The 139,218-nt window shown below is 43.3% G+C and overlaps 2 protein-coding genes and 1 long non-coding RNA gene across 6 annotated transcripts; 1 reads left to right on the top strand and 2 right to left on the bottom strand.

Moving 5' to 3' along the window:
* Nucleotides 1-5,058: 5,058 nt before the first annotated feature.
* Nucleotides 5,059-11,798, top strand: LOC115247297 (uncharacterized). The gene is made up of 3 exons (XR_003886350.1): nt 5,059-5,147; nt 10,489-10,640; nt 11,538-11,798. It is a non-coding gene; the product is annotated as an uncharacterized lncRNA (long non-coding RNA).
* Nucleotides 11,799-13,248: 1,450 nt separating this feature from the next.
* On the bottom strand, nt 13,249-26,267 carry tprg1 (tumor protein p63 regulated 1). Of its 3 annotated transcripts, none has more exons than XM_003973824.3 (6): nt 26,136-26,267; nt 25,249-25,560; nt 24,269-24,360; nt 22,409-22,585; nt 15,353-15,506; nt 13,249-14,315 (listed from the first exon to the last, which is right to left on the bottom strand). In XM_003973824.3, the coding sequence occupies exons 2-6, from the start codon at nt 25,540-25,542 to the stop codon at nt 14,121-14,123; spliced, it is 912 nt and encodes a 303-aa protein (XP_003973873.2). In that variant the 5' UTR covers nt 25,543-25,560; nt 26,136-26,267; the 3' UTR covers nt 13,249-14,120. The 3 variants fall into 3 exon arrangements, with proteins under 3 accessions (XP_003973873.2, XP_011612784.2, XP_011612785.2); XM_011614482.2 differs by lacking the exon at nt 26,136-26,267 and adding an exon at nt 25,794-25,933; XM_011614483.2 differs by lacking the exon at nt 26,136-26,267 and adding an exon at nt 25,787-25,874.
* Nucleotides 26,268-44,389: 18,122 nt separating this feature from the next.
* Nucleotides 44,390-132,883, bottom strand: lpp (LIM domain containing preferred translocation partner in lipoma). Of its 2 annotated transcripts, XM_011614479.2 has the most exons (11): nt 132,643-132,883; nt 129,465-129,534; nt 110,514-110,704; nt 100,710-100,807; nt 97,249-97,371; nt 85,444-86,037; nt 73,429-73,525; nt 61,483-61,652; nt 48,769-48,947; nt 47,814-47,934; nt 44,390-47,427 (listed from the first exon to the last, which is right to left on the bottom strand). In XM_011614479.2, exons 3-11 carry the CDS (start codon nt 110,698-110,700, stop codon nt 47,299-47,301), a joined length of 1,698 nt encoding a protein of 565 aa, XP_011612781.1. In that variant the 5' UTR covers nt 110,701-110,704; nt 129,465-129,534; nt 132,643-132,883; the 3' UTR covers nt 44,390-47,298. The 2 variants fall into 2 exon arrangements, with proteins under 2 accessions (XP_011612781.1, XP_011612783.1); XM_011614481.2 differs by lacking the exons at nt 129,465-129,534; nt 132,643-132,883 and adding an exon at nt 128,183-128,429.
* Between the last annotated feature and the right edge of the window lie 6,335 nt (nt 132,884-139,218).

The following is a 139,218-nucleotide window of genomic DNA, read 5'->3' as shown; positions in this document are numbered from 1 at the left end:
CTCTGAAGCCAGAGATCAGAGGACAAATGCAGGTTTGACCATATAGAAACAGAGACCCAGAATAACTATAATGCCTGATGAAAAAGGCAGAGACGAGAGATGTAGAACGACCACAGAGGCCTCACCTTTCACCTCAAAACAGGAAACCAGGTTACACACAAGCTACTGGTTGGATTTCTGAAGCCCTGGTCTGAAACAGGCTGCAGGTCACTCTGCTGTCCATGTCCATGTCCATGTCTCTCTGACACTGTCATTACGTTTGCAACCATAGAACACTTAATGTCCTCTGACAATGAACCAATAAAATACTCATTTCTTTGAAATAGAAACTTGAATAAACCGTTACTTAAATATCTATAATGTCAATAATGTAACAATTTATTCAGATTTTACTAATTTATTTTCAACTTAAAGGCCAGCTTTTTATTTAGAAAGATGTAAAAAAGTTGGAGGTTGTGACACCTGAAAGGAATTATATTCAATTCTGATTCAACACCCATCAGTAACATGAACGGATCCATATTATTTAGAGTCAATTTATAGTGAAAATATACAGTTTAGTGCCAAAAGTCAGTAAGTTGCCATAAAATATGATATAGTCATGTACGTAGTATTATTTACAGTTGTCTACAACATACAACAAAAAATACAAAAAATACATATTTTATATTAATTTGAACACTGTTGGAAACAACTTGGATAAAGTGAAACAATTAAATAACAGTTGGATATTTAAGGTTATTTATTATATGGATGAAAAGTAAAGAGGTAAAGATAAAGAATGCACTATTATTTATATTTGGACATTTATATATGACTGCTGAAATCATTTACAACGATGTTTAACTATTTTTCTTCCTTCACAAATAAAATGAAATCGCTCACGGAGACAAACTACGGGTCAACCATCTTTCATCCTTTTCTTCCTCTCTAAAAAAGTCCAATCAAGTTGGGTTTGTAGTCTTGTGATCACAGATGCATCTTGTATCTACAAAAGGATGCTATTCATTAAAGAAAAAAAATTCCACTAATAAACCTTTTGCACACCTCGCTGCTGTGACCGTCCTCCACTGTCACCATGACAAGGACAAAGTGACCTCGAGTCATTAAATCTGATATTTACATTGACATGTGAAACCATTACATCATTAATTACTCTCAGGCCCAAACAGTCACCAAACTGCTCTTACTTCATTTGAGATGCATGTGTGTGTTTATGAGTTAGCAGCTACGTCAGTGACATCTCCAGGACTGTCATCAGTAGGAGGACACATGCACCTAATGTGCTTATTATCCCAGCCAGGCTCCGATTTGAGAGCGCTAATCTGGTTTAATCTCCAATTGTGCCGTTTCTGCAGTGACGCCAAAGGTGGCAACCGGCCTGTGTGACGATACAACCCAATATCTCAATTAATTTTGGTGTGTTCATTCTCCTGAAGGAATTATGAGGCCTCCATTCACACTCAAAGCCTTATTAATGTCAAGAGTTTACATATGGGATGCCAGGGAGCAGTTGGCGGAGCAGCTGAAGCAGCTCTGGCACTTCCAGCACTATGGAGAGATGTGTTATCGGTGTCAGTCATATACTGTACACCACGCTGTGTCCAATCACTCTCGCTGTGAGGGGGCTATGTGGGCATACTTGTGTGCGTCTGTGTGTATATTCCACTTGGTGACTAATGCAGGGGAAATCCAGATGAGTCAAAACTACCAGTGTCCGTTGCAACGTCTGCGAAGTGATAATTTACAGCCTATGGACTAAACTGCCCAGCAACTTGACATTGTTCACAACAGCGAGACCTCTATTTTCACTGGCCAAAAGGAGTCATGCTGAAAAACAGGAGAGGAAAAAGAATGGAAATGTACAAGGGAAAAAAAACCTTCCTGCAGAAGGAAACCGGAGCATAAAGATGTTTTCCAATGTGACCAGTTAAACCTGTATTTCTGTTCATTTACAGTAATGTTTGGATTCTGACACAAAGGCTGGTGTGTTCCCACGGGAGTTTATGTGTACGTATTGGTTTTATTTTGGTCAATGATTGGATAATAGTCGTAATAATAATCAATTTTGCCTGCGGCGACAGGAAGGCAGAAGGCCAGGTTTGAGTAATCCCGCATAACCAGTGTCAGTTGAGAGTTATGTTTCAAAGGGATCACAGGTGATAAACTGCCAATAGCGCAGCACAGCATAGCTAACAGACGGAACTAGCCAACAGCAGACGCTCAAAAAGACAAAATGATTTAATTTGAAGCAAAAACCCAAAGAGGCCGCAATTATGTGAGGTTTATATGGCTTTGTATCTCTCAGCTCTGGACTACAGGAATACAAACAACCAAAAACATTTAACGTTACATTTAATGAGCTTAAATTTTTTTTTCTAGTGCTTGAAATTCATCTGTCTGGGTATGACTTATAATGAAGGAAGGAAGGAATGACAAAAAGACCAGAAAACTGCATTACAGGAAGTAGGGAGGTCCACTCTGCAGGCCATGAGGCACTTAGACTAAACAAAAACACAAAATGTCTCAAACCACCCATGGATCCCCCTCTTCCTCATTCCAAGCGCACCCAAACCATTCAGAGGCTAACAGCAGGATCCCATTTGGGGAACAAAATCAAAGCTTCCCAACCAACCAGTAAACCACAAACCATCAATCAGGGCTAAACCAGCGCTGTACTGGTCTTTGTGGTCTTTTGATGTCGGTCAGCGTCCCTGAAGGTGCCCCATTAGTGGAACGCTGAGTCATTTCATGTTGTTAATAGGAAAACAGACATTGTTGACATTAATGTGAAGATCAGTTTGCTGCTTATTATCAAATATAAGTGCTGAGCTATTACCAGCAAAGCAAATATGGGAGATTTTCATCCAAATGTGCTTCTGACCTGCCGACCCGTCCGAGCCGGACGTTTTCTTAGGATACGTCGTGATCACCTCGTCAGTTCGGAGCTGGCCTAAAACAGGGTGGGGCCTTTTACACCGAGAGAGCAGGTGTTCCCGGGACCTGCTTCAGCACTTCTGTAAGGTAACACGATCTTTCATATCCTAACTTTCAGAAATATAGTCCATGATGTAAAAGTCGTGGAGCGGTGTTTAGCATCCACACCACCGAGTATCCCGGCAACAGGCTGACAAGTGTGATTTGTCTGCCCCTCAAGCCATTAAAAAGCATGTAGGACATAATGATGCCTGGGGGCAGCTCAAAGACACGTTAACCTCCCCCCCCATGCATGAGCTTACACTCGTCCACATGTAATCTAAGTGAAGGACTGAAGTGTCCTTTGTCACTGGATATGCTTTAAAAATAAAACACGCTGTCGATGTCCTGGGCTGCATGAATGAAAGTGGATCTTTCGGAGGCATTTCTTCCTCGAGTGGTTGGATGTTGGTTCCTCTCCGACACACCGCAGCCATCACACATCCCACAACAATGCGCCTCCTCACAACGCCATGGCGACTGCAGGTGAAACGCCGATTCGGCCGCCCGAGCCTCGGTCCAAGCCGTGGTGACAGTGCTTGGGAGTTGTGGCTGGCGCTCCTTCACACCGGCCACTTCTTCATGTGGCAACGTTGGCGCGACTGTAGTCATTTCCCTAATTGATAGGCTTAGAGAATTTACATTGCGATGACCGCATATGAAAAGCGATCCGGGGGAAGAGGGCGGCAGCATGGGACGGGAATGTTTGCAGTGTCAGGTAGACCAGGTTCCTGTGGGATAACATCATACTTCCATCTCTGATACCGAGAAGCTGGTTTGTGATAGTGCTTCTGTTTAGGTAGCATGAGGAGAGCAGACACAGCAACACGTTAGACAGCAGGTCCGCGCGTCTCAGTTTACTTCCTCTCCCCAAGCCTGTGCATGAGCTCTCCCTCAGAGAGTTGCTGATAAAGGATTTCACGGTAGGCGCTGCAGATCCATAGAGGAGCCATTCGCATCTGATGCTTATATAACGGGGAAAAAGAAGTCTGAGTCACCGTTCTTGGTTTAGAGCGGAGACTTCATGCCAAACTCCTTCTTATGGAGAAGACGTGCCAAACTCCTTCTCTCCTTCACCACCACCAAACCTGCCTCTTCAGACATCTGCTCCTTTTTGGCATTCAAAGCACCCACCAGACATTTGCAAGAGATGGTACGGAGTTTCCCCTCACACACATGGAGCCGATAACACATGTGAGTCCAACTTTATCATATAGGTTTGATGGTTTCAAAAGTATTAATTGACGTCCCGCTTGAGTAATGTTAAAACCACCTTAATGGCCCCCTACTGGTGGGCCGATGATAGACTGGATGTAATCCTTGAAGCGTGGCAATGTTCAATTATCAAAACCAAATAAAGAGTTTGTTTCTGTGTCACTTGGACTTCTGTTATGTTTTCACCTCTGCTCATGGCTTCACTTCTGTACCACAGAAGACGTTTTAAGCAGTCATCTATCATAACAACATCCACGATAAAATGAAAGTCATTCAACACGAACGACGCCCAAATGGTTCTAGGACAATATCTCAGTTTTTTTACACAGCTTTCGAAAAAAACACAAGAAATATTTGCTTTTTTGTTGCGCAACTCAGCAGGCGACAGCTGTGAGTTACAGCCGGAGGTACCAATAACTCCAGAAACACGCTGCAGAGTCAAGATGCCTGATTTGGTCCCAGGAGAAACTGTGTGAATACAATCATACATTTAAATAAAAACACCAAATAAACCAACAACACATGTAGAGGCGCACAGGAACAGTTTAATTTGGCCGAAAAGTTAATGTTCAATGCCTTTCAAGTATAGAATTCATTGGCGCTAGCGCCAGTGTTTGTTTTTACTCGATAATACAAAAGCCAGATTTAACCAAGCAGGAAAATAACAGGTCTGAAAAACAAATCTGCTCTTAAAACCACAGCAGGCTGGCTGAGAAGGTTGCAGGACAGGTTTGCTGAGCCTCAGGGGCCTGTTGATCCCATCCTGCACTCTGCCTCTCCTCACTTTTCCACAACGCTCGACCTAAGGCTCCTACACGGGCTGCTCGAACCATCTGAAATATGCCAAAGCCCTGACAGACGCTCATAGGCAGCGACAAGTCATTCGTGGCACTTTCACTTGGAAACCTTGGAGACTTTCACCGCCAAAGAAAACACGCGGAGCTGCCGAGAAGCTGGTAAGATGGGAGAAATGCGTCCAGGGGTGTCGTGGATGCTACTTGATATTGCAATGTTGGATTTGTTCGGCATAAAGAAATCGATAAAACAAGGTGGAAGAGTGGAAAATGTGGCAGATAGGTCTCCATGTAATCTGCCGTCGCCAAATTGCTTCTTTTCAGCCCCACCCTAGCCAAAAGCTCACTTTCAGCACACACACACATACACACACACACACACACACACACACGCTGCAACACCCTCAGGTGGCTTGCACTCCTGATGGAGAGGAACTCAAAGGAGAATTCCAGATAAAAACTTGAAGTGATAGAATTCACTGTTAAGTGATTCAGTGTAGGTGTGAAAACACACACACACACACACACACACACACACACACACACACACACACACACTGAGGCATCACCACACCTCTTCTCTCCCTGTCAGTATTAGTCAGAGAGAATCATGGCACAAAGGAACGACGCCTTTCTTTCACCACCTTTCAAAACAGCGCACGATCCCAACTATCAAAACAGATTTTTGAACAGATTTCAGCAATCTCTGGAAGGGCAGAGATGTACCTTCAGGGATTTCACCAGCGGGGGCAGGGTCCCTGCCCACACCGCGTTCTGAGTCGGAACCCGACCGCTCAGCAGGAAACGCTGCCGCAGCGTCGGTGGGTCAACGGCGTCCGAGGGGCCGACGGAACACTGCTGGAATGTAAAGCACGTCCACACACACCGGTGCCGTCTGACCAATGACAAGGCATCACAGCTCCACCAGCAGGACTGTGGGACAAAGGACAACAAGAATCTGCATCTTTTCTTTTTGACAAATCTGCTCAAGCATCTCCCGACTCACTTTTCTCCACCTTTGCCCGAATCTCCCTGACACCACTCACACATTTACCACGCCTCTATGTCAGTGCTGTACTGGGTTTCATTTAATTTACTGAAGAATCAAAAACAAATGACACCGTTCTTGACATTATTGATGCAAATTCTGCCATTGATTTACGATTCAAAACAGACAAAAAAACGTTTTAATTAAAAGTGCTACTCAGAAGGTGGGTCCTGGATTGTAGGATAAACCGGGGCAACATTGGGCTCATTAAAATGGTTGGCTGTGGATCAGTTTTGAAACATAGTTAAAAACTAATAAATTATTCTGAAATTCGTGTGTGTGTGTGTGTGTGTGTGTGTGTGTGTGTGTGTGTGAATGCACAGAGATCAAGAATGAGGTGGGTGGCAGAGCTATGCTCTTGACTGAGGGTTTTTTTTCCCAGTTATTTCTGAGCTCAGCTCCGTTTACAGGCTGTAGATCCTCCGTGCGCCTCCAGATGTTGTAAATCAAACTCCTGAAGGCCGCGGCCGCGTGAGGTGCGACAAACAAATTCTCGTCTCGAATTAGCGTGTTGAAAAAATATTTACCGCGCGTGTAAAGTGCGTCCAGAAGGTGGCCAGCTCACGTCTGCTGAGGTTTAGCAACACCTGGTGAAAGTGTAACCAACAGCTGTCGGCAGTCTGACATCTCCTTGCGCTCAAATTTATCTCCCGCCGCGGCGACATCTGCGTACGAAATGCCAGCCACATCGGGGGCATATTTGGGAAGAGGTCGGCTGGGACTCGGCGAACTGCCCGGGGGGGCTGCTGGTTTTGGGTGGAGGAGGTCAGAAGGAAATGGAGAGCCGGGCCATCGCATTCTTCCCTTGTGGGCCGCAGGTCAAGCTGGGGGACAGTTAAAGGAGCGCCGCCTGTAACCAGTGCAGGCCGACATCTTAAACTCACTCATAAACTGCTCCACTCGCTGAGGAAACAGGCCCCTGGGGCAGAAATGGCCACAGCGCTGACTGGTGTGATTAACATTCTTGGGGGATAATAACACTATTTTGACATATAGCTCGTGTGTGTTTTCACACTGGCAGAGTGTGCTTTGGCGTGCTGTTATAGTACCGCCATTTTCACTTTGCTATCTAGTCTGACAGATGCAAGGAAAAGAAAACACCCTGAAAATGGTGCTGAAAATAACATTTCGTTGCCAGGACGATGGCGCTCCACCTGCACTCTCTCCATCCTGAAGCCCAGAGAGATTCTGGCATATAAACACAATAATAATGTAAAGATTACATAGAGACGAGTCAAAGCTTCTGCAGCAGAAGGTTTAAAAACAGGTGTTCATCACAGCAGTCTCTTCATCAAATTAACTGATTCTTGCTTTCATAATGATTTTCATAAAAACAAGCTCCTGATCTCAGGTATTGGAAGAAAAATCTGCTTTAAAGACTTCTAACATTACCATGAAGCTACTTTCTAATCAGCAAACATGAATAATGCATTTTCCCTCTGAGTCATCTTTTGCCAACGCTCTACTCATTTAAAACATTCAAATTCTTTTATTAAAAGCTGATCGTTCTCTGTATGACTCCCATTTTCACAAGCAGTGGATGTGGTTTCCTCACTCTGCTGAGAACTTCCCCCGAAATGAAAACGCTCTGAGGGTCTGGCGGCATTAAATGAGCTTCGGCGGTGATGCAGAGCCTAAGCGGAGGCGCTGGCGCAGGCTAATGCACTCAAGTCCCCGACAGCCAAAGAGAAAAACGTCCCATTAACGAGTTCAGGAAACACATTATGGAAGAAAATCAACGTCAATATGTCGTCTTTCCACTCGAATAGGACCAAGATGTCCAACAGTCTGACCTTATGGCATGAAAAATAGCCTGCAAATAATGGGACAAACAGAAAAATAGAGCAACAAACAAATTATAGATAAATAGCAGACAAGTATAATCATGGCTCCACATAAATATACACAAATCGACCTTTTTTTGTACTTAGGCAATAATAATATTGTGAGCATCAGATTGCAAATAGCTACGATAAACATGTGTGGGATTTTAAAATGTGTGTGTGTGTGTGTGCGTGTGTGTGTGTGTGTGTGCGTGTGTGTGTGAGTGTGTGTGCACGCTCTTCCTCCAGCCTCTCCAGCAGCTTTCATCAGCACTCACATCTCACCACTGCTGAGCGTCTTCGCGCCGGCTAATGCGGGCGTCCTAAAACAAGTATCTGGACGACTGACACGGCTACACAGATTCACTGCCTGACATGTGAAACATGGCCGAGGGTTGAAGCCGTGCCAGGCGGGAGATTTTCATTAGTTCCAGACTGGAGCCACGGAGGAGTCTGGAGTTTTGACCCGTTCTCATGAGGATCATGTGTGTCGGCCACTCAGGCTGTAGTTTCTGGAAGAAGGTGTTTACTTCCTGTATTTTTGGACAGATTCTTTTGTTTGACACTAAGTTTATCATAACTGTTGAGTCTTCATGGTTACTGCGAGCAAAAGTTCCGTTCATCACCTACATGCTTGTCTTACCATGTTTTCACAGCTACAGTCACAAATGACTAATTCAAGGGCAGAAAAACTACCAAATTTTCCAGTAGGGATAGTCCAAACATTTTTGTTTAACAAAAAACTGCTGATTATGCGGATCAGACATTTTACAGAACAGACAAGGAACATAAAAAGTCCATTTCCAAGTTTAATGTGAAGTAACTGGAGGCCTTCAGTGTCCACTTAGATGCTTTTAGTGCTTTTAGTGCTTGAATGTGACCGATTATATTGTTGCGTCCAGAGGTCACAGGTGATGGTGGCCTGTGTCCTGTCACAGGCCCAGAGGTCACAGGTGATGGTGGCATGTGTCCTGTCACAGGCCCAGAGGTCACAGGTGATGGTGGCATGTGTCCTGTCACAGGCCCAGAGGTCACAGGTGATGGTGGCATGTGTCCTGTCACAGGCCCAGAGGTCACAGGTGATGGTGGCCTGTGTCCTGTCACAGGCCCAGAGGTCACAGGTGATGGTGGCCTGTGTCCTGTCACAGGTCCAGAGGTCACAGGTGATGGTGGCCTGTGTCCTGTCACAGGTCCAGAGGTCACAGGTGATGGTGGCCTGTGTCCTATCACAGGTCCAGAGGTCACAGGTGATGGTGGCATGAGTCCTGTCACAGGTCCAGAGGTCACAGGTGATGGTGGCCTGTGTCCTGTCACAGGTCCAGAGGTCACAGGTGATGGTGGCCTGTGTCCTGTCACAGGTCCAGAGGTCACAGGTGATGGTGGCCTGTGTCCTGTCACAGGTCCAGAGGTCACAGGTGATGGTGGCACGTTGCTTTTTTCTCTGGCTTGATGCTTTGTTTTAGTTTGTGCTTCTCCTCTTTATGTGATATAATGCATTTTGGGCCAATTCTGACATTTTCAGAAGCCTTTTTGGCAAGAGTGGTAACAATTTTATCATTAATAGTCTATATATCTGCTGCTCTATACCTATTAATGATATTATTGATGGAAATATAGTACACAAAGCAGTGAAATCCTAAGTGATACTAACATGGTTTGCTTAAGGGGGATTTCATTCTTTTGTCATTGCTACAAATGGGAATAAAGGTGCTTTCTCAATGTTTTGGTGATTTTTCGAGAGTGCATGTGCATAATAGTAATATATTAGGGATAATCATTTAAAAATGAGCATTTTTTCCTGTCTACCAGCCAATCTCAGAGCGTTTGAGGTCTTCAGGAAATCACACAGGGTAACTCCTCTTTCCCCCAAAAACATCTCTGACGGTTGGACTGGTTGGAAGTTAAAGGTTACGCATTGCTGAAATCCTCCACTCAGCTTTTGTTTTCCATAAAAAGAGCGCAGGGTGTGTGCTGCCCTCTAACATTCTGCATAGTTGGGAGGGTTTGTGGATTTGACAGTTTTCCAAGTGCACCCAGAGCCCCGAGTTCAGCGAACTCGCTCCAGACACAACAGTGACAGCTGGGGGGGAGGTTGGATAAATAAAAACAGCATCTCTATCTCCATTACAGCAGTCTTGACAACAACCCGGTAGCCTCCGTGCACGCCGGCGCGGCGCACGCCTTCCCTCGCACATTCACTGCTTCGCACTTAGCGTACTTACTGACGCGGGGGCAACAGATGGAAAAAGCGGGAGGCAGGAGGAAGTGCGAGATAAATGCAGTTGGACTTGGCCCGTTAGCAACCGGCGTTCCTGTGACAGGTGCAGCGTGTTTACCAAACAAACAAACAACACGCGGCGGCGGGCGAAAACGGCGAATTGAGGTTGCCCGACCTGTGAAAAGAAGCCTGGTAGCCAAGCTGGCATATCTTTGAGGGCTTTGAAGGTATTTCGGAGAGATGAGAAGACTGCGTGCCACACCAGGATCGCAAGAGTGTCTCGCAGAATTTGTCTTATGTTACTCGCCCCAAGCATCCCGAGCAGCTCTGGTTGTTAGCCGGGGCCACGCGGGGTCACAGGCACCGATGGGCAGTTTCTAAGCCTCTCACTTTCCTGCTCACATTCCACTTCAGGGCAGCAGGAGAACAGGCTCGCGTCACAATCGGCCCAAAGAACCACTTGGAACTGTCGGGATGCACATGGAGACTTCCGACGTGACCCGCGAGTTGACCTCCAACAAAAGCACTTGTCCCACCAACAGGCTTCACCTGAGCTGGCTAATTTGGTAATTGTTCATTCAATTGTTTTTCCACACACGGGATTTTTGTGTTTCTCGTGCACCCCCCACCCAAAAAAAGATCAGCCGTCGCTGAGATTTCTCTCACTTTTCAAACGTCCGCTCAGGAACGAGGCGTTGATTCGTTTGATAACCAACTGATGATAAGTAGAAAAGTCATTTTCGTTTGCCTCGGGCCTGACCTACCTTCACAGAAAGGAATGTTTGAAAGTCATTTATCTTGTGAGCCCGTGTGTGTGTGTGTGTGTGTTTTAAAAAAGCAATCACACACTCTTAGTCTGCTGTATTATGAGAAGAAAGAAACCCGGCAGAGAATATTTTAAACCTACGCAAGAACCTCAGTTAAAATGGCTGCTAAAAAAATACAATTTTCCATCAGTTAAATGGTGGCAACAGTAGTTTATTACTGCGTTCGTCTCAAGTGCTGCTTTTAATCTCATAACTTTAGATGAACTCCTAATGTTTTCCATCAGTTTTATTGCTGAGGGGCTAAAATAGTCGTTTGGCTCAAATGACCACAAAGGTAAAGAAAATGAAATAAAACTATGAAGTCAACAGTAACAATATTAAATGATTGTGAGTTTTTGTTATCATTTGCAAACGTATTGATGAGTTTTTAAATGCATGATTGGCCAGTTCTCATTTATTTCCAAACCAGCAACACTTTAGGAGAAACCAAATAAAAACCACTGGGAAACTGAATCATATCAAAAGCAAATCCTTATCAGCAGTCCATGACTGGAAGTTCATCCTCATTTCCAAAGCAAAGCGTCCCAGCCTGAAAGCCTGACCCGACCTTCTCCAGCAAGGTCAGGTCAGGCTTTATGTAAAAACGTCTGCAAAGTCTCTGAAGTTTTGGAATCGGGTTTTGGTTTTTTTGGACAGGTGAAAGCCAACTGGTATCAGCACCATGAAGGAAAAGAGCCAGTTGGGAGTCTGGAGATCTGACGCAGACGTCACCGGCTGATGGAAATCTGGCGTTTAGCCACAATGCGACGGCTGACGGCAGAAGAGAACGTGTGATCTCCATGGATCTGTTCCCTCTGCTGACCTCCAGCTGAAAACTGACAGGACTGGTTATGAAAAAGAGCCTGAACCCACAAGTAAATAGGATGACAACAACAATAAAAGCGACCCAGAAGCTTCCGAAGGTGTCTGTATCGGTCACACTGTGGAGTGTACAGCTCCTTTCTGCCTGTAACCCCACTGGGTCAGCGGTGGCCTAAAGGTTGGAGAATTGGGCTTTTGACCTGAAGGTCGCGGGTCCAATCAATCAGAATCGAAGAGGAGATGCTCCTCTCTTATTACCTCCACAGAAAGTCCAGAACGTGGCCTGAAGCGAGAGCCTGGAGGTCTGCATCAGAGCAGCTGGGGTTAAACTCACTCTTTAAAAATCTGGAAAACTGTCACGTCCAGGACATTTTGGACTCCTTCTTGGAAGCTCATCAGTTTGCTTTGTCTATCCAAGGACTTTTCAGCTGCATAGTTCACTCTGACTGTGATAGAGGGAAACAATAACGGCAAACAGACCAATAAAAACTTAAAATCCTTAACTTCAGGAAACCCTGATTCCAGGTCGTTCAAACAAATCCAGTGAAATTCCTCAAGGGCTCAACATAATCGTCTCCAATGCAAATAATAAAGAGCGTCTGAGGACAGATCCAGGATCACACCCACATCTGCACGCACATCAGTCCAAATCCTCTCTGGCATTAACAGCAAGCCCTTAAATCAAATGTCATCTGGGTTGAAGGATGCTTTTCACCTGGGAAATAATAAAGATGGGCTGACAGAGACGAGGCGATGACGACCAGGGTTTTCCTCATTTTCGACAGGACGGGACAGGTCGGGCGTATTACGGCTGTCAGGACGCTGTTCCTGGGGACAGCTGTGACATTAACTCATAACAATTAAAGGATAGATTCAGTTGGAAGCCACCTACATTCGCACGGTGGGATGGTGTTCCTAGTAATCAAGTCATCAAGAGAGCTAAACGTGCTAAGCTAGCCGAGAGTGCTCGTTTCTGTGCCAGTTAATCCCGTTTCCTAAAGATCACCTTTTACAGCTCGTAGAGCAAAAATATGGAGAGAAAAAAAGACACTTTGCTCCAGGCCAAAGAAGCGCTTGATCCAGGATTAGAGACACGTCCTGGTCCTGGGAGGACACATGTTAACCCTATAAACCCTGAGGTCGTGATACGTGATACTAAAGGTGCTGAACTTAAACATATACTTTACCTTGTGCAACTGCAGCTGCACATAGTCCTGCAACACTCGCTACTTAACCCTGTTTCCTGAAGAGAAAACAGAAACTAAATATTGCTGCCTTAATCCCTCTATGTCCTCTTGTCACTGTCACTCAGAAAACGCCGTTTCTAATGGTCTCATTTGCCGCAGTTGAACAGAACGAACGTGAAACGTTTGATGGAGACTTCAGGCTCCAAATTGTAGATAAATGACATCACAGCTTTGCTCATTTTCATCACGATCCATTTGAAGCATTATACCCGATTTATATCTGATCACAATTCTACACATTACACAATCGGTATTTTTCAGTGCTGAGCTGTTGGCACATTAAAAAAAGAAGACAATAATAGAAGACATTTGTCTTTTATTGTGTTGTCAGCACGTTTTGGGATTTTATAAACAGCACAACCAAAAAGCTTCATTCAAAATATCGAAATAATTCATCAAATAATAAATTCAAACACTCAGACATATAAAACAACAGCAGAAACCAAAATGACAGATACTATTTTAAAGGTAATTTTAGAGAAGAGACCTTTTATGCTTCAGCCTTTCGTTTCTCATCTTTAGTAGATGTAAAATATGATCATTGAGTCGATGGTTATACAGTTGACCGGCACCATGGGATGGGGATTAGTATTAAAATCAGCATATTTAACACCCTGAAAGACAAAATCTACTCAAGAGGAATGTGTGTTTCCAAAGGAAAACAGAGTTCCGCATATGCAAACACACAAAAAATCTAATCCTGAACAGTAAATGCTGGAAATGTAGAAATGCAGCAGAAAGCACAGAGCTAAACTGACAATGTGCTCCCCGCTTCTGTGAATCTCTACAGAGCAGAGAGGTTTGGGACCGGGCTTTTAAAAGAACGGCTGGGGGGGGGGAAGAAAGGAGTCCCGTTTGGGGGGAGATGAATTTCCATATCACTGAGGCGCAAACATAAAGCTCCTTGTGAGCAGCAGGGATCCATCGGCTGGTGAAGAACGGTGGAATGTGTGAGTCCTCAGACACCAGACTGGTGATAACAGGAGGAGGAACACACACGTCTGTAAAACAGAACATCCGGAGGATCCAGGATTCACGATACCGCCAACCTTCATCTGCTAATGTCTTTGCTTCCCTTGAAGTTCTACGAGGATGAACAGTATAAACGGCACACGTTGGACCCTTTTCTCTAAATCAAGCAATGACAAATCACCCTAGCATGCAGGCGGGTTTAGAAGCCGATGTTTCCTCGAGCCATGCAGTACCCCAGTTTGTTCTGGTTCCCGATGAAAGACATGAGGCCCACATACGCCTCGATTTGGATGTTCTGATTCAGGAGCAGAATGCCGTTGGCCTTCCCAGGAACAGGCTTCACAGCGTGGACTTTCTGGGCTGCATTCATGAGCTGCTCGCGGAATTTATCGATCTGTGGGGAAGACACACAACAAATACGTCAGGTAAATGCACCTGTCGCCTCTCTAATGTTCTCAGTCATCCGGGTCATGGAGAATTCTTGGCTTGAGAAAAACCTGTTGGATAAGACGGGAAATGTCTTTGACAAACTGCAGGAAGTCCAGTTGAAATTTGATTGGACAAGAATTGGTCACCTGAGTAAATACACCCACAAAAACAACAATAATTAAAAAAAACAATGGTGAAAACAATCTTAATAGCAGTGTTAAGATGGAGAACAATAAAGACAGAAGGAGGGTGTGTCCTGGAGCTGTGTGGAAACAACCCTTCAGAACCTGTCCAGAAATCCTGTGGTTGTGTTCACCATTAGCTTTAGAATGTTGCCATTACCTGAAGCAGCCAAAGCTAATGTGCACGACCGGGCGCTGTTCACTGACCAGATTATGCAGCTCCCGTTTATCCTGCACACTGTTGCTCTGGAAGTGCTCATCTGATGTGTCCAAAATTAAAATATTCCAGATATTCCCTGCAGCTAAACCTGTCCTAAAACACTGTAACGAACATGTGTCACATGTTAAAGATTGCTAAATATCTTTTATTTCCCTTTCGTACTGTATATTTTGGCGGTGATCCGTTTCCCAACCGGTCAGTTCCGTGTGTCACTGGGCTCACATTTGATGGCTCACACGTGGATGGGATGTTTTTCCCGTAACGTCTTTTATGCGATGAATCACTGGAGCACAGGATGAATGTCACCGCGGCTGTTTGCTAAGGCGTTTGTCTTCCTGGAGCTCAGAGCACACACCTCCACTTAGATTCGTCATAACAGTCTAACCAAGGCAGACTTCTGAACTAAAGAGGAACGGCCTTCCTTCAGCTAGCAGTGTGTAATTAACAGAACCGCGGCTCAGCTGCAACCCAAACTAAAGTCTCTCTTTCCTACAGAGGTTGGAGAGTCCATGACTCCGAGCCTCAGGAGGAGTGTGTCGCGTTCTTCTGTCCTGAAAAGTCCAACCTGTGGTAGTTTCCCCGACTGATTAATGCACGTACGTTGCAGATAGTGGTGAAGGTGTCGCTGATGTCCTTCACAGGGTGGTAGGTGAAGGTGGTGTAGGGGAAGTCAGTGGTGAAGGGGTTCCACCTGGAGGTGAAGGTGGGTTCTCTCAGCCGGTCCCAGAAGATCCGCAGCCCTTCCCCCTCCCTCCTGAACACACAGACGGGAACAGCACATCACATTCGACTCTAAAAAGACATTTGTTACCCATTGATGAGCACACTGCAAAGACGGAATATAAATGTTCTGCCTTGGGTCCCATTTTAATATAGCAGCAACCTATACGCTGTCATCCTTCGTCACCTTTATGGTGCAGGTCTGTAGCAAAGGGATCTAAAGAGGCAAAGCATGCGATGACAATAGATACACCAACTACTGAATGTCAGCGGAAGACAGCGCTTTTTATTGTAGCTAAAGAGATTATCTGGGATGAATGCCGATATTAATCCAGCTATAGACCATTCTGGTCATACAGTATTAGGTAAACAAAAGTAATGACATTTAAAGCTAGACATTCTTCAAGAACAGACATATTTTATCAAACACATGGCAGGATATAAAAGCAGGCATGCGAGCAGTGCCTGCTTGTATTTCAGCCCCCTAAAAGTCAGTGTGTGTGTGTGTGTGTTGTCTCTTCTCTTCACTCTTTATCCATCCACTGTGCTCTGATGCTGTTCGGATCAAACAGCAGAATGCCTGGAAGGAGGCTGCACTCGGTGAATTGGCTAGGCTAAACCCACCTTAAGTGTCCAGGGTTTACACGGGGGATAGGATTGGTCTTTGTTTTGGAGAACATTTACAGCTAAGGTGAAATGCCTAAAATAAAACTATTTGTATTTGCACTATTACACATTTGTTGTTTGAAAAACTGATGTTGCAACAGCGTCTCAGGTTTGATATTTCAATAGCTAAGAGGATTCAATCATCATACTTAATATTCTTTCAAAACAGAGGTTATATAACAGAATACTACAGTGTTGGCCCTCAGTGCTAACTAGCTGCAAACAGTCTTTTTCAGGTCCTGCCTGACTGTCAGAGCACCTCTCTGCATCTCGTTATCGGTCTCTGACCAACACTAGAGCTGCACAGAGAGCGGCCATTGCTCTGGATTAGCTGCTCCACCTTGGTTGAGGCGGTGGGACTATTTTCTGACTGCATCACTACCTCAGGCCCTAGGCCCCATTACTACAGGCACTGATTCACACTACAGACATAAAAACAAAGCAGGTCATCTGCTGGTAACAGCATTTATGCCAGTTGATCTTTAGCTGTTTAAAGTGCGTAAACAACTCCTTCAAAGCAAGAAAAACCCGTAAGTACAGGTCTGACTCCTCATTCAGTACAAACACAATGAAGGACACAAAAGGAAACTGTTACAATTGTTGTCCAACAAGAGGCAGAAATGAGCCCAAACGTACGGACGCCTACTGTGTATTTCTGCTCAACTTATTTTAACATTTGGAAACCATGAGTGATCGCTTGTCCGTATCTGATGCAGCTCCTTCCCTTGGACAACACCATGTTTTCTTGTGGGAACTAACACATTAGCTGGAAGTTAAGATAAATACCCCAGCGTGCCCTAGTGCAAACACTCAATATCACTAACGCCCTGTGGGATTTCACAATATCTGTTGGCATTATGGAGTGTTAAAACAGTTCTCCTGAGATGTTTTTATAGGTCATTTGCTTTTCTACATACTTTTAACCCAGAGAATGGAGTATTGACACAAACCAACACATCAGTCAGTCCTTGCTGCCTGTGCAGCCTCTGCATTTGACATTGATGTGCAAACACCTGGGTTTATTCAGTGCACAATCATGTTGGAAGGTTCTGGAGGAAACCTTCAAGAGGCAATTTGAGGCCATTTAAAGCAAACTGTGAAAAAGGTGCACGTAAAGTGACATTTTTGTTGTCTTGTTATCACCTCCTGTATTCTAGTTTTTACATACGCTATAATGCATCTGCAGGCGCCTATTAAAAAGTACCAACTGTGATTTGAGTGTGTTTCATCACACAGATGTGCTCATTTTACTGCACATATTGTGCAAGAACATTTCCTGCTTTTCAAAATGAAATACCTGAGGTGAAACAACAGTGCTGTAGCTGCGGATGTGTCACAGTCCCGGGGAGGGAGGCAGCATAATGCAATCATCAGCCCTGTTTACACAAGTACCCCCACAATCACAATATCACAATGATGCTCCGCATTGTGTGTCAACTACAGAGCAGGTAAAGAAGAGAGAGAGAGAGAGAAGTTGGTACAAAAGAAAAGCCCGGGCTAAAAGACCAATTATATTGCAGCAAAAGTGGGTGAGGATAGTGGGTTTACACTTGTACACACTGCCCTTTGTACAAGCACACAGCTACTGGCCCAGTATAAATAGGGATATTAAAAAGCTTTGGTAAATTCCTTAGGTAAGCTATCACCGGGAGAAGGGACCGGCCCAAACAGGCAGAGCGGGGCTGGGTTTTCCAGCCAGAGGCCTTGGAAGTTCTTCACCATGTTTGTGTTGCAGATACGTGGGTTTGGACTTTCACTGTGCCCAACAGTGAGCAATAAGGTTTCTACAGACCTAAATGGTGAAAGCAGCCTATGCCTTCTTTTCCACGCCTTTCTTCAATCAGCCGACTTTAGCCAATATATTTGTAAAAAAAAAAAATCCTCTAGCTTAGCATCAACTGAGGAACTGCTAACCATGTGTCCAGCGGACGTCGACAACCTCCACAGAGTTCAGTCCGAATGTACACGTGCATGGGAGAAACACTACACAAACATCAAGGGCAAGTGAAGAAAAATTCCCCTAGGGCTTTCAAGCAGTTCAAAATCAGAGGTAAACACACAAAGATAAATATCACGCCAAAGTCAGTCATGGCAGTTGTCCCACATCATCTCCCAAGCCAACAAATCTGGTCGGATTGCTTAATAAAGCCTGCAGCTTTGTCAGCCATCCATACCTGTTTCCTCCCAGCAAAGTACAGTATCATTCATGTGAAAGCACTTGAAAAACAGGGAAACAAAGGATAATCAGACCTCAACGTATGAAGCAAAAATTCCTTGGCGTATTTAAGTCTCAAAGACGTCACTCGTGACCCCCCCCCGTCATTGTGCAGATGCAAAAGCTGTGACAGAGTAGCTGCAGGGTGCCGACTAAAATAGGTTCATCAAGCAGATGGCTGAAAGTTTCTCCAAGTTCAAGCAGCCATGGAGATGTCTGAATTCATACTTCTAAAACATGTTCTAAGACTCCTGGCAAAGGAGTCTTAAGATGATGTCATCATCATATGTGGTGTGGACACCTTTGGGATAATGAAACAGAACTAATCAGAAAGAACCAATACACGTGTTCTCTGTGCTTCGTGGGTTTATAAGAAAATTGATATTACACCCTGAGGAATATGGGTGAATTATGGGAAATGTAGGAAAAAATTGAAGGTGGCATTGAAGCCTTTGTTCTATGGATGCTAACAGCTACTACTTATGGACTTATGAATTTATAGCGCGGCAAAGGGAGAGAATATTACGAGTTACTTTGGAAACAGTGTTTGCCCTCAGTAAAGGCGACATGAAATGTAAATGTTGGCTTCGATTAAAATCCAAGCGGGAAAAAAATTCAACATTATAATAAAGTTTTAACGCTGCACTTCAGCTCCTCTGGATAACCTGTGCTGATATTTAGCTGCGGTGTCAAGTCAATAAGAATATACTGACCTCGACCAACAATCAGAAATGGGTAAACAGCACACACGTGTCGGCGTGCACGCACATCATTACAGCCTGGCCTCTGCCCACTTTCATATAACCCCACAGCACATCACACTGACGGTAATAGCTTAATTACTATGTGCTGACTGCCCTCTACTGTCCGAATGTGGGAACTGCATCTGTTCTTGGTGTGAGGAGAATCACTGCGTGTCTTCAGAAGGATATTAAGATTTTGTGTGGGTGTGTGTGTCAGATAAAAATGAAAAATATATAAGATGGCGGGGGGTGGGGGAGTCTAGTACAGTGAAACTGTTTGAAAAAGTTAGTGATAAATATGGTATAAACCCTGGAGTTTTTATTCACGTACACGCACACAAAAATAAATGAATAAAATAAAACATCTGATCAAGTGAGAGAGAGCTGAGCAGTGCTGGGAGTATTTCTTCCTGCTTTCATAAATAGACATTCCCAACCACAGTTACCTCAGTGGGGTTTCTTTAAATCTCCTCACCCAAGTTTTCAGACTGCAAAAAAATATATAATTCGGTAATTAGTTTGTCTAGACTGAAGGCACCTAAAGCACATCTCTCCCCACAGATACAGAATATACCGTGCACGCTCTTCAGAGGTGCACCTGGAGGATGTGTGATGAAAACAAAACCATCAGGACTAAAAATACTGACGCTCCCTGAGCACTTTCACTTGGCAACACAGAGCTGCTGGTGAGGCTGCTGAAACCCGGGCAAAGGCAGAGCTGCCAGGCACGATGGCGCTCAGAGGGAGTGGGATCCTCCGTATTACAGCTGGGACGGTCTGAGGACTCGGGGTCAAAGGTTTGTGCCAGCGATTCTATGTCACGAGTTCAAATCTGATATATTCCATATGCGCGCTGTCCAAAACGGCTAAAAATATCGGAGCTTGCTTTATGAGACAGGATACAATCAAATGATGCAGGAAAGAAAGGGAATTTTCCTTTTCTTCATCCCTCCATGAGGCCACCCCTGAACAAACTGATGTGCTTTACAACAATGCAAATGATGTTTAGTCTCTCCTTCCCTCTTAATGTGAAAAGATCATATTTGTTTGTTCTATTATTTGCCATTTTAGCGCCAGGGGCTACTTCCTGCTTAGCAAACTTCTACTGCCTGCAGAGGAGTGAAACATCACCTATTCCTTCTTAGAAAGGCAGCTTTACAGATCATACCTTATGCTGGAGAGCTGATCACTTTATTGCAGTATAATTCCACGGCCTGGGCGCTTCATCAAGCATGAACCGCCTCTGCTGTCAGCTTCAGATCAGATTTGTCAATGCTGCATGTAAACAAGTTGATGTGGACAGTATAATCCCGGACTGATTACCACCCGAGGAGTCTCCCATGACAACATGAAACTAATGAGGAAATGTGATGTGGCTCCATCTGGCCGCGAACCATCTCCACTGAGTGCACGCTGACATCAAGTGGCCAAGTGACAAGCGTCACCTAAAGGGATCCCGTAATCTCACTGGCCTCCAACCGAGCCACAATCCCTCCGAGTGGCAGCGATGCGTCCCGACATGGCGGCTGAAAAAGCAAGCTGATTTAGCTAATGTGGAGGACTGACGCATCTTTACTTAATGGGGCCTACAAGCTGTTTTCAAGAACAATTACTGGAAGCAATCGCAGCTGTTGCAGGGTTGTTTTGTTATCTTCCAGCAGCTGCAACACGAGGGAGCACAATCATGTCCTCAATCATCTGCTCTCAAGGTATGTGTTAGAGTTGAGGAATGCTTGATGGGTTTTATTAGTTGCCAACCAAAGTTTAGTGCAACCTTTATGTAGAACATTGGGGAACTGCATCTACTGGGCCTGTATCTAATTTTTATCCTAAAAACAGCTGTGCTCCAAGGATGTAATAGATCTTTAGTTCAGTCAGACGGAGGGAACAATCAAGGTGCATAAAGTGCAGACTCTTGCCAAAACAATCTCCAGGATATCCGGAGAAAAGGGGTGGGTAGTTTGGATTTGGATTCTTCCACTTGGGCACCAGACATCAGTGGTTTTGTTTTTGTCTTCTGCACTCTTACGCAGCAGCCTGATAATTGTGAGAACACGATTTGTCTGTGTGAGATGAGGAAAAGTTTCCTGCGCTGCACTGGTACAGAAGCTGGGAGGATTCATTCTCATTTACACTATTAATCACTTTGTGTCAAAAGTAAGATGGAATGACCTGGAAAAAAAAAGAAAACAAATCCAGAGAGAGAGGGGAGACAAGGAAAAAAGAGGAATATGCGGCAAAGATGAAGACAGGGAAGTGTTTGAGGCTCAAGTCTTTCTCATCTGAAGCCGTCTCTTTACTGTCGGACTCCCGAGTGGCTTTCACCAGGGTTTTATGTATAATTTAACGTAATGTGCAGAGATAAAGCCTCCAATAAAGGCAGCGCTCTCTAAGCTCTTCACAGCACATTACGTTTTATTCATCAAATTAGTTTTAGTTGGTTTGGTATCCCCTGAGCCGTCTTTAAAAGGTTTAGATGAAAGGACTACATTAATTTTGCCACTAATCAGTTAAGCGACAGCTCGAAGTGACAGCTAAGCACTCGCTCCCCTCAGAAAAACCCTGGTCTCAGTCGCCTCTCTGTGCCACGGCTGCTTCCACGCAGCTGTTCCGTGTGTCCCTGTTTGCTCCCTGTGCTGATCCTCTGCATGTTCGCCTGTCACCATACAGCCGTCTGATGCTGCCCTCAGCACCGCGTCACTCTCTGTTCTACTGACGACTCAAATCAGCTTTCATTCTTTTTACTCAATCATGCATACTCTGACAATTTCTGAAAGTTATTCAAAAGGCTGCCTGTTACATTTTTAATTGTCTTCCCGATTTTCACAGACACTCTTTTAAGAGTTTTGAAGCGATGTCAACGGGTTAATGTAGGTTTCAAATTAAGCTCTATAAAATTAAAATAAACAAGTGTTGCTAAATGCTAGCATGTCTGCAGAGAGCGTTAGAGAAACATATTAGGCTTTAATTTAGTTTTTTCTGTGACATGACGTGAAAGCAATTACTTTCTGATTTATTCAGCCAATAATTTCATAACTGTAAAGAAATATAAAATATAAATAGTCAGCATGTTGGATGTGAATGTTGTGAACGTTAGGGAACACAAGAGAAAAAAAGACAAGACGATACCTGAAGATAGCTGCTGATTTGTTTAGTTTGCCATGAAAATAATTCAATTATGTAACTATATGGGAACTTTCTGGTTCTTTGCTTATCAGTTCTCTAATATGCAGGTCTAAACTGAACACAGAGTTTGTGTTTTTAAGGACTACAGGGTTCTGGACATGGTTTTTAAGGTTCAGAGCTACATACCGAAGCAGTGAGCCCTTTGGGAAGACAAAGGCTCCGTAGGTGATGCGGTCCACAAAGTTGAGAGGGATCCTCTGTATCTGGTCGCATCTCAACATGACAAAGTCGTATTTGAAGAGCAGGAGTGAGTTGTCCGTTATCAGAACAAGACGCTCTTTTTCATTATTCCAGTGATCCACCCTGAAAACATCAGAAGAAGAGATCCATTGGCTGTGATTTCACTTTTATTTAGAATCCCTTCATCACCATTGCTGATTTACCGCTGCGTTTATTGTTTATTTCAGCAGGATTAAACATACCGCACCAAGGATCTGCTAGCAAACTTGGAGGCAAGGTGGAGAATGAATGGGTTGGTTACGTTCTGTTTTTAGTGATAATGATTTAACTGTGGAATCATTTAAGTTTTAATCTCTGGAGAACAGACAGACACATATACTTGGCACACCCACGCATTAACTGGGTGTTCAACTGTTTTGTGTCGAGTGCAGTTTCAGTGCATTTTCAGCAAGTTATTTAAAGGTCGTACAAAAAACATGTATAGCAAAGCTGCTCAATTATGTACCATAAAAGCTTCAGCATTCCCAAAAATGCCGCAGGCGAGGACCATGCAATATACATGCAAGTGTTTCTAAGTGGCAAAATTTTCCACCAGTTTAATAAAAAAGGAGAAAAAAAAAATCTAATCAAAGAAACACCTTTCTAACAGCAAAGCACCGGCGGCACTTTTGTCCTGAACGCCTGTGTGGAAATGCCTGAATTGCCAAGTCCTCCAAAACGCATTGTTTCATCAGGACTCGAACTCGTGTCCTTCACTGCAATGTTCTCGACTAATTCATGGTGGCAGAGACTCTCCTAGTGGCTTTCTTCCTCACGCCCCACTTAATTTTGCCCACTCTAAGAGAATTTCTACTGGCAGCTGGAGGCCAAAAAGACACTTCACTGAACACGTCATGGGAGAGGTGCGACTGAGGAGCTTTTGTGTTGACGAGACAACCTCAAGAAGAAAAGAGCTGTGGCTGATGGGACAGGTGGACTTACATCACACATGATTTCTAACATGAAGGTAAAGTGACTCCAGCACTGTTGTGTTGGCCGTACCGGGCAGCGATCCTGTTAAATAACAGGGGTTGACCTGTTGAAATAATCACACTCACGGTGATAAAAGCCTCTACAAACCTATTTCTCCACTATCATTTGATCCAGAATAACATTTTGGCTTCCCATTTTTAATGTATGATTCCATGCTGTTGAGTGAGACCATTACTGCACAGATTCATGCCACAATCGTGGCTTCAACGGTCTAAATGTGTGTAATTTAGCTGTCGCCCGCTGGAGTTGGATATAGGGTACATATGCTACTGCTGGATTATGAATGAGCAGCACAATGACACTGTAAACATTGTCCATTTAGGATCGTTTCACTACTCTCAAACTGTCTATTATTTTAGTCTTAAAGTTTACTTTGCTAGTTTCTCTAAAGGAACCAGGAGATTTTGATATTATGCAATACTAAAAAACTATGGGGGTTTTCTTATATTCTATTTTGTTTTGTGATGGTTATACACATGTGTGATGGCCTACACCCCATCGCTCTAACGGTGAAATTAATTTAATTTTGAAGAACTTATATTACAATATACTTCCTACATTCCAACAAACCAGTTAGTGGGGTTGTGTTGAGTTTCTTTTCCTGTATTTAAAATGTAAAATAGGTGGGGCTCAGAGAGGGAGTTTTATGTAACCTGAAAAGTGTTTGCTTGAAACAGCAATAAACGTGTAATATACAAGTGCAGGTAAAACTATAAACCATAATTCAACACTGAGATAATAACCTTCAACAGAAAAAACGGATCAGAAACTCACTCTGCCATTAGCCAGATGCTGTGAATGCTGCCATCTATTTCTTTATCCACCAGTGCTTCAATGTCTTTTATGGCTTGATTCAGAGTGCCAGGCTGAGGAGAGGAAAAAAGCACGGGTGTCACTTTATAATTACCCACTGTGACAATCACGATGTGCGCATGAAAAGCTTAAAGGGAGAATCTTTGAGACAGGAATGCAGCGGGGACCGGGACTCCATGTCAGAAAGGCTGTGTCACAACGTCTGTGTCAAGCAAAATAAAAATACAAATGTGACATCACATTGAAATGACTCGAAATTAAAAAAAACAACAACTATGCAGCGGAATTCCTGTTGTCTAAAGAGACTTCCTATACTGCGCAAGTGTATCTGCGCCATTTGTGGTTTGCTATCTCGGAGCCAAGTTAGAAAAAGAGAAAAAAACAAAATCAAAAGTTCACTCTGAGGGCTCCTGAGAGTTTTAATGTGATTCCAAACCCTTTATTCTTGTGACCTCCGGCCTGTGTAGCGCTGCCATAATGTCTCTGCGAGGTTTCCCAGTCACCCAGGTCATGACAGTCATAAGTGCTGGAGGTGAAGACAACTGGACTTTTTTGGGATTCTTGAAGACATTTCACCTCTTAATCAAAAAGGCTTCAAGACAAACATAGCAGCTGCAAGTCCGAACTTTATATTGTCCTGTAAAGTACAGAATACTATAGTAGACTATTGTGGCAAATAAAATGGTGTAAAATATAGGCTGATAATTTGTTGGGGCAAATATTTAGACTCACTGTAACAATATATAGTGTTAATAGAACTTTGTGTTGTCCTCCAAACAATAGTGCAGAATACTATAGTATAGTACAGTATAGTATAGGTGTGTAGTATGGCAAATACATTGGCTAATATTTACACTTAATGTAACAATATGAGTGTAGCGAGTGTGTGTTAAAAATGATATCACACACATTTTGGGAGAAAACCCAGCTAAAGTGTTTACCCTCAACACGAAGAACTTCCTGAGTTTGAAGTGGGGCAGGAAGTTTGCGGGGCCGGCGGAGGGCAGCTCCAGGGGGTCCTCATCGCCCATCACTGTCCGCTCCCCCTCGTCCTGTGGGCGGTCAACAGGGGCTGCTTTCCCGGGGTCATCTGCCGCTGGGCTGGCCAGCTCAAGCGGCGCTAGGTTCCCCGGGTCAGCCGGCGCTGGGTTCCCTGGGTTCTCCGGGTCAGCCGGAGAAGAGCTGGAACGATGCGGCTGCTCTTCGTTTGCTGCTTCCTTCTGTGGCTCTTCCATCCTGGAGGTTCACGACACCTTTTCAACAACAACAACAAAAACATTTTTTAAATCCAGCACGCGCCGTCTGTTTGTCCGTCCGTCCGTCGGACGCTCAACTCAAGTGCGTCAAAGCAGCGAAGACGCTTTTACCACCGATAATTGGCGAGTTTAACCCCGGCAATGTCCCCACTAACGCTCCGTGAACCGCATACATATTTAAGCGATGGTTTTTGATATAATATTAATAAAGTATTAACCAGACCTCTGACCTAAAGAGCAGAGAGGCGGCAGCAGGTGCACCACTTCCTTGTTCCGTGTGTTCTCAGAGCAGCGCCTGATTCACCCGCAGCAACCCGCATGAAGATAACACACGTATATGCGTGGGACAACGTTTGAAACTATGCGGTTCGGAGGAGCAAGAGTTCATGGCCCCAGTATTGTATTAAGTACCCAACAAAGGTAGACTCAAATAGCCTTTCACCTCCATTAAATTATGCAGCCTAACCCAAGCAAACCCTGATCCTTGGTTTAAAAGTCAAAGGAAGCATCGCCACTGCTTATCTTTTAACGTAGAAAATCTGGTCTTTCACCAGTGGACTGTTTATACTGACCCGATTAAGATGCACAATGGGATGTTCTACCAGTGCCTATGAGCCAGGCCTGTGTGAAGTAGCAGACAATACTGAAGAGGAAATGGAAACCGTGCGAATGGATGCAGAATGAAGGTTTCGCTTTCTCTACTTCCTCCCATTTACCTGTCTCTGCCAAGTTTGTGGGTTGTGCAGCTTTGATATAAATTTAAAGTGATTAATGAAAATTTGGAAGTATGGTGACTGAAATAAAATTAAATTACACCCTCTAGGATAATTAGTAAACATTTCCAATGATTACATACATACATACATACATACATACATACATACATACATACATACATACATGCTTAGACAGATTTAGACTGAAATTGTGTTGACTGTAGGCTACCTTGGCTATTTATAATCAATATCCCTCAGACATTTCTGGAGATTTGTTCATAACGTATCACATCTTATTTTCTGATGGGTGAGGTATTATCTGTGTATACGTGGGAGAGCCTATTTTAACTATGCCATACTCACGTAATCTAATTAGAGTTTGAAATACTCACCACAGACACCAACCAGATCTCTTTGTTTCTTGCATCAGTAGTTTTTGGGTGACAGTTGTGGCGTCACAGGCTCAAGACTGAAGAATAATAAGCAAGGCTGAAATATGAAGCAGACTTGGCTGTCGCCTACATTAACCCCACAGGTTTTTGCTTTACACTATTCATACTGTTGATGAAAGATTTAATTCTCTTTGATTTCCTCTCTCGGGCTTACGTTCTCTCCACATCTTTTCCTAAAATACCAGTGAATGACAGTTGCGATTGAACTGGACTACAACACAATTGTGGGATGAATCAGATCAGTGAAAGCGAGGAAGACTTTTCCCTCCCACAAATCCTTGAATAGCAGCGGCATTTAGACATCAGTCTGCGTCTGAGCTAATGTTCTCTGACATCCTGTAAGGCCACTCATTCCCAATCACAACTCAGTCAGGAAGCTTTTCCAGTGCCTTGTTGGAAGTTCAAAAACCAATTCAGTTCTAATCTCCTGCCGTCAAAGAAATATAGACAGATTTCTAAAAGCCGCCTTTCAGAGTGGTTGCTTAGCTACTCCCACGGACAGCAAGCTGCTTTTTACTGATGCGTGAATGGCCACTAGCTTTCAGCGCAGACCTCATTTACTTTTATTTTAGTCATGCAGGCAAGTAATTACTTATAAGAAAACCAGAGGGTTTCTGCTTCAGTGATGTATTAAGAATGCATTTTAAGAGTACTCCCCCATCTGATCCAACTCACCACCAGGTAGTGATCAGCGATCAGCTCTGCTCCTCTCTTCGCACGAGTGTCCAAAACATATGGCCGCAGATCAGCTGACACGACTATGAAGTCAATCATTGACCTACAGCAGGGAAGCAACCCTTTCGCTCGACCGCGAGAACCCCAACGTTGAACTAGAGAGTCTGGGGGCAAGCAAAAAGCCCACCCCCGCTCTCCGTCTCTCACCCTGAGCAACTCCAGCGTAGCAGAGTGTCCAACCCCCCTCAAGGACTTGGGTTCCTGTGCCGACGCTATGTGTGGTGGTGAGGCCGACCATATCTAGTCGGTAGCGCTCAACCTCCCCCACAAGCTCCAGCTCTTTCCCCGCCAGTGAGGTGACGTTCCATGTTCCAAAAGCCAATTTCCATAACCGAGGATCGGACCGCCAAGGCCCCCGCCTTGATCCGCCGCCCAATCCACACTGCACCGGACCCTTCATGCTCCTCCTGCGGGTGGTGTGTCCACTGGAGACAGGAGTGTCCACATAGCTGGTTCGGGCTGGGCCCGGCCGGGTCCCATGGGCGTAGGCCCGGCCACCAGGCGCTCGCCATTGAGCCCCAAGCCTGGCTCCAGGGTGGGGCCCCGGTACCCCTCCGGGCTGGGTACGCGGCTTCCCTTTTAGATGTTCCATGATGGGTCATGAACCATTCTTTGTCTGACCCTTCACCTAGGACCAATCTGCCTTGGGAGACCCTACCAGGGGGCAATGCCAAACTGCCCCGGACAGCAGAGCTCCCAGGCTCATTAGGGTACGGAAACTCCTCCACCACGACAAGGTGATGGTTCACGGAGGAGAAAAAAAATTGAAGTGAAATCTATAAACACTTCCTCTCTTTTGTATGTTTGACAGCGAAATAGGGGCAAAAAAACACAAACCTGATGGTCTTAAAGAAAGTTGAGTGTGTCAGTGCAATAACATGCTGTTGTGTTGATGATGCTTTGTGTAAACCAGTGAACTTAGCAACCCTCGTGTGTCTCCTCAGTGGGAGATGCCTGGATCATAATAATCCATATGGGTGTAACTAGGCCAAGTAATCAACACTGCAGATCTGTAATGTTCACTGCTGCCAAGCTCCACATGTTTTTGTTGATATACGGTATTCTGCTACAGTCTCTCCATCCATTTTAGATGCTTTCCAAAGGCATAAATGTTTATCAGCTAAGAAATTTACCATGAATTAATAATAGTTTAAATAATACATTTTGTGTTTGTGGTGGAGGTTTTAGATGAAATGGTTGTGTATGTGGTGCCCTACGTTTTAAGTACCACAGCACATGTTCTCATCTATAGCTAAGTGCAGTCAACGTTCACAATTACTTGAATGGTTCGTAGGCATTTGATGAGTCTCAAAAAATGTAAGTATAATGTATAATGCGTGCGCTGCCAATATGTAAAAGGGAGCTAAAATAAAAATTCTTGTACAGGCTTTGTGATCTGCTATAATAAGCTTTATATTATTTAGATAGCGTAATGTGAAAAGAGGTCATACATAATACACTATAGATTTATGAGTAATCCCTCTCTTCTGCTGTATGGAGCATTTTAGTATCACAGAAATGAGGTCTTTGTTTTTCCCCTCCGGTCTGACTGCCAGTTCACGGAACCCGCTCAACAAATGTGACTTAGACAAAACAATTACTGGGGAAGAAAATGTGAAGCAGCTCAAGAACATCCCTCAGGAGATGGTAAAATTCATCAGGCAACTGACATCGGGGAGAAAAGTGCTCACCACACATAACCTCCAAATATCTCTTACATTACAGGCGGTGCCAGAAATGTCCGTTTCCAGTTCCCATGCTGGTCCGAATGGTTATGGCAGGAAGTGCTGTGCTGCAGTTGCTGTGGAATAACTGCGTATTTCACAAACATTGTTGGTGTCACAGGGGCAAAACCATCCTGCAGACTAACTGAAGAGGAAACTTTAGGGAACAGTTTCAACTGCAAACGTTTCTTCATGGTGTGGAGTAAATCTTAGCCAGAGAATTCTCTGTGAGATGACATGAGTTGACTCAACAGCTCAAACAAATGTCCACAGGCATCCACACTTTATCTTCAATGTTCTTGTCGTGTGGAAGTAATTCAATTATGTCCCAGTATGTTTTTGTTTGTTTATCCATAATGCAGCAAAGCCTGATTTAACTCTTCTGAGATCTCGCAGCGCTTCAGCAGATGTTGCGCAGCCCTCGTGACCCTGTAACTTCCACAGTCGTGATCTTTGTGTGTGCAGTGGCTTCCTAATACATAACAACACTGGCGGCTTCTTCTCCCCCGCTTAGCCCAGAAATAATGCTCCGACCAGAGGGGAGGGGGCTCGACACGAGGGTTCATTAACTCAGCTGAGGGCTGATGAGCTGGAAAACTTCTAACCTTCACTGTTGTAGCTGAGGAGAAGCCCCATGGAGGCCATACGAGGCAATGCCAAAACATACGCGTCCAAGCTCAGTTTTTGATGCAGAAAGTGAAAGTGAGGTAAATTGTCACACGCGACGCACCAATACATGCGATTGCAATATTTCAAATAATATTTTAGTTTTAATCTGGAGTGAACTTTGGCATTTCACATGAACCACACTTAATCGTATCTGACAGTATCGTGCGTCTCGCGACCACTGTGCGTCGTCTGGAGCAGACAATGTTGTGGCGTGGGCACATGGTGACCGTGAGGTGACCACAGTGTTTACTACCCAGGGGCTCCACTTCCAGATGAATGCAAACAACTGTTTCACTTGACCTTGGCGATTATGACCAGCAGGCCGAGACCGGGCCTGTCAGGTGCGGTTCACTGGGATGTCTCGGTTCAATGATGGAGAGTTGAAGAGGAGGCAGTTCGGCAGGCTTGAAAGTGATAGTACAGACAGAAATCAGTGTGACATGCGGCTGTCATTTCTCCAAGACGAAAGGTTTAAGGTCACGACCCCGAGTGTTCAGATCACAGATGGAGTTTTGCATGAACAGTTTGTAGTTCACAGGGGTCACATTAAGGGCAAAGCTAAAGTCAGCAGGATATCTTTTTTTTTTCCGAAACTATTTTTAAAGAAGAAAAACAACATGTAACTTTTCTGACTGCAGCTTTTGGGTGTCAGTGGGAGGAACAAGTGCAGAATTTTCAAGTAAAAACATAAATCAAGGTGCTCTAAGCAGGTGTTGTGAGCCCGATCGACACCAAGCAAATGAGAAAGAACGATGGAAATGAAAAACTCAAATACAAAACTAAACACACTGGCACAAAAGCACTCAACAAAAAATGCTCTGTGCGTTTGGAAGCGTTCAACACAGACAAAATAGCAGTTTTAAAGCACCTATCTGAAGTTGTGACAGAAATAAAATAATAAAATGAAATAACAGAGCAGGTCAACCTTGCAGCACCTACAAGTTCCAAAGGAAACAAACAATTAATGTCTAAATCAGAGCCAGAAAAGAGTCGATGAGAAGCAATAACGCCTTTTAATGTGCTGGTATTGTTTCTGAGGCTGAGCCCTAGATGCATTTTACAGTGCAGCGTCAGAAAATAACACTCTGGACTGTGTAAATACTACAAAGTTGCTCAAAGAAAGTCATGTAAATGTACAGTATAAATGCAGCCAAAACCAGACTTTTGTCGTGTCTTTCCTGCTCGTGCCCCACATTTAATCATACAAAGTGCTTCTCCCAATGAGGCAAAACCTAAAACTGTCCTCGCTTCAACTGTGGTGCAAATACCAGGGAGGGCCATGAACTCAGCAGAGCTGCATCCAACTTTGTTCTCGGCAGTTGGGAGCGGGAGGTATTGCAGCCACTGAGGGGCAGTGTTGTTCCAGTGCTGGGGCCACACGGTGGAACATGGAGAACAGGAGCAGCGGGAGCAGCATGTATGTCCCACATGTGATTACAATATGTTCAGCACGTATCCACTCATCAGTCAACAAGCTGACAAACAACATATCGATCGTTTCAGCTGACTGTCAACACGCTTCCGCGCACGTCCATTCCTCTCCCGCCATCCTGATTGTGTCTCGTATCTCTCCCGTCACCTCTGACTGTAAAGCAGCCGAGGCCTCCTGGCAGCTGTCGTTACAGATCCAAACAGTTCTTCTCTGACATTCTGTCTCGCCGTGGACACGGAGTCTTTCTGAGGCAGAGATAAGACGTCACCTGATTCGGGATAAATCCCGATATATCTTTTGCCTTGAGCCGGCGTGGCGCTGAAAAAGGGCAACAGAAACGTCCACAAAACCAACGCAGTCATAACTGGTGCCACACAAGTTTGTGGGAACCTTCATTTCTGCATATTCAGGATCTGCCCTTTCCCTCCGACTTCTCAGCTTTACTGGATCGTACATCATGAGGATTTCACTTAAGGTGAAACTGTTCAGATTCTCAGGGTTTCCAGGAAACACGCCGCCTCTGTCACCAAGGCTGGAAGGACGGCTAAATAAACCCGCTGCTGCTATAGCGATACTGATGTTACTCTCATTAATGGCATTACATGGTTCCCTCGTGGTGCCGAGGTGTCACTGGCATGTTAGTGACAGTCAGTGTAAGAGGTAATCATGTGTGAACTGGACAAGTACAAAGTACAAACACTTAGTAAATCATTTATATTAAGATTTAATTACTATTCACCTTTATCAGACATCAAGAGAAACTGAAATGAACTTTAGTCTCGGAGGACGATGCTCCCATCATCTCTGGTTGGCCTGGGGTAAAAGAGACATTTAGGAATTCTAACAAACAATGCTCCACCTCTACTTAGCGGCAAGTTCACAGATTTGTCATGCAATGCCTGTAGGAATACAGTGCATTTTCTGCTCTGCCGAAAAATCCCTTTCTGCTCCACTGACATTCTCTTCCCCGTTTGTTGGGGCAGTGCACAGCCTTATGTGATTTATTGGGCTTGATTGCATTGCCAGTGCTTCTTCCCTGGTATAATTAACAATTATAATGCTGAAACAAGCCTAATCTTTATTGTTCACTCCCTTCATTTCGCTCTGAAATGGATTTCAGCCTGGATTCTTGTCTCATTGTGCTCTGCTGCGTTGACAAACTTTTTTTGGTGCAATTGTGGAACATTAAACCAGGAAGGTGCATGTGAGGATGTTGTCTCTGGTACGCCTCTGTCACATCATCGCCCACAGTGTCACTTCTGTCAGAGGAGACGGCGGAAAACGCTTCCTTTTCAAGCCATCTCTTTGGGAATAAAAGGCAGCGTGCGAAAGAAACCAAGAAAATGAGATGGAATTACAACAAGGTAGCCACGCGAGGCTCCGGGACTTGGAGATGATGAAACAGAAGCCCACTTTAGAACAGAGATTCCTACAAATCTCACAAGTCCCCAGTTTATCAAAGTCAATCCAACAGGCAACCCCCTTCCATACCCCCCCACCCCAACGTTCAGCCATTTCATGCCCGCACGCAGTTTCTCATCCAAACACAGAGGTAAAGTTTGAAACCAGATAAATAGTTCACCCGGAGCAGAACACCTTTGTTCCCTCAGAATGTTAGTTCAGAGCAGCCGGGTGACGCATCAGCCCTGCTTGTTTGTGCACGATGGCTACTAAAAATAGCTCTATTGACCCATTTCTTCAAGAAATTCATCAGCATTGTTAAAAGGAGCAAATTGCACAGCACAAATCTTTAATAGAAGCCTCCGGTCCTCCTCTTTTGGTTTCGGTGACATCTCGTGTAACGTGTTTCTCATTCCTCCACCAATCAGAAAGGTCGTTATGAGGGTTTGCTGTGAGGGTCATGGCTTCATCTTGGCTTCTCCACTGACGTGAAGCTGTTTGAATGGACAGCACTGAAAAGTGTTCCTTAATAGGATGAAGCCACCGGGCCAAGGAGTAGCTTCATAAGCATCTTTGTTATAGTTATTCTGGCTTTTGTCTTGACAGCAGAACTCAGTACAGGAGTGATTCAAAACCAAGTTAGCTCAAGGCTGAAAAGATGGTGTGGCACAAAAAAAAATAAAAAGAGAAATTATACTTATGTATAATAAAGGGAAGAATGTCTGCCCATCTCTGGTCGCTGAAGCCTGTTGTGCTACAAAAACTGGTCAAGTGTCAGTGCTGCAGCACACGCTCCTGAGATGACCCTGGAATTAAATGAAGTTCCTTTAAAGACAAAATTGCTCATACCACTCTTGTTAGCCATGAAAACCATTTAACTGATTTGTCAACTGGATCTTCAACTGGATTCCAAAATATATAAATAATTGAGGCCATATGGACACACAGTATGATGATGGGTTTTAAACAAACAAACAAACAAACCATCTTTTGTGCTTGTAAAATGAAACAAAACAAAAAATATTCTTCATTTTATTAAAGACCAAATAAATGTAGAAAATGTGGGAAAACTGTAAACAACAAAATAGACAAAAGATCAAAATGTATGAAAAAAAACTCATGGTGAATAATATAGTGCATGTGTGTGTGTGTGTGTGTGTGTGTGTGTGTGTGTGTGTGAGTGTGTGTGTGGTACGGTTTAGACTTGGGGTAAAAGAATAGCGATTCCAATGTGTCTGTGACAGTCCTCACAAAGATAGAAGTAAAGTGCATGTGTGGGTGTGTGTGTGTTTCTGCACTGGGGTCAGGAAAGAGCAGCCCAAATCAGACTGGTTACAGGCATGTATCCAGCAGTCTGCTGATGCATTCTTTGGTTGTCTAGCTGATTTATCGACTCCTCTTGGGCAGAGTGATAAATCAACAGCAAGACAAGAAGAGGAGCTTTTAAAAGAGAGCCTTAAAAGTGTGTCAAAAGAAGAAGAGCGCGACTGACAAAACAAGAGATAAGAAATCGACTTGGCAATGTTTCGGATTTATCTTCTCCCCGCGTTGCACCACATACATGTTTTTCAAAGATCTTTTAAATCCCCATTACTATGTACTCATGAATTGTTCTTGCAGTCATAAAGACCTCCTGAACTAAACACTTCCTTTAAAGCGAGCTGCAAGTCGCTGAATGTTTGTGATGATAAAGTGTAAAATCCTGGACAACTCCCCTGACACCTCTGCAGATCTGAATCCAGGCGGCGTGCTCTGAAGTGCTGCACTTTCATGAGCGAGAGGGAAAAAAACAAAAACCGACCTGCTCCTATGGCAACAGAAAATCAGTTAAATGAAGACAAACAGGAGGCCTCTGAACCGCCACCTACGCTCGCACTAAAAAACACAACCTCCTTTCTCAAATCCATCAACGCGGTAACTTTGTAGACTCGCTGAATGCTAATGGCTCGGAAGCAGGCGCCGCCTAAATAGGTCACGACTGGGAATAATTCTGTTAACTGCTGTAAATAGAAATAAACAAGAGAAAGTGGAGAACAGTAGCGGATTGTCGGGATCTATTCGGAGGCATTCTCAGAAAGTGCAAGAGAGGTCTTCGGGGAGGTGCCGAGTGTCACCATTTTTGTCTGTAAAAACTGCCATTTTTCTTAAGGAAACCAATTATGAACAAAGAGAGAAAAGCAAGAAATCATGTCTTTAGGAGAAGAAAGTCCTTCTGATAACAATACTAGCTTCAGTGATGTTCAATTACAGTAGCACAGATAATAGGACTTTAATATTCCCTCCTCAGCCGTACATTCCTGCTCTGCTACAGAGATCAGGTGGTCTGTTCCTCAGAGCGGGGTATGCAGAGAACATTGAATTAAACATGTACTTTCCTTTCCTTTTTTACTGGATGTCATGACAGGTTTCCTGGATGCACAATGGTGTGCATTAAAGTCGTCTCTGTAAAAAAAACAAAACAGCAGGAATCTGTTTGAATCTAACTCTCCGTACGGAACAACACGCAATTCTTTGGTAATGTCAGCGCATCCTTTGACTTCTTGCAGCAGGAGATGCTTGTGTCCTCTCCCCGTACACACGCCTACCTCGAGAGCAAGGTTTACTCGACAGCACCTTCATAACGTACGCCGGTCAAGCCGCAGTGGCTGCCGAGATTAAGGTATTCTCTAAATGTTTGAACAGATGGCTCCCAAGAATTCTGAGGGTAGCAATAAAAAGAGTGTGCGTAAGGCAGCAGAGCTCGGAATGCCATCTATTCTTTATCCCTCATCTCCTCTGGGATCCGTGCCTGGGGGCTGATGGTTTAGGAACCACGTGCACACTCGGCCAAATACAACATCCAACACATCACATTTTGAGGATTTAAACGCGTTCCACCCGGCGCAGGGCTGCAGACGGAGAGTGTCACTTAGAATGACTGTCGTCTCCCGAGTGTTTACGCAAAACCTCACTGCAATTAGCATCATTCATCCAGGAAATATCGATTATCACAGTACGTCTCACCGACATCACGGTTTCAGCCATTCTGCAGGAAGATGCTTCTTTCATCCCATCGCGTCTTTAGGACACACAACCACACATTACTGCTGTTGTCAAGTACGTAAGTGAATAAATAAAAGCCTCTCACCTGAGGCTTTTCAGTTAATTTGGTTCCTGGCGTTATTTGAGCGTTTGACCCTCGTCTTAAGCCATTCATGAAGTTGGAAATGACAGCACGACCTTAACCGAGTCACTCTGCGTGGAAGAACACAATGGCAAGGATAAAAAGAAAAAAATATATATAGTTGATAGGAGAATGTTAAGCATGAATTGTAGATACTTCACTTAAACCTCATTTGAACTAAGTGTTCATGTCATTTTTATGAGACAGGTGCACTTCAGCCTAAAGAGGCTTCACAACACTCCAGCCATAACGCAAGAGTGTGCGCGGATTAGTCCCCATGCACTCTTTCATTACATTTAAAAGCAAAGTTGGAGTGATTTGAAGATTCCGAGTTCCCTGTAGGTCTATAAAACACCTCTGCAGCATCAACACAGGCCTGTGGCCACATTACCGTGGGTGCTCAGAGACCTTGACGTCGCTCCTGCTCGTATCCACAGTCATTAAACCGGCCAAACTCAGCCCTGCAGACAAAAATCCGACCCAAACAAAGCATCTCTCCAGGTTTGCTATGTAAGCCCGAGGACCATGAGAGATGAAGACACAATGTGAAGGGTGACATGTATAAAACATGAGCCGACTGCGAGGGAGAGGTGAGCACCGGCTTCGGAAAAAGGCGAAATATTAAGTGCCAAAGTGTGATTTATAACCTTCTAACCTTCCAACCTGAAGATTTCCAGCTGCTAAAGAAACGGGTCAAAATAATTCATTCATTCCGCTCTTCCAGATTCTCTCTTCCAAACACCAAGCACAGCGGTTCAATCAGCAGGAACTAGATCTTGACGTGGAACTACACTGGAATGTCGTATGTGAGGTCCACGTTGGGCTGGGTAGTCCCATTAAGCCACTGTGAGAGCAGGGCCGTCCTCCATGGCGTCAGAATCCCACATCAAGTCTTTGCCACTCAAAGAGAATGAAATAAGTGAGCTGACAGCTGCACAGGAGAGCACATTACTATTTCAGCTGCCATCGCTACTTCCGTGCAGCCCTGCGATCATTTCGAGTCCTCTCGTACTTCTGCTCTTAATTGTTAATGATTTCTTCAAATGCGAGGCAGGATCGCCCGCTTTTCCCCACCTTGCCCATTCTGGCCACATTCCAAGTTGTAAATCTGAGGTTAAACCAGAAATTGGGTTTGCGAGCGGCGCTGTGCGTGGATGTTGTGAGAATGGGCGAGTGCGCCAGGAGCACGGGAGCGTGCCGTCTACCGTGCAGACCTTCAATCTTCAGCGCGGCTTTGATCATGTGCGTGACAGAGCGCGCGAGGAACACGCGTGGCCTGTGAGCAATGAGGCAGCGGATGCTAAAAACATGGAGAGCCTGGTTGGCCAAAAAGAGTTGATTAAAGTTTAAAAAAAAAAAAAAAGGAGGGGGAAGAGAACAACACTGAAGAGGCCATCCTGGAAACCTAAAAAGCACTTAAAGTTAGCGGTTGGATAAACATTAATCAGTTAAAAAAGGGATTTTGTTTAACATTTGTTGGTAATCATGTTGGTAATCTATAGATTTTACATGCAAACATGAACAATAACAAGTGAAACCACCCAAGTCTCCGACATGCTGCATCAGGGATTATTATACAGACTTGATCACAGCATGAAGAGATTCATACGTCAATAGTTTACAGACCAAACTGGGGCCGTCAATCTTTACAGGAAACCACACTTCCACTTCGACACTAGGTCGTTTACGACAGCACAAATGACAGATATTGATGGTGTTGACAATAAATAGCGTCTGGAGACGTAAACATGTTCACCTGTGGCGAAAGGAGCCTTTTCCAGTGCAACTGGATGTGAGATCCGCCTGCGTTCGTATCCCTGCTGTCAGTCTTTTCCTGAGCTGCACTCACTTTCAGATTCAAAGGGAAACAGCTGGAGATGACACCTTCCTGTTATTTCCTTGAAACACCTTCGAGAACAACAGGTTGCTAGGAGACTGTTTCAGAAGGAGCCCAAGGAAGGCATTAATGTTGACCTTTAGCGGAGAACAGGGCAAACAGATGGAAATCATGTATCGCATTCTTCTCCCTGCCCATTCCTAGAAGATGGTGTGGAAATTCCAAAAATCAAAAGCAATGAACCGAATTTAAAGCCAGAAATTCCGATCTGAGGTCCTTAATCAGGGTCAGAATTTAAAACCGGATATAATCACAAGAGAATTCAGTAACCTTCTAAACACAATCTGTTCACTGTCCAGCTTCCTCTGGCCTGACAGTCGGCCTCCAGCTACAGCACTCTGCCATGAAAGGGTCTGATGAAGGAAGCGTGCACGCATGGCTCTAACATCTTAATAAAAGAAACACAGAAAACAGAAGCCTTGCAAAACAGCTGGGCAGCAATCTGGAAATGGAAGTAATATATGCAGACTATAATAAAACCAAAAACCCAGCAAACTCCTGCTGACAGCCGCGCCGTCATCACGGACTCACAACCACTCGCAGAAGAGCCGGGCCACCTGCACGCACATTAAGTAACCACAATTAACCCAAATATGAAGAGTGAAAAAAGCCATTGACCTTTCACGTTAGTGCCAATCAATCACCAGGAAGCCGGTAAAGTTTGGCTCCATGTATTTTCGGCCACATGACTCACAACAGTGTTGGTTTCTTGTTTGTTTTCGAGCCCCTGAGAGCCATTTTGACTGGTATTATTGTGAATCTATTTCATGTAAAAACCCAACTGTCGTTGCCATGAATAGAATTTTAATTTGACTTTAAGCAGCAGCAGCAACGGTTAAATTCTAATGACATTCATCATCCGTTTAGTGCCACTAATTCTGAATCACTTTCAGAGCTGGAGTCCATCCCAGCTGTCACCAGGCGACAGACAAGAAAACACTCTGGTCCGTTCACACACACCAGGTAGTGCATCTGATCAATCTCATGCGCAGATTTTAGAAGAACGAGCTACTGGAGGAAACAGTTTTGGCTATATTAATAAAATCGTGTTCAAAAAAATTAACAATACAGGCATTAAAAAGAGGGAAAAACAGAACGTTTAAAGGTAAATCACTAAATAGAACTTAAGTGTATCATAAAAGACTGATGCAGAGCACAAAAGGGCTGCGGCACAAGTGATTCAGCAACTGTCATCTTCTCCATGGTGTCTAAAGAGAGTAAAATCAGATGAAAGGGACGCGTGGCCTAAAATCGATGGCACTGAGCACCTCCGAGAAACAGTTTCTGCTTCACTCACAAACAGAAAAAGAAAGGAAAAGAAAGGACTGTTAAATGTGTTTAAACTGATCTCGGGGTGTTGAATGAGTATGATTCCTCTCAGAGAGGAGCCGTTTCTGTGGCGTGTTGATGCAGTTTCACTTAATCCACTCTCCAAATTGAATGTACGGGCTGATGATAGCGCGCACAACCGGTGACATTCGGCTGTTTATACACAAACGTTGCCGAGGTAATCCACAAAATCCCTCATCCAAATCCCCTTAATCACAGCCGGTTGATCCCGAATCAAATACCGTCTGAAGTACACACTCGTGTGGGGGGGGGATGAAAAACAGAGACCTCAGTCTGTGAGAGGATGCAGGAAGCAGCAGGTTAATGAAACCGCAGAGACCATGACTCCCGTGCATCCCTGTGCATCCCGGTGTGGTGCTAACCATTTACTGGGACACTCATTTACCCTGAAATAAACGCAGTGGAAACACACCTTTATTCAGTAAACATCAAATCTTCTTCTGGACTGTCTGACTGGATCTCTGACACTCTGAGACCCAACGCTGTGCAGCTATAGGTGGGCTCCAGCTGCAGGGCCAGGGCAGGACTTGTTTCTTTTAAATTAAAAATGTAGCATTTTATATCACAGGATTTTGAAACAGAACGTTTGACTTCACAGACACGAAGCTGCGTCACCACCAACGACATGAAACCTGAGTACAGTTAAATAGTGCCCAATTAAATCACAGCAATTTCAATATACGCAGCAGAAATGGCGGAGGATTAAGGAAGAGGGATGTTCTAAAGCATTCAAGAGTACTTTCTTAGGAGAGATCAAATAAAATTCCACATGGTGGAGACGCTTCAGGTGTTGTCGTGTGGAAATAAATGCAAAATAAACCTGATCTGACCAAGCAAAATCAGAAGGCGACCTGCGACCTCACACTTTAGCATCAGTTCTGGGCTAAAACATTTCGGATCAGGAGCTGGATGGAGTCTCCGGAGCCCAGCCCGCATTAGAAACACAGCAGCCGGGAAGCTCGGGTCAGCTACGTGCATCCGGTCAAGACAGAAGCCAAAATCAGTTTCATAAAAGCAGTAAAAGAAGACGCCAAGTGCTGCGGCGCACGCTAACTTTACGACAGAGCCGAGGTGCAAAAGTTCAGACATCTTAAGTCTCTTCTCTAGTCGTTCAAGCCAGGGAGGCAGAGCTGGATTAGTTTGGAGTGTCTGGGTGAAACTGTGATGGGGAGGAGGGGCGACAAGTTTGATGTGAATAATTTATCACTGATGTTTCCGCTGCCTTTGTTCTGGGTCCAAAAGGATCTGGGTTTTAAGTTTTAATAGCGTTTGTGGCTGGACTTATTATGAGTGATCAAATAATTCTCAGGCTTGGGATTTTAAAAAAAGGCTTTTTCCACCAATCTAAGTAATTGAGGCCGCGTGGACCCCCCCCCCATCACCTTCTAATGTTAATACTGCAAAACCAGCAGCTTTGTTTCGGCCGCCGCCGTCAACGCTGATCAATCATTCATCCGTTCCAGCATTTACTTTGATAAAAGTTCAGATTTCGGAGCTGCCACGGAAACACACGCTGCAGCCAACTCGGGCTCCAAATTCGCTCTTTCTTCTGTTCATTTTTAATCTGCAGGTCTCTTTTGTTGAGAGCTGCTCCGGAGGCGTCTGGGCAGGAAATAGAGATTGCACACATGCACGCTCTTCTTCTTCTTCTTCCTCTCCTTCCATCCCGACACAGCAGCAGCCGCCACGGCTACAAAGATGCAAAACTAGAGTTGGAAGAGCAAAGACTCCGTTTAGATAATTCTGGAAAGCCGATCTTATCTCATGTGTGATCATCACACGGACGCTATGTTAATTAAGACGGATTCACTCGCGGAAAATAGGGGGCAGGAGCGATCAAGAGGCGTCTGGTTTCGTGGCGTCAACAGTTGAACTCTGTGATGTCTGGAGTTTCCAAACACCATTTGAATTCGGCACTTCTGAGAGAATTCAGGCACCTCAAATGCACTTTCATTAAAGGCTGGTGAGCCGGAGAGAGATCGACTGATGGATGCCTGTGGGCCTCAGTCAGAGGGTAACTTCTCTGGTGTTTTCCCCGAGGCTGAGTTTCAATTAAACGACCTCCTGTGAAGAAAAGCCAAATCGCCTTATTTCCTCAGCTATCTCGAAACTCCGACATCGCGGCGAGAAAAAAAAAAGAAAAGAAAAAAGATTGTTTTGCATCGATAAACGCGAGCTGTTGTGTAAAGTCGAGCGTCTCGTTAGGGTTAGCCACCGGGGGCGGGGGCGATCTTTCGATACCTCGTAGCTGGAGAGTCGCTCGATCGTGTTTACAGTATCGGAAAAGACATTTTAGGGGTGCAGACAACCTGATGGACACACAGAGGTAAATCTGAGGCGGTGCAGTCCCCCACTTTTAACTCATCAACCGCTTGTAAGGCTAAAAAATCCGCTCGGTTCACATGGTAACCGTTAATAAAGTCTCTGTGGAGCTGCAGGTTTAATTAGCAGCACTCAAACAATCCCACCAACCGTCAAGGCAACAAGAAAGGAAGTGGCGCTTGTTTGGCGTCCTGGTGTTCACGAACCTCCGCCGGCTTAATCGGGCCGCCGCCTTCGGTGTGAGAATGGAAGTTCACGGCGAAACACAAGCGTTTGCATGAAATCCACGGACGACTCAGCCTCTTACCCTCAGGTCAGGGGGTGACAGCTCAAAGAGAACCTTAAATCATGAGAACCGCTTTACCTTTCAGAGCGGCCGCAGAGACGCACCTCCACTAAGTCAGTAAAGTCTGCGGACTTACGCGGATCTGGGGCCTTCCCCGCGCTGCATATAAAGCAGACATCAGCTGCTTTCCACTTATGAGCCCCTCTAGAGCGGGAGGATGTGTGTGTGTGTGTGTGTGTGTGTGTGTGTGCACATAACGGTGTGGTGTTGTCCTTTCAGTCATACAAGGGTCAGATTGGGATGAGAGTCTCCACGGTTACATCCAGCTTTGTCACCACTGTCAAGATGGTCAATAAAAAAAGAAAGAACTAAAAGGTGGAGCCAGAAAGTTACAGATGCAGGTTTATATTGACATTAGAATTGTAATTTATGTTTGAATGAATAAGTAGCCGGGTTTAATAGAATAGCGGGATGAGAAGGTGGTATTTCAGTCATTTCCATGCTGAGGCTGTTTGCTCCGTCCATTTGAATATGTTTGGAGCGGAGGTGCACGCTGCAGCTACTTCACCCTGAATCAGTCCTAACGAGCTAAAGTGGCTTTCTCAGCTCGCCACTCTACTGCGGCGGTTTCCTGGTGAACAACAACCCCAGACAGGAGAACAGGAGCGTTCCTGTTTGGACCACAAAAGTCCCCACAGTCTTTGTTTCCTTATTATGAACTTGTGATCTGGTTAATTCACCATCACAGCAGCGGTTAATTAACTAAATGTTAAAGGTAATTTTTTTAAAAAAAAGGTGAAAACTGGAAAATGTCACTTTATAAAGTCGCTTGTGTGGACTGGAGCTGATGGGTTTAAAGGTTAAACCCCCGGGTTGTATCGGCGCTAACAAGTGTTCCAAAGTGATTAGATCAGCTCTCAAGGTCCTGGACGCCCTGACGACGAGGCGTAAACTACTTTCAATGCCCGGAGGTCCTGATCTGGTTGGACCTTGTCATCCAGGATCAAAATGTTTGTTAATTTTCTGTTAATAAGCATCTGACGGGCGAAATTGTGGGCGCAGTGCTGCCTCCGCTGGATAGAAATGGGATCGCGCGTCTATTTAAATTGGACAGCGGCTTGTTAACAAGAAAAGCAGAGCCAGAAGCAGCTTCAGATGCTTTTCCTTGAAGATAACTGCTCTTGTAATGTTTATCTGCAGCAGTTCAGACGGGCCCAACGTCGGGCTGAGAAGTCTTCAGACACCCTCGATTTCGGCGTGTCCCCTCCGATCCTCACGGCGGGCAGAACAACAAGCAAAAGCACTCGTCTCTTCACATCGTTCCAAATGGGATCTGTGTCGTAGAGTAAGTTTTACAGAGTGCAACACTGACTCACAGATTACATCACCGCCTTTAGCCAACTCAAGGACGCCCGGAATCAATGCTCTTGATGTAAATGCACAGTGGGTTTTCACTTTAAAGCTAATAACATTAAGCTCAGTGCACCCTGATGTGGGCCCACATTGTAATGTTATGTAAATCTGACCGTATGACAGCTCCATTTAAATCGGAGTGCACGAGATTATGCGATACTGTCCCATTTTGCTCCCTCGTGCTGATCGCTGCTTCCCGGTAAATAATTCAAGCCATAATTCCGCGTATTAGAAGAAGACATTGTGAGAGAGAAGGCGGGGGGGGTTAAAGCAGGGCCCTGGAGACGCGGCGGAGGAATATTATGCAGAGGAAGAAATTGGAGGATACATCATGTTGGCCGGAGGGCCCATCACTCATCAATTTGTTTGTAAACACCAGATTTATGAGCAGTAACGCAAGTCTTAGGTTAAAATGCCGGAGGGGCCCGCTGTCTCTCACGCACACGTGCACGCACATGCGGGCCAAGCGTCACCTCGAGCAAATTTAGGGAAAAACTACTAGGAAGCCTCCACATGGCTGCCACGGCGTGGAAAACATCCTGATCCTGGCTGCAGAGCAACAACTGGGGTTGTTGGGGTTCCGGAGAAATATTTGGATTTGATCGGCACCTTTAATGGGAGCAAAAGAGCCTTTTTGCCTTCCCTTGGTCTGATTGCTGCCTCCATCCGGCGGCCGGCAGGAGGGAGACGAAACGCTCGACGACTTCGCTGCAACGCATCAGCGAAGGGGCCAAACGGAGAGGATTAAATCAAGCGCGTCCCGGGAATGCAGCGTTCCAGGAATTTCAGCAAGTCTTTCAATTATTCCGACCCCTCCCTGACGTCGATCCCAACAGGAAGCACGCATCATCTGAGCACTTTCGCTGATGGCTCCTATGATTTTGGGGGGGGGGGGGAACGAAAGAGCCGAGAAAAAAAAAAAGAGGTGACAGCAAATCGGTGCGTAATTAAACTTTTGTCCCACATGAACGCTCGGAAGACTGTGGTAAGTGTAGGATTTCTGTTCAGCAGGTGATTCAAACTCATCTAAAGAGCGGTCGGGGAGCCACAGAGCAAGAGCGAAGGAAATGAAGAGAGCTGTGCGAGCGTTGGCCATTTGCTGCCGCTGAAGAGCTTTTAAATGACTCTTGAAAGGAGCGAAGGAGCTCGGCGACACAGAGGTCCGCTGCTCTGGAGGTCAACTGGAGGTCGTAGCGAAACGACAGCGAGGGATGCGCCGATATCAGCCTGCAAAAGGCTGCCCAACAAACACAAACAGGCAGAAAGTGGCTGTTGCAAAGCTTTATTTGAAGAGAGAAACCACAAAAATAATCAACTACATGATGCTTCCAAAATTCAAAATCAGGCCAGATGCTTTCACAATCAAAAGCGAAACACGCTTTACAGTTTCACATCAAACACTCGGGGTGTTGTCATGATGTCCTAAAAAGGAAAACTGGACGTGTAAACATGTGGCAGAAGAAATGAACATTTCTGATTTGGATAAAACGCAGTTTTCTTGCTCCCAACTCATCAATTAAGGAAGCTCAGTCACCATTTGATGAATGCTGCTACTGCGGCCCGGAGGCTAATAACACGTATTCCTCGTCAAAGGTCTTTTTTATTTACGACGGAGGAAACAAAACAAGGCTTTTCCAGTATGCGGTGATTTGCCAAGTCAACTAAAATGTACGCTGGCTTATGCTATATTAGCTAGCTTGGCTGATGTCACTCTTGTCGTTTTAAAAGTGGTAAACAAACTAGTAAATATCTCTCTTGAATATGAGGAAGACACCAAGGCACCAACAAGCTAAAGGTAGAGATATTGCTACTTATCAATTTTCCCCTCATATAAACATAATCGGGACAAGGACAGCAGTCCAGCTAAATGGCCTAGCTGTGCTGGAACATACCTCTAACTGCATGTAAACCTCGTGACGGCTGCTGCAGCTCAAAGCAGCGTGCATAATGGCAACATCTAGAAGAGATTCAGAGCTTTTACCGTTTCTCTATTTCCTTTGGTCAAGACTAATAACCATGGCTGAATGTTCCAGTGAGCAGTCCATTAGGAAGAATTAGCCCTGCTCAGTCAAAGGCACGTTCACAAGCACGGGGACGACAGACAACACAAACACAACGCAACAAAATGCAAAAACACTTTTTTTTTTTTCTTCTTTTTGTTTCTTCCCCCCACCACAGCTGGAACTTTGTGGTGCTACATACAGTAGATCATAGCAGAGCAACAGCTGAGCTTTAGCCGTGTGCTAATAGATCCATCTACGGTTTGGGAAATGATTTAAAATCCTATAAAAGCTCATGACGGCCTTGATGATTCTGTGTCGCTAGTTTTGGTGCTGTGGAGTGTGGACGCTCATATTAGGTGTCTCGGCGCTCATTACTCAACAACTACATTTCTCCTCACCGATAAATGACACCGTACACTATCAAAGACGCATTTGACGTATAAACTGTGCAGAAATATTTCCGGTTCCAAACACCTGCTGGTATTAGAACTCGGCAGCACAGTTTGGCCGGATCAGCAGAAAAAAAAACATACAAAACCTGTCAGGTACAACCGAGCAACACACGCTGCCTAACGATACTATCTAAATTTCAGAATGTGTATTTTCGTCCACTGTTGCCTAACAACCAGCGTGATAGCTTAGAAATAAATCAAATCAGCAGATGGGAGCAACAGAAGACAGAAGTTTAAATGGAATTGGGCATCTCTTTTAAATATAGATACGACTTTTGTTAAGATTACTTTAATTTCACTGTGTGTGCGCGCGCGCATGTGTGTGTGTGTGTGGCCCTGGTTAACATCTGGACACCTTGTCCCTTTTGATTTGCAGCTGGAGCTGAACTCAGTATTAGAATTAGAGCTTTCGCTGAAAGAATCCAACGTTTCGTTGGATTCGTTGTTTTTAACGGCAACTCGTTTTAGAAAACCTAATGTTTGCATGTTATGTGGCATTCACCAACTTCTAGCCTTCAGTGAATAACTGGATCACGGTGTTCACAGATGTGTTAGAGATCCATTATTTCATTCAAATCGATTGCCAAGATCGGAGCACGATGTTCTGTTTCCATGCAGCTGTTGTTTTTCTGTGGTCATTTAGGACCAGAGGCAGCTCAGTCGCTAAGCAGCTGGTCTGCAGCTCCCAGCTCCCAGTGGTCCAAAACTCCAGAGTACCTTTAACTCACCACTATCACACACGGTAGGATTAAAAAAAAGCCCATCGGGCTCTAACTGTCGGAGGCCGGAGGCTGTAGGTTATTTTGGGGAAGGTTTCGTGGTCCCTTCTTAGCCTATCAAACATCAAACATAACAGACAAATTCAATACTGACAAACACAGTCACACGGTACCAACGGCCCAGTCTGACACGATAAGGACACTTAGAACTGACTCTGTACATGTAAAATATTTCCTTATTCATAAAAGAAAAAAAAATCTCATAAAGTGTCACTGCAATCAACATTAAACATTGCATAGCCATGTCACACCTGTTCTTACTCACGCGGGTCTAAGCTAGCAGAGCAAAACTGCTCCAAAGCTGCATAATCAATATCGCTATAGTGTCGTGTTGGTCTGCATTGGAGTGCGTGGATTCAGAGGGTTATCCGACGGCCGTTACGTACCGTGTGGGAATGCACCGAGCTGAGGGAGGAAAAGAAACGCGCGCGTTGGCGCCGGTCCGACGGTAAACGCTGCTGCTAAGGTCTAACTATTAATCGAGTGCCGCAGATCAGCGAAGAAAGGGTGATTGTCAAACTCTTTTTATTCCTTTTTGATTTTTTTTTTTTAATATATGTGACAACAAAAGAATAATGAAAACGTGCGGCGTCCTATGAGACTGTCACTGGTAAAGAGACACCGCTTGAAAATGAAGTGCGGATGAAGGTCAAAGATAGGTCATTTCAGAGTGCCGCTCAATTCTAAGCTCTCATCCTGCCTAAAAAGCTTCAAGCTTCTCATTTTAGTCATGTGATGTAGGTCCAAACGTACGTGCGTGTGGGTGAAAATGTGCATATTCAGGGCAGCGTCGTGTGTGTGTGTGTGTGTGTGTGTGTTCCAAGCTGGGAAGTCCGCCTGTGTTTTTTTTCTGAGAGGAGGAGAAGAGGAGGAGAAGCAGGAAGAGAGATGGAGAGGGAGCGCCGGGTCGTCACAGTGGAGGGGAGCGGGCGCCGGCCGGCTCAGAGGTCAGTGGTGGCCTTGGCGGTGAGCGCCTGGATGCGGCTGGTGTTGCAGTTTTTGCAGAGGACGTGTCCGTCCAGGGGGTAGCAGCCCTGGTTGTCCCCCTCTGACAGCAGAGAGCCGCAGTCCTGCAGGACGCACACGCCGGGTCAGTCGGGCTCAGAGTGGGGTCACAAACACGTGTGGAGATGATGCAAAACAGGGTGGGAACTGAGAACGAGCGTCAGGGTCAGGGTCAGGGTCAGGGTCAGGGTTAGGGTCAGGGTCAGGGTCAGGGCCAGGGTCAGGGCCAGGGTCAGGGTCAGGGTCAGGGTCAGGGTCAGGTCCCGCCATCGTCGTCTTTAGAAATCTACCCCCATTCAATCTAAATAGACCAACAAAATCTGCTTCCCCACATTCTTTCCAGGGAATCTATCTGACCAAGAGTGATGGGACGTTATTTCGAGGCAGAGAGGTTCTAGTTTTAGTCAAAAGGCGACCCGGATGAGGTGTTGACGGCACCTGGAGGACCTACCTCACAGCGGTAACACTGCACGTGGAAGTCCCGGTCCAGGGCCACGATGCGGACGGTCTCCTCCTGTCCCGGGGCTGGCATTATGGGCCCGGAGCACACGCAGCAGCGAGGAGCGTACTTCCTGGCAGCAAAGGAAAAAAAGTAGACCGACTAACTCGCAGCGGCAATAAAAACGCAGCATTTGTTTTCCCAGAATTAAACCCGGATCAGATCCAGCACTTTGGGAGCCTCGGTGACCTAGAACCACTCAGTGGAGCGGGCCCTTCACCGAGGTCATCTGAATTCACTTCATCGGGCTGCTGTTTAGTACTCGCGCCCGCGTCCCGTGACGTTACGCGCTTTTGGGGAAAGGGACCGTTTCCGCGCGGCTCAAGCTAGTAAAAGGGTTTCACAACTATTGAAACCAGCCGTCGCCGCGGCGCCGTCTTCTGGAAACGCCGCCAGCACCAGGAAGTCAGTCTAACAATAGAATCCGTGCAAAAATGAGCAGCTTTGAGGTTTCTGGTCCTGGTTGGTGAAAGAAGGTCGCAACTGTTTCGCATCCTCCCCTAAAGCTAATCTAAGGAGGAGGAGGAGGGGGGGGGGGGGGGGTTGCTTGGGGAGTCAGAGTCATAAAGAGAAAAAAGCACTTCTGTGACTGTTCCTCGACACACGGGGGCCGCGCTGCTGAGGTCACGCTTGTCATGTGGAATTAAACAGCAGCTCCGCTCACACCTACAGCCAGCTGTTTACTCCTGCTCTGCTTCTGGTCACTGAGCAGAGGAAGGGTTCTGGTGATGCGCTGGTTACGCAATCAGCGGGTCGCGACACAGGCTGGGATTTACCGCGAAACCGGCGTCTATAGGGCCGGCGAGCTTAGAGGTATCGGAACGTGTCGGCGCCAACACCTTTATTTCTATCGCTCATCAAAACCGACATCGAAATGCGATGGGGGAGGAAAAGAAACAGAACCAACTTGTGAAAGTCCTCGATGCAGTGGATCTGGTTGGACGCGTCGACGGTGAAAGGGACGCCGTCCAGGCTGCGGTGGCACACCACGCAGGTGAAGCAGTGGGGGTGGTAGGCCTTGCCCGTCGCCCGCAGGATGCGCTCCATGATGGGCTTGCTGCAGATGGTGCAGGTCTCCAGGGTATTCTGCAGGCACACACACACACGCACGCACACATAACACAGCCGTCCTGACGGGGACGCGGGGATTCTGATGATTCAGTTCACAGCCCCCTCTGATGCTTGTTTACAATTAGAACGTATTTTGAGCAGCAGCATTCCTGCACTCCAGAACGGCGTTTGCCAGCGTTGTGCTGGAAGTTGCTTGCCTACTACTGCAGCCTGTCCTCGGCTGACTCCTCAGCTCCGGCAATCTGATTAGCCTCCTCTTGAAACACAAACACACTCATTTCTCAGCAGCCCCCCGCTCATACTTCATTCTCTCATATGCACAAGTGGAAGCAGTAAATATTTCCAGTTTGTGATGACTGGGAGGGTTTTTTTTTCCAGCTGCCTGGGCGAGCGGCCGCCACGTCTCTGACTTATCTGCGACATCTCTCTTCTTTATATCTGCCAAGAGACAGCGTTCGTTATTTCAATAGCTCATAAATAAGGGCTTCCTCTCTCGGCCAGACTCCAATTACGGGGTTGGAGGAAATCCATCATGTGGTGTGATCGATGGGTGGCCCGATGATAGAACGGGCGACGCGATGGGTGCAAACCCCGCCGCTGCCGGCGCCGGGCGTTTCCTGGATCTCTGCGCCGCGGCGCGCGGGCCTTTATTCCGCGCTTGGCTGAGCTAAACAGTTCACGGTTCACCTGCTCCCATCGGTTCCCCCCGTGGTCGCGAGCTGCCTCAGTGTTTCCAAACACGGCTCCGGGTGTGTGGCAACACTGCTCTGCGTCATCCGCCGCCTGACAGACGCACCGCCGGGCCCCCGCTGTTTGGAACCGCACTCCTGTGACCGCTCGGCTGAGGTCGTCTCCCGACCGTGCCCCCGGTGTGGCGGCGGCGCACGTGCCCACGTCTACTTTAAATACACGAACGACGGAAGCAGCTTCACGGAAAGGTGCTCGATTTCTGCCCACGTGTCGAAGGGCATGAGATCAGAGCTCCTCTCGTCCGACCCGAGGCCGAGGGGGGGGCGTGGAAAAGAAACAACATATATGGTCGTTTCTTCAAAGCACTCCTGGAGAGGCATTAGTTCATAAAAAGCAACGTGCGCAGACAAGCTCTGCATATTTATTTGTCTTTCTTCCCCCTCCAAGACGATAATAGAAATAAACAATATTCCCAGGGCAACAGTTGTGTGTAAACAATGTCCGTATTGCATCTTGGAGGTGGAATAAAGCCTTTTAATGAGCTCGCTGCGCTGAGCCCTTGAGGTTTGCCTCACGCGTGCACCGAGATAGAGAGAGGTAGAGGTGGAGAGACAGAGACGGGGGGAGAGAGAGAGAGACCATATATTTATATATTTGTAACCTGAGACTGGAGGTATGATAGCAGGGCCAAACAGCGCTGAGCCATCTCCCGCTCTCACTCATCCATCTGCAATCCCTCGCACTTGTTCTCATCTGTCCTTCATGTGGGAATACCTTGCCCTTGTTTAGCTTAACTGGAGCATATGATTTCACAGCGCACGCTTCCTCCGGGCCATTGTAATGAGTACAGTACTCAAAAGACAAAAATTTCTCCCTCTTCCTCGCTGACGGTACGATTCTATGACCTCAATTACGTTCGGCTGCTCTTCGGTGCCATGGTGACTCCTGTAATCTGGTATTACTGGACCTGATGTCCGTCTCCTAAACAGCCGGTTCACCTGCTCCGTGTTTGGCTCCAGCCGCCACAGACGGCCTAAATCACTCCGTGGCCTCTCTCAGACATCCAGGGCCGTCACGCTTCGCCACTAGAGGGCTGTATGTGTCTGCAGATGTCCGGGTTTCGCGGCTCCCCTGACTAAATATGATGTATTCAAGCATATGTAGCCCCCCCCACCCTCATACATTTCTGTAAGTGTTTGCCCAGAAGGCTAAACAAATGTCTAGGCAGATGAGGTAAAGTGAATTTAGGTCACACAGCCTCTTGCTGAACTGAGGGGTGAGCGGAGTGCGTTTAAGTCAATTGTGGCCCGTTTTGGAAGTTGGTTCTTTTTGCTCCAAAGTGCTATCATGGACTTGCACCAAGCGCAGTAATGCCAGCGCAGACCGGCCCCGATCCCTACCCCACCCCCCTCCCAAATAACATTTGACACAGCTGTCTGTTGGAATGAGGGGCGCGATGGCAAACAAAGCGTGTAAGTGCGTCAAAGGCGTCACGTGTGCTCCCCACTGCACCAGCAGGCCCAGGACGGGCAGGACGAGGCAGAGAGGCGGCGCGAATAACAGGGGGCAATCGCAACTCTGAATTCTGCCCCCCCCTCACTTAAAATATGCCACAAGTGAGTCCCAGCGTGTAGGCGTGTGGCGCGTGAACCAGACTGAAACGGGCACCACACGAGAATCATTATTCAACGCATGTTTACAAAAAAACCCCAAAAACACACAATCAGAGACGAGAGCAGGTTAAACAGGTCAAACCCCCAAGACACACACACACACACACACACGGAAGCTGATATTGGGATGCTTGCCACCTGACGGGATTCTAATTTTAGGAAAGTGAGGGGAAATAAAAGAGTTCCTGATCTGTTTTGCGACCCTGAAACACCTTCAACACCTCTAGTTTTAACATTAAAACTCCAGATATATATTACATATACATTACATGTACACACTATGTTGACAGCCATGCACAGGGAAAAGGAGGGCTGCAACGCCACATCTGAAACAATAAACATTTGGAAACGCGGCTGCATCTTTTTTTCTTTTTTTTTTACACCTCCGTGTTCATTTTTTTTCACATGGCCGAGTCTGGCTGACAGGAAGCAGCCTGGAGTTCAGTGTGACTGCACGCGATTTGTGATCTGGCACACTCTCAGCAGAGTGTGCCAAATTTAGAGATGATCTGATCCAGTGCACGTGTTTGAGTGTGTGTGTGTGTGAGTGTGTGCGCGCACAAGAATGTCCACATCTTTAAAGGACGCGTTGCACGATGTGTGGCCGCGTTGTGGGAATCAAACCGGGCGTATGGAAGGTGGCTCAGACGGGAGCTTCTTTAAACTCCCATTTCGCCGACGACTTCCTGTCTTGGTCATCAACTATGAGTCAAATCAGCGACCCTCCGACTTCCTGAGGGAGGTTTCAGCTGATTTAACAGACCTTGACAAGGGGCCTCCTTTACTTTTATCAATTAACATGGGGGTTATGCCAGCAAATATATATGTCTCACACGAAAACTAAGAAATGTAAGAAGTGGAAGGGAGAGAACAGGCAGTGGATTTATGATGACAGCAAGTAGTGGTGACACCACAGAGAATGTTAAAAGGTCTCCAGAGCTTTGCTGAATCGTTATGTAATAAAAGGAGCATCATTTCCATTAGATGGCAAGAAAGACGAGGCCGCCCCTCACTAAAGCATCTATTTCATGCATTACAATGAAGCTGCCATGAAAAGTGAACACCTGGCCCATCATCACTCAAACACCAGTGCAAGTGAAATGGGACAAAAAGAGCCGGCGTGCACCATCGTGTGCACCGCCTGTAATGTAGTCAAACAAGTCATTGGGCCCGTGGCGCTCAGCTAGACTCCTGGCATGTGGAAATGTAATCTTTTAATATATTTTAAAACAGCTGTTGGTATTGGGAAAGTGGTAAACGCTAGAAGAAAGCAACATTTTGTTAGCATTTTGTTAGCTAATTTGCAGTTTGAAAAAATAAAACACTTACTACATTTTAATGTGAAACTACCAAAATAAAAAGTTTCACTCTGTTTTAAAGGGGGTAAAAACAGCAGTTCCTGCAGTTTACAGTATCAGTGGGTGTGGCTGTATTATTTTCTTTCCACCACTAAGAAGCAAGAAAGAAAACTGACCCGAAACTAAATTTTGCTGATGCAAATTTGTCAAAACTTCCAAACGTGTGTTTACAGAAAATTTCCGCGATTCACGCCGCACCATCATTTGTAAATCAATGAAAAGTGAAGCAGATGCTGTAAATTTCAGAGGTATTCAAATGTTTAAGGAAGCACCTGGCGACAGCTAAAATACCATCGTCACGTAGCAAAAGATTTCTGTGGTTGGGGTAAAACGGAACATTACTGTGCGCTACACTTGAACCCCACATCATGGGGGTCTGGGCCTGGGAAATGCAGCTAAACTCTGCCTCTGAGGGGGAATTTAGATCTCCAAATCTGTGAAAAGAACAAGAAGAACACACACTAGAGACTGGAAACGGAGAAAAAAAATGTCAATGACTGTCAAGGAAAACTCCCCTGAAGAGGAGGAAACCTTGAGCGGATCCCAGGTGAAGAGAGGAGAAGAGGACTCAAAAATATGGGGTCGAAACTCCTGGAAACCAGATGAACCACGGTGAGAACAGCAGCCCGTCGGTGACCCGGAGCTCATTTTAAGCGGCCCGGGGTGACGCGCTCGCCCGTCCTGTTGTCTGACAGCTCAACGCGCGTTGGCGCGCATCAAAACCAGCGCAGCAGATCAAAAGGTTCAACCAGCCCTGCTCTTTCATAGAGAACCATTTCCTGCGTGAAGTACAGCGGCAGGAAAAGACCAAGGGCCTTAAAGAAAACGACCTTTCCGTGCCGTCAACAACAACAACAACGGCAGCTGAAAACCGCGGGAAGGCCCCCAAACCTAAAGAACGATGCACGTCTTTCTTTAACGCCCTCTTGTTCTTATTGGTGACGATGAGACGTCCTTGACGCCGAAGGGTGACACCTAACATATATTGACGGAGTTAATAAACATATACCGCTCCAGAAATACATTTCCGGAGAGCCCTGTCAGAACTGTCAGTGCAGTTCTATATCATGGCGGTCAGTATGTGAACCCGATCCCTCATAGAGGCCGCGCCACCCTCACAGCCGTATGGATCACGGTCTCCTGCATCGTCATGGCGCGGGCGCACGCATGGATGTTCTGTTTACGTGTGGGTGTCGGTGCATGTGTCAGCTTGAATGTGGTCCGCCCAACGGTCCGCTAACCGAAAGGATCGTTGACCCGGACTCTTATTGCTGGTGTAATTTGTGGCGTGCGACGCTCATCCCTGTGCACGCCAGTCGCTCAAAACGCCCGCGCCAAGGTGCCGCCGTCTCCTGACCTGAAACGGCTTCCACGGCTCCGCTCAGCACCGCCTGCCTGGGTGATGAATTCATACAGACTGAGAAGAGACGAGTCGGGAGCGGATGTGGACGCTCTTGGGAGGGGGGGGGGGGGTGTTGTTGTTTGTGTATATTTACACAGGCTTTGACAGAACAGCAAAAGCCAAAAGTGACAAATGAGATTCAAATATCTGCGCGGCCCGCGACACTCAGCTGAGCGGCTCGGCTCCCTCCGTGTTGTGACCACGTGACGGTATCAGGGGACATCCGCTGACGAGGAGGGACAGGGCGGACGCGCAGATCACAGCGCGTTCTGACTTTTCTTCGGTAAATAAAAGGTGGCAGCGGGCCCCTCCCCCCCCCCGATCCGGCTCAGGCAAAGTGGCCGGCCTGCTCGTCTGCCCGTCTTCCTTAAACTCAGCGTGCAGCAGAACGTGACCTCTCTGGACTTTGGGCAATGTCTCCTGCTCTGGTTGCAGAGAGAAACTGACAAAGACCCCGGCAGGACTTCTTATGTGCCATGAGTTAGAATGACATTGCGGTGGGTCAGCAGTAGGTCTCGGATATTTTACTCATCCTCTCTCTTCATTGGGGGGGGGGGGGGGGGGGGGGGGTATGCTGTGACAAACATGAGGTTTTGGAGGGCTCTCTGGTTTTGCTCGAGCGTCGCAGTCTAATAACAACGCTGATAGTTTTCATGTACATGCTTGTATCGAGAGGACGGCTGGATTTTCTTCAGCGTGGATCAGCAATAAGAAATAATGACCCAGCTCATACCCGCTGCACCGCACATACACACCCACATAATTGTCTTGGCAAGACTGGAGACTTACTAAGATGTGAAATCCCATTCAGGCAAGTGCTATCTAATTGGCTCACTCCTTTGAGGAATTAGACCGAGTTAATCACGGCTGAATATACAGAACTCAATTAGAACTTTGCAAGCTAATGCAGACAGCCATGAATATTTGATGAAACGTCAGCAAAAAGCCGAGCCGCCGCGTTTAAGAGCTCGCTTCAGACGCCGCGTATGAACCAGAAGGCTGTTTACCTGCCAGAGCGGGCTGTTAACGCGCTCGCTGACGTGCAAGCTGCGGCTCTACAGCGACGACCAAACCGGCGCCCTGAACTCGCCACGCTGGCTGCCGGCCTCCGGATCCGACTACCTGGATATCCCTCACAGAGGACTGACAGGTGTGTGGGAGGCGCGCCGTCGTTTCTAATTAGAGACGTTACCGCTTCACTGCGGGGGGGGAGCAGCATTACGAAGATCGCCCCTCTGGGTTGGTTCTCGGAGCGCTCGGGCATCGATGGGATGAAGCCTTTAAGCCGTCTGTCAATGACAGCCGAGGCTTCAGGGAGTTCCCGTGGGGGTCCCATTGTGAAATAGGAGACAGGCTGGGGAGGACGTCCGTCACCAGAGGCCCAAATATAGGCGAGATCAGTGCTGTCGTCTGTGGGGGCTGCGCCGGCCCCTGGAAGCTTTAGGCTGCGGTCGCACCCTGTGGTGCTTTAGTGGCGATAAACTCTGCCACAGACATTTATTTACTTGGTCAATAATATCGGCTTCACCGATGATCAATTCCTCATTTTTCTATTTCTTGAAACTTTTGGTTCTGGTCAAGGAAATTCAGAAATCTTCAAACACAAAATGATGAGATTATAGACTCTGCTGCACTTTTATGGTGCGTTCAAGAGCCAATCCTGGGCCCAGCCCTGTTTTTTCCCCCTATAAAAGTGCTGAATTTCTTTATGAAAACCATAAATTCAACAATCTTGCTGAGAAGAAACGTGGAAAGATTTGGGAACCGTCATGTGTAACGGAGATGGAATGGGAAATAGGAAGTGGACTATAATAAAAGAGGGGGAAATACGAGAGGGGAGGGAAACACGTCTCAATGATGAAATAATTACACCAAAGAAAAAGCCCAGGGAAGTTTAAGCTCTAAAAGTAAACAGGTTAAACCTCATCTGTCCATCATCAGCGGGGTCCTGGTGAGTGGCAGGCCGAGGCTTCTGTTGAAAGTTCATCATCCCATCTTTTGGAAAATGTAGTGAATGAGACCAAAGTCCATTTATTTTAAAGAAGAGCACAATTAGTACAACTGCAGATGATAAAAATAATTACATTCAAGAAAGTTGGCGTCCGTGACCTTGGTGGACTCTGGAACTGTCAAAAGAGGTAGACGTAGATTAAGGTTTTGTGCGGGCAAATCCCTATCTCTTTATTACTGCTCTTTCAATATGAAGCTTTGCTCCTGAGGTGACCTTGTTTTACTTACATCAGTCTCATTACAGCACACTAAACCGCCTGCACTTTGGATGATCTATATTCATGGGAAGTGGCAGCTCGAACAGGAAAGCAGGGATGTGATTCTGCCTCAGACAGGAAACAAAGCATCGGGTCCGACCCCCTTCCCCCCCGAACAGTCCGTTTACCAGCATAGAACAGGGGGCAGAACAGTCATATCACAGTATGTTAATGGAGCAAAACAAGACATGATTGGAAGAAATCTGTGGAAATTTACAGGGACCCGTGAAATATGCAGAAAATAGAAATGGCCTAAAACCAGCAAGAGCAATACCGTATATATAAATATATATAGCCCAGTGACAGTAAATCTTACTAAAAACACGTCAAGAATGACGAGCAGTCTGATCTAACGGTGAATAGTCTTGGTTGCATTAATACGTCTAATCAGAGTCAGAACTAATGTCAGGCACAAAGGTGTCATGCTAACATCGGTGAGAAAGCATCCATGCTAACGCTGGTAGCATATGGTCTGTTTTAGCACCGCTAACATATGTTCCATGTTGACACCAGCTGCGTATGTTGTGTGTTAACACTGATAACATATGTTCCTCGTTAACACCGATGACAAATGTTTCATGCTAAGGTGGTTCCAAAGGCCCTGCTTAAGAAGCTCCGTTTCATCTGAACAAGGCTTTTACATTTCTAATACGGATCTGACGAGAGAGGATTATCATTAGACTCTGATTTAAGAGCAAAGAAATCACAGAAACACAGAAATGGTTTAGCTTAAATAAAGTCAGCAGTACTCTACCAGTACAGTACATGTTTGTCCTGACAATCAGCTCGTCTGCACTCACACACACATGCACGTACAGAGCCAGCACGTGATGGGGAAAGCTAGGACACCTCAGGATGTAAAATCAATATCAGTAGGGACCCAAACGTGCCTCACTGAGATGATAATGGAGCACTCTATGCAAAATTCTACACTAGCTGAAGTTCAGAAGATTTAATCTCCTTGATACCTATTTAGATAGGCAGCGATTAAACCCCACAGCAGGTAGATGGGAAGTAGAAGACAATGGCTCGCATGCTTGCTGGGAGAATCCGGTGACGGCGTTCGGGAAACGACAGATAGAGAATCACTCAAATGAGGAAGTAGACAGATAATGGTGATGGAGGCGGGTAGGCTCCTGCACAACACCTGAAGGATTTAGGAAGATCTGACAGGAGAGTCCGAATGAGGCAAATGAACCTGTGGAATAGCAGGATGTTCCCAAAACAAATATCAGCATTTGCCACGAAAATATGTAAAGGCTCAGTCTAGATAAGGTGGCACCTGATGTCCTAATTGATACGCTGTAACATCTTAATGTATGGCAATGGGAAGGGCTTTGCTATTTGCATAGCCGAGTTTTCTGCCCCGGCAGGCTCCTCTTGTACTGGGAGCGTCTGCCCACAAATGTCACCTAACGTGTGTGTGATGTGGAGGATTTGTCAAGTACAGGATGTAACAATCAGTGTTTCCACTCTCCGTGTAAATAAACAAGAATAAGCCTGTTTTCATCAAAAGACGAGGACTTTCCAAAACGCTGTGAATCGCTGATGCTTCTGCTCCCTCTCAAAGCTGGTTGCAGGAGCTCTCTTTACTTTTTTGTTCTTTAATAACCTCGGCGCAGAAAAACAATCTGAGACAAAACACCTGGAAGTTGGTGGCAACGCGCAGCCTTTCAGCGTGCGCTGGAGCCAGCTTCCTCTTCTCTTTCCCAGAATGACAGCAGATGGGAACAACCATCATGTTGAAACTAGATTTGTAATCCACATTACAAGGAAGTCTCTATGGTTTGTGGATTTATGGTTGCGTTGCAGCTCCAGTCAGAGCTCCACACATGTAATGGGTATTATTCTCTCACACTGGTGCGTTTGTCTTCTCCCAGTGCTCCAATATCAACCCTGACTAGCATTAGCATTCCTAACAGAAACCTCGGATTAGCATGAAGGGTCCCGCTGACATCACACATGTCCGCAGGTTCCACGTAAAACTTGTTCGCCAGGATGGCACAGTAAGGCCAGGAAATAATTTAATGAATTAATGTTACTTTTTGAATGCCTTATGTTTCTATACTGAATCTAAATGAACACTTCACGCACTGCTGCCTCACAGCACGAAGGTTACGGGTTTGAATATCTGTGGGGAGTTTGCATGTGTTAGGGTTCTCTCGGGCTTCTCCCACCCAGTTACGGGATAGTTAAAGAAGAGGGACGGATACACACATATATTTTTACACCCCCTCCACAGATAACACTATGTATACTATATATATGTGCAGATTATTTCACTTTATTGCATCACGATACACTTGATTACCCTTTACTGTTAATAGGAAACAGAACTGCAGCTGAAATGTTACAATTAATCAACAATCCATCAAAATAATCACAATAAATGTCTGAATTTTGCTAAATGACTTTGTCTTCTCTACATAAAAATATTTGGTTATTTCTCATCGTAGCAGAAACCTATTAAACACCTCTGTTGCTCCTGGGGTGGGTACGAAGGTGGGAGAGCGTGAACAGATCTACAGATCCTACAGCGTCGATCTACGGTCTACGATCTGCTCGCAGCCATTCCTAGACTGACTCCACTTGGAGGCCCACGTGGAGATTCTCTCTTTCTCCCCATGCCATTCCTCCTCTGAGACCCAAACTCTCACGTTCACTCTCTAATCGTGCAGCATGACCCCGAGGATGGGGAAGAAAAGAATAAGAAATTACTTTCATTAAGAAATTCAGATTTCCCCCTTCCTTTTGATCTTGTGCCAGAAGAACATTTATGCTGATGAAATGCATAAATAAAGTTCTTAAATTATCCCGTTCCTCTTTAGCGCATGTATCAGGGCTGGAGAACTTCCAAACGAGACAGCTACAATCACAGTGAGTGCCTCTGAATAGGGGTGATTTAGAAGATGGCCCGTCGCTGCTTTAAACACCACCAGGCTCAACTGTGAGACTTCAGTGGATTCAAGGCTCTTCCCCGAGTGCAGCGATCCAAAACGTCAGCAGGAATTATAACGTGCTGAAAAATCAACAGCACGCACGTGTCTTCAGAATAGAATTATCATCATATCATTAGAAATCATCAATACAGCCAGATCCTAAAAACCTGCAGGTGGGTTCGGTGCAATGACGGTGAATAATCTGAAGGCGAGAGCAACTAAACAGGGATGGACCTAAAAATACCCCCTGAAGCTGCAGCGACACCAATCAATCACTCTATTTATATATTGTCTGTTACAATCAAAATTGTCTCTAGGTGCTTTCCAGAACCCCAGGGCCTGACCGCCAACAAGCAACAGTGGCAAGGAAAAACTCCCCTTTAACAGGAAGAAACCTTGAGCAGGACCAGGCTCATGCAGGGGGACCCTCCTGAGGGACGGCTTGAGGGAAAGGCTTATTCCACTACTTCAGCCAGCCACCGGTGGACCGTGTGTCACATTTCCACACATGCAGCAATAAACCTTCACATCAGCCGTGTCCCAGCAGCGTGTTTACTATAAAGGCAGCACGGTTGTTGCACGGTTCCGGTAAGTCTCGCCTATAAAAAAACCCAACTACAGATTTGTTTGCGATGTTGCTGACAACAAGAAACTTTGCCTTTTTTCTAACCGAATATACACACTTCTGTAAAATCATTTCCTTGTGGTCTCGCAGAATGATGCGTCTTTCAAGACAATATTGTGCAATGAAATGACTATTTGTTGCCCAACGCAGCAGCGTGAAATCGGGCCACAGTTTGGGAAACAGAAACAAAGGCTCCCGAAGATGGAAACGACACTGGTGTTTTCTCAGATATCCCTGAGTGTTGTTCAGATGGAACCTTTTCCATTAGGGATGGGCGAGTACCCCTATCAGGTATTGGTATCGGGCCGATACCGGGCTCATTCCAAATGAGTGGTACTCGTGACGCTACTCACCGATGCTCAAGGCAAAATAAAAAAAAAAGCAACTTATATCAAGTAGTGCACCAGAACATGGTGGTGCACTCAAGCATCAGTGGCTCTCGTCCTGCTTGGACAAACACAGCGCGCTGTCCACACAAGCGTGGCTGCTCCCAACCAGGAAACGTTGCCGGTTTTGGAATTGCAGAACGCAAACTCGGCAAAATTAAAGTTGCAAGAGGCGGTTTGAAGAGTAGCTCATTTTAGGATCTTGCCATATTTAGCATTTTATGCAATTTGCACCACCGGCTGTTTTAATTAACCCTTCTGATCAAGGACTGTCGGTTTGAAACTTTTTCCAAATGCTCCTGTTGTCTAGAGAGCGGGTGGCTCTTGTGTTCCATCCATCTCAGAAGCTGTTTCACTGCAACGGCATATTTGTTTCATCGCGACGATGTTGCTAGCTTTAGACAACTTTAATGAGACTTGTCAATAGTTAAAAGTTAAAACATACTGTAAATGGCATAAAGATGTTTTTTTTAAAAAGCCACACTTAAACTTATTTGGACGGACGGACGGACAGACGGACAGACAGACAGATAGATAGCTTATTGTACTCATGCACATACTCGGTCTGAGAAAAAATGTTATTGAACATCCATATTTTACATGTTCCTCTTTTTTTTTTTTAAATCGTCTAATTTAATGGATTCAACACAGGATAGTGAAGAATCAGATCAAAGATGAAGTTGGTTCTCAACCCAGAAATGACATCATGAACATGAACTTTAAAGCATTATAGCTGGTGTCAGATCAGGTTGCAGTCGGCCAGGTTCCGTCCTACTCATCGGTAATAAATCAGCACAAACATATTCCAATTTATGATATAAATGCCATTGTTTGTCTTTGACAACTCGCACAATCCAAATTCCCCACATTCACCCATTTCAATATTTGAAGTGCCAACGTTACAACGTTAAAGCAGCTTTATCAACGACAGCGCCAGTTAAAGTGAAACCGGATCAAATCTGTGCTGACCACAGTCAGAGATTGTATGTTTGAGAGGGCTCCTGCTGCAGAACATGCATCTCCAGCTGTGCGCAGTGCCCAGTTCTGCACCTATACAATGGATATTTAGCTACTGTGCAGCTGAAAATGTGGATTTTAGCAAGTGCGTTTCATTATGACACAATTAGCTTATTTTAATTTGCAGAACTACAGCAGAGCGGGTCAAAAACAGAACGCGAGACAGGTGGAGGAAAGAATAAACAGTACTCACGATGTAGCACGGCTCACAATAGGCTTTTTTCTCCACGGCAAAGAAGGGCTTGCCACGCAGCTTGGTGCTGCAGGTCATGCAGACGAAGCAGTCGACATGGAAGACCTGGTCCATGGCAGTGCAGCCGGTGCCTTCACCTACCACGTTGTCTCCGCAGCTTGCACAGCGGCCTGTTGGGGGACAGAGGACGGGAGGCTGAGACCACTTTCAACACATATTAAAGGTCAGATAACTTATAGCGGCGCACACTAGCATTCAGCGCCAACACGACAGAGATTAAAGTGAGTGTTGTTCAGGGCAGCTGTGATGAAATGTGTTATTATGACACTTATCGTCTTTTGAAACACAGCGGGGTCAAACTAGGCGGACTTTGCCAAGAGACACTTATTACAATTACAATGTGTGAATGCCAGCCTTTACAAGTCAAAGGTCCTGCTACATATTAGCGCTGAATGGGTTTGCTCTTGAATAGTTTCAAGGTACAAAAAGATGTGAGTTCAGAAGACAGGGTATCTCAAAATTTAGTGCCGTGAGCTGCAATGCCACGATAACAAAGATGGAAAAGGTAAAAACCGGAGGCAGAACGGGCAAAAATCCACACAACACAATGACAACACGTTTGCCTGAAGAAGTACTGAATGTACCGCCCAACACGACGAGGTGGATCGTAAGAACGGCAGGTCATCAGGGGCTCTACAGGCCTCAGTGATTCATCAGCCACTCCGCATGTTTGTCGACGACCTAATTCTGTTCCTCAGCTGATCATTCGTTCAACGCACCTTTAAAAAAAGCCACTAATTGGAGATTTTGAGCTTCTTGGTAAATGAGCTAAAGCCTAATAGCATTTTAGCATCGTGTTGGCTCCCTGGGACCAGCCACTAGTACTACCATGCCCCCAAATTTAAAAAGAAATCCCTTTAAAAGCTTCACTTCCTGATGTCAGATGAGGCTAATCTTTATTTCTATTTCAAACACGGGATAAGGAGGGATTAAAAGGCAAGTATGCAACATTAAAGAAGCCATACGCATCACCACAGGGTGACGTAGACGACATCTCAACTAAAAAAAAAAAAGAAAAAAAAAAGAGGCTTTGAACGATAAAAAGAAAACTTTAGAAGTACAACCAAGTCTTTGTAAAAAGGGCACAAGTGAACTGATATTATTGCGCCAGAAAGAGCCAGATTGCATATTGCGAGACATGGCATTTGGATATCTTTAATTGAGTTGGAGATATCATTAATTGAGTTTAAGATGTCCTCGACTCAATGCAAGTTATCTTCAACCTAATTAATAACACTGTCAATTTAATTACTGGTATCTTACAATAATAGGGTTTAAAAATATTATCTCGGAATGCTTTATTTTTTACACATCTTAAGACAGATGCAATCTCTCAGAGGAAGGATGATACAGGATATTTAATTAATTCAAGTTCAGTTCCGTTGTGTAGATCATTTTTTTCTCCTGATCTGAAGGCTGATTTTCGTGATGACTGACACGGTGCGGCGTTGTGAACCCAGCAGTTCAAGCGTGTTACAGACAGCGGCGAGACACTAACCGGGGGAGATAGAGTATCTGATGCATGCGTTTTCATAGTCCCACTTTCTGTTTTCGTATCAAAGTGCTGGAACAGAGTGGAAAGCTAATTCTTTCCCAGGTATCGGCGCAACTTTTCACAGTCATGTGTTGTTGAGATCAAAAATCTGCTTGACTGTAGGGCCTGCTGATGGTGTTCCTCTCTGAGATAAAGCGTTATCTTATTCTCGGTGGAAAGTGTGGAAAGTTGATTAACAAATGACAGGATCTGCAACTTTTCCAGCAGCGATTTCAAGTCATCATTGAAACCACGTTTGTTTTTCTTTGCATCGTTTTCATGCGGAATTTTTTTTTTCGGGTTCAGTGGCTGGAAACGCATCAGGAAATGATGCCGTCGCATCAATTAAGTCATTACAAAGACCATTTTTTTCCGCACCCCCTTTGCAGAGTGCCACTGATATACCAACAGCTGTCAAGCCAGCGCGGGAAAAAGAAATAAAAAACAAAAAGCACACTATCAGTTTCATCTCTTCCCACAGCTCTATCCACACCTCAATTATGGCTGCCTTACCTACTGTATGGAGAGGGAGATTAAACAAACTGATGAAGGCACATCTCAGGGGGACATGTGGGTGTCAGTGGAATCACAAGCAGGGTAATCACTTCAGAGAGCCAGGGGGAGAGAGAAGGGGAGAGAGAGAGAGCGAGAGACAGAGAGGGAGCATGCCGAGCCTGTTAGTGGCTTCAGATCACAGGCCATCTTCAGTGAGTGGATGAGAATGCCAAACATGTCCCACAGGGCTCCCACTTTAAATAGCGTGAAGGAAACCTCTCGGAAATCCTTTTCCTTTTGGCAGTCTGTGATCGTGAAGGCCCTTAGGAACTATTTGTGCGCGACTGTGCATACAGTCTGCATACAGTATGTGTAGCACACACACACAGATGCAGACAAAGAAAATAATGTGTTTGCACCAGAACTGTCATACAGAACCAGACGTCTCACACGCTTGAGACGTGTGGGGGGGAAAAAAAAACAAACAGCAGATGTGAAGTGGCGCATGCAACAGATTAATGAAGACCAACACTGTTACCTCACATTATTGTTAAAATCCAGAGCGTTTCCCCGTTTCAGCAGGAACCAGGCAGAGGGGCGCCGCAGGGGAACCGGTCCTCATAAATGATCATTATTATTGTTCGCTGACGTCTGAAAGTCCGCGCTCTGGACAACCCCCCCATCCCAGGTGACAATCTGACTGCACCAGGTTATGATTTTAATCTGTTTGGCGTGCGTAAACATTAAGAAAATGACGCTTATCTTTCATTTTAAGTAAGCGTTTAGGTATTCATTATGTAACGATATGGGTGGTAAACCTGGACCACAGGTTGTTATTATCGTCATCAATCTGACATCTTCTGCGTGATCCAGCGCCCTTCCAAAACTCACGTATGTGTAGGGCGGCACCGTTAAATATCCCAAACAGAAGCTCATCCTTTGGAACTATGATAAACGATCTGTTCAATTCCTCATTTGCACAGCTCCGATTTTTATGAACTGAAAGAAAAGAGAAGCGGCGCGTTTGGAAACTTTAAAATGAGACGCACCTGTCTTATTTACTGATCGCTTTCATCTGTAAATTGGCTGAGATAATAAAAATGTTATTGCAACATCACAAGAGGTTTTACCTCATGAATCACTGTAATGATGCAAACAGTGTCAAACGTACCGCTGAGTAATTTTACAGTCCATCAACAGAAAGCCTTAAAGTCGGCTTAGCTGACTTCAAGCTATTAGAAGTGATTTAAGGTACGACCCAAAAAACATTTCAATTATACCTTCCCCACGTCTCAACTGTGAGATGAAAGGGGGAAAAAAAAGACTCGCACTGTAAAAAGGATAAAAAAACGCTTCTGAGTGAGTCTTTATCTGTTCTCCTCCAACAGTTTTACCGTCTGATAATACAGACGAGCGCCGAGTGTTTTACAGTGATTCACATCAATAATTACGCGCGTCTGCGTCAGAAATAAGCATTTTTCAATTTTCACACCCTACTTCAGTTGATTTCTTGAATAATAGAGGACAGCAATTGAAGTCACATCATATTTACCCCCGTGGAAATGATCGCAAATACTTTCGAACTATTTCAGCTGGGCATAAAGGAATCATGAAAGGCCTCGCTGCTCCCCAGTGTCCCTTTGCACGGGGAATGAAACCAGAGTCTTAATATCAAAACTTCAAATAGTTCCTGTTGAACCAATGTGGTGGTGACGGGGAGGGGGGGGGGCAAGTTCATTTACACTTTACACACTTTCTTCCTTTCATTCTTCAACCCTCAGAAGTCTCTCCTCTGTTACATCGAAAGTCAAAAGGACTGAAAAGAAAATCTTTTCGTATTTTCTTTTCTTTCTTTTTTTAAAGAAGCACGTTTGCTGTGAGCTATAGAGGCTTGGAATGGTTAGACAATTTAATTGGATAAAAGGAAAAGATTAAAGAGGCCCTGACTCTGTTCCATAAATAATTGATTTCTAATGTATTTGTAGTGGCAGTGAGACGCTGTTGTTTGGGAATGGGGGATTTTGAGTGGCAGAACGCTTCAGATTTCCCTCAGTCGTTGCCGTCTTTGTTTTTTTTCTCTCTCCACGCCGTGATATTGAAGCAGCATGAAAGGCAAAGGGAGAGCACACTTGCAGCTGAATTTGATCTTACATCGTCAGAAATCAAAGATTGTGCATGTAAAGAAGGATCGCAGGGAACTTTTTTTTTGTGGGAGACCAAAACTTTTCACACTGTTACTAAAGAATAGAATTCTGCTGGTGCAACCCTTGCAAACCCCAATGGCAAAGCCAGCAACTGTATCCCACATTCAAAACGGATGGAAAAAAGGACAAAATCCATACGGGGACTAAAGTTTTGTGCTCACTTTAAAATACACGCAGTATATTGTCGTAAAGAAAAAGAACATTTTCAGCTTGTTGTTTCCTAAACCCATCAATGTTAATTGCTTTGCACTGTTTTTAAGGGTTTTATTTTTGTGTGTAGAAAAAAAGAAACATCCATCACAAAAAAGTGGGTTGTTCCTTTAGGCACATTCATAAATTACACAGACAAGTTTGGAGACGGCATCGAGTCCCGAGATGACAAACAGTCTGAGAAAGTTTCAATTATAATTTCCACCTTACTCGTGAGTGCAGGTAACCAGAACTGGCTTCTAGAAATCAGCTACTATGACGTCCAATTGCACTCATGCAGGGAAGAGTATTAGGGACACCCGTAGGAATAAAATACAGAGGAAGGAGAGTTTTTTCATCATGCACTTGGAGAAAAAAGTCAATAACTCTGAAATACAATGGCGAGGAAAAAACTCACCCTTTTGAGACTATAACAACCAGCAAATGTGACTTTTTTTATACAAAATACCGTGCAGATGAAACTCTACTTTGGACTCAGCTTTAGGAACAATGAAATACTTTCTCTTTTCATGTAGTTCTCAGTTTTAGGACTTTGAAGAGGCTGTGCCCAAAACACAACGCTGAAGTTTAACAAATCAAATAGTGTCAGACAAAGTTAATGTGTCACCCAGAATGTCAAAAATATTTCCATGCAGATAAGAGGCGCCAAAATCTGACAATAGGAGAAACAGAATCAGCTCGATGGATTCATGTTCCCTCCATTTCCCCCTCAGCCGCTGAATAGGAAGCTAGGAACCAGAAGTTTCAGCATCGTGTTCAGTCTCTTCAAAGTTCTGGTACTGACAACAACACTGTTTTTATGAGCTAAAATGGAGAAAAATGGATCAGTCAATTGATCCGAGTCCAAAATATGGTTTCACCTGCGCAGCATTTTGTATTTATTGTTATTGTAGTTAGGTGACCCTAACGCTCTTCCTTACCCACAAAATACGTCCTATTACACAAAAACACCATCCAGAGCCGAGTAACATATCTAAATATGGTAAAAATGGAGGCATTTCTTAAGAGAGCTCTCCTGGAAACTGGCAAAAGAAAAACAGTCTAACTCCCCCACGGAAATACGAACAACAGGTCAGCTAGTGGCTGCCAGCGAAAACTACCAAAGTTTAACTACTTGGCCCTCAGCTGCCAGGGGCCACAGTTTGTGCTGTTCTATTCCTCCCCCTCCAGGTTAATTTACTTTGTCGCTTCGGACTGCACCCAGTGCTGTATGACAATACTGCGGCCTCCACTTGCCCTGGGACGAGGAGAGAAATAGCTGTCATCACTGCATTCCGGCCTGTAAATGCCTCCTTCCTAACCCCTGCCTTTAATCTCATTCCCAATGTCAGCAAATAGCAATCTGTAAAACTGCTGCGGCCACGGTGGAGGGCGGAGGATAGGCGAGCCCGTGCCACGGAGCATTACTGCTCAGCATGTCAAGGCCCGCGGCAGCAGGGAGAGGCTCCGAGTGTAGGTTACATGGTTTAGAAGCAGGTTGGCAGCGGCGACGTGGAGGGGTGCCAGGGAGAGGGCAGGACCGGAGAATGGGGTGACAAGGAGGGTGAGAGGAGGGCAAGAAGGAGAGTGGGGGGGAGGGAGGGGTGAGACCGAGGCGGGAGAACAGGTGAGCGCACGAGCGTTGCGCCGCTCTCTGCTGAAAGCGGTGCGTCTCTGCATGGCGCTCCCCCGTGCACACCCGCGTGCTTGCAACTGTGTCCGCATTTGCGTGCGTGAGCATGCTGATGTCTACTCGTTCCTGAGGTCAAACGCTCACTCACAAATGAAATCTAGCAACGTGAGTGCCCGCGAGCCTCAGCTGGGCTCGCACGGCAGCTGATCTTGCAAGCCTCAGTGGAGCTGTCTCAACGAGGCAGGCTAGCAAGCGCCGAGCCCGGCGGGAGGGGACGGGAGGACGGGGGAGGAGGGGGGGGGCGGGGGCGAGCGTCAGGGCGGTCACCTCACGTGAACCGCTGCCAACAAGCAGGCTTCTGTCGCCGGGAAGAGAAGCCCCGCGCTGGCAAACTGCATCAGCTGAGAAACTAGAAAGCAGTGTCGCGAGGTCAGCGGCAGGGCTGCAGCAAGATAATGAAAAACACTAAGAACGGCCCCCCCGCCCCCACTCAAAACAATATCAATCCTGAAAAATGTCAAGTGACGGGAAGGGGGGCGCTGAGCTCAAACATAACCGAACATGATTCCAATGGAGAGAAGCTTTTGGGAGAATTTCTTCAATCTGACAAATGTGGAGATTATTTGAAGAGGAATTACATTATTTACATCATAAAAAAAGGGTCTTGGAAGTCAAATCCAGAAGCTCGTACTGACAAACACCCTCCATTGTTCTTCAAAAGGCGGCTATGATGGATTATCCTTGGCCATTGTGCTTGATAATCTAGTTTTTTGCAGTCATGCATTATAATCCACCGTAGGTGGTATAGTGATGCACAGGCTTTAATGTAGTTGCCATGTCACCAGACTGCTCCATATCATATCCCCCTCTTCCGCCCCTGGGTGGCCGCTGACCTCTTTCCAGCCGTATTATGCTCCGTCTCATTCAGACAGCTCCAACATCTACTGTACACACAGCAGATCACAAATACGCAGCAGAGAAGGAGAATCTCAGGAGAATTAAAACGAAGAGACCCCTTCGAGCTCCACGGCCGCCGAGCACGCGACAATGGGAGACGCGGACGAGAGGGGGGTTAGGTAATACTGCACGGCCGTAACTGTAGCCACAGATGCTTTTAGGCTCAGCCGACGTGACTGTTCTCACTTCAGTTTGCTGCCTGTCAGCAGGATTAGAGATTTATCAGGCCGATTTTTAGAAGAGGCGGTGGAAGGGTGGAACACGAGCTAGAGGAAAACCCATTACGCTCTGGAGTGGATCGGAATCTCAGCACGATACAAAACTGCATTTGCCACTTTTGTTAAATCTTCAAGAATGGGTATTTTGGCCGGATAAATCCTCTTTCCAAGTATGTTTTTCTATTATAGCGTCCTTATACAGCACGCCAGGATTCCTAAAACTATTTGTTGGAAGTAGCCTCTCTGTGTATTCATAGAAACTAAGAACAATTACAGGAACATTGTTTATGGAGTTAATTTTACTTCAGCTTCAGGGCAGAATGTAATTGCGACAATGAGGGCTGAGTCAAAGCCTCCTTCCAAACAACACCGAAACGAAGAAAATTAAGGACCCAAACTCTGTTTTGTGAGTGTCGCGGTAGCACTGTATGGGGCTCACGCGTGCACCGATACGGTTCCAACCTGGAACACCACGTGCGCGGCGGGGTCCAGTAAAGTAAATATGAACATTTTGCAACAATAGGAAGGGTGGCCTAAACTCAACCAGATCAAATAAAAACACGACTGTTTAGCATTGTTGCATTACTTTAGTGCAACATGTTATATTTCCACATCCGCATGAACCTGCTGAAGTTAAAAAAAACCACTTATTTAAACGAATCGTCCTGTTAGCCCAGCGTGTTTACAACAATGCATATTTTATTTATGCAGACATGCCGTGGAAACTGTAGAAATAAAGAGAATTTAACGGTACACTTTAGTAGAAACAGTTTGCTGTACTGTGGAGACAATTGGCCAAAGGCATTCGGAGACTATGGAGGTGGGAGGCAGGTCGGGAGCAACGGGGCGTCTTTTTACGATTTTATTCTGACACATATCCCACTCGTTATGACACATCTAAAAGCAATCTCCTAAGAGTTTGCTGAAGGCGACCTCAGTAATATGCTAATGATTTCCACCAAAGTATCTTAGAGAATGCACAAACCTGTCTAAACTGGAAGCTTATTAATACATTTAGTTGGGATGCTCAGATGTGTGATAGCGAGATGGGGGGGGGCAGAACCTAAACTTTTTCCTGACCTAGTTACCTAAGCTGATCCACCCGACTCCTCTGGCCTGTGCCGCTACTGTGGCTACGGTACCATTTGTATCTCTTCCAAGATTCCTCATGAACTTTTCATGCAAGGTGTCTTATAAATTATGAGGGCTCCTCCAGCCGACATTACGGGGGAAATGGCAAACGCCTGCCGTTCCTCCTGTGCCTCTCATCGCAGGAAGGAACGCTCGCTCAAACCGAGGCGGCTTTTGCGACAGCGCGGAGTTCACGGCCGCAGTACAGTAACCCCAAATGTATCTCCGCTCGTTTCCAACGAGTCTCAGACATCAGATGTAGGCATTAGCGAAACATTTATGCCACTGCCCCGAAATCCCCCTGGAAAAAAAATCACTCTGGATAAATATTGGATGGGTATTAAAATTTCACATCCTTAATTCTATACAGAAGAATACGGAACATCTAGAATCACATGAAAGAACTCAACTTGTCATTCTGGTATTAACGGAGGAATAAAAACATTCTGGGCGACAGAATGAACCTCACTGTGTAAGTATCATCATCACTAATTGTAAATAATGCAGTGCATCTCATCCTTTCAATTATTCAGCTTTCTGTCCTGGTTTTGGGTGACAGAAATATAGTGATGACAAAATACCCTAAGTTCCTCTGACAAATGCCGTGGCATCTGCACTGGGAGCTGAAATAGCTGTGTCTTATTAGATTTCCACAAACACAGTACACCTACGCACAACCTAAGTGGATTAAACATGACGGATGATGACATTTGAAGAAAAGGCTCTTTCAGATTACTCAAATCTAATCTGGAACTCTAAATCAGGACTAATCAGCTGCTTTTCAAAGATGCTTCAATCGCGGGAAGAATTTCTGGCTTGAAACCCGTGTTTCTCACAAGAAAAGCCTTTCTTTTATGATGCATCATTTTCAGGTTTTCTTTACAGTTTAAGAGGCATTTAGAATCGAGGACGCCGGCTTTTTAAGTCCCAGCGAGATGCCGCATGACTGCTTCTAGAGTCAAACTGTTGTGTAATAATATTGTGTAACTTTTAAACTACAAATAAGGTTTTTCACTGGGGCTGTGTGACATCACGGAGCCCGGGTTTAACATTAATTCAGCTGAATTTACCCCCTCTGGACTCTGCTGAAACCTCACTATAGCTGCTTCAGATTAGGAGCTCCTCAAAGACATTAGTGACACCAATAGAAACTTTGCTATAAGAAGACAATGATCCAGTCCAGTGGCACGCTAGAGATCGCAGCCCCACTTTGATTAATCTTGTTAATTACTAGCCTTAGGGTTGCTACAATTCTTTTTGTAGCCTTCTTCCCCCTGAACCCCACCAAAAAAAGAAGAGGCTTGTATGCCATTAGAGTCTTTGTAATTACAAAAGTCTCATGCCCTGGGACTGCTGCTCCGGCATCTCTTGATGCAGTCGTGCTGGACCGGAGTCAATTTTACATTTGCGCGGTAGTTGTATGTACATTATTCAGCGGGGGAGGACAGGAACTCGGAGGATCCACGGAGCAGCGCGCGCCTCCGCTTGAACTTGTTCCTAATGAGTCCCTGAAGTCACCTCAGTCGAAGGCTCCTGCCCTCATCCTCTTTGTTTCTCTCGGTTAATTCAACTGTCGCCCCGTTTAACCACGAGACCGTCCTCCTCCCCCTGTTCTCCACCCTCACCCACCTCCTCTTCAGCAACAGCCAGCTGCTGTCAGCTGGGGACACGCGTGCGAGCCCCAACTTGCTCCGGCTACCTCAGCTCACATATGACCCATTTACCCCATGCTGCCTGTTCACCAGCCCACAGCCACTCAGCCTTATATTCGCAACTACTGGCACGTGCAAGCATGGTATAGGAGTCAGCGCAGCTCATGCAGGGCCGGCTTCAAGTACGCAATTCAGCCAAAAATTAGGCCAACGAAGCTTTGAGGGCCATTCTGCTGTAAAATGACTCCTCTCTGCTTAAGCCAGCAGATCCGTTTGACCTACGTCTAATGTGAACCAATTAAGGTCTTTACATCAGTGCGCCCCAATGTGGAGCTGAATATCCCTTAATACCAGTTAAATACATGTCCCTGTAGCTGTAATACACCTACACATGCTATCATGGTGTGCTGTGTGATTATGGGCTGATATAAATCCGGCTCCAGAGCCTCATTCAGCGTATTGAGTGAGGTATCTAATGGGCATGGGAACTAATTCCAGGGCAAAGGGGATTAAAAGCTAGAGAAGAGAGAAGCAGAAGGGTGGCACTTGCTGGCAGCAGAGGGTACAGAGGGCGGAAAATAGAAAGAAAATATAAAAAGCCGATTTTGGGAAATAGTATTAAAATTGGCAAGCTTTTTTGGGGGGGGAAGCACAGAATCACACAGGAGGAAGTAAAGTAAAGTGTGCATGAAAAAGAGATGTACTGTATGCTGGACTATAAAACATGACACAGCCTTATCAAAACACACACACACACAAATGCCAAATCCAATATCTGCCATTCTGAATGTACCCCTGCAGGAATTGTGCCCTGTCCTTTCATGGCACTGATATTGTTTGGAGACTATACCTCAGGGAGAGCTTCACAGATATGCTGCTGCTGCATCCACACATGGTGCTGAACAGACAGGATACACCAGAAATATCAGGTTCACCTTGTCTGTGTTACAAACACCCGAGCGCTGCGCGACACTCTGAAGTGGCTTCCCCAAAAACACTCTTCCTGCGACGCGCCGCCTGACTTTGTGGGCTGCTGCGCTCATTAATCAAAGAAATTGGGCGCTAATCGGACGTGATTAACCGATAACCTGACTCTCTTTTGTTTGGGCTTCTTCAACACTGAGCCTTTTCTTTTATTCATGTGAATCCAACGTCGACTCGTGGGTTAATGGGCTTATTTTCACCACTCTGCAACTTTCGGCGGCCACATTAGGATAGACTTACAAAAAGGAATTTCCACTGATGACTTTGATTCTGTTCTTTGCTCCTTCCGACACACACGACAAAAATAGCACAGTAGAGTGGCTTTGAATTGCCAGAAGTGGCATTTAAATCCACGTATCATTATTTATTTATTTATTAATCTAATTATTGATTAAAAAATAAGCACCATTCTGTTTTTTTATGTTGGTTGTTAATGTATTTCCTGAGATATTATACTATAGACCAGCATCCTTCAACACAGCCTCTTTTATAACCTGCAGCAATTTTAAAACATTCATGTCGTGTGATAGTTTGTGTCTTACGTCTATTGTGATTACCATTAAATCAGGAATGTATTTCGGTGTGTATCTAATTCAGATACGGCCCACAAACACCCCGCAGTTGGCGTCACACAAAATCCATCCAAGCGCCTGCTTAGTTACGTTAATACGCATATGCACTATTACCATTACACTGGAGTCTTAAACTATAAATCAGATTATGGTGTTCTTGTTCTAATGCAGAATGCACATAAAAAAAATCAAATATTAATAAAAAATGGCTTTGATTAAAGTCACCTAATAGCATCTGCTATTAAAATTAATGTGATCAGGCTGATGTGGTTGTCTATATGAATGGGAGAATGGAAACGGATGCTATATTCACTCACCAAAATATTCCTCAGAGGGCGGGTTGTCCATGTCAAACAACATCTTCTTGGTCAGACGCTCCAGCTCGTCCTCAGGATGGGCCACGGAGGCGCCGGTCTGGGGACAAGGAAACAACAAAGCAATCAGGGGTCGTGTTTCAATCCCCCGTTCAGTTGAATTTTGCCTTTATTGCCCCTCACTTATCTCAGAAACTGCAAAAAATGCTTATGCTGGGGAAAAATAAATACACAGACTTTAGACTAAAAAGGTTTGCAAAAATCCAACTTCAACAAATCAGAACTAAGCTGGCAAGGTCGAGAGAAAAACCTTCATCACTCAAAAACATGCATTGATGGGCTTCAGTCAGCCCGTGCCCTCTGAGAGAGACCTGACCCTGGCTCGGGCCCCAGTGGTGGAGCACATCCTTCTGTACAATACAAACATGTAAAAACACTTTGACCCTGACTAATCCTTTGGATCCCGCTCTTTTTTCCTTTAAATAACGATAACGGGAAGAAAAGAAGCGATGAACAGAAGAAAGCTACTTTGTGAACGTTTGCATCAGAACCGCGGGTCAACAGATAGTTATTTAGCCACAAAACACACAAGACTTCTGGTGTTTATCCCATTTGAGTCCAGATCTCCCCGAGATTTCAAAAGGTTGACATAACTTTGTGAGGATGAGGCACCTTTCCTTTCAGTGTGAGCCCCCCCCACCACCCCTTATCATGCACACGGTGACATCTGCCTGCTGTGTGTCTACATGGAGCTGATGTGCGCTGCCTGACATTTTCTGCCAATCATTTGCAACTCCCCCACCCCTCCAGCACGGGGCTCATGGCTCAATCCTGTCACAGGTGTGTGTGGCCTTTATAAAACCCCGGAGACCCAGACTTGACTCTTCTTTAGCTGCGCTACTAAGCTTCTTTTCATTAATCAGTGACACACAGTAGACGACCTTCCCTGGATCTGGGGCCAGACAGATCTTTGCGGGAGTTTTGATTTTCTATAATATAACATGGGCCCAGATCTTAGCTGACCTTCAACGTGTTCCTAATTGTGACCCATGGGAGCTGGCTGAATGTTAGAAACTGCTTGGGTGTTGTGTTAATGTATCCGCGGTCATTTGTGTCACATAAAAGAAGCACATTTGTCAATAAGAGATCGAGTAAAACATATTTCGTATTCGCCGTGAACGTGTCAATACAGACGGAGGAAAACACTCATTATGAATGATTTTCAATAAGTTGATGAATTGTGTCCGTCAGTCAGGGTTGGAGATTACAGGTACGTCTCAGAAAGAGAAGCTCATCCATTCATTACCCAGACACCGGTTCATTTTTTGAATGTTGATGATGACGGCTTGCAGCGAGCTTATAAAACCCCCAAATTCAGCATCTCCGATAATAAGGCATGAAGAACTGTGGCGTGGCCTGGAGGAGCTCTGATATTGACCTTCAGCATTGTCACGCCGTCTTCCTCTTCATGATAGCCTTTAGAGTTCATTAACAATAAATTTAGTTATCTTTCTTTTCTGGAAAGAGGACTTTGGACCACGGGGAGGGGGCAGATGAGACGCCACTGATGTCTCAGCTGGAGGAGAGGAGAAGCTCCATGTGAGGAATGTGACACTTGTAGCTGTGGTCCTGGATATTCTCTTTCATATCCTTGAATGGGCTTCCTTTCGCATTCGGTTGTGTGTGTGAACCACATTTCCTCTGGTCCATTCAACTCCCCACTGTTGTGCTTGGAGGCGGCCCTCTGTGAGCAGCCAGCGTCTAACAATGACCTTCAGCGTCTCCTTGCTCCTTGGGGTGTCAGTGATCGTCTTCTCCGTGATTGTGCAGCCTACCGAACCAAACTGAGAGGCCATCGAAAGGCTCATGAAAAGTGTTGTAAGTTAATTATGTAATTAGACTATGAGTCCAATATTGAACTTTTTCACCAAACTGCAATTATCTAAGACGCTTAATTTGGGTTTTCATTAGCTGCTAGCCATAACCTCCTAATTCAAATGAATTAGTGACATAACATGACATTCTCATTTATTGACACACCCCTGTACATAGAGCTCATGTGCCAGAGGAGTGAAACACTTAAACCACAGGTGCTTCAATCTGAGAGATTTATGGAGAGAAACTCATTCCCAGGGACAGTGAGAAGTCTGGAGCTCTGGATGCTGTAACTTTATGACGCGTGGCTTTTTCCCCCTCAGTTGGATGATGACACAGCTGGCTGATAATGGAAGCCCACATATTAGGCCTCATTAACTGTGAGGGATCATCATGCTCAACGTGCAAATGTGTCCGCTCCTCTCTGTCTGCTGACTTTAGACAGCAGCAGGGTGGATCTCAGCCTGTCCAGTCTTTAATGACAGCGGTCTGGAGAGCTTTACGTAGGACTCGAATTCAACTGATTTAATACATACAAATTACAAACCACTTCAAAAAGCTCTCTTGTTGTCAGCATTCTGTACATTATGACCTGTGTTATTAGTTTGAGACGGTAAAGAGGACAATTTAACACTGTTAATCTTAGCTGCACATCAAAAGCAGACTGGAGAGGGAACGAAATGCTGTTATTACCAGAAACCGACTTTTGAGATTAAGCTTCATTTTATACCTTATCCACTCTTTGACACCCCGCGGCAAGGCGCTGCCAGAGAGTTTAAAGCACCTTGTTAGGGAGTCTTTTGTGACAGCACAGAATAATTTTTCACTTGAATAAGAGAAAGAAATTGCTTCCCTGCATGCTTTACAATTGCTTCGCAGTCCCTGTTCCCACTTTTCAAAGGTAACAATAGAAACCATACAGCAGCTATATGTGCTGGAGACGGGGCTTTTTTCACTGACGTCTGGCTCAATTCAGTAAATTGTTTGCCTGCGCCCTCTGAGATCCTTTTTGATAGCAGTTCACACTGAAAAATCCTGTGGACCAGGTCAACGGCGGCATCTATTTCCCATTGTTTTGTGTGTGCAGGAAGGGTAGCGCTTTGAGGTCATCATCTAGCAGCTTTTTGGTGACGCTAACCGGATCGGCAGCGATAAGTCCGACCATCCTGACCATCAAGACATACGACGTCACAATACTCCACTTAAAAAAACAGGCCGAGTGGCGTGCTGTCTAACAAAACGCCCACAAGCTGATCAGCGCTCAACTGCCAGATCTATGAATAAAGCTGAGAGCACCACCCGCTGTGGGATTGGCGTTGTGTCAGAACTGATTAGGTAGGAAGTGGTGTGGGATGGGCAGCAAGCAGAGGGGGCTCGGCGCCTGCTCTCACCTGATGCCCTGACAGCCTCGCTTCCTGCTACGACTCAAACCTCAGGGTCCATCGGCCCTGCTTCTGCTACCAAGGTAAAGAGTGAACGGAAGAGACAACTGCAGTGAGGGTGGAAGGGAGGAGATGGCGTGAGGAAGTCGGATGCAGGTCAGCTCCAGGTCAGCAGGAGTGAGGCGGGTTCGGTCAGCTCTTCCACACTGGCTGTCCGGCTTTATTAAATGACGCGTTCACAAAGCATCGCGTGGATCACCACCTTGAAAGAGCTGGAACATTTAATGCAATCGCACACTAAAGATGCGAGACAACGGAAACTAAAAAACCCCAAACCAGACAGCTGCAAAACAAGGTTTTCCTCACGTCACGTTTCACTTCACCTTCTGCTTCACCCCCCGTCTATGCTGCTCTTTAGCACGACAGTAATGCTGGTTCTTTTGATTTTCTTACATGCGAGGTAAAGGGAAAATCCATTTTGGTTTTCCAGGACTCACGAAGTGCATCAACAGGTTTTGACCCTAGAAAGAGTGATGGGCAGTGAAACAGAGCTACAGCGGACCGCCGCGCTGACAATGAGGCTTAGAAATGTACAGACTGCCAATCAGACCGGAACACCACCACCAAGTAGCGAGCACGACGTTGCTTCTGTTTTTTTTAATCTGCCGTATGGACCAAATGTAATTGTTTTGCCTTTTTACAATAGCTGAACCTTTCCTGCATTACCAGCACAAACCAGGGGGGCGGGGGCGGGGGCGGGGGCGGGGGGCACACTCAGACATATTTATCCACAGATTACAGATGATGGACACTTAACAGTGCAGGATGCTTTTTAGCTTCTGTTGAGCTGCAGCTTTAACTCGAGCTTTAAAAAGAGAAGATTTATTCATCTGACACCATGGCTTTGTCTTCCGAAATTACAATAGTATTATTCAAAACGGACAGAGAGCTTTTTTAAATGGCTTATTAAAAATATTAATGCTATTAACAACAGCAAATGGACTGTTAAGAGTTGGGGAGAGAGAGATTTTTTCTTTTATTGGATTGAAATATCTCTTTTAGAGGCACATTTATTCCTGTAACCCAAACAAGTGATTATGGCAGCTTAGGTGAATGTGTTTTAAAACAAAGGAAGGATTGGGCCATCACTCGCACTAGCCCTTCGGTGAGTTAGCGTGCCTCTGCGTTGACGTTTAAGACCAACAATATGTTGTGTTTCTAGAATCAGTACAGATGGGCTTTCCAAATGTATCAAGAGGTATTAATTTATAACGGATGGCTTTATTTGATGGCCTGCTGCAGACCCAATTTCTTAAGAGTCCCTGAAAGCCAAACATTGTTTATGTCCCTGCAACACAAAGGTGCACTTAGAAGCCGGGAGAGCGCTTCGGCACTGGGATTTCTTCCACAGAAAAGACAGTTATATTGATAATTCAAAGAGCCGCTCTCTTTTGATTACACTAGCGGATGTCAAGATGTCACCAGGCGCCAGTAAAGGACGCAGCCGGTATTCGGCTTCAAACAAGCAGGGATCCCTCTAGAAATAAATTGCCAGCTCCAAGTTTTAAATGAAGAAATCGCGAGATGACTTCACGTGTTTTAGCATCCTTACGTAAGGTAGCAGATGAATTTCCAGCTCGGGACCCTGTGAGTGATCTGTACTGCATTACACTTTAAGAGGAGGTGTCACCGCGCTACATATTAAGCTCAAGGCCACCTTCTGAGGAGGCACAGATAAAGTATACATTCTCTTTAAACAAAATAGGTCATGCTGTTTCAGCTCCAATTAAATGCTGAGGGGAAAAAAATAACAGTCAACTGTAGAGCAGCTGTGTACGTAGCAGCCAGGGATAATTAAAAATTAACCAATTCCATTTCAGACATTTTCCACAGTCGCACACGTCTTTGTCAGAACATGAATTTATATAAAGAAGGAATTTTTTACAGTATTCACAGGCACGTTATGCATGTAGAGGGGCCTTTCAATGTTACTAAGATGGTGCGTGTGTAAAAACTAGGTCATCTGTTGGGAACTGACACATCCCCCTGCAAACACACAAGCAATCCAAAAAAAAAAAGAAAAAAGAAACACACTCCACACATTGTTGGAATGGATATAAAACTTATTTGGCATTGGCTTTCAAATTATGCACATTCACATTTAAAAAATGAATGAAACCAAATCATACTGGATGTAGTTCTCCCAGGGTCACTCACCTTACAATTGTAGCAAGACATTTGTGCATAAGTCCATTAAATGCACTTCAGACAGTTTATATCTTAAATTTAGAGTACTGGCAGGGTGAAGGTCCTTGAATTTCTTTACCTGATATAAGGGAAAGTTATTCATGTGCAGAGACACGTGGAAGTCGGTGGGGAGCATATCCATCTGGTACCAGCAGGGGCCGCTGTTACGCAGGTGCTTTTACTGTCTGGGGGCTGTAAATAACATATTCCTCCCTCCATGCAGATTGAAGTTATCGGTGTCGTTTGACACTACCGCATCGCTTTGCTTCAGAGAAGCAGTGGGAGTTTTTGAAAACAAGAGTATAAACTGCTGAGACATTTAATTCTGCCAGGGTTCACTGAAATGTGATGACAAGTATTGATCTGGTCCGTTATTTACCAACCCAGCTGTTCATCTCAGAAAGGGTCACTGAGGAGGGGAGTGAAAGGTCCTCTTATTTATGAACAGTGACGCCAAGACTCCTGACGCACTGAGGAAAACTACTGACCGTAGAAGCATGGGCAGGAGGTCAGCACGCCACCAAATAAATGACAGAAACTCCAAATTCCTAATGACACATCATGTGTTAAAAAACGCACGCCGCTCGCTGTGGTTCTGGCCTTTATAAGCACAGGGAGGGAGCAGTTTATAGGATGATTTATGCCCCGTGAGATCGAGCTCTGCCCTTTTACAGTATTTCTGCGCTATCTTAAGCTGCCATGGATGTTAAACATGCACATACCAGAGGGAGTAACTACCCTGCTCATGACTCGGGTCTTCAAAGACACATTTCTCTTTCTGACATCCTGCTAATATTTCAGTTCCTATCAGATCTCTTCCCTGTCGTTCTGTTGTAGTTGTTGCTCACTGGCCCTGAGGAAGATAACAGCAATCACCGCTCTGCATTATGCAGGTCTGTCGAGCTACTGGCCACATCACCTCACCTGACTTTGAGGAAACATCTGGTCCGTTTCTACTGAAATGTGCAGACACACGGAGAAACTGCAGCAAAGAACGTGGGAAGGTTTACAGGTAGAGCCACAAGCAGGGAAATGTGGGAGTCTGTGAGTACGACCACAGCAGTAAAAGCCATTAAACCCGGGAGGAAAGTTAGATGTTTATCAATTATCGTTAGGAAATCAAACTGAATCAGTTTCCAACTGTAATCTGTATGCTGAAAATATGTGACCCTCTGATTAATAATGAATGTTATCTGTGCGTCACATAACGTTAAACGTACTTAACCACAATCTAAAGGATGTAAATACCCCTGCAACTTAATGCATGTGACCTCTGCCACATTATCACATTAACTAGCGTAAACATAAACAGGATATGAAAGTACGTCAGATCTAAAGGATAAAATATGGAACTCTCGAGCAAACTTGTTACATCCCAGTTCAATCAACCACTTGCAGATTGACATATTTACCACTGACCTTTAATATTACAAATACCGAGAACCTCGCCAGGAAATGTATCTCTGCCAAAACAGGCATTCACCGGACAAATGCACATCTGCGCAAATACGCCACGGCGGCCACGTGGCTTTGAATTATTCAGCATTGGTGCCTTCTAAAAATACCCATTAGTCTCCATAACTTTGTCTTTTTTTTTTTTTTCAATTTTCTGGTCAACCTCAAAGTTCATTCAACGCTGCAACGCAGCAGAGATCCACATTTATTAACACCGCTAATGCTCCCATTAATAGGCTTAATAGTTTCCATGGTATCTGGTGGCTGAATGAGCACTAAGCCATGTTACAGGTCTGTTGACCGCGGCTAAAACGCTCTGGCGTGTTGCAAAAATGAAACATAAGCAGAGCTACGGTGGGCGATCTGACCTCACGGCTCGGGTCCAGCAGACTGACCCAGGAGGTATCCGGTAAGATGAGCCACTGCAGACCACCGTCAACACAACCTGAACTAATTATACGCTGCTGCTTGTACCGGGCCATGTCATCGGAATCCAAATGATGCCGTAAGACCTGAAGGAGAGGGGTGATGACCCCAGTGGAGAATGTGCATGGGTGTGTTAAGGTATAAGTCAGTGAACTGATATGTGCCAGTGGAGTTTTATTCCCCTCTGACATGAGCAGAAAAGTTAATAGGATTTAACTGCCTTAAAGAGCTCTCTGTACGATTCGTCTTTCTATGGGCTCCTCTTCACAATTGAGCAGCTTTGCCTTCATATTTAAACTAATTATACCTTCAATCAACATGCAGACTGTCCTGTTTATGCATGGAAATACAATACAGTAAACGCCATAAACACTGGAAACACAGAAGCTCAATATTCATGCCTATTGAAGAGCTTAAGCTCTTCCCTTTGGGTAAAAGAAGGGAAATGCAAATGCTATAGTTCTTGTCATTGTCTTGAAAGGAAATAGTTTTGATGGCAGAAAGGTTAACGTATGTAAAAGTAGAATCTATATGTAAACAGGTGTGGGCGTGTTTTCAAAGATGACTGCCTGTAGTGGCTGCTAAAGAATATGTTATATATACAGTATCTTCTATGCTGAACTCTCTTCCTGTGACTGTGTTCCATTGTGTCTTTTCGCCACATTCGTAATTCCTATAAAACTTTGACCCAAACTGGCTGCTGATCAGATTCTAGACTGGGACAGTAAATACATCCACTAAAAATGCATCAGTCACACTTTGTGTAATCCTGCGTTCCATCAGATAAACCGAGAAACGTGCGCATGGACGCGACCTGGACTCAGGCAATATCAGCCCCAGCAAACGCTCACATGATAGAAAACAGCTCCAATTAAGCGTCTAAACCCAGAAATGTGCAGAGTTAAAGCAAATTCATCAACAACAGAGAAGCATTTTCAAATCTTTTTTGCAGGTCGGAGTGTCCAGGACCAGAATGCAGACTAATGTCAGATATTCAAACATATTTGTCAGTTGAAACCATCATTGACCTTGGAGGGGATTTTAACTGGCTGCAGGGATTGAGCAGTTCAAATTAATCCCCCCCTGTCAAATGTCAGTCATGCTCAGCAATAACACAAGCCATCATCTAGCTAAGCCCTGGTCTCATTTCAGAAATAAAGAAGAGACTCGTGGAAATTGGTATGTTAACCGGCAGCCATGAAATCTTTCTTTTTTTGGAGGGGGGGGGGGACTAAAACAGAGATCAAACACTGGTTGGCTCGGATAATTAGGCAACCTTGGAGCCTGTTGATGTTGTGTTACACCTTTACCATGTGTAACTGAGGAGATGAAGGGGAACTGGGTGATGGGCGGAGGTGAAGAGAGGATGAGTGTAGATCATAGAATTTTATCCAAGGAGATCAGGGTGGCCTTCTAATGACACTGACCTTCTATGAATACCCTTAGACTATGTGCAGTGATCTCTTTAATTAAGTCCTCAATCGAAGTCAGAAGCCCCCCCACAGAGAAAGCACTTTGTGTGACATAAAGCCGGCATTAAGTGACGGGAAATGATTTTTGATAGTCAAATATGTAAATACGCCCTGTAATTGATGGTGTTTTGCTTTATTTACACAACAGATTAACATGCTTTTAGTAGCTTTAGCGCTATTGCTAAAACGTTACGGACGTGTCCTGCAGCTGGGCGAGGCGGAGTGATGATCATAAAAGCAAAGTTGATGGATTTCGCTGTCTGGCTAATCTTGTTTTTATAGTGTCTTAGCTTTATTTCTGCATTTATAGTCGACACTTAACGGAGCTACAATAATCCCAAAAAATCTGAATACAGATATTTGGGATGTGTGCAGCAGCACGTCAAACATGACACCGCTGTAACGGATCCAAATTGATCCTTCAGGACAATATATGCCTTTGGAACATTAGTTTTCCAGCCATCATTTTCAAAGCATTTGAATAAATCAAGAAGGGCGGGGGCACAGAGCATATATATAAAGAATACACTATATTTGTAAAGAGTCATTTGCTTTCATCTAAAATCAAAGAGTTTGCTAACAAATGTATTAAACACCCTTTTTTACATAACACATCATACTGGGACTTCAGCTTTTCAAGCAAAATGTAGACTTTTGTTCTAAACAAATATAATTAGATTTATTCTTAAGATACTCTCTGAAATGCTAAAGCTAATTTGTATTTAGTGAAATTCAGTCCTTGATGAGCTGCTCCCAGAGGCTGGGAGGCCCAGTTTGTATTTTGAACCAGAATAAAATCCTTGAATTAAATAAAACTCAAGGGCCTCTTACTTTCCAGAGATTGTGGGGAGGTGAATGCAGAGATTAGAATAGCTGCCTTGGTGGCATTGAGCACTCCGCGCTGAGGGACGCCAGTACTGTACCGTTTCAGCCATACAGTACGCCGCAGTCTGACAATATGGTCATAATCTTCCTTTGATTGTGAAGTGGAAATGTTTCTTAACAATAATAATTAAAAAAAAACCATAAAAATGTTTTTCTCCCTCTTTGTCCTTGGCGCGCTTTCAAACAACCAATTCAGCGCAAGGTATGGAGATGAAAAGGATAAATATACATCAGCACAATTATCCAGCACAAATAACCTCATCAAGTCCTCCTGTATGCGAGAGCGACGCTCGTTTGCTATGTTTACCAGACGCGCTAGGCCCGAACGTTCAGTCGCAATTCCTGCCGCAGCACAGCTGCAGGATGGGACTGGGCATTTATACAGCAAATATGAATTACACCAAAATAATAATTGCTCTAAAGAACAGCAAGGACGCACAGTTTCCTGAGAATGATAGCCATGGGTTCTCTCTTGAACGTTTGATCAGCGGTGACCAGACCGCGCCGAGGTCGAGAACAAATAACCTTGGAGGCTCCAGCTGAGTTCCGATCTCACTGACTGGCCATCTCGCAATGCGAGCACGGAACTGCTGGGCTTGTGCACGGCACATCAGACCTCATCCTGTCCTCCATTTGTAATCCAATCATATTATACAATATTTAATGCTGGCTGGTTGTTCCACATCGCTGGTGAATCATCAGGGAACGGTTTGCAATATTTCTTTGAAATGAGCACAAAGTGTTGCTTTAACCTATATGAATATTTAAAGTTATCTTTGCTGCTGGGGATACATCCCATCTCATTTCTTTGTCTTAAGAGTCTTCATATATATGTCTCTACTCACTGTGAACACTTTGTAATTAAATGTTTACAATATTCACTTGTGCTTTTATCATATATTATTTTATCATATTTTATCATATGAAATCTGATGTAAATCCTGTAAAACTTCACTGTTGTGCAGATTCTTTTCTAGATTTTCACGTCTTTAGCACATCAAGTAAATCACAAGCTAAAGCGCAGTTAGAATAAAGATAAATTGCTCAGTAAAAGCTAAGAAGGTTGGTAGGTGTGTAGGTAAATCATGCTTTTGTTGAAGACTTTTAATAAAGTGGGGAAATTAAACGCCCAATAAACATGTTCCACTTTCTAAGTGTTATTTAACTCAAACAGTAGGGACACAACTTCATTGTTGGCCCTTATTTCAAACTGGAAACAACTATTTTGATTTGAGATCGCCAAAGAATAAAAAGCAAGTGGAGCTTCATCTGTATGAGAATGAAGGGGAGGAAAGTGGATTTACCAACAGACTGAACACAATCCTGTCTTCACAGAGCTGCAACAACTTTGCATTAACGCTGCAGAGTCTGGGGAAATAAGCACTCGGTGCTGCTCCACATGGGTGGAGTATGAGCAAAACCAAGTTCTCGTCTGGTAATTATTTATGACGTGAAAACTTGAACAGCATCTGCATGCTAACAGGAAAGCTAATGCTATGCTATTGCCTTTCTTTCACAACAGAAATATACACAACACAGATATATTAAACTCAACAATTATATTTATTAGGCAGAGGATGAGGGCATCGATCATGGTAGATATGATCTATGACCTATGACTACTTCTAGGAAGCTAAAGACCTACAAAAGTCAGGAGTTTGACACTTTGCGTACAAGGTGCTGTGATAGTTAATCTGACAAAGACTTACTGTATATGAGCGTTACAGCAGGAAGCAGAGCCTCAAAACATACAGGAGGATCAAAGTTGATTATTTCGTCGTATTAGACGAAACCCGAGTGCTGGCTGATCTGTCGGATGGAAGCTGCTCACACATTGTGAAGTCACTTGTTTTGCTTTACATTTCCTGAGTAAATCAATCGGATTTTTCTTTTGAAATCTGTTTCCATTTGCCAACCTAATGTGTTCTTCATTTGGAAAATACCAACATCCTCCATAAAATATAATAATCCAAACAGGACAGAACTCTGAACATTGAAATTGAAATAGACCTTTAATCTCTTTATTTCGATAGGGGACACATCTAACTAATATAACTAATGGGGTAACTAGAAGTGTAACCTCTTTTATTGCTGAACATGCAGTATTTCCCATCCAGATTCTGGATTAATACACAACGTGACTTATATGTTGGAGATAAATGTTTTCTGGTACATGTTGTCTCCTATTTTCATATTAATAAGGGTCACTAACTCTGAAAAACTGACACTGGTTTGTTGTGCTGTTTAAATCTTTGAGTTGTCGAAAGTGTTCTTACCTTTGGTGGAATGGTGGGTCCAGAGTTGTAGGGGGCCAAGCTCGGTGGTACATCAGTGATGTAGGTCTTCTTGGGTCCTGGAGGTTGGTATTGTTGGGCTGGGAGTGGTTCGGGTCTCCTGGTGCTCATGCCTCCCCCTTGGATAATACCTGGCTGATGATGTTCTTGATATCCCCCGTGAGACATCGGAGAAAAGCCGGGTTGTGGGGGTCCATAAGCGAAGTCAGGACCTCTCGGCTGGGCGGGCATGTACTGCACCTGGGCGGGGGTGCGGATGGGCTGCTGGCCATAAGTGGGCCCACCTGGGGCTTGATGCTGGGGGCCAGGCTGGGCCGACCTCACTTGAACATTGAAGGTGGGCTGGCTCGGAGTTGAGGCAGTAGCATAGGAGGCCGGGACCGGTTGAGGAGGCGTAAAGCTTTGGGGCTTAGCCACTGGGCTGGCAGAAGAAGGAGGGGTGGCTGAGGCTCCCCCAGCCTGGGCTTTGGGTGTAGTCTTCTTGGTAGCAGTCAGAGGTGGCTGAGTCGGGATGACCATCCGTTTGTATCCAGTCACCGGAGCGCTGGGGGTCGAGGTTGCGGACGATCCGGAGTTCTGGGGGAAAAGAATGGAAATGAAGCCGTGTGAGGTCAAAGGTCACCGTCAGCGTCACACTGACAGCTTAAAATGGCCATTCTATAAGAGGTAGAGCTCTTTAGAGATCACAAATAAGCTGCAGACCTCTATAGTGTCGTGCCACACCCATAAGAGTATCGATATTTCTCCAAACCAACACTTGTGGTACAGTTGAAAACAACTCCTCAAATTAGTGAAATCCTGCTCGGTGGTGGAAACTTTACCAGCTCTGTGGTGGGACTTTGCTTTATGCTTGAATTATGATCGGCCCCGTCTCTCCAGAGTCAATTACAAGGCTACCTCGACAGCAGAGGCTGTACACTGTCCACATCCACCAATAATCTATGGCTAATAAAACAAGAGTGGAGGCAATAAATTGCGTGGAAAAGGACGCCATGACAGCGGAATGGCAATGGCACATGACATTTGTGCTGACTCCTGCTGTTTATATGGGAGAGATGTTAAATCACAGAGATTTGTAGTGCTGGTGTTCCTGGGAAGAGAATGCAGCAAAGCCGCTAATCAAACCGCTTTGGGACTCTCACAGAGCTCTGGAAACAGGCTGCAGAGTTATAATAGAAATACAAAAGCAAATATCACAGAAAGGGGTTTTACTCAAATGTCAGAGGCTTCTGCCCCAAGTGTCTCTCATGTAAGTAATAATTGTTTTTCTCCACTATTACATATCGGTGTCAGACGTTCAGCAAGTCTAAAAAGGGTTTATCATTAACCTTGGCTGGCCTTATTAGGTTATTGCCCGAAGCCAAAAATCACAGTCAATTACTAAATTTGCAGCACTAGGGGAGCAAAAATGAAGTCGCGTAGTCTTTGGACCCTTTGCAACAGTTTGATGAGATGCCTTTGAAATGGGGGCGCAGCAACGATTCTGATCGATTCCCTTAACAAGTGATCAAAGCTCATTACTGAAAAATGCCTCTAATTTGCTTGTTTGGTGGTGTGGCTGGTTTTCCTGCAGTCATTTTAGCTGGAGTAAATGACACTTGCTATAAAATTGCCTCTTCAACCCTAAAAGATTGTTTGAAAAGTTGGTTAAAAGAGGTGCCCCAACTTTGTCTAAATCCAATCTAATCTAAGTCAGTGGGTACCCCTAAGGAGCCAATAAAAATCCAGCAAATATTTTCTGCCCCCGCTGATTTCTGTGTCAGTGATTAGTGCTGATGTTTATTTAAAGTGTGTCTAACTGCATATGTATAGCGAAACTTCCAGTATGCCCTTTAGGAAGTGAAATTACTTAATTTAAATGTTTCATGGGTTTTAAATACTCAAGATTATTAATTTATCTTTAAGGCCTTAGAACCTACAGTAGCATTTAGTTAGCAAGGCACTGGAAATGCAAATTGGCCCCTTCAAAATAATTACATTGTCATGGTACATTTTCCACAAATTACATTAAGAGAATGGATTCACCCCTTTCTGGGGGTGATGAAACTAATCAAATGTGAACAATCTGGACAAAATGTCTGTGAAGGGGAAAGGACTTTTTCCCATAAACTTAGCTAATGTTTTAGCTGCTGCGCGTCTTTGACCTGCCGCGTTAATGACCGTGGGCTCAGATGCTATCACGACTTAGGGAGCGGAATAAATGCACATGTCCTAATACTTTTGCTTCTTAAATAAGTGAAAAATAAAACTTGAAAATGAAGATTTGCTCTTTATACTTCAACAACATTAGAATAATATTTGACAGTTAGCAGTCCCGAGTTTGAAAAAGAAAGCGTATTTCTGTATATTCTTTTTGGTGGCTTATTTCTGGTCAAGGTCACCTGTGCTGGAGCTTTTCCCAGCAGAGAATGAACAAGAACACACACGGCCAGTAACATCAAATGCAACACTCAGCTTTATTAAACAGATCAAATCAATCCAAAATCAAATCACTTAAAATCACCCAATATGATCAATTGTTGCTATATTTGGGCGGAGGGAAGACTGTTCGTCTGTGCATGTGTCCATTTACCCCCCCTGCTTATACCTACTCGGGTTTTAGGGTCTACACCAGCAGTCACCGGGCAGAAATACAATCTGAACAGGTCGTCAGTGCATAACAGGACACACACGCTCACACATATACACACTTTTGCTAACACCTCAGCGTCTCCCGTTAACCTAATGCGAATGTTTGGTGGGACTAAACCAGTGCTCCTGGAGGCCCTGAGAATCAAAACCCAAGACCTTCCTAAATATAACAATAATAAACAATCAACAGGTCACCTTTACCTAATGTAATCAATCATTTTGTCACCTATCATTGGAAAGCTGCGGGTTTCATGTGGCATCCAGCATCATTTTAAACCCATTTCTTGTATAACATCGCCTCCGTGCACAAGCAAAGCCCTCACAGTTTTAAGAAAGTTTTCCTTAACGCCTTCAGAAAAGTGAACCCTCACTCTACACTGTAATTCAGACTGACTTTGCAAACAACTTAAGTGTGAAATTTCACAGAGACTCTCAAGAAAGCCTTTTGACACATTAAAAAAGATTAGGAGAGACTATACGAGCCTTGGGGGGGGAGGGGTCGCCGAGTAAAACTGTTAACTTTGCATTTCAAACCACGGGGGTGGGAGATTTATTTTTTTATTTTTTTTAAAGGATGCTTGGGGGAAACCCCTGAAGATCGAGAAGTTCTGCATCTTTTCAGCCTCAGCTATTAGACCTTGGATAGTTTTCGCTAAACTTTTTTTTTTTCCGGCTCCTTATTCATATAAAAGCTGAGACTCTCAGCGGCTCCAGCTGAATCTGTCGAGTTCAGCACTTACACCAGTGACCATGGATGCTCTCCCACTCAACGCTGAAGTGTTTACTAATCTCTTTGTCTTCTTTCTCAGTTGCATTATCAATTTGTCACTCACTATCATCATGCATGCAGAATATCAATATCCTAAAATAAATAAAGTAGATACCGAATATTTAAATCACTAATTATGGTCTGCATGGAGCAAAAGTCCTCCAGCTCTTTTGCACTATCTGCACTACGCTCAGATAAAGCCTACGAGAGGCTGCATGCTGCCTATCTTAAATAGGCAGAGTTATATCTGCGTACATTTTTAAATAATAATTTAATAAGTTAATGTTTCAGCAAGCTCTCTCCCAGACCAGTTAAACATAGGAAAGGGGGGTGCACCAATGTGACTGTATTAGCACTACTGATGATTGTGTTTTCTAACAGTCAATTACAACAGTCAATCAATTAAGAAAAAAATGAATAAAAAGCGGGCGTTGTACATCCTGGAAACCTGTGTTTCATAATAATGGGTCATTTACGTCAGAGCCACTTTTGCACAGCTAATTTGGTTTATTGCTCAACTGAGAAAGTGCAGCTAACTTCTGATTTGGACAAAACAGGACCTCCACTGTCAGCATCATTCCCACTGGGTCAGAAGCTCAAGCACCAACACTTGTGTGCACAAGGAAATATGAACAGCAATCATTTGATTAGTACTTATTAAAAAATCATTTGATTATTACTTATTAAAAAATCATTTGATTATTACTTATTAAAAGAACTCAGGAAGCGTGTACCATGTTACTGACCAGATTGTAGCAGGATTTTATAAAACACTATGGATGTTAGGGACCCGTTAGGTGATAGAAGTGATAAAATAACTGCCTGGGCCACAATTTCAAATGTGAAATGGCTCCTCTGCAGGTAAACTTTACAAAAGACAGAAATGTTGTCTTTCTCACAGAGGCGAACATAACACTTTCATTCATCGCTCGCAGCCCCCCCCCCATCCATCCATCATCTCACCCTGCTTTGCCCTTGCTCATCTGTAAATACAGATTTCATGCACTTGTGACCTTCTCCTGCTTCAGGAGTAGAAATATTGTGCAGTTGAACGTGTCCTTTGCTTGGAGGGAGTTCATGTTATCAATGCCGTGCAACTGTAAACCTTCTCTCCGATACCGTGTGTGTTATTGTGTGTACTGTAAGCTTATTGGGACGTCAGATAATGTGCGATGACAGCAGTTGACGGTAAGCCTTTTAGCATTGTGACAGACTGCACTGTCTGTCAGAGCATCTTGGCTCAAGCTAAATTTGTCATTGGCTCGCCCTGTTAATAAAAGACAAAGGGGTGATACTATGCAGTTTATTTGACTAACAAACATTGACGGAACACGCTCGCTGCCTGGAGGCATGCTCCTCTCTCCACAGTTGGCTGCCCCTGTCAAAACTCGGAACCTGCCGCCAGATTGACCTTAAGGTCAATGAGAGCCACTGGCGCTGTGGCAACGTCTTTGCTCCGTGTAGCAACAAAGCAATTACAGGGAATATGAAAGAAATGGAGAGGGAAACATTAAACACCGCCGAGGCCTGTAATTACGGAGCTGAAGTGTCATCCTGTTTTACTTGGAGCAGCTCTTGGAGACGTGCTGCACAAACACTCAATTGCACACTTGAGGCATCAAAGTCCCCAAGTGTAACACATCCATCCACCGCAGAATATAACTGCTCGCAGCCCTTAGAAAAAGAATTTCTGAAAAAGACAGGCTAACCTGTGACAGCAGTAGAGGCCGGAGTGAATATTCCACACTTAATTGTCACTAAAGAAGAAGAACATCCTTCCCCCCCCCCCCCCCCCCCCCCCCCACAGTTTGAGGCTCGGATGGAAGAGGATCCACTGCCATCGAGCAATGGCATCCACGTTCCCAATCACCGACGACTGCGTTTGAGTGATGCACGGCAAAACAAGCGTGCACATCTCTCTTTGCATGTGACCATGAAAGATGCAGATTCTTCTGCCAAAAGAGAAGCTTCAACCAAAGGGTCTCGGCGTAGTGGCGGGTAAAGCACGTCAAGGGCATTCCTGCCATTCCAGGACAGCAACATAAGTGCATGTGGGAAGAGTAAAAGGATACGCTAAAAAGAAATAAGCAGCAATGTCACAGCCCGGCTAAAAGTGACAAACAAGACAGGCTGGTATAAGAACAATGAAGACTACTTAGTCATTTCATTAAGTCCCCTGCAGATGGATCCTAGATGTACAAAAGCAGTGTGTCCTGTCTCACCGGAGAGTGGCTGGATCCATCTCTGCTATAAACATTTGGATTACAACCTTCCTGTTTGTTGAAGTCTCGGAATTCTATAGCAACGGTTGTTATTGAATCTATACAACAGCTGTGCCGATACCCATAGTGAGAGGAGGATGCAGCACCTCCACACCCTCTTGATTTCTATTACACACTGTGTAAATCTTTACACTTTTTTTTTTTAAAATAGAAAATAAAAAAAAACTGAATAGAATTGAGCATCTGGGGTGAAAAACAAATGACATCCGTTGTTCGAGGAAGGCCGGCTCTCCAGAGAAACATGCTCATTGGTTCATTTGCCAGTTTCCCAGCATGAATAACGGGGTTGCCAACTACTTGGCTGTTGGTTTTAGTCTGTTTGGTCTGTTCTCTGTTCGATATAACACAGCCAGAGCTGACACAGCTTGTCAGTACGAGTCCTTTGGTTTGTGGAGGCTCTGAGACACACAAGCGTAATGGGAGGTCCAAGTTGTTTTGCTCAAATGCAATCAGACGATCCTCACAGCACCGAAATGACAGCTTGTGTCAGCAAATGTGACGACGCGCTGATATTTTATACAGTTTAACCCACAGATGAATTGCAGAGAGAAAACAACTGTTAACGCTAAGAAAAATGACTGGAAGTGTTTATTAACTAATGACAGACTGGAGATCTCTGAGCTGCCTCAGAAGCCGAGGTCAGAGAAGAAAAATTGATGGCAATTCATCGAGTCTGGGGGAGAATTAACTGGATTTCTTCAGGTCAGAATTGAAGAAGCCTCTCAGATCAACAGACCAGTGGACTCTTTGCTGGAGCTCGCTAAATTACTATGACCTCGATGGACGAGAAACTTCACGTATAAGTCTTCTGTCGACACCATATTTGCCTTGGTGCTATTAAGAAGAGGAAAAGAGGGGAATCTGTGTGCATAAAGAACATAAAGGTCAATTTCCTTTAGTTCAGATGATATTCTGACCAATAAGCATTCACTACTATCTTGGTCATTCAAAGCAGGAAAAAGGTAGCAGCTATTTATTTTCAATTCTGGAACAAAAGGGCCAAAACAAGAAAGTCACAATTGAGGATGTTCTTGTGTTGGTGTTTGGTAATAAAGGTAAGCTAAAAGTCTCACCCAATAAATCTGTTGTGGAAAAACTGGTTGGAATCTTTTTGGTAAAATCTTGCACTATGCTTAAAAAATATGTTTCAGAAATATATGAATTGATCTTTTCCCTCAGAAAAGAGGATACAAGACATATGGTACCGAACTGTTGATGTTTTCTGATCCAGTTTTCTGAGGGTGTTGGGTGTGCTTGAGCTTTTCTTGCACTTTATCACACATGTGATAACTTCCATTGATCAGAGCAGCCTTTAGAAGCCCGTTCTAGCAAGACATTAATTCAGAATATAGGATTTCTACATTTAAGACCAAAATTGCACATTTGTGTTTTCAGAAAGCCTTAGATGAAGGGTAATCCATAAATATAATGGGACATGGGTCCACGCTGTCTTAAGGGTCACGGTCAGAATCAAACCTTCCGTCCAAAGGAGTATTTTGCTATATAGAAAAAAGGAAATGGAAAAGGATCGCTGGATTTTTGTATCTCCCCATGTGGTTTAGGCCTTGAATCCTGATGAGAAGGCTGCCCATGATCAGCAACAGATATGAGGGGAAGCAGCAAGAGCCTATCATTCTGCCACGTTGAGACAGTGCGTGCCACTCACACAGCTGTCTGCTGAGAGATGGGAGTGTCGCAGCGCCGCTCCACTGGCACAGGAGAAAGCGATCTTCCCCCGGGGCACTTGCGAGGAAGGAATCCTCTCGGCCACATATCAAGCATTTGGCTTCAGCGGAGACATCAATAATACTCTACGTCACCCATATACGAATGTGACAACTGAGTTTTGGGATGTGCAGCTCTGCAGACGGTCTGCTGACCTTGCCATGAACTGACAGTAGCATACGGCCTATTAGTAGCTTTAGGGTGGTGTGAATCAAACACGGGCGCACTAACCTCATGTACATGCAGCACATATGGAAGTCTGGGGTCAAGATGTCGTTCTCAAAGGCAACAAGTTGAGAGTTTTCCACACAAATGAGTTTTTAGGATGGACACAAACAAAAGTATCAATAAGCTTCACTCATACATTGATAATTGAGAGTTGAATAGGATTCTGCACACACCAGTCGGGGAAGTGTATCTTTGCAGTGTAGTGCATGTTGTACATGCAGATGAAGCCTTCGCTGTTTTATTTATGATGTGCATTATCGTTTCCCAGCAAGGGGATGAACCAGACAGAGAGGGCTTTTTAATTCAACTTGGATCTTATCACAGCAGATTGAATCAGATCAGAACAAGATGCAATTTTAATGGGGAAAGTGCATTACAGTTTAATTAGACAAAAATGGCATGCAATAAAATGTGCAACTTGGTTACTTTAATGGATAGCTAGTGGCTAACTGGTGCCATGTGTACACTGGTCTTCAACAAATTCTGCTGCTAATAATGAATAAGTGTATAAATGTGCCCACTGCCATAAAAAAAATTAAAAATGAAAGGGAAAATGTGGCTTGTTCCCATATATCGTCTATGATATAAAATAGCATATGAAGTTCCAGAGGATGAGTCAAATCTATCCCAAGTGTAATTATACTCGTTTACAACAAGCAGTAAAATCGAAGTGATTTGAATTCTGTTTTCCCGTCTCAGTGTTTTGCATTGAACAAAAACCTGAAGGGACAGATTATGTAAATGGGTTAAACAGCCTTAATGTTGTTGGACAGCGCACAACATCGCGCACAAACCGGACTTTGTGGGATTCCAGCAGGGGAGACGACAATGTGGTTGATTACTAGAAATCCACCACAGGTTAGTGTGATTCAGAGGTCACGCTGGTTCACGCTTTCGTAGCCACCGCAGCGCTGCCCTAGAGTTTGATGAGCGTGCTATTTTGGGTCTCCTCGGTAACTCCCCTAAAACAGATCTGATGTGCTTAGACAGGCCTACACTACATACAGTATTAGAGGGGTTGGTTTAGCTCATATTACAGCTACTTGAAAGCAAGAACACACTCTTGTGTTTCCTCCAATCACTGCGCAGGATTTTGGTGGCGCACACCTCAGAAGCGCTCCAAACTGTTTTGTTTTGCATTTGGCCTTTCATTGACACGGCACTGGTGTTTTCAGGGCTTTTCGCTGCTGGGATGTAGATCTGTCAACGTACCCAGAGAACGCTGATCTCATCTCTTGAAAGCATCCGCTGATTCGGGCGTCTTCCCGTCAAGATTCTCTCGATAACTTTATGTTTCATAGAGTGACTGATGTGACTGTCATCATCTTCTTAATGTGAGGTTATAAGAGATATAAACCACCCACTGGTCCTGAATGACTACGGCTGTATGAATCAGAATACATTTTAATGACTTTTACAAACACTGAACAGCCTGTTTAAAGGCATAAAAGACAAAATTACAGCGGCGTGTTTTACATTTCTGATCTTATGTTTACATTGTTGTTGTTTTCTTGATGAAGATGCACATGAGTTCACATCCAAGCAGTTTGGACGGCACCTCAAACCAAGCAACCTACGAGCTGCCACGGTTCTGATAATTTATAAAAGCTCATTAGCCATTCCTTTTCTGAACAAAGTGTAACACAAACTTAGTTAACTGTGTCAAATAACAAATGGCATCTAAGATGGAAGTGGAGATAGAACAAATGGGAATTATATAATGATCACGTTTCATTACCCACTGTTATGCCACAGAGAATACCAACCAAAGCAAACAAAATTGTTTTGATGTCTGGGAAGCATCAGTGCCGGGTGAATGTTTGCAGGAACGCTACTTAGAATTTTATGAATGAGTGGCAACGTCCATTTCTATTTCATCTGAGAGGTGCACACGCACAGGGCCCCCTTTGCCGATTCAAAATTTACTGTCAGGAGGGAGGATTGAAAGCCTGAACCTTGAAAGAGAGGCAAAGCAGGGTGGCCTATTGATTGTGGAGAGCTGGCTCTGTAATTGCTTCAGCGCATAAAGCTGTAAATCAAAAGAGATGGTTACTCTTGCTTATACAAGCGGAAGATTACAGTGCAGCAGTTGTTGCCGTGCTGAAGTAAGGAAAGGAACCTGGCTCACCCCCCACTCTCTCTCTCTTTCTCTCTCACACACTCACACACACACACACCATTGTTGTGTATGCAGAATAATGCATTGAAAGGAGCTGAGAGCGGACTGAGAGGAGCAGCTGCATCGGGGGAAAGGTCAACCTGAGTTAATCAGGTAGAATCAGCATCAGCTGAAGGGAGACCGGCTGTGAGTGCACGTGCATGTTGGACATGTAGATCCATGTTTGGAAAATGAACTATGAAAAAACATGTGCAACTCTTTGAAACGCGCACAAACCCCAGAAGCACTAAATGAAACTCCTGACACACAACTTTTCATGACTAATGCATGTCAGGACACGCACTGTATATGTACTCTGCCGAGACACAGGTGGAGTCTCCTCTCTTCCACAAGTCCAAAAGCAGCTTGTGATAAAAATAAGCATGCAGCGACTTTGACCCTGACAGGTAAAAGCAACACGACAGCCATACATTAGTCAGTACGACTGTTCGCCTGCTCAATCACCAGCTGGGCTCTCACAGTTATGCAGGTATGCATCAATTTTTAAGCTGGCACTGACCAAGGCTTTCAGACCCAAATATATACTGCCACTGCTGTTTTTGACCCAACGCGGGTATGAGAGGAAACATTTCTATCTAATACCCCCACTTGTGGGTTGTGTACGGTTGGCTGAGCGCACCTGTGTGTACCCAGAGATGTACGTCTACATGAAACACAGGGACATTTAATTTAAGAATAATCTGTTTGGTAGTTTTCTACATATATCTCACAGTATAGTGGGAGCATTATTAATATTTTACAGCACACTGTAGTCCTGTAAATATGACATTTATTGTCTTAATAATCCAAAAACATGCCAGAGGGGAGCAGCCAGCTATACCATCAGTGCAGATCAAATGCTCCTAGATGTCAGTTTCTTATCTCTATAGGTTCTTTCTCTCTCTAACAGGCTATGAAAAAAGGAAAGTTGTATTGATCTAATTTGGGAAAATGTTCAGATCAAAATTTTTATTTTAATGTAATCGATGAATGGTCAATTTCTATATAAGTCACGAAAGCATAAAACAGATTGGTATAAAATGCAGACAGCGTCATTTAGCACTTACCTTAAAGAAGCAGCACATTAAAAAGGTATTTTATATTTTACCAGCATTCAATTTTTCTCATTTCAGAGCCACATATTATTCTCTCAAGTACTGCTATAATGTGTGAGCGGCTGTAATTATTAAATGCACTTAAATGAGGGCAAAGAATCTCACTTGTAGCAACAACATTAATCTTTTTTATCCAGTTTGACTTGACACTTTTCTCTTAATAACTAAAAGATTGAGATGTAACTATACAACAAATAAGTCAATTTAAAAAAAAGCCCATAATGCCTTCAGGTGAACACTGGTGTGCTAGTAAATATTGATTACAGCTATTGAGATGTTATGTGTTGCTAATGTCTCACTACAGAGGAACATTTGCATATTTCTAAGCCCACTTTGAGCCTTCTCTCCTCCAAACACAATTGGTTTGATTTTTTTTTAAACTGGCTGTCCTACATTTATTGTGTGTCACACAATTTAGCGAAATGCCCAAGGCCTTTACTTTTTGAAATTGCTTTCAATACCATTTGATGTTATAAGATATAGGTCAGGACTCTATTGGTCCGTATTTCAAAACATTTTGTAAGAGAAGCAACAAGCTGTTTTGCCCCAGAAGAATCCTGATTTGGAACAGAAAATGACTCCAACCTTCAGTCATAAAGGACTATATTATTATGTTTGGATGATATTCTTGAACAGCTATTAAATTCCAACAAACACTTGGATAAAGGAAAGTTGGGAATTACTGTAGTTAGGGTGATCACAAGCACAGAAATGGTAACTATTATGAGTGTTCCTGTAGATAACTGTTAAATAGCAGCATTAACATGGGAAAACAGAATCAGAGCAAAGCTGGTTGGGTTAGATAAGGCACAGAAACCTGCCACTCTTTCAACATCCACCCAACCATCCATCCCTAAATATTCCTAATCAGGTTCATACCTGGGTGCTCCGCGGCTTGTAAGGTGAGCTGCTTTCCAGGTCTGCGAGGATGCTGGTGAGGGAGTCAATCTCAGCATCCAGACTGGACCGTCTCTCTTCCAGGGTTTTTTCTGGACCTTTCACCTGTAGCCAAACGTTCCAGGCCGCATTAGTCACATCATAAGGACGAATCTCACCATACACACTGTGGTGAGATTTGTGCCATAAACATATAATACACTACCTTGTCTGGCTGCAGCTCATTGTAAGTATAAGGAAAATTAATGATATAGTCAAACTTTGCTGCTTGGAGCCTCTTGTGGCTGCCAATTTCCACCATTTTTACTCTCTGGATTACAGCCTTTAAGTTCTACTTCCCCTTGACCCCAGACAATCCTTTGGAAAGCCACACATCAATAGCAGAGATTTCTCTCTCTGAGTGATATGCGAGTGAGAAGTCGTGCATCGTCTGTGAGACGACTTTAAGGACGTGCACTATTCACCTCTTCCTATTCATTGAACTTGGATTTACAGTTCCTTCATCTCAATTCCTTATTCATTACTTCATTCATCAGCATTTCAAACAAATACATACATTTCCTAAAAGTGTCAAAGTGGGGTCTTCTTAAGGTAATAAGGAGCTGTAGATGCAACCCGATCACACATGAATTAATCTATTTAGACTCCCTCATCATTATAATAATACCTCCACAGATTATAAATCTGGGGGAAACGGATAGATTTAAAAACAACAAGAACAAGGACAACACTTTCAATGGTTTGACCATTTGCAATTCTCATTGCTTCAACAAAATATCCGGGAATTTCTCCACAAAACAGCAGACATATTTTTAGCCTTTTAAACTCTGCTGCAACTGCAAGAAGTCTTCTTGCAATCGCCTGCGGGGGCTTTTTGAGTTGGCTGGATCAGTGACTGCTTCTTATTTTAATGTTATGTGTTTGGATTACCTGTCATAAACTATTATAGGCAGGCTTCGCCTCCATTAGGAGCAGAGCTGCCGCTGAAAAACATCTAAGGCAATCACGAGCGGGGGTAAACAAAGCAGAACACAAATGGCTCCTTTCAGTTCAGCAAAAGAAAAACAGGCAAAGTTGTTCAACGGTGATAACGAGGAGGATAAAAGAATATGTAGTTTTGGTGATAGGAAGGCAGGCGGGGTGTTGCACTGGAGACAGCAAAGAGCACAAGTAGCGTTTTCTCTTTCCAGCTAAAGATTTCTGGACTAAAATGCCAGCTAGTCTTCTCAGTCGGGGTGAAGATGTGTAAACGATTAGTCTTTCTCTGAAGAAATATTATTTTATGGCTCATTTATTCCGTCAGTGGGTGTAATTTCCTCAGAAAACCCGGAGTAAGGATATGGAGGTGCTGCGATGGAATCTCTTCTGCCCAAAAATGAAGGAATTGTTTCTGGGTTAGGGTGATGCTACGGTCAGAAGATACAAAAAGGTTGTGGAGAAAATCAATATGTTTGGAACTTTTAGTGCCCATTCAATTTGCACATTATTTTCCTGAAAAATCTTCCAATGTAACGAAACGAATAAAATAACACTGACTAACTGCTAAACAGCAGATGGGGGAAGCATACATAAGGTTTCTGCTTAGCTAATAATTTCTATTTTTATTTATGTTAGGCAACGTGTTCAATGCAACCCAGGCAACTGACGGCGATTAAACTACCAATGCTGTTAAACATTCGTTTAGTTTTCGTTTCGTTTTCTCCCGCTTATCCGGATCCGGGTCGCGGGGGCAGCAGCTTCAGGAGGGATGCCCAGACAGCCCTCTCCCCGGCCACTTCCATCAGCTCTTCCGGGGGAACCCCCAGCCGCTCCCAAGCCAGGCGAGAGATGTAATCTCTCCACCTAGTCCTGGGCCGGCCACGAGGTTGCCTCCCGGTGGGACATTTCCGGAACACCTCTAAAGGGAGGCGTCCGGAAGGCATCCTAGCCAGATGCGAGAGCCACCCCAACTGACTCCTCTCGATGTGGAGGAGCAGCGGTTCTACTCCGAGCTCCTCCCAGATGTCCGAGCTTCTCACCCTATCTCTAAGGCTGGGCCCGGCCACCCTGCGGAGGAAACTCATTTCAGCCGCTTGTATCCGCGATCTCGTTCTTTCAGTCATCACCCAGCGTTGATGGCCATAGGTGAGGACTGGGACGTAGATCGACCTGTAGATCGAGAGCTTTGCCTTCCGGCTCAGCTCCTTCTTCACCACGATGGATCGGTTAAGCGCCCGCATCACTGCTGACACCGCTCCGATCCGCCTGTCGATCTCCCGTTCCATCCTACCCTCACTCGTGAACAAGATCCCGAGATACTTGAACTCCTCCACCTGGGGCAGGACCTCCTTCCCAACCCGGAGAAGGCACTCTACCTTTTTCTGAGCGAGGACCATGGACTCTGACTTGGAGGTGCTGATCCGCATCCCTGCCGCTTCACACTTGGTTGCAAACCGTCCCAGCATTTGTTGGAGGTCCCTGTTCGATGGCGCCAGAAGAACTACGTCATCCGCAAAAAGCAGCGACGAGATCTTCCGCCCACCAAACTCGACACCATCTCGCACCGCATGTTTGTGGAGAACCTGGTGCTAAATCACTTGCTGTTAAACATATTTTACATTAAATGGGGCTGCTTTTAAATTAGGTTTGAGTCTGTCAATGCGTATAGCCATTTTTAATGCTGCTATTATTACACAATAAAAGTTCAAACCCATAGATATTTTAATAAATTATTATTATTATTGCAATCTATAAGGGGGGGTCTAAAGGAGGACTCCTCCTTTTGCCTTCTTAGTTTAAGGCTGCCTTGAGATTGAAACTGAGAGCAGACATCATGCTGCAGCTTTGAAAATGATGCACAACGAGGTGGCCGGCAGGTCGCAATGCTGCATGAGTAGACATATACTGCTCATGCCCAGGTTGCCTTTGCAAGCTGCTTACTTCAACTTTGAGTGGGAAGAACAGTAAATTTACAGCCATTGCATAACTAATTACATAAGCATCTGTCTCTTCTACTGCAATAGAAACATTCATTTAGGACAGGAAATTAGTCGCTTCAAACGAGGGGCTGGAGGAGGATTTCTTTACTTGTATTGAACAAGGCAAACTGAAACGCATGCCAAGTGTGCCTGTCAAGGTTTTGGGGGACCATCTCCCCAAAGGAAGAGACGTTGTGACCACCAAAGCAAAGTGACCATGACGAGACTCCGCCAATAGATGTCACTGTTCCTTCCTGCTTGCAATGGAATTCTCGGGTCTCTGTGTGGGTCCTTGAGTTTGGGTGGCTGCTCCAGGCAACATCTGGACATCTCCGCACTTGGCTTCAGCTCAAATGGACAGACTGTGTTGTTGGACTCGGTGCATAAACTCAGCGTAGAGCTCAGGGCAGTGTTCGCATTCTACGCAGCCTTTCTGAGAGTTACTGACAGGCGAGGAAAAAATAACACATCGACACTTTCTCTCACCTGATAATCATACGAGTTGATCGGTGGAGCAGGGAATGAAACGGAAGATTGTGGGAAACTGACGGAATCTTCCACCGGTGGCGGAGGGGGAGGGTAGTCTGTAAACACACAACAACATTTCTGTTAATTGACGTTTTCAGTAGCTGCAGATGTAATGCAGTTTTATGATGCTGGAGAGAAAAAATGTCACAAAATGTTCCGTTTACACCAACGCAAGAACAACTTGTTTGGTTTTTAAGTGAAATGAGCTCGTCAGAAGTCGTCATGGATGCAAATACACAACAAAATACTGGTAGTGTTCAAGAACAAGATGGTTCTAAAAAGCTATGGATGACACTATTCCCTATGAGCATATAATAATTATATGAATTATTACATTATGCATATAATACCGTTCTTTAAAAGCATTAACTTCCACTTTAATGAAAGGAAAACCCTTATATGCAAGTTGTGAATATTTGAATGTGAAAGACTGATTTAAGTGGTTACAGCATTTAAAAAAAACCACCAGTGCACGAGAACTGGTGCCTGGTTTTGCTGCGTCAGCGGAATGACACACATAATTGCAGTAATTTAGTTAACTAAGAACTACTAATCTGTAGTGAGCGTGTGTGTTCCTCCCTGAAATTGCAAATGTAAATGTCGTATTACAGATGAGTTGGACTTGGTGTTTGTTCTGCCAGGGAGAAACAAGCCAAATTTGTCAATCTAAAGTCCACGATAATCCAAGGATTGCATCCAACCACATGTTTCAGACAGGATAAGGAGTAACGTGCCAAATTAAATTCTGATTTGGCTGCTCTTGGCACAGGACTTAGAAGTGAATCATTTGACTGTGTACATCTAAGTACCAAACTAGACATGAGCTTTGCAAATTAAAGGCTTTTATGAGACGTAATGGGAATTTGTTCCAAATCTGAGACTTTGATGAGTCTTGTTCAGATATTCCATTTGCTTTCCATGGCTTTTATCCGTTTTCATTAGAACGTAATTGATGTCATTGATGCAGTTTATCCAAGGCAGCTGACCAAATTAATTAAGTATGGTTTTTAGTTGTCTTGACTAACACCAAAACAAAATAAATACATTAATTATTTAAATTATAAAAATGGGGGGGAAGCACCGCAGCCTGGTCATATTCTGTCCTATGTAACTTGGGCATTTCAGAAATTATGAGCATTTCATTAAACATTCCCTGTGGGAAGGCTTCCATGTGAACTGTTTATATAATAACCCAGTGACCTCCGTGAAAACTCCACTGTGCAACAACCCCTCTAAACCTCTGGAGAGAAAATAAGATGAGCTGCTTAAGAACAAGGCTGTGGCTGAGTCCTGCTTTCCCACTTTTCCACTTCAGCATGAATCCTTTTTAGGGGGATCGAAACCCCAGGTAACCTGTGGCTGACAAAATTAAAACATTAGATTTCGAGTACATCCCCTCCGCTTGTTTCTCGAGCGTCAAAGATGTTTTGAATTTGTCATTTCGGGAAACACGGCAGCTGTAAATGTTTCAACGGTGCATGTTTTATTAAGACGGCGGAAGAGTGAAAACCTGTCTGGGGTCATGCCCGATGGGAGGATCTTTCTGGTTTTTGTCCTTCTTGAACTTATTGGAGTATCTGCCCTTCTAGCATCAAAATACTGTATTAATGACGTACTAATGTGTGACACAACCACTGGCACGGTTTGCTGCTAACTTTCAGAAGCATCTCCATCACCCTTGAGGTCATTTGTGGCCTCTTCAATACAGGTCCAGCGTTAATATCTTACCACAAATGAGATTATCTGCTTTAAATAAGCCGTTACAGATTGAATGATCAGATCACCTGACCAGAAAAAAAAAAACATGCCCAAACTAAAACACGTGACTTTTCACGTACTATGGTATAAACAGTGTACGTGAAAATTCAAGTCCTTTAATTTTATTTAACAGACTAAAAAGTCTCCAAAAAAGCCTTGTAACATTTGTTTTAGTTGCTAATGTATAAGCAAAGCAATACAAGTGTTGTAGAATGTTATTTATGAAATACAAATTAAATAGAATCCCCTTTCCTACTGTATGAAAATAGGTTTGTTTCGGCACAGTGAAAGGGCCGTGTTTCGTCCCGGGTGGAATGACCCTGAAATTGACCCAGGAAATTAGCGGGACGACGCGGGTCGTCTGCAATATGGAAGCCGACCCGTGTCGTCCCACTAAATTACCCGATAACATTGAAGTTACAGCCTGTCGTGGTCTGATTTTGTCACTGGACATCCTGTCAACAGAGGCCGATCTCTGAGCGCACTGACACGATCAGGAGCTGCTCAGCTCCAGCGGAGAAGAGATTCGTTGCCCGATTTCATGCCGTACATAGTTATTTATGGCAACACTCCTGCCACTGGGTGGCGTTTTTATGATCTTTGCAAATTAATAAATGGCCAAACCTCCTGGGCATCTCCAGGTCAGTAACTTCGCCAGCGGTGTCTGCGTCCTCCACCGTTGGCGATGTGAAAAAGCTCAAATGCCGAGCCAAGGCGGGAAAATCTGACAACGGCGTGTTAATTGGAGTGTGAGAGCAGAATATCTGTTGCATTAATGCTTTAGGTCATTTAATCGGGAGGGCAGCAAACACGAGAATAGTCAGATGCTTGCTGGAAAGATCCTGTGGAAGTGTATTGCAAAGTCAGGAAGCAGGACATGTAGCGTCCTGGGGTGGATAGCCAAGCGTGTTGAGGGAAGAGGAGGGGAGCGGTGGAAGACCAGAATGTAGAGGAGGGGGAGGATATTTCTAGATCTGTGAGATTTTGGGGGAAGCACACTTAGTGGGAGCTTTGAAAGTCATGAGCGGAGATTTAAAGCGAACTGGGAGCCAGTGGAGCTGTTTGAAGGACAGGGCTGATGCGTTGCACGGACGAGGTTCTGGAGATGATGCAAGCGACTGAGGTCTTTGACCGGTTGGAGTTTATGGAGGAATTGTTGGGTTTTTTGGTCGGCCAAAAAATTGTACATTACAGTTTTCAAGACTGAAACTGTTGAGATAACGCATGTAATGAATCACTCTGTTACAAAATGGTCTCCAAGCATATTTGCACTGGTCTCTCAAATGGGATGATTTTAAAAAGAATTACAGTAAGCACCATTGAGCCCTGTAAACACCCTGAATGCACTTTTCCTCTTCATTAGGAGTAGCACCCGCTGGTAAAGAAACCTGCTGGAACAGAGGAAATCACTGTACCATTCTCCGTTACTCTCGGGAAATGCACTTTTTACTACGTACATTTTTTTGTAAGCAGAGAGTTGCTTTACTTAAAAGTACAAATGATCACATTCCAGATGAATTGGTGCTGCTGACTGTGCAACAAAGAGGCAGAACATTACCCACTCTTGATTTAAAGCCCTGTAAACTAGACAGTGAGAAAAGCTTCTGTGCTGTGAATGAAGCCGACTCCATTTGTGACAACGGGGAGTTAAAAGCTCCAAGAGGGCACTAATGAGGGAAGCAGCAGGAAGACTTGATACGACAACTTCCCCTGTCTTCATTCAGCAATTACTCTTAAGTAGCTTCTTTGTGAACAAGGAATCCTAATCAGTGATTAAAGTTATTTGAGAGAACATAAAAAATATATAATTGCTTATTGAGGACCAGATTATTATTACGGGAAAGATAAAAGAGTGGTGATCCAGCTGTGACAGTGGGACTAATCTTCAAGTTTTATTCATTTTTTTCCCTCCTCCTGTAGTCATATATATATATAACAGTTTAAGGCTACAATACTGTTGTCACCAATGCGAGGGGCTTTTTGCCTGGAGTTTTTGGTTACATTTCTTGCCTCATCATGCAAGTGTCATGTCATAAGAAACAGAAAAAGCGTGAAGACTTGGAGTGCTGCGATCTTTCATTAGCATCAGTGGTTGCTATACATTAGTACATCATGTTGTTTCACATTGGAATATAATCACTAATGTTGTAAAGCAATGAGAAGGTCTACAGAGAAAAGAGGACAGGTTTCTAAAAGACACCAAAATAGGTCAACATTTAGGATTTAGGTCTTAAGCTTCAGACATGATTTGGTTATAGAAAGTATATTCTGTAGGACTAAACTGTTAACTAATTATATATTCTTTTAATTATTGACATTTGAGTTGCTTTGATTGGAGGGCACTACTCAATGGAACCATCGGTAAACGTTAGCATTTGGTTTAATAGATAAAAGAACCTTAACAGGGGGCAGATATTTTAAGTACTTCTATGTGACAGAGATTAGTGTGTTCTGTTGGGGCTTGAAAATTCAGCATATGTTTACAGATTTACACGTGCACAAAACCATCAAATTAACATGCATGTTAGCATTGACCATCTGCTCCCTAAAGACTGAGAACAAAGCCTGGCATAACTGCCTTTCACATCCTGAGATTATGATGAATAGGGACTCATTTTATCTGGACTCCTTGTGCTTCTGCTGGACCAGACAAATAGTTTCTTTTCCATTGTCACAACACAGACGTTTTAACCTGCTCGTGCACCAGATTCTGGATGGTAAAAACTTTCCCTTCATTAAGCCCATATAAACAGAGCTTCTTCTCATTGGGTCACTTTAGTTCAACTCTATCTCAGGTTTAGTTTACATTTTGAACAGCAAATTTTGTCATTTCACAAATCTTTCAAATTTCAGATCATTTTCCGGGTTTTGATCCATAAATCTACTACAGATATTTCAGAACTCAGCTGCCAGTGATGAAGGCACATCACTCCCCTTTTAGCTTGTTTCTACTGGCAACATTTCAGTATTGAACTCATAGCTTTTAATAATTAACTTTACATAAAACCTTGATCAGGTTTTTCTCGAAACAATAGTATTTCTGAAACAACTGTATCTATTCATCTGCCCATCTACTTATTTGTCTCTCTCTCATCCGTCATCCATCCACAAACGTACAGCATGAATAAATGAAACAGATGAAGTTTGAATAATGGAAATGAAGAGTGTCACATGACGGTTCTATCCTAGTGTTGTGTTCTTGAGATTTTAATGGTTTGTCCTTTCGAGGTGCTGCGAACCAGGAGTATTTTAAAAGAAGCCGTTTTAAATAATGCAAGAAGCTGATTTGCAGCGAAAAAAAATCCATAAATGCTTCCAGACACAGTGGACAGTGTTTCATGTGCTGGGTGTCAGACTACATGCTTCATCTACCCCTACTTGTTCCAAATGGGCTGTAACTGAGGTTGCGAGCACATTGTTTTGACATAATTACATGCCCATTTTATTCCATCTTCTACAGTAGAAGAGCAGCTGAGCTCTGTCCTTAATTAGCACGATATGTATAGAAGGGTGACTTGTGATTTCATTTGGTTCAGAGATGCAATGGGAGGATTTGGGGTCTTTGGGGACATACTTGGATATGCTGTAAAGAAATCAGGCTTTGGCTATGCTAAAGAAAACGTCTGAGGGGGGTGAAATTCAGATCTGTAACAACAGACAGATTATGCTTTTGTGTCAAAGCAAAAAAAAAAATTAATTTTTGTGGAGCCAGAGATGGCCTTTTATCTTAAAAGTGGAGACATAAATTGGGCTGAGCAGCGACTGCTAAACTGCGATCTGAGGTTTGTTGATGAGTGAAAATGTGATTCATCAGAGGCAGAGTGGGGCACGTCACTGTCGTTCCTTATGAACAAACAGATGAGAGAGAGTAAATGAAGCAAGTCAAATGTCACAGCAGGAATTCACTGCTGTGTAAACGAAGCTGCTTTCATAACATGAAACCAGCCCAAGCAGCCTCCGATATGCTGGCAATATACGGCACACTTCAGGCCAATTATTTGGTAAAATAACACACTCTGTTAACTCTGAGTGTACCGTCTGATTTACCTATGACCTTTTAACAGGAAAAGATATTTTTATGGTGATTAGACACACCCACAAAGTGTAAAATGACATTTCAACATTTAAAAGTACGGTTAGTGATTGGTTGATTTATTTGGTTTTCTTTCTATTTGACAGTAACCTGTTGCTGTTATGAACATGGATCGTTTGACCATGCCTCCTTCAGCTGAGAGTGGCTTTTTTTGCATTCGACAACCATTTTGATTTGAACATGGGCCCCCATTTGTACAACCCTTTGCTGTCCAACAATACCCAACGTCAGGTGGGGGCACAATTTGCAAGAAAAAAAGGCATAATCCTATAAATGATTATCACTGGGTCTCTAGCAGGTAAATTCACCTCTGAAATAAACACTTACCAGTAAAAACGCAACATCACTAGCCATTTTATTTCATTATTAATGATGAGATGAAGACAAAATATATGGGAGCAGGTTTAGAATAAAAGGAATACTCAGTAACACTAACAAATCCAAATACCATACAAGGTTTTTAAATTTTGTTTTAAATAGCAGCAGAGGCAGACAGACAGCATGAAAGAATGCATCTTTGCCAAAAACTGTTACGGTAATGGCAACCACGTAACATTTAGAGAAGTGAAACTCGCGTCTGCGTGACAACTAAGAACAAATGAAATACTGCGCAATTTACCGAAACAAATCCCGACTCCAATCGCGCAGAGCAAAGAATAGCTACGGTAACACAAAGTTTATCGATGCAAACAGACATTACAGAGAAATTACACGCCGTATGGTTTGTCTGTGCTCCACTTAGATAAAAGTGGCCTTTTGTACGCTCAGAGCATATGCCTGTGGCTACCGTGGGGACAATGACAAACACATTGGTGGATTTCCTGTAAATTCCCCTGGTGACACCCATGAGGGACTCTGATATAACAACCGGTAGTCAGTTTGCCTGTGGCCAGTCAAACAGGAGGAATAAAAACAGTTTGTGCACATGGTCGACAATTTTGAACTGCTCTGAGCAAACAATTAACGTGCTTTCCTTATAAAGAAGTATGAAAAGTTTGATCAAAAACTGCACTTCTCGGATGTTTCCAACTTTGGCAAGAATATCGTGCAGCAAAACTTCTGAATCTTGATAATGAGCAGCCGAGGCTTCCAGTCCAAACAGACACTGCTACACAATACAAAAACTATACTATATGTTACTGAACAAATTATATATTATTGAGCAATAATATATATATATATATATATATATATATACGCCAGATTGTGGTGTTGGAAAATATTTTGGGACATCACATGAGATGCTTAATTATATCATCAGAAATGAAAAATTGGGGTTCAACTGAACAAAATTAAGGGATTAAAAAGCTTCCCAAAAAGTTCACGCACAGAATGAAAGGAAGAATAATCAAAGCACATTGCTCTGATGGAATCAAGCAAGCAAATATCCCTTTTTTTTTTCCTGGGAGAGTGACCTTCATTTCCAACATCAAAGACGAGTTCGTTTCCTCGTGCAAATTCTAATGCTCCATCAGTCAGAAGAGGTCGATCTCTGCAGGCAGCAGCGCTGCAAACCGAGATATTCACAAGTTCTTCATCAAGAACGTCTTGTTTAAGTGAAACAAAATCAGGCTTTTTAAGTCACTTTCAAAGCTTGACATCAGAAGGTAAATAAAACCACACTGGCAATTCGGCTTTAAAAACAAAACTGAACACAGATTTTTTTTATAACAGGACTGTTGCAGCGTGTTGCATTATCTCCTGTTCTTGATAGATTGTCCAGTTCTCGCATTCTAACAGTGTGACAGACGTGCAGACAGCACGTGCATGTGTACAGATCTTTCCAAAGTACATGAAACATATGATAAAATAAGACCTTAAATCTAATCTGGGTTAAGGACTGTTTCCAATGTCCGAGACCTATATGTTTTTTGCGTGCTCCTGCTGGGGCAGTAATTAGAACAAGCTCTCCTCAGAAATTCCAGGGCAAACCTCCCTGGCTGTGCACCGCCCCATCTGCACAGGCACAACAGACGAGGCTTCACACTGCTCATTCCATCCCTGACACTGGCCACTGCTGCACAAAGGGATGGCAAGGCGCTGTGCCAAATTGACTGATCCCTAATTTTTATGCTAATCCTCCCTTTAACATCAGACAGTGCCCGAATTTGATATAAAAGATATTAAATAAATAAATACATAGAGATAATCTGTTCATAAAGACGTCTTATCCTTTGACAAGTAGAGATGTCTGCTCACGGCTTTATGAATTTGTGACATGCTGACTACAACTCATCAGCGTCTTATAAAAACGAATGTTACATTGATGCTTATGATAAAACTTTACATTATATATAGGCATGCGTGCTCATTTCCTACATATGTTTGCATGATGGTGTGGATGCATGAATGGGAGCTAATGACATATTTACACCTATTAACAGCTGGAGTTATTAACTGGTGTCTTCGGTTTCAGTTGACCGCAGACTCGAGTTGTCACCCAATAATAGAAATAATGGAAATGATACAAGCTGTTGAGACATGAGAAATTTAACACTGAAATTCAAAGTTTGCACGTAAACTTTACAATTACATGTTCCACAAATATAATTTCTTCATCTCTATATTGTTTCTTTAATCCTGTACGAGACCCACACAAAGAGTCATCCAGGAAATATAAAAAGGCAGCAACTCTGGAATAAATACATTACAGTATTGTAATAAAACTACTAAATAGGTAAAATTATTAAGAAAAGCTGATTGATTAAAATGAACCATCAAAAGTTAAACTGGAAGCATTTAATACAGAAAACCCTAAAAACTGGTGATGTTGGCCTCTGACAGCACATTCAACAATCTAAGAACTTTTTAAATTTAAACCAATAACAAAAAAATAACATCTGGTGTTGCGCAATGCACAGAGGCCCAAAACACAAGCCACAACCCCACAGAGAGCAGTGTTTGCTACCTGGTGGTGGGTTGGCTCTCTCAATTATTTCATAACCGTTTCTCACGCACACAAAATAGGAACCTCCGTCACTGTAATGATTAATTTAGGTAGCAGTTAAACAGACACTTGCTCTGCACAGAACAGTGACAGGATTTTCTAATAATGAGTCCCTTAAATGTAACTTTTAATCATTTCATTATTCCAATCTGAAACTACACAGCAAAAACCAATTCAAGAGGTCGCATATAACACAGCAGCCTGACGGGATTAGTTAATGTGTAGATTCATTTGTAACGCTAAACCTTTCCGGTATAAACAAACTGTCGGCTCTCCTGGGACCTGAAAGTGCAAACAGAGCGAGCCTCACCAAACACACCACCACATGGTTCCATATGTTGATTCAATTTGGCTAAGGGGACACAAAACTGTGCTATTGCCTACAAACATAAAATATATTGCACTAACAATGTGACCCATTCTGGCTCGTATGTGTAGCATGTAAGATGTAATATTTTACAAGGAGAATCGTTTTTATTGCTCAGCTTCGAGGTTCATCAGTCTCTTGGGACCTTATAGTTTCCTGATGGACGTGGTAAAAGTTGCCTGCTGCCATGTATTTCCATTTCTATGGCGTTCATTACGTTCCTCATCAAATGGAGGTGCAGGTTATTGATATGGTGTTCCAATGTTTTAATTGGCAAATATAAACTATCACATGACAAAACTCCAGCGTGACAGTTTCATGCCTACATTTGTGTAACATGACATCAATGATTTTATGACCATGTGATGTTATTCAGCCTGATTAAAAAAAGAAAAGAACGTGTGCAGTGAGGCTTTGTTCCAATTCTGGACAGAAAGTGAGTTCTTTAGTGGGGTAAAAAAAAACATTTACTATCATTTTGGATCAACTTTACGGGACTGGAAATGATTTGAACTGCAGGAAGCAGTAAAGTCTGTTTAAGAGTCATGTGACAACGTTGGCTGTGAACTGGTGCTACGCGTTCCACATGCGTCTCACCTGCAGGGTCAGAGTCACCCATCTGCTTGTAAGGGTTGAATTTTGGCTTGGGTGCAACCACGGGGGCAAATTTCTTGGGTGTCTGTTGCTGGGAGACGGAGATGCTCGCACTGCCCAAAGACGGGGTCGTCTCCATCCTGGCCGCTACCTGCCCCGTCTGGGGGTTACCGTTCCCTGGGTTCCACATGGTTCTGTGGAAAAAGAGTCAGACTGGATCATTGTGTATAGAGTAGTTGCAATTTTCATTTTTGGCATCATTTGTAAATTACATAGATGTGATGTTTAGAAGAAAAAAAAGCACTCCTCAGGAAAAAAAAGCTCTTATGACAGGTCAGATTTTATTTCAGCTGAATTTTATGAAACATAAAAGGTAACCAAATGAAAGATGCGATGCAAATTAGGTTTTTGGTTGATAAAAATATACGAGAACTTCCTCAATCCGAAATGACGAGATCGGCTGCAGTAAATGAAACGAAGGCTGCAGTAAAGGTGACCAATAAATCAAAATCAAAAAGGGACACACGAGACCGAGCAGTGACTAAAGCAGAAATTAAAAGATGTGAATTTTCAACAGAACTGTGAATGCAGTTGTACTAAAAAAATAGAGCTTTGATCACGCGTGAAGAACTTGCCCGTAAAATGATGTTATTCCTGTTCATTATCATATTCATGTATCATTTCTATAATCTTTACTTTAAAAGAAAAACTATGAATGACAATATGAGTGATTTTCTGGCCTTGATACAGTTACAGTGAAAAGTAAGGTCTAAAACAACTTGCTGCAGCTGAGGACACAACTATCCACTATTTCACCATCGCATTCTGAAATCACTTGAAATATTTGAACTATTTATACGCCACACATTCCCCCCATCCATCTTTTTGTTTGTGTTTGTTGTGCTCGGTTCTGATGTTTTCGCTGTTTATTATCCTCAGTCTGACTGATACAGGGTTTACATTCTTTCTTTGGAGCACAGTGGCGGAGCCCACGCACAATCATCTTTTAATATCTGCTCAAATCCCTGCTCCTCCTGCCGTCTGAATGGTTCTTACGTTTGATATTTTTCTTCCCTCCTGCTCTTAATGCGACGATTCAGATGCGCACCGATGTCTCACACCCACCTGTCCTTTCACTGCAAAAAGCTTTCATTTTGCAATGCTCAAACGGGTAACAAAATACAAGACGAATTAAAAGGAAGTGGGGGGGGGGTGTCTTAGCATGTATAATACATGACATGCTGAACGGAACATTTCTCTTTTTCAGCATATGTCTACATTGTCTGATGATGGAAAATGCTGCTTTTGTGCCAAGGAAAGTCACAATGCATTCATCACTTCGGCAATCACTGACTGGTAGATTAGATAGAATATCACTTTCACTCTTAAAGGTTGAGAACAGTCGTCATGGAGCTAACCCTCTCTGGTGGTGTCATCTATCTGTCAACTGTGTTCATGGCATCAAATGGATTATGTAGCCAAGAGTTTGATGAGGCATATGTCAAAACAAAGAACACAAGACTGTCTGATGTTACAACAGAAAGGACCACACATAGCAACAATAACTTCCAGGAAGCTAAGGAGGATCAATGACACACCAGATCTTTCAAACCAGTTATGCACTCCTGCATTGTTTTGTTCCATTTGGTGCAAATCTATCAAAGACTAAGGTCTTCTATAAATGATGATGTGTATTAACTGTTTAGTATGGGCAAAGGGAAGGCCTTCAATGTATCACCGCCAGGTTAACACTGTAGATTAAACCCTCCATGTTTCATAAACGGTAGGCGGTGGGAAAGCAGAGTATCCCTCCGCACTCACATAAACACAGATGCACAGATCATGTGTTTTGACTAAAAAAGTAAGATTCCTGGTATATTTTGATATGTAGCCAGGTAAATTATGCAGTTTGTCGCTGCTCTGTGATTAAGTAATCAAACTGAACTTTAGACACGTTTGGCAAATGAGCTGGTCATGTGACTTAGGTCAAAAAGGCAACTATACTGGAGTCTCATGAGGTAGGAGTTGATACTGATTGCCATGGCAGTTACAAAACGGCTCTCAAAGTTGTTGCAACACGTATAACGGTTTGCTTTAAGGGAGCGCGGCACAGTACGGCTGTCTTCTCGCAGCTGTTTCACTCCGCATTTACAGCTGTCATTGAGGAACTGCTGCAGGTGTTTCTGCTGCATTAATCTTTCATACCCACCGAGGAAGCTATCAAACGAAACCATCCAAAGAGGACCACAGAGAGCAAAGAATTGACATAAAATGGCAGGGTTCAGAGATTTCTTTTTTTTTTTTTGAGGGAGAATCTATGACACGCTTTCCAGCAAGTCTTCTTTGTGGGTGAGAAACTGAAACGCATGTTGAAAATGCGCCCAGATGAACAGAGCATTTGCGATCTGGTGCTTTTAAAACATTGTCAGAGGTTCTTTAAGGACTTCTTGAAACAGACAAATGCTTTGATCTACAGGTGTCTCAAGCTAACTCCCCTGTTGTTCTGTTAATGTGTGTGAAAAAGTGGTTGTGCATGAGACCACAGTGGGTGACTTTAGATATTTAACAGTTTAGATATGGTTAATCAATATTTCCAAATGGAAATTTCCAAATAAGATCATTTGTATTCATTTTTGGGAAAATTTTACTGTTTCATTATCTTTGACTGATGACTACAGCATAATTGTGACAGAAAGTGTCACCTACACACTTCACAACTCAACCATTTTGTGTGCAGAATATTAAAAAAAAATAAAGATTTAATAGGCTTCATACTTTCAATGAGGGGATTCAATTATTGTGGGGGGAGAAAAGATTTCTGTGTTCGATCCCAACAGGAAAGTTTGAACCGCACAACCTTTATATCACTTTAAACAAACATTACAAGAGAGGGAAGACAGGGACATTATTTGGCTGGCATATTTTTGATGACAAAAGGATGCTAGGCAACTGGGATTAGCACTCGTGGTTTGTGATGCAACGCGAGGAGAATCAGCCATGCGGACAAAAATGATTTAAAAATTAAAGAATCCTGCCGAGTCTTCCCAGGGCTGGACTCGCTCAGCTTTAGAAGCCTGGTTGAATGACTGAGCAGGTTAATGTTAAAGTACACAAACAAGAGCTTCGCTCCCTACAACCACTGTTTGGAAACAGAGAAAGAATTCCAGCAGTCATTGTGGATGTTAAAATGTTTTGTGCAGATGAGTACATATTAAAAAAGGTGACAGATGTTTGACACCACACAGTAAAAAGGCAGTTTTGGACCACTTAACAATGTTTATACTGGGAATAAAATACCATTGCAGGAGTGGACGCCGCTGCTACAAACACACTACTGGTACCATTACACCAGCTGTTGTAAATATAAAACCTTCCTCTAACCTATTTAAGGTACACTGACCCTGTGCTTGAATGTGAGACTGTAACTTGGTATTTTACCCCACAGGTTAGGGATTAAGTGTTAGGTCTCGGCACAGTGAGAGGTTGTAGTAAATCCCACAGAGATACAACCAAGAGCACCTCATTTGTATCCGGCAGAGCCGTGCACAATTTCTGCATGTCATTCATCTACGAAGAATTGACTACAAATCATGTCTGGGAGCAAGAGCCACCGCACAAATGGCTGACTGAAACTAACCATTTTAATCTTCAAAATATAACCTTACGAGATATTCCTGATAGTGAGTAAATAGAGCAAAATAACACGACAGGGCAGGGACTTTCCAACTTCTTGAAAGAAAAAGCAAGACAACGGAGTGTCCTGGAAAATTAGAATAGTGACTTTGTAGTCAGCAGTGTTGAGACACCAAATGAGGCACACTCACCTGTAGGCCCAACAACTGCCTGTTGTCTTTGAACACCCCCCGACAGAGAGTCACCTGTCAGCTTCTGCGCCAGCGCTGGCCGAGCAACACAAACTACTCCTGACAACAAGTAGTGAGACAGCTAGCAGGCATAATCGCCTGTTTGTTGTGTCGAGACAAGTGTGCTCAGAGGTCAGCAAAGAAGAAGGTCTCAATCACACCTTGTCGGGGTCTTAGTTCACCAGAAGCAAGTGTCCACCAGAGAGGCGAAACCAAACTTGTTAGTCAAGTTAAGACCAAAAAAAAAGCCTCAATATTTCATGAGTGCTGCTGTGTTACAACAGTGGCTCTTTGGATAAAAATCAATAAAAGATCTCTGCATAATTGAACATCATCGCTCACTTAACTGTCACAGGGTCAAAGCATTACATTGCTAAATTATTCTTTTCTCCCTAATAGGAACATCAAAATGTTTTGCATCTATAATCTGCATGGCTCACCGAGTCCATAAAGACAAGGGGAGCAACATTTGTTAAATGACACAGAATTACAGGCCAGTTTTCACCAGAAGCTATCAGACAGCCTCTAAAAAGGCTCTCATAAGTAGGCTAATTACACATTAGGATAATATGAGGGTTAATCAAATGATAAACACTGCAAATAGTGATTTGTTTTCCCCATTAGCTATTGTGAAGACCCCAACCAGCAGATAACCATTACAAATGAGATTTAGAGGTGTGACTACTACAAAGAGTAAAAGCCACCCCCCACCCCGCACCACCTCCCAGAGCAATAAAATAAATGAAATGAGGGGGTGCTAAAAAGGTAGCTGTCATTTCACTGTTTACATATTTTAAGAGACAATGCGCGTGCAGAATATAGCTTTAAGGTGTGACAAACCTCATAAGGCTGCAGTTGAACCTCCAAATGTGCGAGGTGCCTTTTCACTTTATGGAAAATATTATTAAAAGTTGATGATATCAGGGGAAAAAACCCTAAAACCTCAAGAATAGTTTCCCTTTTTGTTTGAGCTCTTGGTTCAATAAGAATGATTAATCAGATGCCATAATGATGATGCTCTTAAGCACAATACTTTATTTTACGGCTTGTGAATATTTCAATTTAATCTGAACATTGTAAAGCAAATTGATTTCAGTAAAATATTATATGACCTAAAGTAATTTAAGCTACGTTCATCATCGTGTCTTGGCTCTACAAATGTGGATAATGAAACGCACAGCACATACTTCCTCCCCTGTTTAGCCACTGAAATCATGTGAAGGCAGCATTCAATTTGTCTGCCCTGACAATATAACCCTTTAAATTAAATTAAATTCACAGACAAATTAGTATTTTCTTTCTGTGACCCTTAGATATGCAGGAGAAAATAGTTTTAGTTGTTCTGAGTCAATGACAAATATATTTCTATCCTTTTCATCCCACCAAAACAACCACCTAAATTTGTGCGCTTGGTGCAAAATTAGCTGGCTTTTAGAAAAACAATCTATTTAAAAGACCAAAAATCTTTTCTCGGACCATTGCTCTATTTCACCAGACACCACTTTCAACTTCTCTTATGACTCTTTGGTCAAAAGTGGAATTTCCATCCAGGTTACTGACCATTTTTCCACTTCGTGAACATTTGCACAACTTCTCTGTACAACTGTCGTAGTTTACTTTATTTGTTGGCCTTTGCTCCCTAATGACAGCAACACAAGTTTTCTGTAAATATGCGAATTTGACTTAAACACTGACTGACAGCTTGTATTGACTTGGGACGTATCAAATAGAATTGGATGGCTTGCATGACTGTAGTATGTGCTCCTTGATATTGGGAGTGGTAAGATGCTACATCTCAGGAGTGCATCTTATCCAAATCTCGGGAGATTACTGACTGACAGCTGCAAATATATCACAACATGAGCTTAACCATCTCCCACATACTTCTGTGGCTGATGGAAGAGTTGGGGGAAAAAAATTATTTGCATCAACAAAGAAAGAAAATCATCTGCGGAGCTCATATTTTCAGCAAATCAGCTACACGTGGCAGGAGATGATCAAGGCTCAATTGCTTTGAAATGGGTTTGATGTCCTATTGTAGCATACGATGGCGTGAATGGCCTCATCGCTATTGATTCCAAAATATCCGACAACTGTGTTGTGCTCCCGATGCCTCAAAATTAAATGAGAAGCTGAAGGACCATAATTCAGTGATTGCCTGTAGTTACATACGTCCCTCCTGGTTAGGTACCTAATAAGAGCATTTGGCGTCGCAGCATTTTTGGGCAAAGTCAACAAAGGAAAGCTTCTGGGAGGGAACGACAGTGAGACCAGGAAGATAGAGACAGCCTTAAACAGAGAAAACATCACATCAAGCCTTCACTAATTGGCCTCATCTGACTGGAATTAACCTGGAGCAACATCACAGCGGGGAAAATTATCAACAAACAAGAGGAAACCGTTTTACAATAACAACCTGCAGAGACTGTGAGGGACAAAGACATGAGTGTGGTAGCAGTGTTTGGGGATTGCACTTATTCTGACATTTATATATTACTTACGCACAAAATACCTAAGAAGAATGTGAAGATAGCTAAAAGGTTCTTTATTCTGAAGCTATAAATTTGGCCCATGTTGGTTAGAGGAGAAAAAAAAACAACAAAATAATGATGCTGATTTTTGCCATATTTAATTTCCTATTATAACAAATATTTGTCCTAGTATTTTCATACCATATACATCAGCTCAATAAGCTGAATATTGATGGTAAATAAGCTACAAAGCCCCAGCACTGTTTCAAATATTTGTTCAGCATGGTGGAAAATCCCAGAATGTGATGAAGCTAAGTTGAGCACTTCAAGGACAATCTGCAACAAAGATCTGTCGTTATAGTTTCTAATACATGATTTTTAACAACAAAGACAGACAAGAATCTTCAAAAGATAGTTGCAAATGAAGCCATAATCTACTTTGAGAGAACTGGTGAGCTTTAAGAGCTATAGGAATCAGTCAGCTAACTAGTGAAACAGATGTTGCCCATAACAACTGCAATCAAGTCATCTAATTCTATTCTAAACCTTTTGATGGTCTATACAGAGACTTTTATTTTTACTGATTGTCCATGTTTTTTTTTCATATCCAGCTCAGGAATATGGCCACAGTAGATGTTGTGCATGAATAGCTTGTCCATAGAATGACATACTTCTGCATTATAAGCATTAGTGTCGTTCACTTGTCACTTTCAGACAAACAAACGCAACATTCAAGGTGCTCGTGGATGCTCATTATGGTTCAATCAAATCTGAGATGGACAAAGGCCACCGTCATCTGCATTCCACGCAGGGTATCTAAGGACAGCTTTACACTTTGTTTTCGGCACAACATGATGGAGTTAAGTGAAAAGAACATCCCACGGTGGTCGTAAACAGCACGTTTGCAGAACGCCTGCTGACCAGATGTAGCATTAAGTAACAACATTCCTTGCTGAATAACACAAAATTACACAGAGACAAACAAAATGCAAGAAAAAATAAGTCACCGAAAATATAATCCACGAACTGGAAGAAAGGGGGATTAAAAGATTTCTGGATTTCTCATTGCCATTTGCTGCTTCAGTTGCACCTTTCCAGTCTTTCTCGGTGGAAAATCAGGAGGTTGACACTTATTTCAGAACACCATTCTTTGGATCCTGGATTTTAAAAAGTTCATGTTTTTTTCCTTAGCACTGATAAATCAGCTGAAGGTTTTCATTAACATTCTGAGACAGTAAATGGAGACATTTTCCAATTTGAGTCTGGGTTTTTCAAACCTCTTCATATCACAGGTATTGAGCTGTTATTTAAATGTTGAACACAGCTTATCCTCTTCAGCTACAATAGTGCGGCACATCTATCCTCTTATTCAAACTTCTGTTGGGTTTGGCTCGGGCACATAATCCTTCCTCTGGCTCCCTCACTGGCAAAGCCACATAGAATCAACTCATCAATATCACTTTGTTTACTGAATACAGATGACTTTGTTCAAGAATCCCCTTAACACAGCAGATGATGTAAATACACGAATGAGCGTAAGCTCGGGAGAGCTTCCACTTAAGAAATTGCAGCAGAAAGGGATTTTTGGTCGCAACTGCGTCCGAATCGTTGAACTTGGCCCATGAAAGAGGCTGAAAGCAAGACGGTGCTTTACTTCTTTGTCTCGTCTTGCAGGCATTCCTTCAGTTCTACATTCTCTTTTCAGGAGTTGAAAAAGGCCCGGCAGAAACAGAGAAGTTAACTTCACTGTCTCTATATAACAAAGAGCTAAAAACGGGTTTTAGGTTCAAAGCCTTGTAATATGTAGCCAGGATTTCCTTATATTCTTTATACTGAGCTTATAGACACTCAGCGTATTCTTTTTAGAATAGTCCTTTTAAAGATATCAGTTGCAGTTTCAGATCTAATCTACTCCCACAGAAAACCTAATCCCATAATGAATTAATTAGGCATATTAAAGTAAATATAATTTGTGGTTTGATGGTTGACAACATGATGAATTTTGAGCCAGCCAATAAACACACTTGTGGAAAAACAACTGTTTACAATATCACAGCTATAATAACTAATGTTATCTAACTGTAGAAAGTGTTTCTTGTTGTGTATGATAACATATTGTGTTGCAGTCGATGTCCACCAACAGCAACCAAATCGTGTGTAAGTTAAAAGTAACGTCTAAATCCTGTTTGCTGCACAAATCTTGGATTCTGACCTTTGAGGATTTTGTTTATTCAGATAATTTTAGGAAGCATTTTCCAACAGAGCCATGTTTATGAAACATTTTCACTTTGTCTAAGGCCATGATATAGCATGGCACCATTTGCTAAATCAAAAAGAGAATAAATTTGGAGTTCAATAGCTGCTCCATTGAGCTTATTCTAAAACAAATCACATGGTTGTCTCGCTCCTAAAGAAAAACAAGGAGCTAAAAATCCTGCTAAAAATCCATAAGCATCTGTGAAGCACCATCGAGTTAAATACTTTAAGGCCCAAGTTCTTGTGTACAGTTGTTGGGACTCATTTAATCTTTTCCTTCTCTACTGCTCACTCTGCAGTGCCTTGACCCACGTTGACACTTAAAGACGATTAATTCAAAACCCAAGTGAAACTTGTTGTTTTTGGAAGGCTTTATCCTTAATTGACTGATGGCTGCTGCCGTTTTTGTTTTGCTGCTGCTTAAAACCCAATCTCAACCGCTCACAGGGCCCTCTTAATAAATATCCAGCTGGGGTATCTATGTCAGCCCAGCAGAGTCGTTTTAATCTTTTCCTCTTAATCACATCTTATTTACTTGTTTCTTGCTCTTCACTTTTCTTGTAAAAAAAAAAGTGATCACACTGCAAGTAAATAGCATTTGTGTTCGAGCTTTGAATGAAAGTTTAGAATAAAGGAAAAGCAGCTGATCCTCCCTGTGCAAACATACAGCTTATGGCACAGAATAAGTTTGCAGTGCTATGGAGAAAACTGTTCTACCATATACAGCAGCTCAATACGCCATTATTTTCCAATGGATTGTGAAGGCACGTGGCCCCTCCCAGGCAACAAAGCGGCATCGATTCAATGAAATGGATTACTGCTTTCTTTTTGCATTGTAAATATGTAGCAGGCTAATGTTAGGGTCCAGGTGCCAGAGAGCAAAAAACTAAACTAATTTACTAGTGGAGACAAAAGTCGGCTCTTCACTGTGGTGTAAAAAAATAAGCTCGATTACATATCCTACAGGAAGCAGCTTTGCCCCAGCAGTAACTTTCAGGAACCTTAAGAACACTCTTTATTTTCCAAACACAACAGCTGAGGTCAACTAATTTAAACTTTGGCTGCTTTTGTCTCAATGTATGCGTGCATGCATTATTTGTGACATGAAACACATTTCACTAGGCATAGAAAATCCAAAGAGGATTCTGACATACTCCCCATTCTGACATACTGATAAGATTAGTAACAGGAATAGAACTGACCACTGTTGATGGACAGTGCCAGTTTTTTTTGTTTTTTTATTGAGGATTCTGAGATCAAAGAGAGTCCAAATAGCAGCTTTGACAGTTGGCAAACCGGAAAACATTTTAAAAAACCTCTAATGCCTACAAGAAATATGTTTCCAATATATGGATGTCTGAATAAAGTGCAAGAAAAAACACACCATGCATTTTCTAATGACTGCATCTTTTTAATGCCAATTATTTTACAACAGTTCTATGGAATAAACTCTGAGATTTGACCATGTCTGCTGCACCTGTCATACCTCTAATCAACGACAACTACTCTGCATTCCTTGGTATAACTGCTCTAGGTAGGCTATTTATTTTAAACTGTGCCAAGGTCAAGAGTGAAATGCATTCTGGTTTGACTTGGTTAGCAAAAAAAGGTATTTTTTAAAAGAACCAAAAGTTATGTAGTCATTTGACAAAGCCAAATACCCATTTAAGCATTCCTAATTTTATCATTGCTCATTCCTGTTGATCCACCTGTCACACTTATTTTCTGCAATTCACTAGTAATAAATGAAAATAACTGGCCTGCAAATATTTTAATAGAAAGGGTAAGTTAGGAATGCTCTTTGACAAAATAACAATTTCCTAATGTTATTGGCCTATGCTCATATTACATTATATAATTCTTAAACCTAAATGAAGTGTCATAAAAGACATGAATGTCTACAACACTGCTCTTGTTTTGAAATTCTGCAAATTAATTTTATGAAATTTTCAGCACACAAAAAAGGCCAGGAGCTGATCGAGGCTGTTTTCTGTCAGCTGAAATATCAAAATAGGTTGCAGCTCACTATTCAAATCCATTCATAACATTCATCCCTGTCAAAAATAACACTGTTAAAACTGACATTTTCTCAATGTACTCTGAGAAGATTGGGTTAAAATGTTCCCCGCCCAACATCCTGGTGACAAAGGTCATAAAACACTTGTTCACCACAAACCTAACCTGGACAGACACCAAAATACAAATAATGACAGTCGAGAAAATTACTGTGCGGCTAAGAGGGTCCACTGAGGGGGCACACGACGCACTTGAATATCTAGTTAAAATAACAATGATAATATTGTGTCGGTTTTCATTTGCAAGTCACAAAAATATTTTGTTCTGGGTTTTTTTTTTTTTTTTGCTAGTTTGGTATTTCAAACCAGACCAAGAATGTGCAAAACCTTGGGAGGTAACAGTGTTATGTGTGTTCCGTTAAAATAAGAGTTACCGGTATATAGGTCACAGTTGTTGCCAGCATAGAATCCGCTTGTCTTGGTTAGACATGGGGACATGCTGTTCAATAGTCTCAAGTTATTACCTCTGCATTAGGTTAAAAAAATAGAAATATATATCAAAGTTTAAAAAATCTCTATTGATGAATTGTCCAGCAAACTACTCCTGGATTTGCATTCACCTTTTGGAGTACACGAGGCTATAGCAGCAGACACCTAAATTGACTATCCTTTGGTATATTACACATAAGGAGATTAAATACAGAATTTCTGCAGGCACAATGTATGCACTGAATTTAGATCACACTTAATAAGAAGCAGTAATATCTAAAACTAGACATTTCTATCACATTGCCCCCTCCCCTTCCCTCTCCCTTACAGGTTTCTGTATGTTTTCAACCAAAACAACGCGTGTGGTAGTCAGACACCGTAACAATGCTTGCGGTGGTTCACAGAGGTAGTTCGGCTGTGTCTGGGATGACCTTTGTGGATATCAACCATCTTGTGATGTGTGTTTCTGACAATTGTCTGTGTGCCAAATTATCCACAAAGGACCCATCTAGTTTTATAGACAATCATGAGTTTAGACCCATGCAAAAATGAGAAGCCTCTGGTGCTGGAGGTCACATTAGAAGCACGGTAAAAACACTTCCCTGGAGCTGCAGAGGTCTGGCCTCATTGATGTGAGGACTTTGGATCAAATTGGACAAGGACATTTTTAAAATAGAGGAGACACTGTTTTGCATTTTTGTCTGAAACATATGACTTGGGTTTTACATAACTAGGCCTAATTGGAGATATTACCAAGTTTTTTGGGACTAGAATATGTAAAATACATCATGAAAACAAGGAAGGGTCTGTTAGGTCCTCCAAACAAACTTTCCAAGAGAGAGTATAACTCTCTGCTTCATTATTTAAGTGTGTAAGAAAATGACATTTGGTATCAACTCATTTTCCCAGCTACTAGCTGGACCCCCAACAGAACTTTTTTTCAAGTATAATATAATGTTTGAGAATGGGGGAAAAAATAAAAATACTTTTTCAAAAGACAGAAGAGATTGTGGCTTTCCATTGTGAGGAAATACTGTCCTGTTGCGAAAATGGGGACAATAATAGGTTAACTTACCTAAATATCAAAATATAAATGGTAGTAGAATCTAAATAAAGACACCCGAAAAGCTCTGGATCAGTTCATTAACACTGACCAATACTGGTTTGGAGCAGCTGTCTGGGCTTTTATTATTACTTTATTGTTCTTATTTATGTGTTTACTTTTTAAAAAGTTTGCACTGAGGTGCGGCACTAACTCCTAAAGTGAAATACTAACTTTAGACTGCAGGGGATATATTCAAAATGATAATTGTTGTGACTGAATTTTCTATTTCTGGTGTTGTGAATGTCCTACATTCTGTTTAGATACAGGTAAGGGTGGGGGTGGAAGAATTTTTGTCTCCTGGGCCCAAAGATGCGTGTGCCTCTTGCTGAGGAATTCTTTTGTTCTGATAAATTGACAATGTCAGTTTCCCACGTTGCCACAGTGTGGCATATACTATGGGGAGCAGTAGTGGGAACACAGATGCTACATACGATTGGCGTCAGTCAGTGTGACAGTTCTTGTTTTCTTGTCTTTGGAGAAGGTGGTGGGGGGGGGGGGGGGGGCTGTTTTTCTAAATCTGAACTTCCAAGTCAAGGAAGCGGGATGGAATAGAAATTAATACACCTACACTCCCCTTTTCCCTTTAGAATGGCAAAAATCTCTTTGTACCCACATCGTAATTACTGGTGGGCGCCAGTTTGGGATTGTTATCTATGCCTCCTTCGAACTTTTTTGCAAGTATAATATAATGTTTTGAGAATATACGACAGACAAGTAATTGTTTTCTCAACTCAAACTGAGCGCACTTGTACAGTGTTCATGTTTAAGAACAAGTAATGCTTGAAATTACAGTCTTTGTTAAAGTACTGGGCACAGAGGAAGAGGCACCACCAGCTGTGGACGCGGGGACATAATCCTCCAGGGAAATGATGCTGACACGCGATACTCCATAACGGCTGTTTAATGCTGTCTGACACTTTCATTCGAAAAACAGACTAAAATTGAACCCCAGTTAATAACATCAATAGTTAATTAAAATGAACAATTTAGGGCTTGATAGAGAAAAAAATTACCACAATTTTTAGCACAACAGTTCACTGTAGCTCAAATGCCCCTAAGTGGTATCCTTGCCAGACATAAAGGCCAATTCAGTACAACTTTTGTGGTCCAAAAAAAAAAAAAAAAAAAAAATCGTAAAAAAAAGAGAATGCAATTCCCTTGCCACTGAAAAAGGATTTTTGGAAGCAGTGTGTACTTTACAATATCTCTATAGACCATGCTGTCTACATTCTGCTGGGACATAATGTCAAACAAAGATGGAAAAAAAATCATCCTTCAACTATCAAGGCCAAACGTCTGTGGTTTACATGTACCTGACCTACTGAGTTTTCCATGCAAAGAAGGAGGACTCTGAGGGTAAAACTAGAAATAGAATTTACTTTCATACCAGGACAAATGTGGAAGTTTTTTGTGCGAATTATCTGACGCCAAAATTAAATAAAACAAGTATGAACGAATCATTGAGTATTGATTGAGAACAGATGATTATGCAAAGTGGGCAACTAAAGAAGCACAGACAAAAAGACAACAGACCTCAAACATTCACCACAGAATGCTACAAACTATTCACATGCAACAGAATCTCTAAAAACAGGATAAATGGATGCAGCTGCTCATTGCCGTCATCAAATAACTGATACTCAATGAATTAATGAAACATTTGAAGCCGTCAGGTAACATCTTTCTTTAGATTTTCTTAAGCAGCATTTTCATTGAGTCAAACAGAAATGCCTGAAACCTCCGCCTGAAGCTGCGGGAGAAAATAACCAAATTTCATTGGCTGGGAAATCTCTCCACTTTAAACACGTTTCTAATTAAAATAGTAAAAAAGAAAAGATTTTATTTCTCAACAAATCATGATAGCTTGTAGGTTAGAACATTTTAGATGGAGGGAAAATAACTCAAATTATACATTAATCTGAAAATGTATTAGGCCAATTCAACATTTCTAAAGAATCGCAGTTCATCAAAGACATGCAATTTAGTTCTTGAAAAGGTCTTTATTAGTCAATTTATGACAGGCACAAAGAAGCATGTGAGTGTATTGTGTTAATTTCTCTCATCACATCATTCCGCACAAAGGATGATTCTGCTATTTTTTCAGGTTCTATCTCTTGAACAAAGACAGTCTTTTTTTAAAAAACAGATGACCTCACATTTGAGCCAAACAGTGATAGCACTGCTGAGGAGCATTTTGTCCGTTTTCTCCATGAACACACGCTTTCTAAGTGCTCTTTTAATGGACATCTTGATTGAGCCTTAATGTTTACAGCCTGAGAAGGGTTCAAAGTAATAAAAAATACATATCGCTGAAAACACCTTTACTTCCCCCCGGCCTTTATCATGTATTTATAACCACTTCTTGACAGCGCTCACAAACATACGTTACCTATTACCTGTTACATGAACTACAAAAGATACAGTTCCAGAAAAGCCTACAGGAAGCTGCCTGCGGGCAGAATGGAGAGTAACCGAGAGAACCCTTTGTGGCTCCCACTTGCACAGGTATTTCACTTGACCCAAATCCTATTTTTCTTCATGAGTGTTGCAACTCCCCCCAAGCTATCGGGTACAACAATTACCGGTAAGTAAACAAGGGTCAACAAATCACTCCTACAAGCCAGATGTTCTGTCCTTCCCATTTTTTTTTTACAAAGGAATCTGGGATCTTGGGTAAACGCAGTTGTCTACCTACCGGTAGTTGGACAGAAAACCCTGCTGGATTATGGGTCTGGATTGAAGACCAGTACTCTAGTATTACTCTATTGATGAAAGAATGTTGGACTCTGTTGAGCGAAGTAGTGGTATGATCCCTTTTACTTGGTTGTTAATGTACCACCATATGTCACAGACAATCGATCCAAAAAGAGCAAACAGGAAACTGGTTTCATGTCGAGTGGTGAATGTCAGCTGATACATTATAAACATCTCATTTTGTGTTCAAAATGTGGATCTTGCTTTGGCACTCAACAGGCAGCCATTATCTTCTTTAATTACACATATCTACTGTTCAGGTCAAAGGCCAGACATCAAAGTGTAAGCTAGCGCAGAATCTAGGTTCCATCACACATATGTGTTGGTGTTCTGCGCAGAGCTAATTTACTTTAGCTCAACAATAAGATTCACTTTAACATATTGATTTTGGAGACCGGCCCTTTTGCATTATTGTCCACACAGTCACTTTTCTAAATAAAGAACGTGAGTGTCCATCCTCACACTGCACTGGGGCAACGAGAAATCAAAGGCAATATTATTAATTGCGCAGTTAGTTGGAGTGGCTTTGATTATAAAAAGTAATGTGGATAAGAGAGTATATCAGCCATCAAACCAAAATATTATGCAAAATATTATTATCTCTTTCATATTCTGTCAGTCTTAGCAAAGCCAAAAAATGAAAGATATTTTTTAATCTTAAAATAAAACCAATAATAGAACTATTTACCATTAATAACCAAAAACCAAATGAAGATACATTTTAATAAACATTTTTCTCCAAATGTAGCCTTGAATGTCTCCATTTGTTTGTTGTTAAAATCCAGCCCTAGAAAATTGTTGTCTGCTGCATAAGTTTTTTTTAAGAAAACATCATTAAGTAAAAATCTAGCTGAATTTAAAAATCACACTCCTGAAAATGGAATTGGGTTATGAGCCCTTTCTCCGTTTCATGGGTGTAAGATAATCTATTTGGACACCTGCACATCAAAAATCACAGCCTGCCTTAATGCCATATTGTATCTATGGGGTGAATGCGAGGTTATATGAAGACTCCCAGGTGGAACTCAATCCAACACTGACTTGTATCTAGCAGAATGATTTGGGTCAGTAGGAAATTCCATTCCTAGATCACCGGGGACATGTGGGCAATTAAACCTGCCAGTGAGGCATAAAAAATAGGCACATACAAGATTTGACTGAAGTGATAAATGCAGCTCTATTAACTCCTCAAAGAATGACAGGGTAAAAAATTGTGACAGTGTCAATAAAATGGAAGAATTTAAACGGCTGCATTTGCTGTAGCACAAGATCAGAACTTTTCCCGTTCAACAAAGCACAATATAATATAATACAATATATCAATCATCAGTTTCTGAAAAGCTGGTGCTCTGAACATCCAGTATTATATATCAAATCAATTAAAAAGCAACTTTATATACTCTATATAGCAAACCAAACATGAAAAAGTGGCAGAGCGGAACCATGCTCATAAGGGGGGACCCAAATATCCATCCAACAACACCTCTCTCCTCATATTTGAACATGTCACACGTCACTTACGAATGCTACAATGACAATGTTCCTGAGAGAAAACAAGCCACACATGTATAAAACCTGAACATTCAATCTGATCTCCACAGTCAGTTGTTTTTTTAAAAAAAAAAATGTTGTTTATGGGAAGCTAAGCACCAAAACAGAAAGTAATCAAACCCTTAAAGTGATGCTCCTTAATAAAACAGATAATCCCCTCCACTTTGGCTCGATGCTCCCCAGCTCAGTTGGATCCTTGGTGTAATTGCTCTTGTTAATCAGGCCTTAATTTCCTGACAAGATTCATTTAGAAGGCTCGCCTTGAAAACATACAATCTCTCCCATTCTGGGAACGCCAACATCTTGAAATTAAGGGGTGAGATCAGATTAAAGGCTCTTTAAGTTTAAGAGCATTGGAGATGTCACCAGAGATTGATCAAGTCAACAGTTGGTGTCAATGACAGCCTTTTAAGCTTGTGCAAATCTGATCAACACTCTTGTTTCTGTTGACCGTGGTCACTGCAAAACAGGACAATATTCGTGTGCCTGTTAAGAAAAAACTGGCAAAAAACTATAATCCAAGTGTGAAAGAAGTATAAGCAACTTTAGCTTTATTTGAAGCTGCTCTTCACATGACTTGTAAAAAACAAGCATTTGTTGCACGTATGGACTTGGTGCTTACTCAGCATGCACTGGGCAAAAATGAAAATATGAATATTTGTTTGTTTTGTCAAGATACCATTTACGTTAAAATTAAATCTACCTTTCTTTTGTCAAACCTCTCTATCTCTAACCCTCTCCCGCCATCTCTTCTGGCTGAAGCTGTACACAAGGTCAGTCTCCTGGTCAAAGAATTTCCCACTGAGACACTAAATCAGTCCAAACCTTGAAACTCTGCAACAATATCCGATGAGGTGGTGAGGAATCAATATCAATTTCCAAACACTTCTTTACTCTCAGACACTGTCTCAGGAATGCAACTGGTGCAAGTAAACAATGGCTTCTTCTTTTTCTTATGTAAGAAAAGGACATAGTATGCATTTCTAGGGACAAACTGTAGCACAAGGTCTCTGTAAACAGCCAAAAAATCCTCAATACTAGCACAGATTTTAAGGAATATATGGATAAAGCGATCATTCAGCTTATTTTCACAAATGAATATAAATGGCTATTAAAATCTTCCTACAATATGAAATGGAAACAGAACTTTAAACAGAATAATACTCACAAACTCTTTAAATCGGAGCAGCAATGAGAGAACTGCAAGCTTCACTAAACGGCAGCCACTTCTCTCACTCCTAAAAAGTCTTTTGCAGCTGAAATGACTCACATCCCTTCTTCCAACCTCTGTCAACCATCATGAGGAGGTAAACATTTCCAAATATGGAGAAACTATGAACGCAGTATTGAGGGCAATATCAGTTTGGTTTGTTTTTAACTTAGAATGCCATACACCGAGAGTCTGAGACGCTCAACAGAGCCGGTTCTGTGGTGAACAACTTTCACAGGGAATAATAATGATGATTGTGGAGAACTTTTCACTATGGCTTTGCTTTCATTCTGACCTGAGACTAGTTGCGACACTGGGCTCCTCTACATGTTGAATCTATAGGTGAAGCCTGTCCAAATGTTGAACTCTATGCAGGAATTGCTAAATGAACTGCAGATATACAGGGGAAAATGGAAGTGTTTCCATTTTTCTTTTTCAGCTATATGCAGAGTACAGAAAAGAGGCATTGTACATAATTTTGTCACACAGCTTGTGATTAAGAATATGTATTTAAGGACAAAATGCTCCCATTGGAGGTGTGGGTCAGCAGAGATCATGGTAATATTTAAAGCCGCTGAGGGAAGAGCATAACACCGCCAAGCCTAGATTAAGTTTTTTATATATACACCACAATCATTAAATCCTCATTCTAAGTATTGTATGGATTTGTACATTTATGGATTTGAAAAAAATAGTAGCATTTAGACAAATTTTATCTGTAAACTGAAGGGTCACATGAGAATTAATGTAAATTTAACCTAAAAAATTTTCATTGATACATTTGTCTTGATATGACCTGAATTGTTTGTTTGTTTGTTTTTTAAAGGTGTAACAGGACAATGCAGAATCTTAAATAAGAGTGGATGACCTTATAGTGAAGTTTAACTGTGTCTAACTCATAATAATGGTGCTGGTGCACAATTGCTTTAGCAGATTTTTGTGGTTCTTTTATTTCCCACAGAGATGTTTGACAGTTACAGGTTCACAATGCAAAAGCTCCCTGAAATAAGCATTAATTATTACTATCATTAATACAGGTGGGACAGTAAACCGTATGTATGAAAATGTGCATAATTTAAATGGAGCAGCGTGTATTTCAAAACAGTCAATACCTTTTCACTATCTCATCCAAGAAGACTCACAGTTCCATTATTTCACTATAATTGCGACTCCACAATATCATCGAATGGTGCGGTACTTGCGTAAAGGTGTTTGTGTAAAAAGTAAACCCGATTCTTACCTTTCCTCCTGTACGGATGTAGGTGAACTGTTAGATTGTTATTGCAATGCTCCTTCCTGAATGTTGAAATCTGTTGAGACCAAGAAACCCAGCATGAGAAAAATGGATTAAAATTTTTTTTTTAAATAAATAAATAACATACTGAGAAGGAACACATCATGACTCATGACACGCACATCCACTTCCATGTCTGTGTCTCCATTGTTAAAAAGATAAAACAGGTTGACTCCAGTAAGTTATTTATCGAAAAGGAATTTCCCGTCAGAGTCATTTTTCACTATTCCAACAATACTGATAGTGACAATATCAATGTGTTTGCTGCAGTTAAACTACTATTTAATAAGTTTAAATTGAACTAAAAAGTGATCTTACTTAAAAGTACAGTCAGGAAATTAACAAGTGTGATACATGAGGAAACACTCACTTTACTGCAATTGAATAACCTCATTAATGTAACCATGTGAGTGCACGTTAAACAACCATTACTTGTCATCTTAGTTTTTATGTTTACATATCACATTCTTGACATTTTAACAAGCAGCCATCTTCTTTAAATTAACAAGCTTTTATGTGATTTTTTTGGGGGGATGTATAAATCATTATCGGCATTCTTTTTCTTATTTTTTTTATTATGTTCATAGTCAGTAGTGTGACACAATCAAGGGATGATTGTTTCTTGGTATATATACAGTATGATGCACAAACATTTATAATACAAAAGTTTAAGAAAAAAATTACTTGCAAACAATTTTCATTGTCAGTTATTTTCATTCTATGATTTATCTCTCCATTTTTTTTAACCTTACAGTTGGCAATGTACCAATGACAATTTACCATCAGCCAGATCGTATTATTCTAAACATGTAAAATCAGTGATTATGTGTCTTGTTAATTCTCTTTTCCAGAATTTTGATCATGCATGTGGAGTCATGTGAGGAAAACAGAGGTGTTGTGCAAACAGACGTCACACCCGCATCTGTGAGCACAGCAGAAATGTTAGGCAGGCACTAACATGTCCTTGCTATGTCTTGTGCAATAAATCTGACCATACTGGATCATGTCATCAGTGGACCAGTTACGAATGTCTGGTAAACACACAGTGGTGTTGGTTAATAGGTGTCAGCAGCCACCGAGCTTTAAATAAAGTTTATACTTCCATCCAGCCGCGCTGATCACGAGCGCTCAGAAACAAAATGAGGCGACATATTGTTTGGATTCAATTCTTTTGAGTCTGGTTGTATCTTGAAATATGTACAGTGGGGCATTATGTCAACACATAACATAAACTCAGTAAACGTTCCCTTTGTTTCTCAATGCTGCCTTTTAGGAGAGCTGAATGTTCACACAATTTTTCATGATCCATCTCTCCATCTATCTTGTATTAAATACTGCATAATGCATGAAACAGACCACACTGGGATTTGGTTGTGGCAACATTTACAATGGAAACCCATAATTTTGATATCAAGTTTTACACTGACTTCACTAAATGTACCGGGGGGCCCAGACTCAAAGGCAACTGAGATGCTTCATCAACACTGTCAAACGAGCCGTTTTTAAACAGTGATTTTATAACAGTTTTGTTTAATGTTGCCGGAGTCAAAATTCGGTTTGATGGCAGCAGTCTCCGGGGCCCTCAGTGTTATTGATTTGAAATGTTGTCTCTGAGTAAAACTTTGAATATATTTCTTTAAGAAAGTGTGCTGCTTCTTTTTTTTTTAAATCATATCGGGACTAGTTTATGGTTAGAACACTGTCCTCCAAGCTAGTAGCTACCTGTTAAACACTTTTCTGCATCCACTTAAATATTTGTCAGCGTCGTATTTGTCGTCCACTTGAATCGTTCACTCATAAGAGACACGTTCAAGACATGTTTTTCTATAGAAATGTATCACAAAGCATCATGTGGGGAGGCCACTGACACTGCCTCTCCATACAAAATCAGGATAAAATATATTCTTTGACCCGCATCATTTTTACAATCTTTTGCGACAAGTCCCTTTGAATGCAACTGAACATCAAACAAACCAGCATATTTACAAAAAGGGATGATGCAACTAATGTAAAGGAGGGGGGAGGGAAATATACAAAAAAAATAATCTTGACGCAAAAGCTAATGTGGGTTGATGACAACCAATTTCTGGTGGAGCATTCCTGCTTAACATGTAACAGGTTAAGTTTTACTTCACTATATTATGTTAAGATTAGTATTTTATTGAGTGCCGTCCAAAAATTGGCATTATTGGGCGAGATTTTCGAACGCTCTTTACCCCTTTGAGCTGTATCAACCGATTATGCCTCTTATATTCGAATTAGCGTTCAGATAAATAATAACTTTGGGCGGAGTCTGGTATGTTTCTGCATTTTTAGAAAAAACAAGGCTGCGGTGGCTTCCTGCATTGTTTCTGCAGTTATGTCACAGGCCTGCATACTTTGTTACTTTATCGCATCACACAAGCCCCAGTGACTGGCGACTGTTTCCTTTAATCGGACTAATCGCAATCGGAGTGGAAACTAGTCACTGTTAAACTAGATGTCAGGGGGGGGGGGGAGAAATACAAGCTAATAACGACTTTGTCGAAGTCAAGCTGTCGTAAACAAGAGCTTTTTGTTCTGACACTGACATTAGCCAGAACTAAAGTTAAGCTAACACAAACGGGCACTTTCCTCGGCTTTGGTACCAGATAACCCCGTAACAGGACCCTGTAAACCGAATCTCTGTGGCACTTGGGTGAAACCCGGCGACATGTTTGTCCGCAGTTGGAGGCTCTGCTGACAGGCTGGCTTCCGCATTGCTCAGCAGTCGCTTCTTAGCTAAAAACGGTGGCACCAGAGACGCCCAGTGTCGCTTTAAGCGAATCTCGGCGGTACAAAACGTCTTCACAATTTTCAATGCATGACTGAATAACAGCCCGCAGCCAGAGACGAGTTAGTTTTATTAATATCCTCGCCAAACACCGGTACCGGTCGAGTCCACGCCCTCATTGTGAATCCCAACCGAGTTCCCGCAAAATTCTTCCAACATGCGAACAGAACCGGACTAAAACAGGACGATCCGCACGCAAACGTGGCTTTTTTCCCCCCTCTCCCCCTTCACATATTCAACTGCGCCCGATTCAACGCGACCGGTCGCGGACGCCCGAACCGAGCGAGCAGAACGTTAAGCGTCGTGGCTTACCTCGCTTTCTAGGAAATATCCCAGAAGTTCAAATGCCGGCGAAAAAAAAAAAAGTGAAACTTCTTGATCCAAATTCGGGGAGAAGTTGTGGGCTGTGACGTCACGCCGCGAAATTCCAGCCGCCTCAGTCAGTTCAGATGTTTGCCCATGTAAGGCAGCAGGCCAGCGGTGTCACCGAGGAGAACCATCCCCGCCTGGAGAACACCTCCAGCTCACTCCTGTAGGCTGCAAAACGCATAATTGCATCGTTTTAGGAATGCCGAGCCCACTTTTCCCCCCCTACCAACTTTTTAAACCATATAAATCTGTCGGCCCAAGTTACGGCCTGGATGCTCAGAACTAAACGGTGAGGTCGACACGCTTGCGATGCAACAGGAGTTGATATCATATAAAAGGCGGCCGTTATGTGGAATGCTCATAAAAGGACGAGGGTAATCATAGTGCAAGAATAAATAATGCAATTTTATGGTGGGTGGAGGATCATTCCTGACAGCGTCTACAGGCTGAGCTAAAGGAGGCTCTAGAGGGCACCTTATGCATCTAAAATTCTTAATCTGGAGCCATTAATGATTGGGAAACACTATTTATCTTCCATCTTCCTTTTTGCTGGTTTGTTATTATTAGTTTTTTAATGGTTAGCCTGTATTGAATACTCATGGTGAGGTCTTAAGAGGCACCGATTGGTGTAAAGATGAACATTATTGGCTTTAATAAAATCAACCAGTCAAAAGTAAGAAGGGACCAGGAGTGGGCCAGGATGGCTACTATCAGAACTGTCTGGACAACTGGATTAGGGTGGTGTGTTAGGAGATTTTTCTCCTTGTTTGTATTCGGTTCACCAGGATGAAGCAAAATCATGTATAAGAAAGCGACTTTGCGATGCAGAACAATGTTCTTCAAAAGCCCAAACATTCACTGGAACCCAGCCCAAAACTGAAGACTCAGAAACAATTAGCCTGCCTTGACAGTAACAAGACACAGTCTATAATCCTCTTCCTGGCACTTCCAAGTGCAAAAATCTTTTCTTTTTTTTAACGCTACTGCATCAAATGATTAGTAAGAGCTGCAAAGAAGGGCTGAAGAATTGTAGAGGTGGACAAATGATTCCATTAATTTATGGGTGGATGAATGGGTGTTCCAGTGCCATCATAACAAACAAGGATCTTTGGGAGAGATTTTGTGTCCCCACTTGTTGCTATTTGCAATGTCCAAGAGAAGAGACCTCTCAAAGAAGACACTTCCTCCCTGCCCAATCCAAAACCCAGCAAGAGTTTCATTTCTGACGCAGAGCACCCATGCAATGAGGTGTGAAATTCGTCAGCCTGTCATTGTAGCAGATTAGAATTTACCTGCTGTTTGACATGCCGCGCTGCCCTCCTGCACTGTCACGCCGCTAACAAAAAGCAGTTTGAATTTTCCATGAGTAGTGAATAATAAAGCATTTCCAAGTGTTCCGTGTTAAAGGTTAAACTCTAGTTTGGGGTTTCGTTCATTGCTTTTGTTCATTTTCAGTATCACTGAAGAGGTTTCCTTTTATTTGATTGCTATTCTGAGATAAATGCTGTTATCTCCTGAGTCCATTCCTAATTGTGCAGCTATAAATTATGCACCAAAAGGACCGCGTCCTTGTTTTTACTCAGCAGCAGTGCGTTTTGAGTAAAGCCCACCTGCTCAGCTTGTCTAATAGGAAAATAAACAGTCAGACATTGAAAACCCCCTGTAACACGGAATTCACACCATGACTGAATCACAGTCATAAAACTCTAACGATAACATCGGATCATGTTTTAATTTTTTCGGTTTTGACTCAGGAAATAACAAGTAGTTGTCAGTGGGACATGTACGCACGTTATTATGAGTGTATCTTTTTTTTAAATCTCAAAATCCACTGCTTTTTACTGGTTTTTCTGGGCATACTTTTGGATATTTTTGGAAGCCAAAGTGGCTGCGCTCTCCGCAGAGGCCGACAGATGTGTTGAGTTCACGCTGGCTCTACCTGACCTCTGTGACCTTTGCCGTGGAAGAAATTTGCCATTTAGGCACCACGTCATGTCTTCACTGTTGCCTTCAAAAACAATAATAACCGCGATAACGTTCAGCAACATCACAGTTGTGGGGGTTTTCTATAGTTTATGAATGAATATGAATGAAGAGATTATATAATTAGTCATTTGTTTCTTTGAACCCCATTTATCAAAATATTTACATGCAATTATTTTGGTAACCAAATTCACTCTGAGCATTATATCTTTTAACTGATGAATCGTATTTCACCGCAGCTGATTGCATTCTGCTTCAAGCTGTTAATATGCTTTTTTCTTTTTTCTTTTTTTTTTTACTGCGCATGAAGGAAGCACAAACAGCACTTGCAGATCGGGCGTGCTGATTAAAAACAGAGAAAAAAAAAATGGTGCAATTTTAGCATCTTACCTCTGCTCCTTTTAGTTTCAGGGGATGCTGAAAAAAGGTAATCTCATTTGTAATGTGTGACAGCTTATTTGCGAGTGTGTATCCTGGGTTTTTGTGTGTGTGTGTGTGTGTGTGTGTGTGTTTTTTTTTTTTAATGGCCCCCGCCAGTGATTCTTCCTCCACTGATTTCAAAAAGACACCCTGGAACAGTTTAGATGACACACGCTGTCGCCTGTGAACTCAAGTTATCAATCAAGCACCAATTAACATGCTGGGTTAGAGGAAATCAAGGACTCTTTGATGTTCAGGGAATCATGGAGCACAGCGAGGCATGTCATTGATATGATGGCTCTCAGTTTGATGCTCGCAGAGCTCTCAGGGTCCACCACAATAGTTGGCAGAAATTGGTGATAAATTACATTTAAATTTGTCATGTGACACCATTTTGAGATCCAGCGGGTCGGTGCTGAGAAAGAAAACAACGCTTTTGTCACCTTTCAGCGTTTCACCTCCAGCATCGGATATCCTGTCTTATTTGTTGGTTGTTACAGTCTTTTTCACCACTTCCTCTAAAACCTCAAGCATCGCATAAAAATAAAGCAGTTGCATTGTTACTGAACATTTAGTGCATGTTTGCACTGGATGAAAGCAGCAAAAAGTAGCCGTCCCCCAAAAATAGGGCCCAGAATCAGAAATGCTGTTGACGTCATGCGGGTGAAACCAGACGTGCTGCAAGAGGGTTTTGTTCATTTGTGGTTTCATTTGGTTTCCTACACTAATTATTGTCACAATAGGTGAGTCCTGGTGCTTTACTTAAAAAAAGAAGAAGAAGGAGCGGAAGAAAAAGAAGAGAACTCGGCAGAAAAACAAAAACAACAAATGTGTCTGGGATCTCTGTACGCTCTGTTAATTAAAGCAGAGATAGCAAAGATTAGTCTTCAAGCACAACCATATTACAGAGAGTCATGCCAAATAATGAAAAACAAAAGTGGGAGACAGGCAGACTCACTACAACAACAATGTCCCAAAGCTACTAATCAAACAACTCCCAATCTAGATCCAGACCTCAGATTACACTAATGAATTCTAATTCTTATGTTTTAGCATGTAAATATGTATTAAAATGGTAGACGGAGACAATCCCTGCCTACAGCTAAAGGTTTTAGCATAAATGATGCATGCTTGAGAGCTTCGTGCTGCTGCACCTTTGAAGCATATTTAAAGCAGAGAATGGAGTTACTGTATCCTGAGCACGTGTGTGTGTGTGTGTATGCGTGTGTGTGTGTGTGTGTGTGTGTGTATGCGTGTGCGTGCATGTGTGAGAGAGAGAGAGAGTGTTTGTGTCTGTCTGTCCTGAGGTTGATTTAACTGGAGTTTCTGTTTCGATGAGCATGATCAACTTTCTTCTATGGAATGAATATTCAGTGGTCTGTTCCTCTCTAATGACAGGAACGCTCTGTTGAAATGATCAACATTATCAATCTGGATATGATGAAATTACTAAAAAGCACAAAGATGCCTTTATATATTGTTAGATGAAAAGGCCACCAGAAGTGTTAGTGCACAACATATTTATGCTACAAGAGAAACATCCATTTCATAGCCTTTGCAGTCACTTTTAATTAGCATTTAACATGTTTAAGAAGGCCTTTTTAAAGCTACATGTGACATAAAATGGCCGTTCACAAAGGAAACAGATGCTCTTCACGGTCCTTAGTTGATGATGGTGTCACAGGCTGGTGTTTGTAAAGCGGTAATTCTATCTCCCTAAGCAACCAACAATAGATCAGGCTTCCAGCAAATCCAATTGGAGGAATCACAGGGATGAGTTTGGACTGTTGTTCATGTTGTGCTTGGCCTTCAATCTATTTGATCCATTAAGGTTAGCATTAGCATTAGCTGGCAGAAATGTCAATCTTTAGTGATCACGGTGGTCGTTTACTGAGCTAATAAATTCAACTTAGTAGTTAAATGATGACAAAAGCACTCTATAACGACATATAGTGTATTTTCCTCAGAGCCGTGACATTTCTTTTTCTTTTTTCCATACAAAATAAGTGCAATTTCTGGAATGTGTTAGCATTTGAGCTTTGAACTGCCTAGGTCCTAGGAAGTCTTGGTTCCTTAATGCACCTGTCCAAAAAAGAAATGACAACAAAGTGCACACACCTTATTTTCTTTCTTTCTTATTTTCATCCATCTATCCATCCATCCATCCATCCATCCATCCATCCATCCTCAATCTTCCATCCATCATCCACCAATTCACCCATCCATCATCCATCCATCATCTACTGATTCGTCCATCCATCCACCCATCCATCCATCCTTCCTTCCTTCCCTCCCCCCCTCCCTCCCTCCATCCATCATCCAACAGTACTCATCCATCCATCCATCCATCCATCCATCCATCTATCGTCATCCATCCATCCATCCATCCATCCATCCATCCATCCATCCATCCATCCATCCATCCATCCATCCATCCATCCATCCACACTTGTTTGTCAACAGCACTAACTATCTTTTGCAAGCTGCCTTTATTGTTTTGGAGTATTTTAGATTTAGAAGCTCCCTGGTGACCCCAAGCATATCTGGGGAGATATCGAACATATTCAAGCCAGTGTATCTACTCTGTTATTAATGCTTACATATTCCTGTATTTGACAGAGCGCATTGTTTAACTAAACCAGTCCACCTAAGTACTCCTCCCCATTCGTTAATGTATAGGAATCGTTAAAAACTGGGGCCTACCAATATTTTCCTTTCCCGTTATTCTTGTCCTACATCTCTCCCCGGACAGAGAACCGGTGTTTCTCTCAATTTTGTATTTTCTCCCTCTATTAATATCAGCTAATGCTAAATACTAGATTGGACACTTGTGACCTTTCTTAGTCCTGATGGCAGCTGCCATAGACACCAGTGAGGTTCATGTTGGCACAACAAAAGCTATTGAGCCGGATTACAGATTCACATGATAGCACGTAAGCGAAAAAGGAAAAAACAAACCTTTCACCTACCAGCTGACTGCCAGCAGCTTATTGCTTCCCAAAGGTTATCGTACATGCACCTGAAAGAGCTCAGAGTTATTGGGACTAATTTCAGCTCCAGAAGTTTTAAGAAAAGACAAAGCTATTCACACTGATGGACTTTCCAGTAAAATTAACAAAGCAGTTGTTTTATTATTGATGAATGGTTGCATTTCATAAAAAACAAGTTAGAAAGATCAAGAGTCGGTGTTTCCTTCTTGTGCAGGTAGTCTAAAACCCTGCTGGTATGATTGGGATGCTGTGATTTGTTGACCTTGTATCTCCTCAGGGGGAAAAACGCAAAATAGCAAATACAAAAAGTCTGTCTCAACACTAAAGGGAGGGGGGAGCGAAAAATGACTTCAAATCAAGTTTGTATCTTCAAGGTTGCAACGGAAAAATAGTGCCTTTTAAAGAATCTGCTTGATCCCGCTTTTGTTAATTTGATGCAGGACAAAATTACATCAGATGACAGCATAATCCGACATCATTATCAACATCGGAATGTTTGGCCCGGGGCCGGCGGCTGCGCAGCTTCTGTAACGGGATGATATGGATTACACTTTGTAAAATGACCTTGCACCCCTCTCATTTTTTATGCCTGCCAGTCAAACACTGTGATGACCGCGAGCACGACATCGTTTCCAAATAAAACCCAAATATCCCTCTGATGATTAAGGTCACTCACACTGCTCCACACAAGCCATCCTCTTATGATCCTCGCAAACCCAGCGAGCGGTGGGGTGGACGCGGGGGCAGGGGGTTCCATCTATTGGTCTTTGGTGGCGCTTGAGTTTTTTTAAGGAGAGGAGGTTGAGTTCTTCCACTTGCTCTTGCTGCAAAGGAACACAATTGCAATCAAAGTGTCCCCCTGAGGCAATGTGACCTGTTGTTGGCTTTAATTTGTGTGTGAGCTCAGAGGTTTAAGCTTCTTCATGAGAAGTTTATCCCAGGATCAGGGGATCTGACGGCTCACCGTTCATTTGTCGTCACTATCCCAAGAGCTCAGATTGTTGGGGCTGCTTTATTTTCAAATATGATGGAAATGTGTTGGACTAATTTGGCATAAGCGGGATCGCCTTAATATTAGTCCACCCGTCCGATGGATTATCCCATGCTTGTGATGAACATACTGAGC

This window comes from Takifugu rubripes, chromosome 20 (assembly GCF_901000725.2).
Source record: "Takifugu rubripes chromosome 20, fTakRub1.2, whole genome shotgun sequence".
NCBI lineage: Eukaryota > Metazoa > Chordata > Actinopteri > Tetraodontiformes > Tetraodontidae > Takifugu > Takifugu rubripes.
Note: the sequence above shows the minus strand (reverse complement) of the source record. Positions and strands in the feature narration are given on the sequence as shown.

Excerpts from the sequence above, each read along its gene's own strand:
- tprg1 (XM_003973824.3), bottom strand. The coding sequence starts at position 25,542 with ATGGAAGAGCCACAGAAGGAAGCAGCAAACGAAGAGCAGCCGCATCGT. Across the intron at positions 24,361-25,248 it reads GGAAGTTCTTCGTGTTGAGG|CCTGGCACTCTGAATCAAGC; the intron begins GTAAACACTTTA and ends TCCTCTCCTCAG. Across the intron at positions 22,586-24,268 it reads AGCATCTGGCTAATGGCAGA|GGTGGATCACTGGAATAATG; the intron begins GTGAGTTTCTGA and ends TGATGTTTTCAG.
- lpp (XM_011614479.2), bottom strand. The coding sequence starts at position 110,700 with ATGTGGAACCCAGGGAACGGTAACCCCCAGACGGGGCAGGTAGCGGCC. Across the intron at positions 73,526-85,443 it reads GACCCACCATTCCACCAAAG|ACCGGCGCCTCCGTGGCCCA; the intron begins GTAAGAACACTT and ends CCTTGTCCCCAG. Across the intron at positions 61,653-73,428 it reads GCCCTCTGAGGAATATTTTG|GCCGCTGTGCAAGCTGCGGA; the intron begins GTGAGTGAATAT and ends GTCCCCCAACAG.